At 41.4% G+C, this 110,225-nt stretch overlaps 6 protein-coding genes and 1 non-coding gene across 13 annotated transcripts; 5 read left to right on the top strand and 2 right to left on the bottom strand.

Moving 5' to 3' along the window:
- The first annotated feature begins 3,039 nt into the window (after window positions 1-3,039).
- fgd5a (FYVE, RhoGEF and PH domain containing 5a) lies at window positions 3,040-32,716 on the top strand. Of its 3 annotated transcripts, none has more exons than XM_030777525.1 (21): window positions 3,040-3,218; window positions 5,148-7,944; window positions 13,667-13,784; window positions 14,777-14,835; window positions 15,268-15,298; window positions 18,756-18,907; window positions 19,399-19,555; window positions 23,126-23,213; window positions 23,836-23,886; window positions 24,138-24,196; window positions 24,827-24,898; window positions 25,060-25,128; window positions 28,569-28,652; window positions 28,774-28,853; window positions 29,409-29,502; window positions 29,623-29,760; window positions 29,850-29,952; window positions 30,253-30,389; window positions 30,478-30,606; window positions 31,384-31,538; window positions 31,992-32,716. In XM_030777525.1, exons 1-21 carry the CDS (start codon window positions 3,209-3,211, stop codon window positions 32,026-32,028), a joined length of 4,620 nt encoding a protein of 1,539 aa, XP_030633385.1. In that variant the 5' UTR covers window positions 3,040-3,208; the 3' UTR covers window positions 32,029-32,716. The 3 variants fall into 3 exon arrangements, with proteins under 3 accessions (XP_030633385.1, XP_030633386.1, XP_030633384.1); XM_030777526.1 differs by having other exon boundaries at window positions 23,123-23,213; window positions 30,478-30,579; XM_030777524.1 differs by having other exon boundaries at window positions 23,123-23,213.
- A 7,337-nt stretch (window positions 32,717-40,053) lies between these two features.
- On the top strand, window positions 40,054-57,672 carry prkcdb (protein kinase C, delta b). The gene is made up of 17 exons (XM_030776362.1): window positions 40,054-40,121; window positions 48,318-48,439; window positions 48,666-48,932; window positions 50,333-50,495; window positions 51,158-51,189; window positions 51,412-51,497; window positions 52,297-52,426; window positions 52,598-52,698; window positions 52,816-52,903; window positions 53,030-53,157; window positions 53,439-53,612; window positions 54,260-54,351; window positions 54,680-54,742; window positions 54,940-55,078; window positions 55,261-55,449; window positions 55,672-55,800; window positions 56,400-57,672. The coding sequence occupies exons 2-17, from the start codon at window positions 48,331-48,333 to the stop codon at window positions 56,556-56,558; spliced, it is 2,049 nt and encodes a 682-aa protein (XP_030632222.1). The 5' UTR covers window positions 40,054-40,121; window positions 48,318-48,330; the 3' UTR covers window positions 56,559-57,672.
- Window positions 57,673-59,532: 1,860 nt separating this feature from the next.
- Window positions 59,533-74,250, top strand: sfmbt1 (Scm like with four mbt domains 1). 4 transcript variants are annotated; one of them, XM_030777708.1, is made up of 21 exons: window positions 59,533-59,600; window positions 62,281-62,336; window positions 62,716-62,810; window positions 63,092-63,335; window positions 64,292-64,380; window positions 64,581-64,833; window positions 64,967-65,064; window positions 65,310-65,411; window positions 65,693-65,852; window positions 66,179-66,261; window positions 66,434-66,560; window positions 66,722-66,835; window positions 67,123-67,165; window positions 67,739-67,803; window positions 67,895-68,034; window positions 68,132-68,241; window positions 68,516-68,691; window positions 68,991-69,169; window positions 71,781-72,005; window positions 72,148-72,276; window positions 73,240-74,250. In XM_030777708.1, the coding sequence occupies exons 2-21, from the start codon at window positions 62,312-62,314 to the stop codon at window positions 73,378-73,380; spliced, it is 2,598 nt and encodes an 865-aa protein (XP_030633568.1). In that variant the 5' UTR covers window positions 59,533-59,600; window positions 62,281-62,311; the 3' UTR covers window positions 73,381-74,250. The 4 variants fall into 4 exon arrangements, with proteins under 4 accessions (XP_030633568.1, XP_030633567.1, XP_030633566.1 ...); XM_030777707.1 differs by having other exon boundaries at window positions 67,892-68,034; XM_030777706.1 differs by having other exon boundaries at window positions 67,736-67,803.
- A 276-nt stretch (window positions 74,251-74,526) lies between these two features.
- Window positions 74,527-82,244, top strand: stimate (STIM activating enhance). Of its 2 annotated transcripts, none has more exons than XM_030777729.1 (9): window positions 74,527-74,603; window positions 75,147-75,537; window positions 77,512-77,560; window positions 77,739-77,834; window positions 77,965-78,086; window positions 78,602-78,714; window positions 79,337-79,414; window positions 79,645-79,794; window positions 80,875-82,244. In XM_030777729.1, exons 2-9 carry the CDS (start codon window positions 75,342-75,344, stop codon window positions 80,989-80,991), a joined length of 921 nt encoding a protein of 306 aa, XP_030633589.1. In that variant the 5' UTR covers window positions 74,527-74,603; window positions 75,147-75,341; the 3' UTR covers window positions 80,992-82,244. The 2 variants fall into 2 exon arrangements, with proteins under 2 accessions (XP_030633589.1, XP_030633588.1); XM_030777728.1 differs by having other exon boundaries at window positions 74,538-74,953.
- A 1,125-nt stretch (window positions 82,245-83,369) lies between these two features.
- Window positions 83,370-83,441, bottom strand: trnae-cuc (transfer RNA glutamic acid (anticodon CUC)). Its single transcript has one exon. It is a non-coding gene; the product is annotated as a tRNA-Glu (tRNA).
- Window positions 83,442-84,717: 1,276 nt separating this feature from the next.
- mustn1b (musculoskeletal, embryonic nuclear protein 1b) lies at window positions 84,718-85,693 on the top strand. The gene is made up of 3 exons (XM_030777730.1): window positions 84,718-84,726; window positions 84,950-85,073; window positions 85,587-85,693. Exons 1-3 carry the CDS (start codon window positions 84,718-84,720, stop codon window positions 85,691-85,693), a joined length of 240 nt encoding a protein of 79 aa, XP_030633590.1.
- Window positions 85,694-89,335: 3,642 nt separating this feature from the next.
- LOC115815423 (inter-alpha-trypsin inhibitor heavy chain H3-like) lies at window positions 89,336-96,666 on the bottom strand. The gene is made up of 20 exons (XM_030778377.1): window positions 96,562-96,666; window positions 94,795-94,949; window positions 94,576-94,680; window positions 94,310-94,472; window positions 94,105-94,215; window positions 93,890-94,018; window positions 93,608-93,724; window positions 93,317-93,485; window positions 92,932-93,057; window positions 92,641-92,822; window positions 92,230-92,415; window positions 91,970-92,109; window positions 91,624-91,784; window positions 91,160-91,183; window positions 90,912-90,980; window positions 90,619-90,732; window positions 90,270-90,471; window positions 89,875-90,047; window positions 89,598-89,709; window positions 89,336-89,489 (listed from the first exon to the last, which is right to left on the bottom strand). The coding sequence occupies exons 1-20, from the start codon at window positions 96,664-96,666 to the stop codon at window positions 89,351-89,353; spliced, it is 2,682 nt and encodes an 893-aa protein (XP_030634237.1). The 3' UTR covers window positions 89,336-89,350.
- Window positions 96,667-110,225: the final 13,559 nt, after the last annotated feature.

Genomic DNA, 110,225 nt, shown 5'->3' with positions numbered 1-110,225 from the left:
CTTTGTAAATTCTTCAGATATTCTTATACAACACAAAAAAAATAACAAATAGGCCCTTGTCACTGATTATGCTTGGTATTTCTGTGTTGTCTCTGAGAAAATGTGGTCATTTATGTGATAGAGATAGGTACTTCATGTTATTGTGTTAGTGTGGGCTACCCGCTGATGCAAACATTACCACTGAAATGACCTAACCATCTTGTGACTCCTAATACACCGCAGACAAAAAAAAAACAAAAATCATATGATTTCCTATGGAAAAAAACCCCAAAACAACAACATTTGAGTAGTTCTTTTTTAAGGCGAGTGTTACGAAACAGCTCTGCCTGAGGGCGACACTTTACTTCAGGGGTCTGGGAACAAGGCACTGACCCCTTTTCCCAATCAGTTTCCTGTTTGGGTCAGTGAGGGGGTGGAGGTTGGGGTGGGGGGGGGGGGGATAGATGTTGGTTTGTTCTCTGACATGTTTTTCCTGATTTCTCCACTCGTGTAGACCCTTGCTGTGATGGAGCGATCCAGGTGGAGGGGCACAGCTCGCTATACAGACTCCTCTGGTCAAGGATATTTGTGTTCTTGTCCCAAAAAACATGTTTTCATCATATGGATCACATCTGGAGGTTTATTTACCCTTTGTGCTATTCTCTCAGTAACTATATCCTTTACGATACAATGCTTACAAACAGGCGCTGTTTTTAATTCTCCTCTGGTGGGAAAACATATTTGTTCAATAAAAGTAAAAAAAAAAAAAAAAAAAAAAAAAAAGGTCAAATGGTCAAATTTAGTGCCACTGAATTTTTTCCACAGAGGGACACAATTGGCACAGTGAAATGCCAGCCCGTGTGCTATCTTTAGCAGATGTTTGCCATTAAAGGAACAAAGAGTTAGCGCTGCCACTGAGAATGGGCTACTGACATATTTCATACAAAACCAGCGTGACTGCTAATCACTTCACACTCAACACATATCAACACGTTCATCTGGACTGTCAGTTCATCTCGAGTGGTGTTTACTTCATTTGAGGCACTCTTAAGTTAGCAACTCAGCAAACACATTATATTTACCGTCACAGCTGTTATTCATCCAATTCATCTGTTTTACTAGAAAACACTGTACAACAGCAAAAAGAAAAAAAAGTTTTATGAAAAGTTAGATACGCAAAAACCTATAATCAAAAGGTGAAAAAGCCATCAACAACATTAATTAACAATAGTGGTTGCAGCAGGTTAAGGGTATTTGTTTCTTTTGATGCTAAGGTTGATAATTACATATAGAAAATAAAATGGTAATAGCCATTACACAAAAAGACTATGAATGAGGTCACCTAATGGGCCGGAACCACAAGGTCATCAGCAAAGTCTGTAGTGGCCAATGATGTGCTGTGAGGATTTTTTTTTTTTTTTTTTTTGCTTTATAAAACATATGGCTAGTTCCCTGACTCTGCAGAGGAAGAGCCCTTTGGCAATTCAGCCCAGGTGATTTTACTCAATGTCTTTTCCATCCAGTGCTTCTGTAATTCCATTGTTCATGAGCTTCGTTTTTGACCTTCAGGAATGAGGAAGAGAGGGAGAATCCCAAGAAATTTACCTTTTTTTTTTTTTCTTTTAAATGTGGAAGCATTTAACCTGCTGTGTGAGCTGTCAGACAGGATCCCCAGGTGGCAGACAGTTACAGTCTGCGGTGTTTCAGGGGTTCTGTCTGTCCTTGAACACAGCCTCAACAGACCAGACAGGGATTGTTGGAAAACATAGAGTACTCAGAGGCTGCACAAAAACAGCTTTGGTGCATTCTGACTGAAACACCTGTCTTGTAGTGTGCTATTCATTTTTTTATATAAAGAAAAGAGTAGCTGGAGAGATTTAAATGCGTATTTACATTCATATACAATTTCAGCTTTAGCTAATCGTAGATGGCAACATACCAAAGAGAGGGGTGCTTCCAAAAGTTGCTATAGCTCAGTAACATTTTGCCTGAGTCTAATTTTTGAATATTATGAAACCCTGAAGGGTTAACATCACCACCTTTGTTCATGTGTTGCTAAGGAAGTGCTGCCTGTTGTGCAGGAAACAGGGAGAGCAGTTTCCTGTTATGAAGAGAGGTTTTTAAAGAGCTGCTTTCCTCCAATCAGGCAACAGATGCAGAGCCAGGAAGCCTGGCCAATAGCAAACGCTTTTGGTATCTTAGAGGGAGACTGTTTTTAGAAACTGTTTTTTGGAAAGTTTGTTAGATTCTCCAACATTCAAAACAACGTTTAAAGGTGGTAAACAAAAATAAAATCTTCATGATTTATTAACCTGGTATTACACAACAAATACTGGTTCACAAAGCAGTTTCCAAAAACTTCCACAAAATGAACACTGTATGTACTGCTTTACAGTGGTGCCTCTCCTGATCTTCAGATACTATGTATGTATTGAATAGATACTATTTCATGATTTGTGTAATATATCTACTAACTAATTTTGGTGAAAACGTTGAAAACTATTTGGATTTTTAGTACAGAGTAAATGTGAGGTTCCCGTGTTTGTTGATTTTTTTCCCCACTCTATTCCACGCTATAAAGATCCACACAACATCCAATATCACACGATCCCCACAGCAAGAATTTTTTTCAAAAGAAAAACAATAACAACTTATTCATACTAAAATATTTCTTAATCACAACAGTCTTGAGCTGCATGATCTATAAGACATCTGCCTGTTGTTAATACTATCTCTTTCTGAAGAGGGAATAAACATACTATCAAACCCACAGCTCTTATGATTCTTTCTGAACTGATTTGGTAATGTCCAAGACATCTCTATTTCACTTCTAATCATTTCTCAACAGCTCTGAGAGCCCATTTGAACGACTGTGTGACTACATAGATGCTCTGTGTCGTTGGTAATTGATCCCGAGTTCACAAAGTGCTCTACCTTCCCAGGAAGCGCACGGAAACACCTCCCCGTATCCACAAAGCAGAACCAACAGCGCACGCATCAGTTTTGCGCCCTCGCGGACGATGTGTGGACCTGGATTCAAGAGCTGCAACATCCAGAGATAAATAAACCGCTCTGGAGTAAATACAGAGGGTTGTATAAGTGATGCGGTGTTTTCTCTTCACAGTTAGAAGAATTTGTCGCTGTTATTGAAACGCTTGGATGTACAGTTACTATATGAGGAGGAATAATGTGGAGTTATCTGAGCTGCTATGGGGGATGATGTCCGAAAATGAACACAGGTAGTTGGACGAGTTTTTATAAGTAATAATGAAAGTAATTATTTTTAATATTGTACAGATTCACAGAAATGTGAATGTACGAGTGATCTTGGAGAAACCAGGAGTAATGTCTTCAGCGGAGCGTGCGATATAATGAATTTATGTGCTACGGCGCTTGTAAGGATGCATGCATTCATGTTATTGATAAAAAGCAAAAGTTACATGATTAGCTACTGCGTGGCTTCGGTTGGCGTATTGATCCATCTTCTATAAATATTATCCTTCTAACGCTTTTTTTCTATTGACGATAGCCAGTATACTATAAAAGCATTTAAAAAGAGAGAGAGCGACGAGAATGAATTAATGGTGTTTCGGGAGGTCAATTTTGCGCTTCTGCTTTTCTTTCGCTTTTACAATTTAAAAACTAAAATAAGACAATTGTTATGTTGACTTTACTTTGTATATCATATTGCCTCGAAGATCTGAAGATTGTATATTTATTCAATCATTTATCCTATTTGTTTATTTATTTTTGTTCGTTCACTCATTTATTTCTTGTAGAATATTGTTTTAGGGGATTTTTACGCTTGCGCCTTAGAAACCTGTTAGCATTTACTCAAGTAGCTTTGGCTTTTTAGAGTGAGAGAGAAGAACTGGTCAGACAACACAAAGTTAATTGTTTATGTGGCTCTGGAGTGTCTTTCTCCTCTGCCCCTGTTATTCTACTCATCACCTTTGAGAGATTCCCCTTGTTCACTCTCTCTGTCATCACCACTCTACTAATAGGACCAGTATTACTAGATAGGTCATATTTTGTGATCCTTAACTGAGATCATATCCCGTTAGGTCCGGGATTCTATCTTACCCATTGTTTTAACCATTTGTTTCAATGAATTCTTCTTGCATAATTCATATCCTGTTTTTTTTTTTTCTAAAGGACTCAGTTAGGCTGTTGTTGTTTCTCTTTTTATTGTTCTTTGACACACTGAAAGGACTTTTTCAGCAAAAAAAAAAAAAGAAAAAGACAGATTCTGAAGGGGGGGTTGTATGGCGTGTGGATCATGGGAAGAATGACAAGAAGGAAGTGCATTTGTGTTGTGAAAATTGCACCCCCAAAAAGGGTTCACAGAGGAGCCACAGTACACTGTTAATGTCCTTCCCTTGTGCACTTCCTCCGTAGAGTCCTTGCAGGGGAGTCTGCTGGAATAGTTAATTAGTGGTTTTGGAAAACAACATCTTTGCAGGGAGATCACCAAGTGCACAGAGAGTTTAATAGGACGTGCGTCAAGACAGGTACTAAACAACAGGAAGAGACAAGGGGTGTATAAGTTTTGTTAAGCTAGGGTGTTTCTCAAAAAAGACTTCAAATGCACTTTCACCCATGTAAAAATATGTCATTCCATATTTACTCTCAGTGGAATGGCTGTCTGGGTTAGAGGGGGCTGTTTGTTTATTTATTGTTTTTTGGCAGGAGAAAAAAAGGAAGTGATAACCGATTCTGGATTGGGGCCTGAATGTGCATGCTGACCTGACAAAAATATTGTTTCAGTGGTTTTGTTCTTCGGCAGTTGCAATCAATAAATAAATCAATACAAAAAAGATCAATCAATGAACCACCAGTAAGAAAGCTCCTCTCATGGAAATCTCCTCTCATGGTGATGAGTTGTTTATCTACCTTGAGGTATAACCCTCAACATTAGATGAAAACATGCGTGTCAGTTTAAGATAAGATGAGATGAGATAAGATGAGATGAGATAAAATAACACTTTATTAATCCCCAGGTGGGGAAATCTGGGTGTTCACAGCAGCAGGAAAAAAGGAAAAACAGGCAAAGAAGTATAGATAAAAATACAAGATAAAAATACAATACAATGCAATACAATGTACAGTTATACATTTTGTTCTGTTTCATGCATAATGAGACTGTCCATTTTTGTCTGTGTTTACAGATTGTCAAAAGCTACTCCAACCTCCCAAACAAAAGCTCCGAAGTTATCTAGCCATTAAGGTGCATTCAAAACTCATGTCAAGGCCTTGTCCGTCTGCTAGAGGTCCCAAACCTCCAGTTGCTCCAAAACCAAGGCTTGCCCTTGAACAAGAAGATGAACACAGCCAAAGCTGCATAGGGAATGGGGATGTGATGTGTTCTGAGAGGGAGCTAGAGCAAGAAAGTGAATCAGAAGCCACCCCAGATGAAGCGGATGAGTGCCTAGAGGACCTTGTAGAAAATGTGGACACCTGTGCAGAGGAAGCGCCAAAGCTGTGCCATGAAGACCATGAGAATCATGTGGAACAAGGACAAGAGGTCGATGAAGAGGAAAGGCTAGAGGAAGAAGAGGAGAGAGAAGATGGCATTGAAACAGAGTATGCAGTCTCGCTGAATTCTGTTGAAGTGGCTGACGTTACGTCTGATGTGCCTGATGCAGGCCACATCAAAGAATCTGATGACCTCAGCCCACCTGAGGACACTAAGAACCTTGGTGACACATTAGAGGGCTCTGCTGAATGCTTTGAGTGTGATACTGCCACTGAAGATCAAATAAAGGATGATTCAGGGGACGAGTGTGAGAAACAGAACCAGTATGAAGAGGGCAACAAGGCTGAGGAATATACATCATACTGTAGTAATGAGGCAGAAGAGCATTACTGCAATGACAGTGGATCCTGTGTGTGTGAGCCTGTCTCTGAGTGTACCAGTGAACAGTGTGAGAACAGATACACCAATGAGGAGAATTTAGACTTTAATTTACCTAAGGATGAAGTGGATGAAGATGGGTTTTCTTCACAAGCTGCAAATTGTAGTGAACCGTCTTTAGGTGAGGAGTACCCTTATGATGTCATCGGCCAGCCAGATGACAACAGCTCTTGGCAGCCTGAACGTGCCACCAAAGACCAAACTGGACGTTTCAGATTCTCTGATGAGACAGCTGAAGAGTTTGAGCCTTATTCAGTAATAGAGGTAGTGCCTGCAGACATGATGTCCACCACAGATCCAGAGGTGACACTTTCTGACGATGAATGTAGTGGCGAGCAAACAAATTCTTTAGCCCCGTCTGGACCAGAGGGCACGGCAAACCAGGAGCCTAATTATCTTTCATCAGATGATGTTGCTGAGGCTGAGGATGCTCAAGCTCAGACAAGTGACTCAGGTGTAGACCAGGAGCATTTGGAGGGAAAGCATAAAGAAAGGCCGAACAGCAGGACAGGCGATGAATATGCAGATATTGAGGAGGATGGAAATGATTCAGAACAGGTGGAATGTGTGTCATCAGAGGACTATGTGGAAATAGGGGACGATGATGAGTCAGTTGACATGGAGCGCAAAAGCAAAGGAAAGAGTATCAGGCAACGCTCAGCAAGACGAGGGCAGGGCCTCTTAAATCAGCGCAACAGCTGTCAACCTCGTCTGAGACTTTGTAACATCACAGTGCCAGTAGACTTAGACCTGGGCAGGACTCCAGAACTGACTAACAGGGTGGTATTTGCCCATACCACAGAGGCATTTGAGGAGGATATAGAGGACCTGGACTGTCACATTGTACCATTCTTTGAGGACACAGATTCAGAGAGTGATGAACACATCTATGAGGAGGCTGGCTTTGATTCAGAAGGCGAGAACATTATCTCTCTGGACAGGAAGAGCATTGTGACCCGCTCCCGCTCCCTCTCTGGGAAAGTACCTGGATATGTTCCTGAGACTGTTCCTGAGGAGCCGGGCACTGAGAACCAGACTAATGATTATTATACTGTGGCCTTAGACCAAAATGGAGACCCACAGAAATATACTGACCATTCAGAGACGATTAGAAAGATCCCTGCTTTAAAGCCGAGGCATTTCCTTCTTTACCCCCGGTCTTATTCGGTAGAGGGTCGAGACTTGCCGTTTGCAGCTCACTTGGAGAGTGATCACTCTCCAAGGGAAGATGACAGATTAAAAAGGAAAGATGACACCCTGTCCCTCCCTTGTGTCATCACTTCTTCTGGGAGTTTTTCCCAAAGAAGCCACCAGTCCTCTAGTGGTGTGTCCACTCCCACATCACTGGTTGATATTCCACCTCCATTTGAGCTGGCTTACATCACCAAGAGACCAGTCACCAAAAGCTCACCATCTCTTTTAATTCAGCACGAGTCCAATGACAAACCAAAAAAGAAAAAGTCCTCCTTCAAACGTTTCCTGGCTCTAAAGTTCAGAAAGAAAAGTGAGAGCAAAGGCCACGGAGATGGCAGTGTCCGCTCTTCAAGGTCGTCCTCAGAGTCCAGTCACCACGGACCGGTCCGAGTGTTGGAAATGGACCGCAGGAGTACAAGCAGTTCCCCACAACCTCAGTCTCGCATGGTCATACAACAGAGGAGCCCTGAATTACCTGCCACTTTTGTACTGTACAAGGACAGGCAAAGAAGGAAAGGTGCCCCTAAGACCTACAGCAGTAGGGGTATATCAAGAGTGGAGTCCTTTGAGGACCGTTCTAGACCTCCGTTCATGCCTCTGCCTCTGACAAAGCCCCGGTCCATCTCTTTTCCCAGTGCAGATACATCAGACTACGAAAACATTCCAGCCATGAGCTCTGATTATGAGAACATCCAGATACCACCTGGAAGGCCCACACGGGCAGTCACCATCACAGAGTTTTTTGACGATGCAAATCGGACAGTTGCATCAAGCAATGAAAATGATGGATATGTGGATATGAACAGCTTTGCTGGGATTGAGAACAAACCTCAGACTACAGAGCAGGAGACCGAAAGGTATGTTGCGTTCGGTGTTACCAATTGGAAAAAAGTTAATAAGCTATTCGTATATTTAGGGATATGTTTCGCATTTAAATAATTTTTAGCTTCTTATGTTGCAGCGCTGTGATGTTCACAGCCTTTCAAATGAGAAAAAATGTGTTCTTCCTGAGTACACAATAGCATTACCATCACAAAGTTTGTAGGAAGTGCTGGCCAAAACAATGTGAACAGGAAATGTGATCAGTGTTTGTTCAGTCTGATAATTCTACTTGCACCTCTCCATTATGGGTGACAGTAGGCAAGTGGCTTGGTTGTATGAGTTTAAAGAAGAGTTAAATGTGACCCTGTGGAAATGTGAACCTATTTTTATCATCATATTTGCAGTTACTGGTGTTTTTGTATTCACAGGAATATCCAGTCTGGTAGGTCTAGTTCTAAAGCTGCACTCTGGTCTGATTAATGATTCTAGAAAGCTCCTAAACAATATGTGCCAAAACTGAACAGGCAACAGTGCACACAACCAACCAGGGTTCCAGGCTCCGGATTGCATTTCTTAGATGAGCAGACTGCAGTTTTGAGGCTGGTTGCGTTTATAAAGATGGACTATCCTTGTGGGAGAGCTTATCTCATTTTCTCATTCTCACTGTTTTGTGGTACATATGGTGAGGTAACCTTTGAATGTGAAACAATGTGAGATAGTGGCTAAGTGTCACTTATAGTTTGGAGAGGGGAGAAAAGTAGATTACCATTGAGGTAATTTTTCACTTTTACTGCAATTCTCTCCTGGCACTATGCCGTTGAATTGAAAGTAATAGATGAGTCAAAGAGAAAAGAGAGTAAGTTGCAAGAAGGGGGATGTTCACATTTTTGGACCATGTTATTAAGGCAAGTTCCCCCAAGGTGTTTGGTTTTTATGAGGCCCCGGAAAGGTGGGAATTTATAGCAGTGGGTGATGGTGTAATCTCTGACCCTGCTTTGACCAAATTACCCACATTCAGGCTCTGCGAAATCACCCCTGAGTCATAATTATGTGTCTATGTTCAAAGGCCTCCAATGAAGTCTCAGACACTGAAAATTACAAATGGTGTTATAGCTGTTTATAGCTCTTTATAGCTGTTTTTAATCCCCCCCCCTCCCCCATAAGACATGGGATGTTTCCTGAATTTCTGTTTTATTGTGCTACTTCTTTGTGTTGCTTATTGCTCTTTAACATAAACAATATCCATATCAAATATATGAATGAAAAATCACTGTCTCTTTGCATGTTCTTAATTCTTCAGTCTTTTAAAATGCAGAGCATCTTATATCTCAGTTTTTTTTTTCTCTCACAGACCCTCTCAAAAAAAAAAAAGAATCCCTTTCCCTTCCCTTTAAAAGTTCTTTTTTTTCCATAGTGGATGGTGTCTGTGAGAAGTATTGCTGACTACTTTACTGTGAGAATGATATGAATACTTGGCCGTATCTAGATCAAGGCAGTCTTCAGTTTGAATCTCTTCCATTACTTGGACAGCGATCCCCCTGCTTTGGGTCTCTTTCTTTCTGTGGCATTATTGATTCCCTTCATTGCGTCTCTGCAGTCTTCTACTGTAGTATGTTCTTAGTGCTCTAAATGGACCTATCAGTCTGCACTGTTACTGCTGTTTGCCCCTAGAGAGTCTTCCGCTCTTGTTACTTCTCTGACTGTGTTATTTGTTGCTGTTTATTTAAGCTTATACTGAAGGGCTGACATTGCCAATGTCCTAGACAGCAGTCCAGTGACAGGAGAGTGATTGATTGGGGGTGCATTAAGATGTCCTTTTTCCCACCACTTAATTAAGAGAGGAATTGAGCTGGTACTGGTAACCTATGATTCAAAGTATAGTGAGCATTCTTAAAGCATCATATGCCAAACTCTGAAAGATCAATCGTTTAGAGTGTGGCACATGAAACCTGTTGATCCCATATCACTTTCCTGCCTCTCTGAGCTTTTCAGGTTCACATAATGTTTTGTTTTGTGAAAGGGAGTGAAAAGCAGTAAATTATTAAATCTAACTCAAGGTGACTTTTTACAAAGTGAATACGCTCTATTTGAGGCATTATGTTTGTCTACCCCAGCCATTGAAGACTTGCGGTCTTGCCAAACAGGAACCCTGCTCTAGCATTCCATGGCTACAAATTCAAATACTATTCAAACTCTCTTAGACTACCATGCTTGCCAGATCTCTGAATGCAGAGACAGGGAGCCACGTGCCAAAGAGGCAGGTCTGTTGGCTCAGCATATCCTCCCAGTCAACAGTCAATTTGTTTGTTCTAATACTCCATTCGGTCAATACCAGTAAAGGGGTTCAGAATGAACTACTTGTCTCAGAGCTTTTGCGCATATGAATTTACTCAGTAATGAATGATTTACCATTACTGTTATCCTCCTTTAAAAAGAAACACAACAATAGCAACAATCTGATGAATACTCTGATCCTCATACAGCAACGCTCATTTTTTTTTTGGGCTGAGGTTTCTGACTTAAAATCTCTATCTAAATATGATTAAAATCACCTCCAGGTTTGGAAATTTATGATGTAGTATTCCTTTTGTCTGTGCGTGTTCAGGAGGGTAACAGCTGAGAAAAATGACTGATGTAAGCAGATCATTAAGACGTCATGATTATCTCTAGTTGCACAATAGCTCTTCAACTGTGAAAATAATAATGTGTGTGTGCGATCCACTTATTTAAATGTTTATTAAGTTCTCTCACGATTTCACTGAGCCCGACGCGTTTGGTCTCTACGGCCTGTGTTTTTTCGGAGCGTGTTCCGAGTCGGCGTGTTCTGGGCGGTGGCTGCAGCGAGGTGAACGGGGCGTGGGTCGGCCCGGTGCCCGTCGCTCTTAGGTCATTGCCAGGTCATCCCTGGGGAGGAAGTGTCCTGCCTATGAGCTTCCACTGCGCTGTTTACAGGAAATGCGGGACAAGGGGCGAGGGGACCGGGTCACTTCAACGGGGTGGAGACAGGCAATTCCAAACTCCCAGACTCCCCTGCGACTCGAACAACAAGGCGAGGTGTGGCGCTGTCAGGAAAGTCCGCCCACCAGAAGATGTTGTTGTTGTCATCATTCCCAGCTCGGTTCTTGCGTGGTTTTGCTTTTGTTGAATATGCTGTCTGGCCGAGTGTCAGCTTTGTGGAATTGGATTCATTCGACCTTCGTCTCGCCCGCTTTCACTCTTTAACGCACTGTGTATAAAACAAACCATTTACATTTACTTTCAGTTCATTGCTAGCTTTTAGACTGGGTCCAATCAAAAGCATATCAAGACTTTAAGGGCTCAGGGCTCTTTCGTAATATGTATGAATAATTTGATTCATTACTTTCAGTGTTTCTAGAGGGAAACGGGAAATTTAAATGATGCCTGGGCTTTATTTTCTTTTTCTTTGCTTACATATGCCAAGAGAGAATTTAGGACAAATGTTTGTATATAATTTTATCTTGGATGTCACACAGTGCAACAGAGAACAAGTAAGATAAGGATAATCACCTGAAGTCACCCTCTTAAAAAAAAAATTGGGTATCTGTCTAAGGTCAGCAGTTGAGCTTACACCCACATTTACATTTAAGTGTGTTCATTCAGTAGATGCTTTTATCGAAAGCGACTTCCAAGAGAAGCAGAATACAAACCAAGCGTGGAGCCATTAAGGAGCTGTCTGTAGCATAAGTGGTGCCACGAAGTTCAGAATTAGACCAGATACAAGTGCAAGAAAAGTTGAAGGAAGTAAAAGGGTGAACCACAGACAGATACAGGTTGAAGCAACGCTGACGGCCTGAGGTTACAAGAGTGCAAGAGAGGGAGGAAGTGGTAATAGTTGAGACGGTACAAACAATGGTCAACACAACAGCAATACTTCCGCCACGACAACAAAATGAGTCTATGGTCCCATAAAGCTTGCCATATTTTCGATACACCAACGGTGGCACTCAACCGTGCTAGTTAAACAGAGTATGGTATCTGTGAAATCTGCATGAAATTACCCAACATTCCTCTTTTTCCCCTCATCTACATTCAAATTTCCTGTCTTTTGTCAAAATGAGTTTCTTAATGAAGCTATTTCTACAGTGGTTATCTTCTGTAATAGCTCTATCACAAGTATGGAAAGAAGCTTGAACTGTTCCTATTGGAAATCTTAATACTTGGTGTTTAAATCAATCAAATTACATATTTCCAGCCCCACCAAGGCATTATGTGTGGAGTACATATAGGTCTGCTATGGAAAATCATTTTATGTGCACTGTAATTTTCCCCAAGTAAATTTAGCTCAAGAGTGTTATAAAGCTCGCCGTCTAGGGAAGCAGCCATTTCTGACATAATTGCTTCTTCTTAATGGTAATGTTAAAGACATTCAAGTATTGTTCGAATTGCCTGTTTCACTGATGGAGCCATAATGTTAGATCTGGAAGTTTAGTGCTAATTGATACATAGAGCCATGTTTGTATTGTGCTGAATAATTGCGCAGTGCATTTTGAGTAGAAAGACTCGTAGGGGTACACAACTCTTGTCAACTTTTGTCCAAAATTTCTTGGCCACCCAACTAAATTCACTCTTGACATTATTTTCTTATGAGCAAAATTTTTCAAACCAATAAGTAAGCAAAAGTACATACTGCCAACTTCTGAAAGCATGTTATGTAGCTGTATAGCACCTAATTGCAAATTGTTCCAGCTGTACAAAATTTAAAGTTCGCATGCTAATGTACAGCATATAATTTATTGTTCATTTTGTTTGGAACCACTATACCCCTACATTTTTTAATGATGTAATGTTCCATTACAAAAATTGCCCCTGAAGCAATAGACAGACAAAAGAAAACAAAAAAGTCCAGTTCACTTGAGATACATCTGGTATATTTGTGCGCTGGGGCCTCACCTGGACGACTAAATTAACTGTTACTTTGGCTTCCTTCTGTCGGCTGGAAATGAATAATGAGTGATTTCAGCTTCCTCCAGACATTGTGCCTGTGTCTGTATGAACCTCTGAAATGCTGGATGGACCTCATGAAAGATTACAGCATCCTTGTGACTGTAAGGTCCAGCTGGGCACCCCTGCGACCTTTTGTACACAGGAGATGAAGAATAGAGCTGTTGCCACACACATGTTGTAACCTCTGCTCTCTCACCCACCTCCTTTTTACAGTCTGTTAAAGTCATCAAGTCCACTCATACACAACAGTATAGCAATAGCATCCTTTCCTTATAGTGTGTGCGTGTGTGTGTGTGTGTGTATACGTGCGTGCATGCGTGTGTACGTGTGTGTGTACATGTGTGTGCGTGAGAGAGAGCATTTGTGTGTGTGAGTGAGTGTCTGTGTTTGTGTATATGTGTGTATCTCTGTGGGCCATCTCTCTGGCTTTGATGAACCTGCTCTCTGCAGGGCTCCAAAACAGAAGCTTTCACCCCCACTGTTAATGTCTCCACAATCTGGTCCCAGCCATCCGTGTTACTTCTGTAAATGTCGGAGGAGGGGAGGAGAGCAGAGAATTATGCACAGAAGAACTTGTTTAAATGAGGAGAGGGAATAAAGTTTTTTGGTAGGAGGTAATTTGAGCTCTGCTGGTTGTCACGCCATGGTTTTGTGAGATGCATTCACTTATCAACCTCTGGCTTTGTTCTTTAATTCAGAGACACAGTGGAGGTCTTCAGGTTTTAACATTGGGTTGTCAGACCTGAAGGACACAGAACTGACTAAGTGATGTGTTTTCTCTGTCTTATCCAGTGCGTACACTGAGCCCTTCCCAGTATGTCCCGCTCCTGCCGGGCTTTCTGCTGAGGAAGACCATGGGCGCACATCTGAGGAAGAAGAAGGTTGTGCAGATCATGGCTACGATAGGCAGGTGAGTGGTGCTAAATAGACATTATGCATTATATGATATTCAGTGATCCTTTCTTTTCTTTGTACCTGGTTAGAGTAGCACTGTTTTGCTGTATATGAGGACCTAATAAAGTGTTAATGTTCATTCATTTAGTAGGAAGATTAAGGAGGATTACATTTGTAGGCAATTACTGAGAAGGGGAAATCTTGATGATAGATTAGAGCAAGACTAGAACTTTCCCTCACTGAAAGGAATTCCCTGTGTGTGCACTTTTATAAGATTCATACTCCTCCAGGCAGCCATTTCACAACACAGGGATGCACCCCACCCCATCTCTCTCAGCCACAGTAATATCAGGCAGGCACAGGCCATGTGACTCACGTTTCCTTGTTTTCTTCTTCTTTAAAAAGAAAAGAAATGAAGGGCTGGGAATACTTGGTCCAATTCCAAGAGCCAATTTCTGGACAACAGAATGCAACCGTGGGTCCAAGTGTCACTTAGTTGAGTTTTATCATCAGAGAAACTTAACACATGGAGGATACGAAGTCAAGACGCTGAATCAGCCAGAGTTATGCCAGACACTAAAACAAATGGCCGTGATCTTCTAAATATATCCATTCAACAGGGGACATGAGCGTTTGGAGGGTTGTGATTAGCTTACAAATCAATGGGCGCTTTGTCGTTGCCATGAAACCCACTCATACATAATGCATCTGAATCTAAAGCTGCACATTTGGAAAAGCTTTCACGTTTATGTTGTGCTTTAATGAAATAATCAGTCTTTTTCTGACAGCGTCGGATGAAAAAAATCTGATCTGTGTTTTGTTTTTTTTTTTGGTCACACCCCCCCCCCCCCTCCACACCCCACCCCACCCCCACCCCCACCCCTAACTCCCACTCCCCTTGTCATTGGTGCTGAGCCGGTTGTCAAGCTATACTCAGCATGTTGAAAAAACTCTTTAAACACTGGTACTCTTCATTTATATCTTTCTGCTTTGTCTCCTGTCACTCAGATTGATGGCAGATCTAGAGCCTTCTATGTTGCCAAAGAACTGGTGGATTCAGAGAGAGAGTAAGTGTCAGCTCAAACGCATCCCAGAGCCTTCCTCATTCTGTAGTCACCTCGCCCACTTCATCTCTGTCTGTACTCATTTATACAACAGATCCACTCACAATACAAACTGACAGCCAATTACACGACTGTCTTACGGAAGATCTTGAATTTCAGTATTGACTCTATATGTTGATGCGTATTTTGATATACAGACAATGTGGTGTTCTATATCATCTACGTGAATGCAAGTGTTTTTTCACCAAGTAAAACTGAAGTTTATGTTGTTCTTTGCCTAGGCCTAAATATCCAAAGTAGCACACATACACACTCTGAAATACTTCTCTAACTCTCTCTTTCTCTCTCTCTCTCTCTCTCTCTCTCTCTCTTCATCTTAGCCATTTAAGTTGATCAGTTGTCTTTCTCTCTAATATCATTTAATCTTTTTAACAGACATGTGAAAGCTCTGAAAGTCCTTCAAGAGGTAAGAAGAACAAACTGCATATGTTTCTAATCTGACTATATAATGATTATAGTACACGTGCTTTGAAGATTTGGCACAGCTTTGAAACTGAGCTTTATATTTAATAGCAGAACACGACTTGTACTGAGCATGTTATGTATATGATTCTCAATCAACTTTTAAGATTAACAAAAAATGGGTTTTATAGCCGATTGTTTTGTGCATTACTTTTTTGCCTTTTACAATGTTCCAGATTTATCGTGTTTTGGCAAAACTGTTGAGGGTTTAGAAGAGCAAAGCCCAGTAAATCCATGTCCTTGAGTTCACATCACTCAGCTCTGCTTGTACATGTCCATTAGAATGACACTAGAATTTCTCATCGCTCAGTCAAGTTTAAAGAAGAGAGCTGTGTTTTGAAGTCTTTAGTTCAGTGGAGTCTTGAGTTAAGTAAATTTAGATGCAGTTTGTCAAATCAGATATTCCCTTTATTTTACAAAATATAAGAATAAGCAGCACGTTACTGAAGTTTATTTCATTATTCATCATCCTATTTGGGTCGGCCATATGAATTGCCCATTTTTAACACAAAATGTTGCATAATATTTTCAGCTGAAATATGAAAGTCCCTTTTGAAGGTTCCCAATTTAGCTTTGGTTTGAGGTACAACATCTGTGATGTCACTTGTCCTGTTTTGATAGCCAGTTACGTCAAGAGAGAGTCTCCTCCTTGTCTTTGTTGCATATGGACTGAGGTGCAGGTTTATCAGTGTTGTTCCAGTGGGGGAGACTTCCTTGTCTTGACATCATTACCTTATGGGGGTCTGTGATGCAGTAGTTATGTGGCATGCTTTTGTTTGGAGTATCCTTGCCCTGTGTGTGGTCACATTGTACATGTTACAGAATGTCTGCCCTGTAGAGGCAGGTTCTATTCGCGTCTGAAAGGTCAGGCATGAATTAGTGTCCGCTTTATTAGGTCTAGAAGCTTCTTGGTCTTATAAAGGAGAATACAATGTACGGTTTCATCTTAAAGATCATTACTTTTTCGTGATGAAACCATGAAACAGACCAAAATTATGGCCACTTTCCAAAGATGCTTATCCCTGTTAGACACGCTTCTTGACAAAGATGTCAGTGTATGGTGTTCTCAGTATGTGGAAAGAGGAGAGCAGATGGTGCGGTGTAAGTTATGCAGTCAGAACCATGCGGTTTGATAGTACAGAATGAGAGAGAGGGCTTTCAGTCATTAGAATATGGAAGTTCTTTAGATCTATATTGTGTCAGTGTTGGCAGGTGAAGTATCACACTGATACACTTTTCCATTTGTTTTCATTATCCCTGTCTCTTCATCTGACAGCAGCAATGTGATTCTAAACCAGGTCCCTGAGGTTCTGGGCTTGAATGATAAGTGTAACCCAGGAGAGCCATGTAACCTCGTGCATCAAACTCTTACTGTAATGCAGGGGTATTTTTGTACACCTTTGGCATCTTCTTTTATAAGTCATACCCGATAATTTCGTTGAGGCAGAGTTGAATAAATTGTATCATTGTGTAATTTGTGGGGAGTTTAATATCCTTGAGGAAGGTCCTTGACATGAATTACTTTAGTTTATACTCAGCAATATAATTGCCTAATTTGAATATGTAAAAAAGATTAAAAAAAAAAAAACTTCTGGTCACTGGTGCCCTTTTCACTGTAAAATAATGGTAATATTATACATGCTTTCATATTTCATATGCACATATCATATTATATTACATCAGATGGTATAAGTGCAGGTTTCTCTATGCATACATAGGCATAATTTGCACTGCGTATTGTGTATGAAGAACAAAATGGATATGCACTCCACACACATGCCGCTGGTATAGTTCTGTCTGCTTCATATCGTAGAGTATTTGGTTTAACGTTTGTATAATATTAATATTTATATTGCATCAACAATTACGTGTAGTATGGGATAAAACATAACAGTCATTAATCAGTGGCTGTGGATTCCGTGGAATAATAATGAGCAGTATATGAAACAGGGACAAAATGACCTTGATTATGACTTATCAATGACATCATTAAATCAGTATTTGGCTCCGTCAGAGCCACCCATCAAGAGGGACTTTCAAGACAATTTTTTTTTTTTTCAGCCTTGTTGCATATGCATTCATGCGGCACAAGTTTCTCCATCTTTCTTAAAGGTGTAGCTTACCTCTTTTAGCAGAGGAGAAGGAGACGCCCACGGCCTCGGTAAAAAAGTAAAACGCGTGATCGGATAATTGTGGGTGGGGTGCGGGGAGGGGGGGGGGGTGGGGGCTGGCTGGAGAGAAATGGATTGCCCTTTCAGCATTCCTGTGCACGACACTCCCTCTCTTGCGTGCTCAGCGAGGGAAAGAGACCACCGTCAGAGGGGTTATGGAGAAAACACGCCTATTGTTCCATTGTTTGATACACCATAACATAAAAGAAAAAAAAAAAAAAATACAGAGAGTTTCCAGACCTTGGCCCCCCCAGATGGGAACTGAAGTTCTACTGTTTGTTGTTTATGCAAGTTAAGACTGACAAAAACGCACCAGACGTGTAAACCTGAGATTTTATTATTTCTTCCTCATTGATCCGATTTATTACAAGGTTTACGCAGCTTTACTGGCAGCCAAACTGATTAGTTTCCTGATCAAATATGAAGCCAACAGCAGGATGCTCAAGTAATAAACTATGATTACGCTTAACAACAAAATGACACCGAAAAGTTGTTATTTCACTGGAGTGCCTAATAGAGGATCTAATAGCAGATCTAACACTGAGTTGTTGACAACACAACAATTTCATTGCTATGAAAGAGCCAGACGCCCATAAAGTATCATGTATGATTTACAGGAGCAGTGACAAATGGGAACACAGGTGCAATCGATAGCTATTGATTAATGTGAAACAGTTCTGCCGTTTGTCAGCGGATTATCTGCTAGCGTGCATGTCTTGGATTTTGTTTTATGTCACAGCACTCTGAAAACTGAAACTGATGGGCTTCAGACAAGCCTACTTACTGACACATTACAGCTTCATGTTATTTATGATGTTATCATACAACCTTTATCCATAGAGACTTTCTGAGGCCAATTTTAGACCCTGATTTGATTCGTAAGGTCAGCTGTTTTCCCTAGAATGGCTCAAATTAATGAAGTGTCTTTTCTCATGGGACCTGCATCTGGGAGCTTAGACAACTCGCTTATGTTCAGTGTTGTAATGAACCATTAGAAGTGTTGTTTGAAACACATAACAATTATATGGTGCCTTTTCCTGACTGGATACAGTTTTTACAGTTTTACAGAGCAAAGTAATAACAGATGACTGACCATGCCCCTCCCTCTCTCTCTTTCTCTCTCTCTCTCTCTCTCTCTCCCTCTCTCTCTCTCCCTCTCTTTCTCTGTCTCCCTCTCTTTCTCTGTCTCCCTCTCTCTCTCTCTCTCTCTCTCTCTATCTCTCTCTGCAGGATTTCAGGACGGCAGTGTCGGCAGCTGTTGGGGAAGATGGGGGGCCTGCTCTTGAAGAGGACACTCTGGGGGAGATCCTTAGCACTCTCCCCCAGGCGTATGAACTCCACAGCAGCGTCTTGGCTGAGCTGGAGAGTCGTCTCAATCAGTGGTGAGAGCATTGTACACAAACACACACACACACACACACACACAGGGAAAGACTATTTCCACTTCTTACAAACATTTTAGGAGGAGGCTCATTAATATACATTAAAACACAACATACACAGAGCTCCCTTTTAATGTATGTACCCAAAATATAAACATATAACAGTACACTGCTCTTTGTGAGTTTCTCTGTGCTGTATGGTGCATATAGATGAGAGTCTTGCAGGGTGCTGATGTTGCTATAAACACATTAGCGAGCTGCAGTTGAACAAGCAATAAAGATCCCAAACACATTCAAATATTGACAGTGTTAAGAGTTCTTCCCAGGATAAATGTCCACACATGAGTATCATAGCACTCCAGATGATTAGTGGTCATATATCGCCACCAAAAGAAGATGTAGTGTTCTGATGGCGCCATCCATTACTGTACTGTTGCCCTTCAATGTCCTTTGATTGCCAAAGCCCATGTAATGATGTCATTCATCTCTAGGGAGGAGAGTCAAAGGGTTGTCGATGTCATCTTGACACGCCGAGCGGAGTTTGCCGTCTTCTCGACCTATATTTCGGAGTATGACCGAAGCATGGCACTCTTGGAGGAGAGCTGTAAACAGTACCCCGCTTTTGGGGACATTGTGAAACAGTTTGAGGTGAGGAACTCCTCTATCTAACTTAAGAATAGAAATAAACATGTTCATTGATCTGGTTAGAATCTCTTCTGGGATATATTGAATATCGCTGCTCTCCTTCTATAAACATGGCGAGATGAACAGAATGCTCCAGCTCAGGGTTTTGGTTTTGCTGATCAAAGCGTTTAGGACAATGAAATAATTTATTACGCCATGGCATATTCTGTTGATGTTAATATTTTTTGTGTGGTAATCCAGGATAGTGTTTATTTTTCATAGCTTAAACAGAGGGAGTCTTTCTAGCCATGTGACTGTGAGTGTATCTGTATTTGTGAGGGCCCGTTTTCAGTGTATATCTTGCTCACTATCTCAGTTTCTTCATGTGAAGTTAAATTCTAATGGCCCAAACATACTCCATTCATTGTGCCAAAGACTGCCCACAGACACGGTATCCATGATCCATGAATATTCATGACCGAGCAGTCCCTAAACATATTTTGGTGTGCAATGGTTGGTGGTTTCAGTGACCACACATTTCACTGACGATTAGAATCGCAACCCGACAAGGAGCCAACTGTCCCTCCTCAAAAATATTCATAAGCATCTGCACTCTCCACTGCCATAGTAGGCTAGTTGCTTTAGGATTGGACAGCCAATGTATAACATTCATAGAGGACTTCATCCAGATGAATGGTGAAAGCCTGCTGTGTTAAACAGCTGATTTAACTTAACTTTCTCTGGCTGCATGTCACCATAGTCCATTGTTAAGACCACTGGCCAGATACAAAATCAATTTTTCCATTTATTCACACCCTAGCTGATAAACATGAACAGGTCTGCAGTGCAACATGGTTTGTAACCTTCAGCTTGAAGTCTCCGACTTATATTGCATTCATATATTTTTAGAGATGTTCAGTGTCATTATTGTGTTTTCCTCTCCTGCTCATAAAATGCTTTTTATGAACAATTTCTCAGATCAGACAAAATGGATGAAATCAGGCCCGTTGTATTAATGGCTGATAAAACTGTGTAAAGAGATTATTCCGGCCCATAATAATACAAATGGCGCTTTCTAACCACAGTACAAAGTGCTATACATCAGAGCTTTAGTTTAAGTGTTTCAGTGATGTCTGTTAGCTGTCTAGCCCATGCCCTCTCCAGCCCCTGATGAGTAGGGAAGAAATAGACTATATCAGCTTTGACTGGCTGATTTATGTAGTAGCTTGTAAGAAGAGCAGGTCTGTGGGTTCAGACTGTGACCCTACAGTAATGAAAGCCACGGGGCTGTCAAGAGGAGCAATGCTGCCCCAGAGGTCAGAGCTGTATAACCAAAGAGAACTGCATTTCATCCACCCCGGACCTCTCATCAATTACACCTAACCACTCGCTGATTGATTCCTTTACTCACCGAATACCGGCACTTATTTGCTCGCTTACTCATTATTTCCAGATAGATGTAGTTAAGTTATTGATCATTGCTTTGGGGAATTGCATATATGGGATTTTTTTTTTCTCTCTATTAGTCAAGATTTGCTTTTAAAAAGAATCAGCGCCACAAGGGGAGAATGAATGCTTCAAACAACATCTGTTTTCAGCATGTCCTCAAATGCCTTAAAAAAAAAAAAAAAACAGCTTTTTGTCCCCATTCCCCCTTTCTCTCCTTGCGTCTTTTTTTTTTTTTTACCACAAGCATTTGAAAGAGAGATGAGGTGTTTATCCTGCCCCTTAAGCATCAGTACGATGCTACAGAGGAGGTGTAATTTCATTGTGCGAGTGCTGATGACAGAGATGAAGCATCTGTGCAGCCTGATCAGATCACAGCAGGAACCTGATAGGATTAAACTCCTTTCAGCTTCAATGCTGTTTACAGGGATTGTTTTTACCACGTCTATGTTTCTGTGTTTCTCAGAGAGCATGCAAAGTAGAGAGAGAGAGAGAGAGAGAGAGGGAGAGAGAGAGGGAGAGAGAGAGAGAGAGAGAGAGAGAGAGAGAGAGAGAAACACTGAAGACAAAGAGGCAAAGAGAAAGGAAGAGAACAATAAAAAGGGATATGTTAACCTGTCAAAGAGGTACGTATTTTCGTTTTAGTCTGTCATTACAGACATTATACACATTAAGATTGTGTATTCTCCAGTATGAATCTCTCCTTGCACAATAGTGTTTTGGGTGTGTGTGTGCGTGTGTGTGTGTATCTTACATGCAGAAACAGTATCAGTGAGGGAAGTCAGGTCCTTTAAATTCTGCTGGTGGACAGAGGGAGATAAAGAGAGAACAAGATGGTGAGGCATGGTGAACTGGCAGCTGGGCAATGAGGCAGACAAAAGCTAATTAGAGAAGCAGCCTTCTTTACAACATCCCAATTAAATCACCTTGCAGCGCAGACGCTGCTTCAGCTGGACGCAGGCTTGATTTGTGCTGCCTGTCGGAGCGCAGGCCCGAGTTTTACCCCCTCTCACTGGCTCTCGCCCAAACCTCCACACTCTAAATCTAAGTCCAGTCCCTCCCCACAAGCCACTTCTTCAGCACAAATGTCAATTGGATTGCAATTTAGAACCAACACTTTAAAAGAGCTTCTCCATCAATAGGGGAGAGTGTTAACGATACGATTGTGTTCTTTTAGCCCATGAATCAGAGTGTCCTTACAGCTGTCTCTAAGTTACTGTAATAACAGAGAAGCGACACAGATGATCTAAGTAGAGGAAAGAGGAATTAATGGGGTAATGGAACATAAGATCAGTTTAGTCTGCAGCAAGATGGAGAGAGATCGTAAACTTGAGAAAGAAAGCAGGAGGGAGAAAGAGGAGTGGGGGAATCGGGAGCAGGGAGGAAGCAGATAAAGTAGAGAGGAGTGAAGGATGAAAGCTTAAGGTGTTTTTGGGGGGTTTTTTAAGTTTGGTGGAGTGATGTTGTGGCAGGTGTTTGAGTGGGACATCTGGGTTCTGTTTTTAGTCTTTATCCCACATACGCGGTAGAAGAACAGAGGCCTCCACACTCAGGGCCATCAGAGTCATCTCCCAGCCCAGCTGCAGCATCTGAACAGCTGGGTTCAGAGGAGAGAAGACAAGGCCTCCTGCAGAGCCCTATCTCTTGGTTTCCTAATGAAGGAGCAGAGGCTCTATCACAGATGAGCTCTTATCTGACCTCCAGTGAGCCCCAAGGCTCCTTGGACGCTCTGTGCCGCTATGAATAAAGACTTGTCAAAGTCAATTAAGGCTTGATTGATTTTTTTTCTTGCACTGTCTCTCTTTTTGACTGTTTCGCTCCCTGGCTTTTTCTCACTCTAAATGATGTAATTGACGGCAGGAATGGGTGGTATTCAGGTTTTGTCTACTCAAGTAATAGAGAAAGGTCAATCAGGACAAGAGACCACATTGTAGTCTGTTTTTCTTTTTCTTTTTTTTTTTTTTCATTGTTCCTTGATCTTATTGTGATCTTTGACATTGCACTGTGTGCCGTAGGTCAAGGTGACTTCATGCGGCATGCGTTACTGCGTCTTTGTGTGTTTGCTCTCTCTCTCTCTCAGCTTTCTTGGTTCTGGACGTGCTAAGTTTTGTCTAATTTTTTTACATTTTTTTTTTTTTTGTACAGCAGAGGAGTTCGGACGGGCGACCGGTTCCTCTGAAACACCAGCTGCTGCAGGTTATCGTTCGTGCGTTGCAGTACCGCATGCTGCTCACAGGTACAGGATCATTTTCTGTCTGTGTCAGAATCTAAGGTACACTGTCTAAGCCCTGCCAGAACTGGAGCGAGTTAGAATACTTTGCTCTTTTTAGCCGATGTCCGAAGAAATACTACGCAGTATATTTTTTCTCGCAGCGCATGCATTTCAACCGAATCATTTGAAATGTATTGTAAGTGAAAAACAGTGTACTGAATTGTAGGTTTCACTCAGCTTAACACAGCTACCTGCCAAATAAAGCAATCACTACCCACAAAACAGAGTTTGAGTTAATTCTATTAAGGATGGTTCCTGTTTCAGTAACTTAGCAACCACATTACCCTAACAACTACCTGACAGCCAAAGATAAACATTTTTTCTTGCTAGCAGTCACCGGGTTGCAATCTATTTGTGAAGAGTGATATGACATTGTTTGAAACTGCAGTCTTTTTTCTGTGAAAATTGCACAAAAAAATAATAATCACTCATTTAGCAATCAGAGAATTCAGCAATGTTTTGGAATAACTGTAACTATAAGGATAACATGATCATAATACTATAACAATAATAACATAACATGATTCAATATTATTGGATGATTGCTGTTATTCTGAATCAAATGTTTTCTCGTGCATTTTTCCAGATTACTTGAATAATCTTTCCCCAGACTCAAAAGAGTATGAAGACACTCAAGGTATTGTTTCCACTCCTCCCTGAATCTGTTTTCTCCAGGCACTGTTAAAGAAGTCGATATAAAAATATGTCTCTCACACACACACACACACGCTCAAAGGAGGCTTTACTTGAGCCGGCTGTGCTGTTTTCCCCCGCACACACAAAACACATGAAAACACATATCTAACAAAGCAGCCTGTTTACTGTTTTCAGTATATTTAGCAGTGAATATGACTTGTGATGTAATTGACTCTTAACATCTTTCACCAGCTGCTTTAGTGATTGTGTCCGAGCTTGCCGACCAGGCCAATGAGAGGCTGAAACAAGGGGTGAGTTCAGTGTACCTGTGTTTACATAAGCGCAGCTCTATTCAGGCACTCTATGTCTAGAGTTGATTGTTGACTGGTTTATTACTCTACTACAAAGACAAAATGCTATCAGGTTTTACAGTAGATTTTAATGAAGTGTTAGAGACCCGTGCTTCTTTATGGTGTATAGACTTGGCTGCATAGTGTTATAGACAGGAGTGAGAAGGAATGATGTCATGAAAGACTCCCTGGTGTTTAGTAACAAAGAGAGTAGTGTAAGGGAAGATTCCTCATTCATCTTCAAACACACCATCTCTCTCCCACACACACATACACACACACACACACGCACACACACGGACATACAACACAAGGAACCCCTATCCAATGCGCACACATACACCACATACTACACAAACGTACATGGACACACACAGACATATTCACACATACACAGTATAGACAAACACACTCACAGACACAGGATCCCTCTATCTGTACCGCTCCTATTCATTTCCTCACAGCTCTTCCCTTTCCGTCTTCCTCCCCCTCATTCACAGACAAACAAAGCCATTTTCATTCTCTCTCTCTCTCTCTTTCCCCTCTCTCTCCCCCTCTCTTTCCCCCTCTCTCACTCTCTCCCTCTCACAGGAGAACTTACTACGCCTGGTCCACATTGAATACAGTGTGAAAGGCAAGAGAGACCTGCTCCAGCCAGGGAGGGTGAGCTAAGTCTGGCTTTTTACAGACAATTACCCCTTTAACTTCACACAGAACTAGTGTCCCAAATACGGGTCTAGTCTGAATGATAACGCTTTTGGAAAAGCAACAACTACGAAAACAAGAATGAAACCAAGCTTATGCTCTCTCTGCCTGTGTTTCAGGTGTTTGTGAAAGAGGGAACTCTGATGAAAGTGTCCCGCAAAAGCAGACAACCCCGTCACCTGTTTCTGGTAACTCTCATACCCACAATGCACTGCTGTCTCTCTCTTTCAAAGCCAGTGTGTGCAGCCCACATGGGATGAATACATTATTGTTACATTGTTTATCATGATTGCTACACGGATTATCTTAAGGGAGCATATTATTTCTCCAACACCAGCCCAGATCCAAACACTCTATGACAGTTTCCATAATTTATGTTTCAAACTCTGGAGGTCTATACGAAATAATGATATCAGTTTGTTAAGCATCAGCAAATGTGCTTCTCTGCCACCTTTATAAGCCAGCTTTAGTATCTCTTTTCACAGTGAGTATCCCATTGGAATGTAAGACTAGAAAGTTTAAGTGGCAGTTCAGTGCTGCATTTGGCTTCTGTCACAGTGCAAGGTGACCCTGAATCAGTTTAACGATTGAATGATTTTAAGAGGAGTAAGGCTTTGATGACTTCATAGCTCTCAGTGGTTTTGGAACACAGGCATCTATTCGAGTGTGCACAGACATACTTGTGTGTGTGTGTGTGTGTGTGTGTGTGTGTTGGGGTGGGGGGTTTAAAGAAGATATTGACTGGAGGTCTGTATCAGCTGAGTAAGGGGACAAGGCCACAGGGTGGCGGCACACCCAGCATGAGCCTCCCTCTCTGAGCGTTTGTTTTCGAGGGCTCTGTTTCCTCACAGGATGTTTGGTGTGGGTCACTAGATGCTGGCTTCCTGTCCAAAGACTCCACTGACAGGCCTATGAAGGCCAGATTCTCAGTAGAACCATCCAGAAACATTAAACCTAATGAAAAAACATACATTAGAAGGATATTTGAGTGAGTTCTGGGATGTCTATAAAATACATGAGCTTTTTTTCAAACCAAGTGTTTTGTGTGTGCAAGTCTAAGTTTAAAATAGATCAGTCTGAAAAGAAGAAAATCAATGAGATCCCAAGGTGATGTGTCTTTATTGATGTCATTTTTGCAGTATAGACAACATCTGTGCTGAGAGGCATTGTGTGTGTGTTTTTAGTCAAGGACATTGTGTTGTGAAGGGAGTCTGGGCTTTCTCTTATCTTCCTTAGGCTCCTGTCAGGGTTTCAGATTGTATAGTACAGCAGCCCACTCTTACAAACACAGAGGCCTCTCTATCTTTCCTCTCACTCCTCCTGTCTCACACACACACGCACACACACACACACATACACACACGCACACACACACACAGATATGTACACACACATGCACGCGCGCACACACACACACACACACACACACACACACACACACACACACACTCGCACACACGCACGCACGCACACACACGCACGCACACATTCACACACACTGACACGCACATGCACGCACGCACACGCGCGCGCACGCACACACACAAACACTCAAAGGAAGCTTTGCTTGAGCCGCCTGTGTTGTTTCCCCCCGCCCCTTACTCAAAATACAATGGGAACACGGAGGTGCTAGGGTTTTCTAGAATAACATGATTATTCTAAGACTCTCCCCTTGCTGCTCTTTCACCTTTTCTATCCTTCCTTGCTCCTCAGCCCTATATGAGTTCTCTATGATGGATGCTCCGGTCACAGCGTTTATGAATGATGCAGTGGGGACTAGTGCTGTGTGGAAGTTAGCTGGTGTCAGTGGCTACGCTGGAGTGGATGGCTTGGGGGGCGGGGGGGATGGGGGGTTGGGGGAGCAAATATAATTTACAAAGCAATAACCAATCAGAGTCAAAAGGCAACACAGAGATCCATTCTTCACATCAACACGCCAGAGGCTCTTTGTCTCCTCTCCCCACCACTTATCAGCACCCCGCTAACGTGTTAACAACTTACACATACAAAACCTGCTTATGCTAGCACAGGACCACCACACGCACGCAGTAACACATTACAACCTGCACAGAGATATCTCGAAAAAACGAGACAGAACACCTCACAAATGCTAGAACATGAGCACTGGGACCCACACACACACACACACACACACACACACACACACACACACATATATATATATATATATATATATATATATATATATATATATATACACACACACACTGACGGCGCAGTTAGAATACAGTCATCGGTATTTGCAGAGTTACATTTCACAACACGCTAACATGCTAAAAGGTAAATAAATAGAAAAAAGAAAAAAAAAACAGAGACAAAGGTGAATAATCTGGAGAGAAAGTAAGCAAAGCAGTAAGATGACAGACATGAGTAGGTCAAAGCATTGTGAGAACTGTTGATCCAGGCAGTGTAGTTGACACTAACAGATTTGGCAGAGCACAAGATCTCACCGCATACACAGCACTCAGTGTTTTGGTAATATGTTTGAGGGTGAGAACAGATAGATGTGTTGTTTTTGGGGGGGGGTTTAGAAAGTGAGAGAAGGAGGTCATAGTTAAGAGGTGGTTGTGTGGATGTCTGGGTGGGGGGGGGGGGGGGGCTTATCACATGCTGTGGGGCTCCCTGCTGTTGTTTTTGTTGTTGTTGTTGTTGTGGAAGGCAGGACTCCACCCAAAGGTTTTCTCAGAACAGCTGAAAGCAGGCATTGAATTCCTGGATGCTGTCTGTGAACCACGGATGTTTGGTCCATGCACATAGTGTGTCCGGTGATGTCACTGCTTTTGTTCGACTCCAAATCAGGGAGCCAAACACAATGGCTCTCAGGATTACGGCAGTTTTGTCACACAAGCAGATACTGTAAAATAAACTTGTCACTTATTTGTCATGCCGAGACTATTGTCTCGCACGTGTGAATTGCTTTCTAGAGAATTGAACTAAAAGCATGTTACGGTATCAAAAAATATATATGGCGAAAAGAACGCGACCTCAGAGAGGAATTTTAATGGCTAACACTGCCCCCTTGTGGTCATGAAAATCTGTCCGAAACAGGACGTCTCAGACTTGACTTTGTGGTTTCTGTTTATTATACATTTATAAAGTGCGTGTCAGGATGTCTGGGGACTATTTTATTGCAGTTTTGTAAACTGATGTACACAAGAGAAAATGTGTTAAATCCAGTAAAACTTACAGAATTCTTCTATTGAAACAGTTTCCTTGAAAAAAAAAATAACTTATGCAATTTAAATGTTAAATCACTAACAGATCTAGGGCGAATGATTGTATTGTATGTATTGTATGTATTGTATTGTATTGTATGTATTGTATTGTATGTAGTGCACCATGTCCCAGCACTCTCACATAGCTACTTTACCTTTTTCCATTTTTTGTTACCGTAGTTACTGAAATTCCCTAGGACAAAGTGCATCAGAGCAATACCAAACAATAATACATAATACATGAATGCCTCATGGAGACTTTGTCAAAACCAGGCCATAAAGAAAGCAAACACTGAAGATTACAAGGTCAACTCAGTTGAATACTTCTTTAACAAAAGCCTGATCAGTGAGACTGGAAACTAAGCTTGTGTATGTATGCATTTCTGTTGCAGATGAATGATGTGATGCTATATACATACCCTCAGCAGGATGGTAAATACAGACTGAAAAACACTCTCTATCTGAGTGGGATGAAGGTGAGCGCTCCATGCTGTAAATCACATCGATTATGTCCTGTAGGAAGACTGGTTCTCATAGACTATGTCCTGTCCTCTCTGACGGAGAGTTTGAAAGTCATCTTGTTTTCTTTGTTGATAGGTCAGTAAACCGGTCGTAGAGAACGTGCTCAACACACTGCGTATTGAAGTGTCTGATATAACCATCACTCTGTCAGCCAGGTGGGGGCCTCTATTACCCTTGTGTGTGTGCGTGTGTGTGTGTGTGTGTAGCACGTTTCATGTATTTCTGATGTTGTGTAGACCATGTGTCCCTATGATGATGTAAGTGGTGTGTGTGTGTGTGTGTGTCTGTGTGTGTGTGTGTGTTTGTGTGTAGCACGTTTCATGTTTTTCTGATGTTGAGTAGACCATGTGTCCCTAAGATGATGTAAACATCTGAAAAGTGGTGCTTACATGGGGACGTTTGCTGGTCCGCACAACTTTAAAGTATTATTTCCCTAATGGATATTGTTGTTACTGGTAAAACAAAAAGGCCCAAAAACTAGAGGTTTGGCTCAGTAGTACAGTCAGGGTTAGGTTATCATTCTTTTATTTTTTAAGAGTCATTAAGAGTAAAGGAGAAGTTAGTGGTAGTTCCCCACGGAAATATGAATACAAATGTATTTGTGTGTGATTGCGTGTGTGTGTGTGCGTCTGTGTGTGTGTGCGTCTGTGTGTGTGTGCGTCTGTGTGTGTATATGTTCCTCATGTTCTTCTCTTCCTCTCTATCTGTAGTTCATGCGGTGAAAGGGAAGACTGGTTTCACACTCTCAGTAGGGCTATAGCTGACCATGCCGCAGGCTTAAACACTTTTGGCTCTTCAAGTGAGGTGAGAAAAGCTTTGAAAGCCTGTGTTATCTGTACTTAAACATCCCTAAACTCAGAAGTACTGAATTTGCATGCACAGTAGAACATCATTTGCATGTTGCTGTTGTTTCCTTCTTTTCAGGCTCGAGAGAAGTTGTGGATGTCTCTGGGAGAAGCGGCTCCCATTCTAGTGCCTGTATCACATGTGATGATGTGCATGAATTGCACTTCAGACTTCAGTCTCACGCTGCGCAGACACCACTGCAATGCCTGCGGGAAGGTAAGGGGGCTGATTGGTTATCATTCAGCAGGGTAGGTATGGTGTTGACCAATCACAACATCAAATCCATACACTTTGTCTATGTTCAGGTGGTGTGTCGGTCCTGCTCCAGAAACAGGTACCCTCTTAAGTACCTCAAAGACAGGATGGCGAAAGTGTGTGACCACTGCTATGCTGAGCTGAGAAGAAAAGGTAGGATCTGTTATCTGTAGCAAGTCCATAGACCGTGTCGTGATTCAGGGTTGCACCTGGTAGAACAAAAGACAATCAGATTTAGCACAGGCAGATTCTTACCCAATAATGCGCGTGCACACACGCACGCACACACACACACACACACACACACACAGAGACGCACACACACACAGTATTCTGGATTCCTGTTAAGCTTGCTGTAGACGTGCTTTGGTAATGTTTCTCTATCAATAAGCGGATGTAGGCATGAGGCAAATGTGAGCGAGTGAGTCAGTGTTGAATGTCTGTGCGTTATAGGGGGTAATGTACCGGGAGTGTGTGGGAACGTCAGCCCTCGCTCACACAGGGCCAGTAGGCCTCTCTCCGCAGTGTTCCAGAGCCTTCAGCCGCCAAGCCTGTGGAAGAGCAGAAAGAGTACCTCACCTCTCACACAGGTAAACACCTCTCTCTCTCTCTCTTTCTTCCTCTCTCTCGCTCTCTGTGTATGTGTGTGTGAAATGACTAATTGCCTGTTTGTGTTAGGTGTCTGTGGGGGCAGAGGGCTCGACCATGAGTGGTAGTCTGCAACGACGGAAGAAAAGCAAGAGGAAGTGGAAAAGGCTGTGGTTCCTGCTTAAAGACAAGGTGCTCTACACCTTCAAAGCCCGTGAGGTGAGGGGGCACAGAGACTCCCCTACCAGCTCAGACTGCAACTAGGCACACACATGCACACACACACACACACGCACGCGCACACACACACACACGCACACACACACACACGCGCACGCACACACAAACACTTACTACACATACACACACAGACACTCTCACAAGAGCTTTACCTCTTTCTTACCACACACAGTCATTTCAACATGCATGCAATTTTCTCACATTCTGCAGCTACAGAACCTTATACAGGGATACCGCAGAACATTCTCCCGTAGATTAAAGAGGCCATGCCATCTGTACTACTTAATCGCTTTCCTAATCAAATATACACTTTACAACTAATGATCCTCAGACTCGGGAATTGGCCTGTGCTCCCTCTCTTCTCCTCTCTTTTTCTGTCTGTTTGAAAGTAAACTGTAAAGTAGACCGTGCAGTATGTATTTGTGTGTGTGTGTGTGTGTGTGTGTGTGTGTGTGTGTGTGTGCGCGCATGCCTCTTATTTGCATTGGACTTCATATGATTGTTCTTTTACTTGTGTGCCTGAGGTTTGTAACTTTAGGGATTTATTTATTTATTTTATTTATTTATTTATTTACACGGTAAATGCATGGACGCATGTCTGCTTTTTTTGTGTTATGCTGTGCTATATTTTGTGGTGGTGGATTTTGCCTGATGGTGGCACTCGTACGCATTAGATGTATTTTTGTTTTCTGTTTGTTCTTCCCATCTCCCTCCAACTTTCTCTTTGTGTGTGTGTGTGTGTGTGTGTTTTATCAGGATAAAGTGGCGTCTGAGAGCCTTCCTCTGCAGGGCTTCACAGTTAAACTGTCAGAACGTTGTGAGGGGGAGGAGAGCGACAGCGTGTTTCAGCTCTACCATAAGAAAACTCTGTACTACACGTTCAGAGCTGACGACCAGCACACCGCACGCAGGTCTCTCTCTCTCTCACACACACCCACACACACACATACACACACACAAACTGACACACTGTCATTCATACACATCCACAGCTATCTTCTGTGTTTTTCATTTCACTGCTTCTTGTGGAACGCAGTGAGGTGTTTTCCAGTGAACCATTTCTTGCATTATTAGAAATCAGCCAACTGTCACTTGAAGTGAAATGCTTTCTGCAAAAACTGTTACTGCATTTCAGTTCGATTCACTCATTACCATGTCTGCCTTTCAATATTTATATATATATATATATATATATATATATATATATATATATGTATGTATGTATGTATGTATATATATGTATGTATGTATATTTTTGCTTTGTGTGTGATCTCTCCCGAGATGTAGGCTTAAGTGTATGAACAGTCACTGACTGGACCATTTTTCATATGATACGCGTTCTCTTTTCTCCTTTTGTTTTGCAGATGGGTTAATGCTATGGAGGAGGCTACAGTATTGTAGCATCCATTCACAGATCATGGAATTTTACACTTCTCCCTTAGTTTGCCTAAACACGAACCTTGCGAAGAGGAAACACAAGTTTTAAAACAATTTCTGTTCATCTATGACTGAGGAAAAAGTGCCATCCGTTTTTCATGTGGAGTTGTTTGTGATTGAGGTGCTTCCATTTTGATTTGCAGCAGAAGAGCACAAACAAAACAAAATAAAATGGAGTCTCTTTACAAGATTTTCAACAATACCGCTCCTAGAAGACATGAACTCTTGATGTCGAATGTCATCCTGCTGCCCGTAATCTGTGCCAGTGTCTTAAGGAAACAAAATCCTTCGGATTAACACAAACAAATGCTACTGATGACTTTTCTAACATTCTCTGGAAACTGTTCAAACAAAAGTGCCAAATTTATGACTGCAGTTCATTGTAGTGTCGTGTGATCGAGTGTCGCGTCTGATTTATCCATTTATGTCTCTCTGTGACATGAAATTGTTTTTTTTTTTTACATTTTTCATTTTGAGGAAACTACCTTTATAGATGCTCAAGAATGCATCGTTACTGATAATTAATGAACTTATTTGAAACACGGTGAGTAAATATGTTGAGGTATACATAAGTTCATCTCATTACATAGAAAAGAGCATAATCTAAAAATTGTATACGTTTTACAGATTTGATTATATATGCAGTCTACTGTACATCAGTTTTATATCAAACTTCTTTGATATAGACAAAAAAAGGGGGGGTAAAAATAAATGTTGTATGTTATATATTTACATTTCCATCAGAAATCTGAATTATAGTTCTGATTAAAATATTCTCTATGTTTCAGCATATTATATTAGAATAATTCATGATGTAATATATCTACATTTCTTTGGTTATGCTATAATTCTCCACATGTTGTCTTTTTTTTTTCAACATTCACAAACTCAATAATTCATTGCTATGCCTGCAGCTAAGCTGAGTATACTACTGAAACTCAACACAGCACCACTCTCTCTGAAGATCAGGAATTATTGGGCCTTAATGTAACTCACGGCAACATCTCCATCATATTATCTTAGACATCAATCTAGAGATTGGTTCCCCCTTTTCACCTGACGTGGGAAGAGTTCAGTTTTACGTTAGTGGAAAGTAACACCTACGTAATAACTATGTAAGTGTAACGTAACATTGTATAAGAACAGAACGACTGGAACATACTCTTTAAGGTGGTATTTACGCACTTGCATAGTCTATGCATACTATGCATTTAGTTTAATGCGCTGTAGTTTAACAGTTTAACAGTGTGCTGCTTTAGTGTGAGAGGAGTGTATTTACTGCCGTCTCTGACGTGTGAATACAAAAGGTATTAAGAGCGTCCCCTGTAGTGGGACCCCCAGAGGGCCTTTATAGATAATGCTGCTGCTTGCAGCCAATAGTTTATGTGCTTGCATGTAACATACTGTTTCAGGATCTGTTTATGAAGTGACCTCTTGGTTTGAAAAATAAAAATAGACTCGCACAAAGTTACAAAGAAAAAAAAAAAAGGTTTGCATCCCACTGTGATACAACATGTCTGCACAATCCCTGCATAGCATCTTATTGCATTTAAACTATTTATAGATATAGACATTTTATTTCAGGTGTATCAGACCCATTTTTAAGAAGACGTGTAACAGAAAGGAAAGGTATCCATGACATGCAATAACCAGTGAGGTCAGTTGGATGATATTTTTGATGCATTGTGGTACCATATGAAGTAAGCGGATGTTCAGTTCACAAGTGATTCTCAGATTTAATGTAGTACATTAAAGCACTAAACCACAAAAAAGCCTTTCTTCCAAGACCTCTTCATTCGGGTTCCAGATAACGAGATTTCCCAGTAACAATTATTCCATGCTGATACTTTTTTTTTTTTACTAACATACTGTTAAATGCATATTGCTCTACCCTGTACTGTGCTGTATTCTTTTAGCTTGTGAAACTATAGATTCTTTGCTTAAAAAACAAAAACAAACAAACAAACAAACAAAAAACCAATTGAGATGATTTACTGTGTTGAATGTACTGAAAACATGTTGTACATATTGATCATTTAGACCGTTTGGGGTAAAGAAGCTGTTGCAAATTACTGTCAGACTTCTAATGGCTGTTACAGTGTATGCATCAACTGAGCCATTCTTCTCTCTAATCTTTTTTTTTTTTTTTTTTTTTGAATTAGTACATATTTTTTTTTTCACCAAATTCTTATTTTTCTCTACACTGTCTTCCTGTTTTCCTCTGTTTCTCATTCTATTTACAGTCTCTCAATCTCGAAGAAGAATGATTTCTCACACCACAGGAAAAGTGTCAATATCACGTGTGGTCGTCCTCTTCATCAGATACAGTGTTGCTTTTACCGTAGAATGATCAGTTTGACGCTTTCTCACAGTCCCTCACAGGCCCTGCAGACAGAGCATCAGAAGTGTAAATGTTAATGTATATAATTAAAGGGAAAACACACAATCTTTTGCTTTATTTGCACTGACATATGGAAATGAATTTCTAAAAGTGGCATAAGTTTTATCAGTGGTCTTTTTTTTTTTTTTTTTAATTCTGGGACAGTTCAACAGTTTTGTTTTGTTTTGTTTTTTTTATCTGGTTGCACGGTTTTATCCATGACCTGGTTCAGCTCTGAAACCTTTTTGTATGTTAAATTGAAGCAGCTCTGAAAAAAAGTCAATCTGGGAACTTGTTTATCAGGTAAATAAAGTTAAAGAAAATGAAGCTGTAAAGTATCCTTTACTTTGCGAAGATATTTACCTCAGACATCTGCTCATAGTCATTTTTAATCACGTGCCCTTTGAGTATGACGGAATATTGATCACAGGCATTCTTAATTAACAGAGTTTAAACACAGTCACAGTGTGTGTGTGTGTGTGTGTGTGTGTGTGTGTGTGTGTGTGTGTGTGTGTGTGTGTGTGCGTAAAACCTAGTAGTTTCCCTATATGACACAGAGTCACTGTGTCATATAGCGACTGTTGCTAACTATGCACATTAGGTGGCAGTCTATGTTTAACAGAACACACAGCAACTTGGACATTAGGGGTTGTCAGTACTAATGGATAGACAAAAAAGTGACTCTTCATGATGTAAAAAGTAGATAGGAAATCCAGATCTTAACATGAAAGCTACACTCAGTTTTATTTAGCGTTCACGTATTTGTTGTAAACATTTGTTTGCTTGTGTACATTATGGAATGTTTACTTGCATACTCTGTGAGACATTGCTAACTCAATGGCAGGTTGTGTAAGTTCTCTGATGTTTGATTTGCTAAATGAATGTGTTTAAGCAAAGTCAATTAAGAAACCCTATGATCATTATTCAGCCATACTCGTGGGGCACAGGATTAAAAATGACAGTCTCCTTAGGTGCACTGGGTGGTGTAGGCTATATCAATACAAACATTAAAGAAATGCAATGAATATTTAATACAAATTCAGTTAAGTGAACGATATGTTCAGTTTGAGTATAGCTGAAAATTTGGTTTTTTTTTTTTTTTTTTTTTTAAATGGTTTTGTGCCGTTAGGTTGAGGTTAATGAAATCGACTAAACATTTCCTTTGCACAACCACTGAACAGAAGTTGTGGTGAAATAAATGGATGGGCTGTGTTTTTATGCTGTAAAACGTAAAACTGACCTAGCAGAGTGACTCTGAGAGGATAAAGTTGATTGCTAATGGCATTCTTCATTCAATGGACATTTCCTATCAGCGGAACATCTTTACTGTTTCATCATAATCTCCTCTCATTTATTTGTTGATTTAGTTATTTATTTACTCCACGTGTGATCCGAAGGACTTTATGATCAAACTGAAGGCCAGTAACAGGATACATCTAGGTTGAGATAATTGGCGTAATCAAAGTGATCTTTGGAGCTCTAGCCAACTGCCACACAGAGTTGAGTAAACTGGTGCAGGACTTGAATAATTGATATGAAAAGGGGGGGGGGGGGGGGGGCACAAAACATTTTGGCCTATTTCTTTTCATCACATGAAATATTGATGACTCTGTGATAACGCTGCACATCATAGCATCAAAGCCTCTTTACCTTGCAGGTCACGCTACGCCAAAATAAAACACAGACCAAGAGAAACAGGGGTAAAACAAGCGATATGAACATGAATAAAGGGCAAAATAAAGGGGAGGAGGGCACAGACAGAAGAGAAAAGAGGATGTTGAAAAAAAGTAGAATGCTGGTAAAAGAATGAAGAAAGAGCGAACAACAGAGAAAAAGGGAAGTTAAAGAAAGAGATTGACAGAGAAACGGGGTTGCTCTAGTTGCAATACTCCCTAGAGTTTGTCTGACCCAGTAGAGAGAGAGAGAGAGAGGATGCTAAAACACAGGTCAGATAAAGCTTTTTATTACAGCAAATGCCCAAAAGTTACAGACAACATCATCAACTTTACACTGGACGATCCATCACATACTCAGTATGGCTCAGGAGGGAGGCAGAGAAAAGAGGGGGTCATTGCGGGCACACTCAGATCGATCGGCTGTGAGCTCCGTTTCTCTGTGAGGGTGTGAGAGTGGCTCTAAAAATAGAGAAGCGCCTTTTCTAAGACTCAGAATTCTCCCCTGAGCGTGGGGTATGTGCATCAAATCACCACCATTTGGGACAGGTTCAAACATACTGCCATAAAACACGTTTCCGTTTTTAGTTTGGTTGAATCCGTGTTTTACGCATTTTGTTTGATTGAAGAAAACTATGAGTTTAAAATCGTCAAAGGCGTTATAAGCAACATGTGATACAGAAAAAGAGAGAGGGAGAGGGAGAAAGATCTATACACATACACACAAGCACACAGGAGAGAGATGGACAGAGAACAGAGAGAGAGAGACAGAGAGAGAGAGAGAGAGAGAGTCATCTTTATTTGACTGCATTCAGACAGTCCTATACCTTATGTCTGTATGTGCTCATGTCTCTCAAGAGGTATATCTTGGCATTAGACATCATCTTCCTGCTATTTAACAATGTGTGGTGGGTTATTATTTGTTGAATATACCCAGGGATTACAATGTAACCTCTGTTTATTCACACTCTTCACAGTACTTCAACCGATGTCCCATGTGTCTATCCTCCTAAATGCATACAGACAATGCACAAACATTGTGGAATCCATTAAGGCATTTTAATAAAGCCCTGGGCCTTGATCCATCTGAACTGATATGACAGGTTTATTCTAATAATACCACAATGCTTTTGTATATTTACCAACACTGGCTATTGTCTGTTCCTCACCTCCTTTTAGTTTGTCCGTTACAGAGAGGAAAATCGGTTTTGTCTCTTTGTGTGCAGGCGTATGGTACAGTGTATCATATTTGCAGACAGACACTGATTCCATGTATGGATGTAATGGGCCCACGACCATAAAGCAGCGGTCTGCTTTATCTCACTGCACAGGGCAGGACCCCACACCGCTATCATTCCAAGTATGAGGTCATTATCACCACCACAACTTTGTCGGAACAAACTTTATTTTCCCCTCTAACACCATGAACATCTGGGGGTTTTTTTGCGAGCGTTTGTGTCTGTTCGTGCGCGGAAGGTTGTGGGATCCCACTAATGTATGCAATAACAATTTGATTACAATTATAGCAGGCACTTTGACAGAATGTTTTGGGGTTTTTTGGGGTTTTTTTGCGTGGCTTTCGCTGGCAAAGTAATCTGTCCATTCTGTGGGAACAAAGATCTTCTTCTTCTAAAAAAAAAAATTAATTCCTTGATTTGGAGTCATTTATTTGTGTTGAGACAGAAAAAAAAAAGAAGAAGAAGAGGGAAGGGAGACTAGAGGAGGACAGGGGGCAGCTATTGGTTGAGTGAAAAGTTCATTTTTCTCCTTTTTGGGCGTTGTTTCTCTTTCCTCTCTGCCTTGGTTCCTGTCATTAGTCAGAGTGATGTTTGGCCTGGCACCACAGGGACGACGGCCGGGGGGGGGGGGGGCAACGCCAGGGGAAACAACTCCACGCTTTTGACTCAGATAGCAATGCCACTGCCCACTGTCCAGACTAACAAACACACCACTGATTGATCACATTCAGAGCCCATTAGTCAAACAAGGGCAGTTAACTGCCATCAACAAGGCTCCTGTTTAGACCCAATTTATATATATATTTATTTATTTTTATTAGAAGGAAAAGAGATTTTACTGCGACAGAAAAATCAATCTCTCGGATAAATTTAAATAACTCACGCAACGGTACGTTCCAAATTCATCCGTAATCGTGGCGAATGGGTTATCTCTTGCTTGAACTGTACACAAAGCAAATTAATCATTCAGTACTGTTTTAAGACTAATTAAAACCTTAATCTAATGTAGCAAAAAATGTATTATTTAACATGATGCTATTCTCAAAGAGCGATGATGTCATAGTATGAAAAAGCTTGTTTGACCTGTCTATCTTTTTGTACTATATCTTTCTGTAAAAGGTGGGCCATAGAGAGACACTGAAATACTTTTTTAGCACAGGGAAGCCAAACAAATCTCAAGTCACAAATGAAAAATCCTTGCACAAGAAATCTGTTGAAAAGAGAGTCATTAACATGTTGCATTTAGTATACAACCAAAAACATAAACTTCCAGAGTTCAAGATGTCTACCGCTGAGCCATAGAGATAAAGGAAAGAATGAATGAAGGAAGGAAGAAAAAAAAAAAATAAGAAAAAAAAAAGCAGAAAAGTGAAAAAGGAAAAGAATGTCAAGGACTGGCATAAGGGCTTAAGAGATACTGGCCCACACAGAAAAGAGAAACACGAAAAGAGAAGAATGGAAACTAAGAATGAAGCACTTCTCTAAAATGGAAGAGAAGTGAAACGTTGAGGAGAGGCTCAGGCAAGAGAGACTTGCGAAACGTTAGGTTAGCTAGCCTGCAATACATTTTGAACAAGTTCCAGCCAGAACCTTAACACTGGCAGATTATTTGTTCCAGTCCACTTCAAAATTGACTGGTACTGATACGTCACTGGTTTTTTAGACAATTCTAAATATAGCACTACTGAGTCACACTCGAAACCTTATATACCACTGGCCGAGTCTTATAGTAGAGGGGAGTGGCTGAGCATGACTCAGCATCATGTGACTGCCACGCATGGCTAGGGATTGTCTGCTTAAAAGAGTTGGGAACCTGTGAGTGGATACAGTACTTGGCTTGGCCATGCCCCGTTTTCAGAGGGAGGGGACAAAGTTGGGTCATTGCTGAGCAGAGTTCCCTAAATTAAGTTTCTATAGGGAATCTCCTGTGTGTGTGTGTGTGTGTGTGTGTGGCTATCTGGAAGAAAGATAAAGAGAATGTGACAGAGAGAGAGAGAGAGAGAGAGAGAGAGAGAATGAGAGAGAGAGACAATACCTAAAGACAGGTGTGATGGCTTTCCACTTATGAAACACCAAATCAGTAATACAAGAACACATAATTACTGACACTACTTCCTTAAAAAACAACATGCCAAGGCACTCAGTGTCTTTGAAGTACATTTGAAGTAATCTTGAAAAGAAAAACTAATTTGATGGAAAATGCCTGACAAATAAAAGACATTTCTGAGGAGAAGGGACAGTTAAAACATGAGATTGCTTAATGAACATGCAAGAGGATCCATGTGTTTACAGAGGACCTCTGATTTAATTCATTTCTGCATATATGAAAGACCCATATATATTAGCGTTTTGATTTTAGTTTTTTCAGACCATAGGTATCTAATGATGGAATCTCGCAGTCACTAATCTCTGCTTGGACCAATATCAGTGTAAGAATGCTATCGCTTGAAAAGAAATAACAATGAACTGACAATTTCAAGGACAAAATGTGTTTGTTCATATGTTCAGGTTAAACATCACACTGATGGCTAGGCAACTATACACATTCTCTCTCTCTCTCTCTCTCTCTCTCTCTCTCTCTCTCTCTCTCTCTCTCTCTCTCTCTCTCTCTCTACCTGCCCAACGTCACTAGCTCATTGCATTGACAGCCCAGGCAGACAAGCGGATAAATACTTCCTCAAACACGCTGCATTTCTTTGCTGAACAGACAGTGGAAGACACAGTTGTAAAGAAGATATTAAAGAAACTCTTGATCGCTTTAGAGAGGTATGTTAACTTATTCTAACTTTGTGTGTTTAAAAAGTGTATGTAACTATCTTTAACGAGATCACAGGGATCAATGTTAACCGACATGTCAGCGTGTCTTCGATATAACCACATTGAAAACTAACACGTTTGATGAGCGGAGTAAACTCTAGTTTCCAGTGCTCTAAAACAATGGCTGTTTTTCCCAACATCTCGGTCTATCAGATTTTCGTATCAAAGGTCCTAGAAATCTAAACAGATTTGTTACAAGAGTCGACAATAGCAACTTGATAAACAGAGTTGGTGCTGGTGAATATGAATCACATTTCTCAGGAAGTTGTTTCGCTGTTTAAATCATGTGTTCCTGTAGAGATGGTTCAAAGGTTCACTCGTAGGAACCGTGTGTATTTGTTCTTTGACAACGACATTTAGCTGGGAAAGTGACATAATACAGTTTTCCCTGCGAACATTGCTCGATTTTCCTTGTCTTTGAGGTTATGTTTTCCCCAGTGTTACGTAAGCCATGTTCAAATGGGATACTTGAGGTGTTCGGTTGAAAATAGACTAAAACTTTCTTTGTTCTCTTGTAGTATTTTGCGTGTTTCATTTCTGTCCTTGTGAAATGTCACTAACCACAATCCCGAAGCGTTGAACGATTAGAACGTTAAATGAAATGCATTTGCCTGTCTGCTTTGGGTGCATTTTCTTCTTAATAAGAGAGTGTGGAGGCAGTCTCCAGGGTAGCATGGCTGAGAATGCGACCGGACCGAAAAGAGTAATTGTCTGTTTCCATGCAAGTAACTTCTGGTATTTGTTAATTGTAGCGGTTTTAATCAAAGCCTAAAGTATTTTTATTTCTCAACGTTGAAGACACTCAAGCCGGTGTTCACGTTAGTTTTTAGGCTTCTGTTATGCAGATAGAACTTATACTGCATCGTCTTTCGTCTTATTAGTTTCCAATGTAGACTTATTAACAGAAGTCTCCATTTTTCCAGGCGACGTCGGTTTTAACCTACTTTTTGGATGTTTGAAGTAGACTGTTTGTCATCACAACCATAAAGTTACCGGTGACACATTCATTACTTTTTAAAAATTTGCCCTGACGAAAAAGTAATAGGCTGAGTATGCATTGTTTTGGAAAATATTTTTCCATCACCACGCCCAATACAGTCAAACGTTGACAGACTCACCTGTGCACAACACTTATGTTGGTCCACTGTTTAGCATCACATTGACGCAATTCGTGATGGACGCATTGAAATGACTGTGGATTTTGTCACTAAGACATTTCCTATTTGTTCAGTGCCCCAAAACCATTTTGCAATATTTTTAGTTAGTGTAACATGTGTATTTTCAAAATAAAACAGAAGCAGCGTGTGTGTTCTCTTGCCTGGAGATATGTTAGTGAATGGCAACAGTCACATTTTTGTCTGAACAATCACACAGTGAGATGCAGAGCTCCATTGTCTTGCCACCTTCAGTTCTTATAAAGGGATTCAACAAAGGCATACTGTGTATCTTCACAGGAACATGTTTTAGTAGTTTTGTTATCTGACGTTTTCTTGTGTGACGTGAATCCATATCCGAAGCAGTGTAATTCGTGAGAGAGTGGAAAATCTTTCAAAGGTTTAGTTGTAATGTCACTTCTAAAGACTCCGGTCAAGACCAAACAACCAAACATGGTCATCGTTTCCAGTCAACGTGTCTTTCTCTAGCTCTTCATCACAGCGTGTAGACCAAAGCCATCATATCAACAGAACAGGTTTTCATTGACATCATCTTTATGAACAAGCTAAAGGAAATGAGCAGTGTAATCCTAAACCATTGTCATGAGTTCAATAAAAAGAAAAAAAGAAAAAGAAAACCTATGTGGACATGGACATTAGTTGTGGTTGTTTAACGTGAAATCTGCTGCAGCAAAGTGGATATGTGTGACAGCTGGCCAGTGAGGATCTTTCCACCTGCGACTAACAGGAACAACAAACAGAGTGTGTCTGACCTGTATATGAGAGAAACCCACTGGGCTGTTTGTTCTGAGGTTGGCTGTATGCGCCTCTAAGGTACAAGAACATTTGCATTGCGCTAACGTGATGTGGAAGATATTTGCAGTCTGCTGTCTGTTGCGCACAGCTGTGGTGACTTTGAGAAAATGAAGTGGTAAGTCTTACAGAATCCAGTAGCACATGACTGTGGTGTTTTAGGCCTAGTGATGGAGGGCTTTTCTTTCCACTTTGCATGGTGACTGTAGAAGGAAGAATGATCTTATACTTGATCTCCATTTGCTGTAAGGAGTTGGTTGAGTCTATGCAGTTCCTGAATTGCACCATTTCCTTGCTGACCACAGTTTTGTGTAAGCTACACATACATAAATGCATCTTTCTTTCCTGTCTTAGTCTGAGAAACGGTACCCCCCCCCCCCCCCCCCCCCCCCCCCCCCCCAGCTCTCTGATGTCTATTTGGCTAATTCATATTTAGTGATGACTAACTGTCTGTCATGGCCTATCAAGGCATTTTAACTCAACATGTAGATACACAGAGGTAAACACAGGGATAAACAGCCTTCATCAACAACATGTTCTCTTTTTTAATTATTCATTTCAGCAGCTGGGGGGGAGCGAGGACAGGGGGTGGTTTTTGTATGTGTGTCTGTGTGTGTCTGTGTGTGTCTGTGTGTGTCTGTGTGTGTGTGTGTGTGTGTGTGTGTGTCTGTGTGTGTTTGGTGAGCAGGGATGATGATGATGACTGTGTTGACTGGTCTTTTTCACACCTCCTGTCATTCTCTCTGTTTGGTCTGTAACATGCAGCTCATATTAACACAGTTTTTAACACTCTTTTTGTCATCACCTCTCTTTGCCTCTGTTACTTTTTGCTCTGTTACACCTGCATACCCCACACACACACACACACACACACATACACACACACATTCTTACATAGAAGGAGACAGGCGGTCTCCGGGTTTCAGGCTTCAGACAGTTGGACGGACTGTTCTCTGTGTGCAGTATCCTGAGTGGCTCATGTTAATAAAGCTATTGTGAAGTGTTAGCGAGGCAGAAATGGACACCATATTAAATGCTCTTGTACAGAGGGAGCAAATTCAGTTTCACCTTTATGGAAGCATGCCAGCACATATGCAGTCACACACACACACACACACACACACACAGCTACACAGAGACAGAGAGAGCCACACACACACACACACCCCCTCTTGTATACAGCACAGCATTCCTCTCTCAGACACTAGATCTCCACAGGGTTGATCAGCAGGTTTTGGGTTGAAAGCCCTGATACAGCAGACACATCTGTGAGTGACCTAGCCCTAAGAACAATGAGCACTCTTTTAGACTGGAATTGGGTTTTCCGTGGTGATGATGTACCCCGGCCTATGTATGTATGCCCAAAAGCAGGCATCAGTCTGCTGTGAAAGACCAGAAAATGGGAGTAGGATTTGGGTTTCTGTGCCTGCGGGAACAGCGGAGAAACAAATCAATGACACTTTGAACCAAAAGTCACATGGCTCCCAATCCTCCCCTGACCTTGAAGCCAACACTGTTTTTCTCTCTTAATCACTCCTTTTTGTCCATATCTGTGCCTTAGTCTGTGTAGACATTATTCAGCTTAGTGACCTAGGGAAATTAAGTGTAAAACAAGCACTATGTGGACTGCTGTGATCAGCAGCTGCTTTACATATGAGTTATTACTGGATGGGGAAGAATGTGTGCGTGTGTGTGTGTATCCTTATTTATTTCATGGGGCATTGTGGTGTGTGTGTGTGTGTGTGTTTTGGTTGAAGAGCATGGCACGACCTCTAGGTCACATCACTACAGAGCAGCTCACTTACTGCTGTGTTCTCTCAGGCCTATTAATTAGCACTATGCTCTGTCAGGGAAGAGAACCTCCCTCATGCCCTTGTCATTATTGTCCTTAATTAAGACATGCCCTGTGTATGTGTGTGTGTGTGTAAAATGATAATCAAACATAATATGTTACTCATTTTCATTTTACTTGGGAAATCCAAAGTCACTGGGTGCAGTAAAGGAACTTTTAAAAAATACCCTTCTTTATTTAATTTTATTTTTTTTGGACAAAAATAGTTTTCTGCTTAAGTGTCTAATGAGTAAGCAAATTGTAGCTTCTTTTCTCTGTGGGGAGTATCCTTCTTCACTCCATGTGTGAGTACATTAACAGTCATGAAGATGCAACACCCCTGAAGTGTGGCTGTAACACAGCACAGAACCACGGTAAGCTCACACAGTGCACCAGCTAATTATGCTTATCGACACTCTTGTTTTGTCCTCTCAACTTCACTATTATCTTACTTTGGAGAAAACCACTTGTCGTCATGTGCTCGGTTACAACACATACACACACACACATACACACACACACACACACACACACACACACACACGCAGATGTAAGGCCTTTGTGTCTGTATATGATATGATATTAGCCAGTCTTTATGAGACCCTAGCTCACACAGACTCTGTCTGTTTGTTCCATTATTGTCCTAAGCAGAATGTTTGCTTAACTGTAATTGCTGTGACTGAGGCCAGACTTGCACTTGAGGGACTGCCTTGTTCTCCAGCCTACAGAGGACTGCTGTGTGCCTCCGTTCTACCTCAGTACCTCAGCTCAGGTTACACACACACACACACACACACACACACACACACACACACACACACACACACACACACAGAATGGCCCTGAGTTGAAGTGCAGCCACCTCTTGGACACAAAGCTAGCTCTGATAACATTCAGCACAGAGGCAGAGACAGTTCAAACTGAAGAAAACTAGCTCACGAAAGCAGAATACAGAAGTCTCTGTAAACCTTGGAAGAGCCTTTAAAGAGAAAGTTCTTCCGAGTAATATTGCAAAGTATGGTATCCCCTCATTCCTCATAGGAAAAAAAATTATTAGTAAATGATCTATTTATCTTTTTTAGTTCAGGTCTGCAGATTGCTGTCAGAGCGGTGTGTAATCTGGCCTCACCGTTGTTAGTGAGATAAGGAAACACACTTACACACAGTGTAGAATTACTGGGCCTATAAACCCTAATATGATACCAAGTCAAATGAGCTATGCTTTCTGAAATGTGTGTGTGTGTGTGTGTGTCTGTGTCTGTGTGTGTGTCTGTGTGTGTGTCTGTGTGTGTGTCTGCTGCACTTGTGCGTGTACACATCCATTGTGTTATTAAGAACAGATTCAGAATATGATTTCGTGTGTCTTGTGGCTACTCTACGGTAGGCTGTTGCCGATGCTTATGATATGTACATTTCTGATTGTCACGTGTGGTTTCACCTCAACCACTCAGCTACCTCCCGTCAGAGTCGAAAGACACTGAGATCTGATTTTCCGCAAACCAAAAATCTTACTGAAACGTGTCATTTATGACAACGGACCGCGTAGCACGTTTTTATTTTTTTTTTATTTTTTCAAAGGCATGATGTCTTATTGGAATGACATAGAGTTCAGTAGGTTTCAAATGGAACATTTCCCTTATGATTCCATCACTGAAATGGAGCAGACCTTGCTTTTGTCTATGTCGTCAAGCCTGCTTTTACAGTAAGCGCATACACCTTTTAAGACGAAGGCGGCTAACCTGTTAGTCCTGCTTGGTTACGTCTAAAAGTCTACACAGTAGTCATTTCATTGCTCTGTAATAATAGCTTCGTTAAACACGACATATTCCAGTAATACTCATTCACATCTGCATGCCTTTGTCGTTCTTCTCATTTTCCGTATCCATGGAGATGTGCGACTGCTGTTTGATTTTTGAATTTGAAAAGCAAATTCCATATGAGCTGAAATGTTCCAGGAGGTGTAAAGAAAGAAACTCTGAGAAGAGTGTTTGTTTTGGTCGATGTGCTTTGGGGAAGCTTTTTTGTTATGGACAAGCTGGAGTGTTTGCAAATGATATTCCTTGTATTCCTTGCACCCATATACATGTGTTTGGAGATCAAATAATTATGAATCGATGGTATGAGCACATATAATATTGCAGCCCACCCCCACCCCCCAGTTCATTAACCAGTGCAATGCTCCCATATCTTGAGGGCAATACAGCAAAGAAACAATTACTCTACAAGTTCATTGGATTAAAATGTCTGTCCATGTATGTGAGAGTGCTTTAAATTCGCTGTATAGCTGTGCCTACTCGTTCTCTCTCTCTCTCTCTCTCTCTCTCTCTCTCTCTCTCTCTCTCTCTCTCTCTTTTTTCCTCTCCCATCCCCCCATTTCTCTTTGCCTCATTTTCTCTCCATTCCCTCCCTTGCTGCATGTGCTCATTTTTTCCACTGTCTCGGGGGAAACCAGATTTATTTTTTACATTCATATGCCTTACCGTGTATATGGGATTTATGCTGTCGATTGCCTTTTTGAATATGTAAACATTTCATCAGCTTATAGAGTGTCTCATCATCTTGGGCACTAGCTCGTATGTGCTTGACTTTACTCTAGGATTTTATGTGTAACCCATTGTGTGTAGACATTCTCTTAGCTAACACAGCAGTAATCTCTCTGACACCGGGCCAAACACACAGCCCATGAGCTGCAGTAAAAAAAAAAAAAAAAGGACTTCTTGTTTAACTCAAGAGGCAGAGTGTAGGTTTCTGGCTGTATCCTTCCCATACGGTCTCTATAAATTGCCAAGTGGTACTGAATAACTCAAGGTCTAACTGCTCTCTTCACCCTGCTCGAACCCATTCCAGAATGTTCCGCTCTGATAAAGTGCTCTCAAGCAAGCACCGATCAGGCACTCTTCTGAGAGCCTGGTGTCACCCCACTGAGTTCCACACACAATCCCATTCCACCTGGCCCATATTTCAGTACGTTTAATTAGTCACACACTGTTACAGTGAAATAATCGTTGTAGAGGAACATAGCTAAATGATTAACTCTTTGCTGTGAATTTACTTGTAGGGAGGAAGATCACTACCACGTTGATTTTCGTGGAAAAAATATTCTTAGTTTGCTCTGCTCTGCACAGATACTGCCTCTCTAAACCCTGTAGTGTGATGAGATTTGTGGGATTGTTAGTGTGAAGTGTGTTTCTGAAGTGGGCTTTTAATCCAAACGATTATGTTGCAACTTGGTCTGGTTATAATACAAATTCCATGGAAGCATTGTTTGTAGTAATTCAGCTGCAGTTTAATTAGACAGTTCTGTCATGTGATGTTCAACTGGGGACATTTTTCGGGACTTGTTTTCTCCACTTTACCCCATTTAGCATGTCTGCGTAAGCAATGACCAAGGCAAAGAAGGAAAAAAGGCTGTCGATATTGGTCGGCATCGGGGTGTGATGCAATGCTCAGCTTCTCCACATAAGGAAGTTAGAGAAAAAAAAAGGGTAACTCTTCTGTTTTTCCACTGTAGATAAAGTACTGGTGTCTATGTCTGTTTCCCTACTCTTTATCTATATCTGTTTCCCTACTCTTTATATGAGATCAAAAAAAAACCCAAAACAAAACATTTGAAGTATTACCGAATCTCTTTTCCGCCTTATGAAACTGACAGAATGAAAGAAAAAGAATGGAACTCATGTCAATGTCTGCTTGTTTTAGAGTTGAGCTCTGAAAGTTCTGTAAGAGAACAGACTTCTCTCTCTCTCTCTCTCTCTCACTCTCTCTCTCTCTCTCTCACTACCCCTCCTCACCCCTTTCCTGTGTTTGGCCGGGCAGTGGTTCTGCCATTGCCTAACTGGTGAATTATGTCAACTGGTCTGTGGGTATGCTTTGTGGGCTCCATCTCTCCCTCTTCAAATCACTCCAAAAAAGACAGCTCCGCTGGCAGGATGGACAGCTTCGGCTGCGAGTCAAGGAAATGGCAGGGCTGGATTTACAGAGCCGTCTCTGGCATCCTTTGCATGCGAATATGATCACAAACACTTAAATAAACAGGCGTTCGTGCGTATACCACTAACATGTCTGGTTATATGTGTCAAAATGTCTGGGTTGCATTTTGGTGTCATTAAACTTCTTCTTCTTAAAAAAAAAAAAGCCGCACAAGCACACATTCTTTTTTTAGGAAAAAAAAAAACATGTCGTATTGTCTGCAGTTATCATGTCTTTTTTCTTTTTTTTTTTCCTTGTAGGGTGAGAACTGATCATTTCCTCCCTCTGAGTGTATTTCCTGTCTTTTTTGGCCAGCGTCATCCACAGCTGTTTCTCCATCTGATCTTTATTTCTCTCTCTCTCTCTGTGTGTATGCAGGTGACTGATCACCATGGCTCCGTTTCTGCGGATTGCCTTTAATGCATTTGACCTGGGCACCCTGGCCCCTCTCTCTGAGACCCCTTTCTGTGCCATCAAGATGAAAGAGTCCCTAAGCACAGGTAAGTGGATCTGTCTTAGTCATCATACATACACACATAGACATTCAAGCACACTTAGCATCCTGGTACACATCAGTTTTGAGTTACGTTTTTGTTCATACATATAACTTTATACCCTTTCCTTTTCTCTTTCCATTATCTCTCTCTCTCTCTCTCTCTCTCTCTCTCTCTCTCTCTCTCTCCACTCTCTCTCTCTCTCTCTCTCTTTTGCCCTCTCCTTCCCTAGAAAGGGGAAAGACCCTGGTTCAGAGAAAGCCCACCATGTACCCAGCTTGGAAGTCCACGTTTGACGCTCATATATACGAGGGTCGTGTGCTGCAGGTGGTCTTGATGAAGACTGCTGAAGAAGCCCTGTCTGAGGCCACCATGGGCGTGTCTGTCATTGCCGAACGTTGCAAGAAGGGAAACGGCCGCGCGGAATTCTGGGTGGACCTGCAGCCTTCTGGGAAGGTCATGATGGCCGTGCAGTTCTTTGTGGAGGATTCTGATGCAGGTAACTTGAAAACAAGTCGTCATATCACTCACTGCATGTTCACGCACATCTACATACATGATGGTTAATAGTGACCTCTAGTGGTGGAGAGATGTGGCACCAGAGTTCATGATTTGAAGTTCACAAAGACGCAAATGTATCACTTTTCCTGGTCGTTTGTGAAGTCATTGGAAAAGCACCATTTGAGCTTTAGTTGCGAAGCGTGAGCGGCAGTTTCTTCGAAGGCACATGTCTGAAAGCCGGGTTACTCAAGTGCAAGTGTTGATAAATATGTCATGCAATTCTGATTAATGAGGCCAATGGCCAGCATGAGATTAAAAGGGTTAGGCCAGCTTTCCAGCATATAACAGCTGTTGACATGTGCTTGCTGGTAGCGATGCATTGGGACCCAGGCATGCTGAGTCTTTGCCTCTTGGCTTGACAAGCAGTGCAGTGTATATTTGCATGCTAACCCAATCTGGGCCTTCATTAGGCCAGCGCCGCCCTGTTTCAGGGGGTTTCCTGAAAAGAGGTACTGACAAGGGTATTCCCCCCCCCCCCCCCCCCCCCCCCCCCCATTCAGTGTCTCACTACAGTGAGCTGGACTGCAGACAGAGGCTCTGAAGCCAAATCACACACACACACACAAATACGCACACACACACAAACACACACACACACACCGTGATGACTGTGTTACAACTGCTACTCTCACTGGGCCTCACAAGGAGAGTAATGAGTAACACTAGGTCATTTTGTTGCCCCCTCTCTCTCTTTCTCTTTCTCTCTCTTTCCCTGTCATTCACACCATGTCACCTTTCTCTTTTTTTCTTAAGAACTTGCTTAGTCATTTTCTTACTCACCCTGATATGCAGATGTTTACTTTTCTCTGTTTGTCTCTCTGTTTCGATCTTTTCTTTTTGTCTTTGACCTCTTGATTTGTGACAGCAGGGCTCATATTCCCTAGAGAGCTTTTTTGTTCACCATAAATACTGAACACAAAGTGACTTCATTAGATCCATGTATTGTTTCCTCTGTCAATCATTCTTCACAGCTTGATATTTGAAATCTTTTCTGTACTGCATTGTGTCCATGGATGGGAGCTGTACTTTGAAATTGAGAAACATCATTGAAATTCTTTACATCTGCAAGTTAAACACGTTATAAATTGTAGTCTAAAAGGACATGTTCACACCAACAAACCATACCCTTTTTCAAAAAAAATCCTGTGTCTGTGAGTGTTTTTTTTTTAAGCCCACTCCCCGGGATACATTTCTATGAGAATAGGACACATAGTTTCACTAGGCAGACTGTTGCATAGTAACTGCAATGGTGGAGGTTTTCTTCTTTTTTTTTTTTTTTTTTCTTTTTTTTTTTTTTTTTTGGCTGTGATGTTAATCCCAGAACAAAATGTTCCTCAGAAACCAGGTCGATGCGGGTGCAGGAGGAAGATGGGGCGATGACATTGAACAGACGGAGGGGAGCCATGAAGCAGGCCAAGGTTCACTTTATTAAGAACCATGAGTTCACAGCCACCTTCTTCAAACAGCCCACATTCTGCTCCGTGTGTCGGGATTTTGTCTGGTGAGAGCTTCCACTCCTTAAATCCAAAACAAGCTTTTATACTCCCTCCCCCTCCACTTAATTATCACCATTGCAGTGAAACTAAACATTTCATAACACATGTGGATTGTATTCCTCAACCTTAGCCCCAAAGAAATGTCCAAAAGAATGGAAAAATATTGAGACCAAAGCTTTACATGCGCATTCAGGTTGGAAGTGGAGTTGCTTAAACTGTGCATTTTGTAATTACTCTAACAGTCTTGGCTGCTCAGCACAAAAGGTTTTGCCGGGTCAGTATTAAGAGCTGAGTGAGTCATCGTCTTGGAGAGAAACACACATGCATACAGTCTCACAGGCGTTCCTATGATATTACAGCCACCTCAGCAAAATCTCTAGGGCTGTCCCCTTCCTGTGCGGAGAGAAGGGGAGAGAATGAGAGCGAGTCAGTTGTCCATTGTTAAGGCTTTTATGTTTCTCTCTCTCTCTCTCTCTCTCTCTGCTGTCTGTCCATCTCTCTCCTGTGTGCTTGTGCGTATGTGTATAAATCTTTCAGAGTTTCTCCGACAATAACGTTGAACAGTTTAACAGGATCAGCTCTTGTCCAAATCATTCTTATTGCAGACCATTCTGGCACGTTTTACATGGAAAACTTTTTTTTTTGTTGTTTTTCCCTCCTCACATAGGGGTCTGAACAAACAAGGCTACAAGTGCCGACGTAAGTGTCTGTTGCATTTACACACACGTCTTCATCCGTTTTCTGAAAACCAAAGGACGTTTTAAACATTTTAAAACCCGTTGACCCCAGTGTAATTTCTCACAGCTGTAACTACTACTCCTACTACTACTACTACTACTACTACTACTGCTCAACAGGTAGCCTTACATAAAAAGCAAACCTTAGTCAGCATAACTTGACATGAGCTTTTCTCTGCCACAGAATGCAATGCAGCCATTCACAAGAAGTGCATTGACAAAATCATCGGGAGATGCACAGGAACAGCTGCCAACAGCCGGGACACAGTGGTAAGAAGGAGCGCTGTTAAAAGCTCCGGTCACGACAGCTCTCACGGCCAATCAATCAGAAGCACAATAACGACTTAACAGTGACCGTGGCAATCTTCACCAATCTCCTTTCTTTCTTTTTTCTTTTTTTTTTGTCTTGATTAGTGAAACATTCTGAAAACCTTTACTTTGCCGCTAAACTATGTTTATGATTGCATTAGAGGGAGGACACTATCACCCTTTTACAATAGTAGTCAATACGGAACATTACCTTAGGACTCTGATGTGTTATCTCCAACACTCCCATGGTCAACAGAGGGGAAATTACATCCAAGGAGCTGGAGAAGTGTCCGCTGGACAGGCTGAGAGAGGAAAACACTGATAGCAGTCAGAACAGGGATCGATAGAAGCTTATTGCTTTTACAAAAACCTTGCAACAGTCTATAGCAAGATCAGTTGCATAGGCAGGAACCAGATTGGAAGTTCCTGGATGTATGCATGGCTCATACGGATACGTCGGACTGGCAAAGGGTCAGTTTTACCGGACGTTCCAGACTTTAAAAGATCGAAATTTAAAAGCAGCTTTTCAGGGATTGAAGCCACCTTTACGTTGGTCAAAGGTTAACCCCAGGTCCAGTCTAAAGAGCCTGACTGATAGATAGAGTGTTAAAGGGCAGCGTATTGCCACTGATCATATAGTGAGGCTGTTCATTCGATGAATGGTCAGAGCACCATGAGGAGAGGCAGGGACTGCTATCGTCCTCCCAGGACCGCAGGACTGCTTAGGATCCACCGTAATGGCCACTTTTTCTGTCTCCAGTTCCAGAAAGAACGGTTCAAGATTGACATGCCGCATCGTTTCAAGACGCATAATTATATGAGCCCCACCTTCTGTGACCACTGTGGAAGCCTGCTTTGGGGAATGGTCAGACAAGGCCTGAAATGTGAAGGTATTTTGGGATTTCTTCTTCTTCTTCTTCTTCTTTTTTTTTTGGGGGGGGTTTATGAGATCCTCTGTATTGTTATTTGTTTCCCCACATACTCTTTCGCAGTCTTTATTCATTTATTTATTTATTTATTTTTGGAAAGTTGCACTCATGCTCTCCATCCTTTCTATTTAGAGTGTGGAATGAATGTACATCACAAGTGCCAGACCAAAGTCGCCAACCTCTGCGGGATTAACCAGAAGTTACTGGCCGAGGCACTAACTCAAGTTAGCATGGTGAGTGCAGAGTGGAGCCAATACACACTGACAGTGTGATTCACACAACCTCTGAGAGTTTTTTTTTCCCCCCTCCTGACGTTACGTATTGTTTTCTTCTTTTTTCCCACCCTGCAGAAGTCCTCCACCAAGCGACCTGATCCTGCTTTGTCAGACATTGGCATCTACCAGGATGTAGCCAGAGGCTCACCATCGGACCCTAGTGGTGAGTCAGTGTAACTGCACATGAGTCTCAGTCGTAGAGACCAGAATGTGGTCAGACCTAATAAAGGCTAGAGTACCCTCTGAAGTCAAATTATGACTAATTTCAGTGTGTGTTTGTGTATGTTAGCAAATCAGTATGGTAAGCTCTGGGATAGCACACCAGCACAACCAGCCGCCACCATCACCCACCAGACACGCCTGACCATTGACAGCTTTGTGTTTCACAAGGTGCTGGGCAAAGGCAGCTTCGGCAAGGTTAGATCCAAGTCCTACCTCGCACACACCGTAGCACCATATGAAGGGCCTGCTCTTAAATCCTTTCGTTTGGGAAAACTATACCACACTGTCCTAATTACACACCGTTTACTCAGTTTACTCAACTTATCCTTCCGAGCATGGTGAATTAGACAAGTACATTCGTTTCGATGGTAGAAGTGTAATGCAAGCTCCTGTGTTTGTGTTAGAGAGCAGCACGCTCTGTGTGTGCCTGTGTGTGTGTGTGTGTAGTCGTGGTTCTTATGGGTGTCGTTCTTCAGGTTTTGCTGGCGGAGCTGAAGGGACGCGGAGAATACTTTGCAATCAAAGCCCTGAAGAAAGACGTGGTGCTCATGGACGACGATGTGGAGTGCACCATGGTGGAAAAGAGGGTGCTAGCACTGGCCTGGGACAACCCTTTTCTCACACACCTGTACTCTACCTTCCAGACCAAAGTGAGTCACATTCTACCCTTCAGAACATCACATGCTCCACTTGCTTTCTTCTCTTAGAATATTCTTCCAGATTCCCTCAGGTGTTTTCCTCACCTGTTGTTATGAAAGATTTGGAGAACAGCAGGCAAAGTGGAGACAAATCGTAGAGAAAACGCACATATCCACACATTATGGAATTTCATATCCCCCTTGTTATGCAACGTCAGTTCAGTGTCATGAGAGTTAAGAAGGAGAGCATTTACCGCGAAACTTGTTAAGCGAGTTTCCATTGTTTGGCTAAAATGATTACTCATTATCGTAAGTGAGCTCAGTAATCCTATATCAGAAGATTTTATGACAGGTAGTTATGTGCTGTGATGTCATCGAAATACTTTTGTGAAAGGTAGAATGAGTTCATTAGTCAGAGACTGGAAAGTCACTTGTTGGGTGGTGACAGAAACTAATGACACACATGCACGTATCAAGTGCTTACATTTAGGAAAATATGAACGTGTCAGCTGTGATCTATTATGTTTTTATCATTTTTTAACACACCCTTCAGTCCTCCATTCTTCTCTCTCTTCTTCCGCATCAGCCTATGAAGAATGAGTGTTGTTTGCTATATTATGGTGATGCCAGAGTGTAAATGGCTTTATGTGTGTCCACAGGAACACCTGTTCTTTGTGATGGAGTACCTAAACGGAGGAGACTTGATGTTCCACATCCAGGATAAAGGGCGATTTGACTTATACAGAGCGACGTGAGTGATTCAGTGCCGCCACATTACTGTAAAATATTGTGAAAATACATATACGTAGAATACAGGCACTCTCCAAACCCAGGGTTTTGGTGGCAAAATGAATAAGATTAGAAATTTCTGATTGTCATACATGGATTTATTGACTGTACCTACAAGATCATAACCACAGGATCACGACCACAGCAATCGTATTTCACATAGGCTCGCTCTCTCTGCTCCTCAGAGGTTTCAGGATGTGTGAAGGGAGTTTGCAAATAGGAGATTTAGCTTTTGTCAAACGCTCAGCCATTTGGTCAGAGTGTAACTCTCCTTTTTAATATTGCAACAGGTTCTACTCTGCTGAGATCATTTGTGGGTTACAGTTCCTCCACTCGAAAGGAATTATTTACAGGTGAGTATCCTTGCCTCATGGTCAAGGACTGGGGATAACTGTGCTTGAGATAGAACTGTTTCGCCTTTTGGACTGGCTGTAGACCTAATCATAATAGTTTCGTATTTAATCTTGATGATAGCTGTTCTTTACCGCTTGCTAAAAGTGCTGTAAGACTGACTAGTCTCTTCATTTCTTTCGGTTTTATTCCATCTCAGAGACCTTAAGCTGGATAACGTGATGCTGGACAGAGATGGACACATCAAAATTGCAGACTTTGGCATGTGCAAGGAGAACATATTTGGAGAGAACCGTGCCACCACGTTCTGTGGTACGCCAGATTACATTGCGCCAGAGGTTAGTGTTCTTTGTGATTAAGAAAGTCAGCAAGCAATGAAAAAGTCAGTGTGCGTTTAAAGGTGATTTATTTATTTATTTAAATATTTATTTTTGGTTTAGGGACTGATGGATAGGAATTGGTCACACTTCTCAAAACAGCTAGACCCATTTACAGTGTCTATATGTCTCTCCATCTTCAGATCCTGTTGGGACAGAAGTACAGTTTCTCAGTGGACTGGTGGTCATTTGGAGTGCTGTTGTACGAGATGCTGATTGGCCAGTCGCCCTTCCAAGGAGATGATGAAGACGAGCTGTTTGAGTCTATCCGCATGGATGTGCCTCACTACCCCCGCTGGATCACAAAGGAGTCCAAAGACCTACTGGAGAAGGTAAACCCGTCAAACTAGAATGCCACTTAAGGTTTTTTTTTACTAGCTATACTAAAGTCTTTTTTACTGGCGTTTTATTATCTAAGAATATATGAGATATTAATAGGATGTTCACAAACCTCATAACTGCACTGAGCTCATTTTCAGGTAAAAGGTTCAATGTTTTGGGCTGTTTCACTATTTGACATGTGTTCATAATCAACGCCCACCCCCCCCCCACAGCTGTTTGAGCGAGATCCGACTCGTCGACTTGGTGTTGTAGGAAACATCCGTATACATTCCTTCTTTAAGACCATCAACTGGCCTGCACTGGAGAGAAGAGAGGTGACCCCTCCCTTCAAGCCCAAAGTGGTACGGTCTTACCTTTCATTAAATTATTCAAGGAAAACTAAAATTTAGACCATTTTACCCTACAAAAATAGATTCATGTTGTCCGTAACGGTTGTGTGGTTGATGATTAGCCCCACGCTGTTTGTTTTTTTCCATGCAGTGTTGAAATGATTCCATCCTGTACTCATTTTGTTCTACACTAAACCAGCATGCAGTTGAATAATCAATTTACTCTGGAAATGTTAGCAAATGAGTAGCAAAATGGAGAGCTTTTTATATATACGTGACATTTAATGTAGCTGCAGTTCCACTCCATATGTGTTTTCATCAACCATCTGCTATTGCTATTAAATCCAAACATTTGTACTATTTCAAACAAATATCCATTATATTTTTACCATTAAGTTTATGATATATTCATTAAAGTAACAAACCTTGGATCATATGATAGAGATGACCTTTACTCTCCACTGCGTCAGGAATGTTGTAATGACATTTTAAACACTAAATCACAAGGTGACCCCACATTGTTTACTATCAAGGATTTGTCTTTAACCATATCATGAGTCACCAAACTTTTATCAGTCCTGTAACTGTCACTTGTGATCTGCCAAACACAGAAATCCCCCAATGACTGCAGCAACTTTGACCGAGAGTTCCTGAGCGAGAAGCCCCGCCTTTCCCAAGGTGATAAGAACCTCATTGACTCCATGGACCAAACAGCTTTTGCTGGTTTCTCTTTTATCAACCCCAAAATGGAGCAAATATTGGAGAAATGAGAGACTAGACTGGACTCTGACTATACCTCCATCCCAAACCATTCCAGTAGGAATGAGTAGAGACAAAGCAAGAAACAGAAGAGGAGCTTCAATCCAGTGTTATAGATGTACTACTCCGGAGGGTTCATTCTTTCATGCTGTATTTTTACCTTTCCCACGATCAAAATCTGAATAAGTGAAAGATTCTATGTACTGTATTTGTTATTGTTATTATTATTATTGTTATTGTAATTCCCTGCACTATGAAATATGTGTATGGAGACACACACACACAAACACACACTTCACCTCCACACTCAGTAGATATGGGCAAAGGGACTGTCTTTTGATTCTGTCTTATGGTCTTGCTGTTTGGAGAAACAGTGTACATACAGGCTTTTGTTGTAGAGCTGCAGTAGGTCACTGACCCCCCACCCCCCAACTGATTGGCTGAGCTGACTCTTAACTGTATTTCCTGGCCTGAGTAGCCGAATGAAAGGTTAACCCGAAACCTGCATACTCAAACACCCTTCCAGAATAACTTTTGACAAACCTGGTCTATGGGGATGGAAAAGGGCCTTAAAAACACTCACTTAGGTTGTTCTGTAAGGATGACTCCCAAACTCTTGGAGATATCCAAATATGAAATATGTTGTCTGTCATTTTGAAACTGAGGATAATACAGTGTTGATTAAATAGACAGAATCTATCTGTAGAGTTCAAACTAGGATCCTGGTTCAGATTTTATACGTGCATATGCATGTATCAAGTCATGTTGGAACCATTGTACCATGTTGACTCATTGGAGTATGTCTGCACAAACGGTCATCCAAGCACATATCCCTGAGTGCTAACTTAGGTCACATGTCTCATTTAAGGATGGAATTATTGTAATGGTACTACTATACAGGCTGAGGTGTTGGTGAGATGGGGTCCTATATTTGGTGAATGAATGAATGAATATAACTGTATGTGATGTTACTTGAATGTATTTTAACAAGTAAGATGTATATAAAAAATATATGTATATTGTTCTGTGCTATATTATTGGGATGCTAAGGATGATCTCTTTTTTTACTGTCTTTATATACTTCGCATCTGAATACAAATAAAATCATCTTTAACTCTCTGAAAAGTCGCGTGAACTTGTCACATTCCTAGTTTCAGTTATGTAGCGTTTCCGTGGAAACTCTGCAAATAAAGGGAGCGTGACTTCCATCTAGTGGTAAAGATATAGTATTACACCTCTCTGTTTGTGTGTGTGTGTGTGTGTGTGTGTACAGAGGCTGGCCTAGGTGCTCAACGCGACTCGTTTTCAGTGACGGATTCTATTTGAATGTAATTACAGTACTTGTTTACTTCTTTATCTTTTCTGCACGTAGGTCATCGAAATCTAATCTTAACACAAGTGAAGATTTAATTGAATGTCTCAAGCCACGTAGTAGCTCAGATGACTCGCTAGACATTAAATACTAAATACTCTTTACTAAACATTAAAAACTCAAATACCTCCTCTTTTATGTAAAAAACGTTATTTCTCCCTCGTATTTGTTTTTCTTTCATTTAAGTGGTTGTACAACAGTTGTAGCCCAAATGGCTTAAGTTTGTTATTGGAAGGTCATCCACTCACGTAATTTATCGCGGAGTGTTCCCAGGGCAGTCCGCTGTTGAATTGCTTCTAGGAGAAAATGTCAGCAGTGTAGTAGCCTATTTCCAGAGCAAAGTAGTATTTTGATGTATTTCAGTTGCCATAATTCACAAACACACAGTCAGAAAATAACACCAAAGTAAGCATTATCATCTCATGTATGTATTTACTTACCCTTTACTCATCTGTAGGGATATAACGCGATGATGGATCGGGCTAAATTTCTAATACAGCTTGTCCCTAAGGAAAAGTGATTTGAACGTGTTTCATCTGGAACACTTGTCTAACTATGTCGACTAAGTGACAAAAGCAGACCGTAGAATTAAAATGAGATGTGGGATGGAGTTTGTTTCAACAGTTAAAGCGAATTAACTGTCGACTGGCGTAGGCCATTGACTGTATTGCTTTACCGTTGCTGCGAAATCACTTTGACAAAAAAAGGGGGGGGGGTGGTAAGTCGGTATTTGTCTATTTCTGTATGTGTTTTTTTTTCGCCACTCCAGTAAAACCTATTACAGGCAAATTTAACAGCCTATCATTTGTGGCACTCTGAAGCGAATACGAGGCACATTCCGAAATGGTCACCTCAATTCATCGAGAATTTCGTTATCTTGGTCCTCTGGGGCAACTGTAATAACATTGCGATGGGTTATGCAGTGAAAGCAACATCGTTTTTGTATGGAATGTGTCCCGCGTGTATTCCTTTTTCCTCAAGTAATTCATCGACAGAAATTTCGACTAACATAATTCAAGTCCTGATCATTCGAAAATCTTCATCGGAGGTACTGAAGAAGGATCCAGAAACAACAATAATACATCGTCATCACTACTGCCCACAGTGGCGTAATTCTGCGCTCTATAATAGTTTAAGCACCGTCTAATGGCACATTCTAGCCTATAGAAGGAAATCAGCCTTTGCCGTCGAACAAACAAACCATAGAGACTGAAAAAGGAAAGTGTGTTTTGCTATTTGCCTTAAGCACACTGTATTTCGATCGTCCTTGAACAATCAACTCAATAAAACTCGGTTTACCTTGCGGAAAAAAACCTGTACAGGTTATGTTAGTTTGACCATTAACTGGTGTTAAACCCTATTAACAAAACAGCATCTATCAGTCAGAGAATGTGCTAGAATATATACTATACTCATTATCTGAGTATTTTGGCATTTATCAAATCAAATTCATACAATTCGGATTTGTGCTATGGCTTCATGTGGATTTTTTCATAAACGTGCAAGTCCTTTCTTATTCGCTCAAAGCCGACAATATCAGCTACCCGGGCTTAGACTGTGGATGAGAGGCTAGGCGGCAGAGCATGCGCAGTATGACTTTGTGCCATATTGGAATGAGGTCGTGAACGACTAGGCGGAAAAAGACACTGCATCTAAAACCGACTTGAAAAACTCCTTACTGGTAAGACACGAATTCCGAGACTAAATATTTCCATATTATACACTTTGCACTAACGGATCGTGGTTTTAACCAACATTTTAATGTTGTCTGCATCTTTTTTCCCGTCTCCAAAAAAGATGACTTGGGCTCGACTGAGTGCAAGCGCCCTTATTGCTTGCTAGCTATATTGCTCAAGCCATGACGTTTCAGTAACTTGACTTGGTTACAGGCGTTTTTAGCATGTGCCGAATCAGCCGCACTCGACCCCGTGCTTTCCTTAGCAGCAATTTTCCTCTCAGACAATTATTATCGATAAATGTATAATTCGCTTTACTGAATTTTATTAATCGCTCAATGATGTATATTGCAGAATGAAAGTTGGTGGATCGGCGCGAATGTCTGAAATGCTGTTGCCCAGATATTTAGCTAGTAGCTGAATACTGCGTTTGGACAGCTTGGAAGCCATCAGTTACTGAACATTTGTTATAAATTGCACCGATTAACAAAGATAGATACTACGCATATAGACCACTTATTTATATATATGTATATTGCTAAATTAAGGTTTCCAGGTTCGGTTACATTAGAAATACTGACAAATAAATTAACAATATACATTTTATATAGACTACACATTGAAAATCTCCCCCTACATATTAAGCTACAATTACAAATAAAATCCATTGTGGAACATTAGTCTTAACCTTGGTCGTCTCTGATCACTTTGATACATCTCTTGATTTGTATTGAAAATCAAGCCGTCTTCCCCCTATCGCAATGCACTAATATATGGTGTTCAGTTTATGCTCGTAAGAAGGACTAATGTATCAGTGCCACTTAGATGTCCAGTTTCACATTTCATTCCGTTTGAACTTGAATAACTATGTAATCGGAAACTTTCTGTGTAATGTACATCATTAGTGCGAGCTGAGCGAATAGCTAGTTCAGTTTCATTTGTTAGCCTGCACGGCTGAGTAGGAAACGGACGTTCCTTAAAAATAAACAAATAAACAAAAGACATCACATACATACTCCCAATTTTGACCGAATTAGCAAGATACACTTTGAATCCGAATTAGTGTGTGCTGTTTATTGTGTATGTTTTTTTACTTACGCTAGTAAATGTAACTGCAACGTGTAATGAAGTTGAGTTTTAGCGTCGCGCAGCCTTAGCAAAATTAATCTGAACGCAAAAGTTAAAAGGCGTGTTACGTTTAAATTGTTATGCACTAGCATGCTCAAGTTCTTTACGGTTTGTGATGATAAACGTTACTACATTTAATGATAACTCTGAGCAGCATGCCGTGCTACAGGTATTTAATTATTGATTGGAAGCAGTAAAGTGTATTTCTTAGTGTGGCAAAGGTAGGAAAACGTTAAGTTATGTTTTTGTGTACTTGGAAGAGGAGGCTGTTGTTATGTCGGACTGATGTCTTTGGGCGATAATTTGTTCATAGTTGGAAAGAGTGTGCGTATGTGTTTGTTTGGAAAGGCCTCCATCAATTGGGGGAAGTTGTTAGTCTTCCTGCTTGTCGAGTTAAGTGAAAGGGTGGTAGTTTGTTCAGTGGAATGTGCTGAGGATTCACAAAGTTTTGGCACCACAAATAGTTTCTTTTCATCTACAGTCCGCAACACAACTCTTAAGCATCCTCAGTCCCTTCAGGTTTGTGTCGTTTCAGTGTTTGGGATTTATTATTATTATTATTATTATTATTATTATTATTTTAAGTGAAACATTCTCAGTGCCCTTGGAAAGTTTTCAGATTATTGGAGAGAGAATCAGACTCATCTGATGGACAGGTCTATGGAAGGGGTATGAGTGCTCCTCTCTTTCACCTCTCCATTTGAAACAAGTTTGACCCCCAGCACAATGAGGTTCTGTGGCTTGGCTCTGGTTGGGGATCTCAGCGTAACCGGAGGGCGGGGTTTGACTGAATGGCTTGATCCCCGTCACAGCCTGAGGGTCGCAGTCAGCCCAGTGGCTGTCACAGGCCAACCGCCTGACTCTCATCTCTCCTTTAATAGAGACATCAAACCTCACAAAGACAACTTGACAGGCCAATTGAATAGTCGCAACTTTCTCTATATTTTTTTCTGTGTCGCATCTTTCTTTTGTGTCCTTTCATTGGAGCTTTTAAAATTTGTCGATTGTCTTTTTTTTCTTCTTCTTCTTCTTTAATGGGATCAGGAAGAGTTAGCTAAAAGTTAAGGGTTTTTTTTCAGTAATCATATCTGTGATCAGTTTGTATTGAGTGTATATATTTAGGTAGGAGTTTGTCCTTTATCCTCTTTCTCAAGCCAGAGCAATCTGTTCTAGGCCACAAAGTATGTTAGCGTAGCTGGAGTCATTAATTATTTCGAATGTCTTTTTGGAATTTTACGCGTTCGTATTACACATTGGCCATACATCTCATAACATCTGGCAGGTTCAAAAGAGTGGATCCAAAAAAAGACATTGTGACGTTGTGATACTTAACGCTTAAAACTTTAAATCTTCCTCTTACACACTTTCACTCACTTAGATTCAACCGCTGTTCAACTCTCAGGTTTTCTCACAGGCGCCCTTCCACTGCGTTTTATTTTAGCCCTAATTCCCCTGAGGTTTGGGGTTTGTTAAACATTACCACTGCACAAATCTTAAAACTAAACTCTTTTAGTTCACTTTCAGTTTCCTTGTGTCTCATTATCTGTCTTGATATAGAAACTGTGAGTCTGCCTTCAAGAGTTTCAATATGAGCCATGAGACGCTGGAGTCTGGTAAGTTCAAAAACACATTCTTTTGTATTGGATTCATGCTGTTAAATTCATTTTTGTATTGTTATTATTTTGGTTTGCGCGTGCATATGGATGATTTCATGTATAAATACTTGGATATGTCTGTATTCTGTGATAGACTTAAAATTTAAAATCTTCCATTAATCTGACTGTGAAAGTTTATGTTCCCATGTGCGTGTTAGCACACAGGTATCTTGGGGTGACAGAGCTTTGTTTTTGTTAATGGAGGGTTAACACACTGTAGTCTAGTGCATCTCTGTGGGAGATGTTGTTATATGCTGTGTGCACATTGGCCAGCTATTTGAACCATATGTTCATAGTATTCTTTAGTGTGTATGAACTGTTGGTTTTGCTATTTCAGATGTGGACTCTGGTCAGGATGTCTCTGAGTTCAATTGGGATGACTATCTAGAGGAGAATGGAGCGTTGTCTGTACCCCATCACGCATTCAAACATGTAAGTAAACTTAGTGAAGGTCAAGGCTGATAACACTGTCACTTCTAGCTCTCATGTCTTCACACCTCTCAGCTTACTCGTTTGGCGTTAAACTGAGATTATTAAGATACGAATACATTGAGTGTTGTGTTAGCGTTTCGGTAGTCATTAGTCAGATGGTTTGTCATCGACATCCGGTGTGCTTTTTTTTTTTAATTTGCATTTTTTTTTTTACTTTTGAGTTGGTTCGATCTTTGTTCATGCCATATGTGTAGTCACATGGTTCTCTCTCTCTCTCACAGGTGGATCAGGGCCTTCAGACAGGTTTGTCTCCTGGAATGAAGTTGGAAGTGTGTGTACGCAGTGACACAGAGGGAGCTTACTGGGTTGCCACCATTATCACTACCTGTGGACAACTTCTACTGCTACGCTATGAAGGTTACCAAGACGACCGCCGTGCTGACTTCTGGTGTGACATCATGACAGCAGACCTCCACCCTCTGGGCTGGAGCCGGCAGCAGGGGCGACCTATGAGACCGCCCGAGGGTGAGGATTTTGGGCCTAGAAAAAGTTTTGAAAATGTGATCGACACCACTCGATTGAGGCTGTTGTGGTCACTTTGATTTCTGAATTTTTCTTTGGTTGATTTTTTTTCCCCCCTTTGTCTTAGCACTTTTTGTTTCTCGGCCTCGTGACGTCTGACATGGCAAATGTTCGTGAGATGTGGAAATTTCAGTAAGAACAGTTGTAGAGATGTGGTTGAGTCTTGGCAGGCTGGTTAGTATCACTCCAGAAGTCTCCAGGATGTTGTTAGTGGTTAGTTTGGTTCTCTTTCGTTACAATGAAACAGTAGGTCTCACTTTTCGCTGGCTATGATAAGCATTTTAAAACCTTTGAGGTTTGTCGCTGGAATATTTCATCTTTCGTGTCAGTAAATATTCAGAAATGGATTTAATTGAAAATAATAAATGATTCATTAGTAGATAGAGAATATGAAGTACTATCTGGTTCCTAATGGGTGTCAGTGATCAAATATTTCAGGGCATAATATCTTCATATGTGCTTTGAAGTGCTGTGCCTGCAACAGTTGTCTGCGATGGCTGTCTGTAGGTAGACTTTTGCCGTTGAGTTTTGACCTGTTTAATATTGGTCACTGCTTTCCCATGTAAATATAGTGTGAAATTCACCCTCTGTTTTTTCCCATACTGAATGAAATTCAATAATTAGGCTGTGCAGAGTTTGAACATAATGTCTTTCACTCATCTATTGAATGTTTCTTAGCTTGCAACATTCCACAGAATCCTCTAAATGGCTGTTCACGGTAGATTTGTGGAGTTGCTGAGGTCGTGGCGATAGATGTGTTGGCTACTTCTGTGAAAACAGGCAATTAGCATCTCTTGGCACATATAAAATGTTTTCTTGCCAGCTGTCGTCGTCACCTCTGAATCCGTTTCACACTGTAAGGCTTCCAGATACAACCCTGAACATGTGTCTTTCCACAGGTGTGCGTGAGAAACACCCAGACTGGGAAGCCCTGCTGGAGAAAGCCTTGGCAGACACCTGCAGCGCACCAGCTCACCTGCTGGAGGGGGTGAGACACTTTCTGTCGTCTTGATTTCTCTCCACAGCAGCTAACAGATATGACCTAAACAATCATTGATTCGTCGGTTGACTATCAGGTCATGATAGTGCTTGATCGCACAGATGTTCATTGACTCCAATGGAGATTTTTAATTTTTAAATAAATAAAATTAAATTACTTTTTTTTTTTAATGTGTTTGCGACCCAAAGGCCCAGCGTGGGTGTAACCCTGCTGACTTGCTCAGCCCAGGGATGAGTGTAGAAGTGCTGGACAGCGGGGATGCAAAAGTAGCCTGGTGTGGAGTGATAGAGGAGAATGTGGCAGGGAGGCTGCGTCTCCGTTACGCCGGCACCGAGGGCCTCCCTGACTCGCAGGCCACCCTGTGGCTCTTCTACCTGAACCCCCTACTCCACCTCCCTGGCTGGGCCCAGGAGCACGGCTGCACCTTCAGACCCCCCGCTGGTAAGTTGTGTGTGTGTGTGTGTGTGTGTGTGCTGTGTATAGGTCATAGTCCAGAGACTGTCATTAGTTAAACATTTAGAGAGGCAAACAGAGACTGTGGCCTTGTTTATTTATTTGTGTTTTTGTGTTGCAGCTTTGCTTCCTTTGCGCACAGAGGAGGAATGGGAGGAGGTCAGACAGACCATTGCCAATCAGCCACAGGACTGTAGCATCACTGAGGAGTTTTATAAGGTAGGTATACGCTAAACTCCGCTACACTACTTCGCACTCAATTGTCTTTCCAGGTTTGTTGTTTCTGCGTCTGGACGATCTGTTAGTTTAGCGCAGTCAATAACGCGCGTGCACTTAGTGTGCGAACTCTCTGTGTTTGTTGTTTTTGCTATTTCTGTACATGTGTACATTGTTCTCACTGGCTGGGTGTGACTGCGTGAAGTCTCTCGTTATTCAAAGAGCTGTGCTTGTGCTTCTGTACTCAGGACCGGCCTTCCATCAGCCCCCACAGCTTTACAGAGGGAATGAAGCTAGAGGCCGTGGATCCCTCTGCCCCTTTCTGCATTAGCCCTGCTACAGTAGTAAAGGTAACAGCCTTTCATTTCCTCCAGCTAGACTGTTCTTTTTTTTCTTTTCCATCCTCCCACACCTGCCCCCCCCCCTCCAATCATAAACCACCTCACAGACCACACTTTGCTGCAACAAGGCTCTGCTGCAGCTAGTCAGAGAGATTCAGTTCCCTTCCAGCGCGACTTTACGTCTTCTGTGACCCACAAGCCGCGTGACAAATCTGTGTCATGTCGTGTCACGGGCTCAGAAAGTGTACGAGCCGATAGTCTCACGAGCTCGTTTGCCTGCTCCTTGACAGGTTTTTGATGAAAAATTCTTCCTGGTTCGGATGGACGACCTCAGGGAGGAGGCGCAGACGGACCAAAGTGGACGTCCCTTCCTGTGTCACAGGGAAAGCCCCGGGCTCTTCCCCGCTCAGTGGAGCCTGAAAAACGGGGTAAAGCTCAGCCCTCCTCCAGGTGCGTCTGTGTGGAGTTTCCCCACGTCCAGAAGCAGTGGTCCACAGTCTATTTAAAAAAAAATAAAAGAAAAAAAAATCTGATATTTAAGCATCTGATAACAGTCCCTCACAGAGGGGGGAAAAAAACATACGCTTTTCTCTCTCTGTAGTTATATTTTAGCATCACCGTGAATGATAAAGACGAGTGGACATTTTACCTGCTGCTAGAATTTTAGTGATGTGGTTTTAACAGTGTTTTGTAGCAATGACAGAGGTACTCCAATGATGGAGGCGCTCCATAAATTTGCTCATTTTGTGTGTGTGTGTGTGTGTGTGTGTTCATAGGTTACCAGGGTCAGGACTTTGACTGGGCAGATTATCTGAAACAGTGTGAAGCAGAAGCAGCAGCTCAGCACTGCTTTCCTGCGGTGAGTCCCATCGACACTCTAACGGCGCTCTGGGAACAGACACCCTGTATAACAGCCACACAAGCTGTTTTATTTGGAAGAGCGTCCAAATAAAGGCTCGTCTGATAACGGTGCAGTTTGACTTAGCGGAATGTTGTATGTTTTGGTCATTATTTTTATTTTCTTTACTCAGGATCCTTCTGACCAGTGCTTTAAAGAGTCCATGATGCTGGAGGCAGTTAACCCTCTTTCCCCTGAAAACATTCACGTGGCAACGGTCACTAAGGTCAGAGGTCAACACATCTGGATTCGACTGGAAGGTGAGGAGTCAGGACAGCCGTTTATCTGACCTGATCATTTCATCATGGCCAATCTTTGTGACTTGTCCGTATTATTACTATGTATTTTCTTAAAAGATTGAAGAGTAAAGTGGATGTTTTAAAGTCTTTTTTTCCCTCTTTCTTTCTTTCTGCGCCTCAAGGACTTAAGCAGCCTGTCCCAGAGTTGATAGTTCATATTGACTCCATGGATATTTTCCCAGTCAGCTGGTGCGAGACAAACGGTTATCCTCTCCAGTACCCCTGCAAACCCAAAGGTCAGTAACCAAAACCAATACGTGGACCTTCTTCAATCGCCTGTCTCCCACAGAATTATCCACACTACACCTGGTCTTTTCCCTCATTAAAGCACACAACGCTGTTACTTAGCAGTGTAGACTTGCTTGTCGACCTCAAGTGTGTCAACACAACACAGAAAAATGTTTAGGACGAGTTATTTGTACAAGTGGCGTCTTTGGAGTAACCGTAGAGAGGATGCTGCAAGCACACCTGATGGAAAGAAATGCTGGTTTATTAATGCCGTGTACATTTGTTCCTGTTGCAGTTGAAAAGCAGAGGAAGATTGCGGTGGTTCAGCCTGAGAAACAGTGAGTAGAACAGGAGGGGCATTTCATCGTGTAGAGAGAATGCTTTTCTCGTCTCAAACCCAGCATTGTCATCGGGAAGATTTGTCATGCTTCGCGAGAGAACGGACGCTCGTTGAGCTGTGCCAAATGTTAAACGCGTTCAAAGCGGTTCTTACCTGACAGACTGCGCTGTTGTTGTTGTTGTTGTTGTTGTTGTATGATGATAATGCAGCGGATGCCAAACTATGAATAGACTAACAGCACAAAAGGTGCAGGAGCTGGTAAATCATCTGTGACCTTTACATCTCAAAAGGGAATACAGAGGCTGATCAGATCTGAAAAAAAAAAACCCCAACACCCCCCCCCCCCCCCAAAAACTTGAGATTTTTGTGTGAGATCCTTTGAAATCTGAAATGTGTCATTGATTTGCATTGCGTACGTGTTACGTTTAATCTAGATAATGACTGCGTTGACTCATTTTCTGAAAGGAAAGGAAATGTGGCCACTTGTCTCCTCTAACATCTCTGTTCTCCTCTAAGATCTCTATTCTGGTTTTGTAACATTTGACCCTCTCTTGTCTTGAATTTCTAGCAGAGCTCTGCCCAAGGACAGCTCTCCTGATGCCCTGAAACAGCAGATCAACAGCCAATCAGAAAGTGGTGAGTGTTGCTCATTTCAGCTCCATCAGTGTTCTCAGTTTTAGAGGATTCGTTCTGATCTGAGTGTGTGTGTGTGTGTGTGTGTTAGCAGGACAGACCAATGGGAAATACTGCTGTCCCAAGATTTATTTCAACCACCGCTGCTTCTCTGGGCCGTATCTGAACAAGGGTCGCATTGCCGAGCTGCCACAGTGTGTGGGGCCGGGAAACTGTGTCCTTGTACTGAAGGAGGTGAGTGTTCGTGGAGAGCAGAACCTGTCTGACTCTGGGAGTGTTGAGTGATTGGTTAAAGTATCTAAGGTGACCTCTACGTTCTCGTTGTCCGTAGGTGCTTACCCTGCTGATTAACTCAGCCTACAAGCCCAGCCGTGTTCTGAGAGAGCTGCAGCTGGACCAAGAAGGTCGCTGGCAGGGCCACGGAGAAACCCTCAAAGCCAAGTAAATGATCTAACCAAGCCTGGGGTTGCTGAACTTTCTGGATAGTAATTGAAAGAATGGTGTTAGATTAACATAACAATATTATTGTCGTAATATTTCCCATATTCACTTGTTTAGTAACTGTCAGTGTATTTTGTCCAGTGATATTAAATCTAGGACACAAAGAGGAGCTTGCTATGTAAACTAACTGATATTAGAAGGTGTTAGTAGGATGTTGCCAGTGGAAATTGCTCCTGGTTCTCCTAACCACCAGCCGTGTGATACTGATTTTCAGGTACAAAGGCAAAAGTTACAGGGCTACGGTGGAGATCGTGCGTACCGCAGATCGCGTGGCTGAGTTCTGCAGGAAGACCTGTATTAAACTTGAGTGCTGCCCCAACCTGTTTGGACCGCGAATGGTGCTGGAGCACTGCTCTGAGAACTGCTCAGTGCTCACCAAGACCAAATACAGTGGGTGTAATTTATCACCGCTTCACCGCTCGCTTTTTAATCAATGTTACCTGTCAATAGGTCTGTCACACTCCAATTAATCCAATATTCAGACTACATCACTAATGCTTCTCTCTGTAAGAGCAGTTATCAGTCAGTGTCATAACTGATGGCTCCTTGGAGCTTCAGATTAAAATCGCATCTCATCTTTCTTGTACTTCCAGAAAAAAAAAAATCATTTTTTTAGAAGCTTGTACTCATGCCCTGGAGCTGTCTTCTGTATCGGTAATTGGCGGACTTTATGTATGCCTGTTAAACAGCTTATTACTATGGAAAGAAGAAAAGTAGGCGCGTTGGTCGGCCTCCAGGGGGCCACTCGAACCTGGAAGGCGGTGTGAAGAGGCGAGGCAGGAGGAGGAAGAGGAGAAAGCAGCTCTTCGTTCACAAGAAGAGACGCTCATCAGCCTCGCTGGACAACACGCCCGCGGGCTCTCCACAGGTACCTCAGCAGCGTTCCGCACTAACGCTCAGGATCTGAAACGCCTTTCCCGTTTATGAGCATTTAGCCGCTACTTACGGTTACATTTATTCATGTGGTCGACGCTTTTTACATCCAAAGGCGAAGTATAGGATGAATACGTACCACGCGTGCGTCGCTAAACTGACCGCAGATGGTCCTGATAGGTGTAGTTATGAATGCTGTCGTGCAGCCGTGAGTAGCATACGACAGAGACAGGGAACCTAGCAACCAGAAACAAACCAGAAAGATTGACGCACAGTTCAGATCACATTATCGTCCTATACCAAACAGTTAACAAATTATGACATAATTCTGTCCTCTTACAACCCTTTCCAAGTAACGTTATGTGGCCCACCTTGCAAAGAGAAAAAAACAACCCTGATTTAATCACGGTTAGCCTGCTTTATTAGCCATTTTAGAATAATGAAGGCTGAAAAATGTATTAAAGAAAAAAAAACAGTAGTTACCACATTAGAGCAAATATTGGTGTAGTTGTTTGTAAAATGTGGTTAGAGAGGTGCCCGCCCTGACTTTGAGAGGAAGCATGGCAGGAAAGGAGCTTTGATTTGATTTTTGATGATCTCGAGTGACTGCATCATCAGAAATCTTGCAACTTAGAAATCTCGGTGCCAAACACTGTTTGATAACAGAGTATATGTAGGCTGGTAGGTTCCTGTCGGCAGCTCCGTATGCCAGTACCAAGTAGCAAGTGAGAATAAGGGGTCTTTTGTCCTCTGAGCAGTTTCATTGCCTCTTTGAATGGTGTTTTTTAAGTTTTTAACTGTCTCTAATAGGATATTGGACTGTTTTGTTCATTTTTAGTTCTTTGAGCCATGGAGGTGCAAACGTGCATTTTGAGAACATGCCAGAAGCGTTGAATGATATTTTTACTTGCTGATTGATTGGAAGACCCGTGGAAGGGATTTGACTTTTGGTGTCAAAAAAATTCTACATGAGTTCATATAGCAGTGTGAGCGAGGGTGTTATCGTCTTGAAATATGGAAACATCTTGAAAAGAAGCGTCGTTTGCAACATAGTGCGCATCTTGTCAACTGAAAATGCTCTGTATTCCTTGGCCTGTATTGTATCATGTAGAAGTGTACTCAGACCTGGTGACTCCCACAAGATGATGATTACCATTAGTGATTCACTGCTGCTCTAATGTAGGGCAAAGGTTTGCTTTTGCTTACTTCAAATACACCAGACTGGAGGAAGGAAAGAGTATGAGAGGGGGCTTATAAGACCTTTTTACACCGATCAGACATTCAGGTTTCCACGTAACAACTCTGACTGATCTAGAGATAAGAGTTGTAATGAGTTAGAGAAGCAGCGCTTCACTCTGTTCATGGTCCGGTTTTGTACCTAGCTTTTCCAGCCCGTTGCTCGGTTCACGGTTTGACTTAAAAGGACATTGAGCCAACTCAGAACTGAATTTTTTCTGTCTTTTTCGTTTAAACATGACAGCAGACTGCCCTGACCTTTTTTTCCGTTCAGTGCACAACTACTTAGATGTAAGAAAGAAACAAGTTCCCCTTTAGAGAAGCCTAGAAAGTACATCTACTTTGCCCGTTTATTAGGACTCGTATATTCCAATATAATTTATACTATTTAAAGTCTGAGTAATGACACCATGTGTTTTGTTGTGAGGCTATTTCAAATGGTTATTCAGTCAGCATAGTCATTAAAGCTGTTGTAATCGTTCACTCAATTAAAGCATACGGGGACTGTAAACGTGGTGCATATATCTTCTCACATTGAGAAATGAAAAGAAAAACAAATGGCATACTGGCTTCAAGTTATGATTAATGCTGTTCTTAATGATCAAAAGCACAAACAAACAAACAAACAAACAAATCTGCAGTTCACTACACCCATACTGTGAACTGAACCGAGGACTACAGAGTCACCACAGTTTCAGCCTACAGTTTGCGGCCCTAACCAGAATGAGCAGCTTTGTGAAGTTGATGATGTGTAGTTTTTTGCTGAGGTTGCATCACAGAGATTCCATTGTGTGGAAATGGTTTTTTTTTTTTTTTTTTTTGCGTTTGGCTTTTTGTGGGTTTTAGTAACTGTTAAGCTTATATCTGATCCCGTGGGTCAGCTTCAGTGTGCAACCTCTGTTCCTCTTTCCTGAGATTACATATTTGCTTTTCCACTCCATTCTAGCATTTCCACTGTCGTTTTTTTAACATTGTAACCCTTGACACATTACATAATTTGGTTTGTTCTTCTGATTGATCCAACTTTTAGTTTGTTTTGTGCACGTTCTTAATTTTTTCATGTTGCTTTAGAAACTTCCGTTAAAATATTGACATTTTTAATAACTGAAACCTGTTGATAATTGGTCTTGAAGGGAACATAAAAAAAACATAAAAATGTCTTTTTTTTTAAGGTCTTTTCTCATTACTTTATATGAACAATATAAATAGAATCTCATAAAGAGAATCTCCTGCTTTCTAGACGAGCTTTCTAGAACAAGAAAAAAAAATCTAGACATATCCAAGATGTGCATACAACCAAGGTATGCAACTGTGCTGTTCATGGTATATGATTCCCAGATGTGTTAATCCTCTCTTTCTCAATCTTTTAGGGAAGCGGTGAAGAGGAGGATCTCGATGAAGACGACTCTCTGAGCGAAGACTCCGGCTCTGAGCTGCAGGACGAACTGATGGATGATTCAGAGTATTCAGAGAAGAAGTCCCAGCCGCCCACCCCCTCCCCCTCCCCACCTGAGACGCCTCGGCCCACCCGCAGACGCCGTAAAGCGCGCTCTCCGTCCTACTCGGACGACGAGAACCAGCCACCCTCGCCAAAGGTAGCTCGATCGCGTCTCGCGTTCGGCCATCTGTCTGTAAGGAGCCCGTTGCCGTGTCGGTGATGATTAAGGCACGGGTGGTCAGTGAATTTACCACGTCTCTAATGAAGACTGTGCTTACGTGTTGTTGTATCTCTGGCAGAGCCCACGCAGTGAGGTGCCACAGAAATTGTGCTTGGACAGCAGTCCTTTAGAGTGGAGCGTAACGGACGTGGTACGCTTCATCAGGACCACCGACTGCGCACCACTGGCACGCATCTTCTTAGATCAGGTAGGAAGAAAAAAACAAAAAAAAAAACGGCTACAAACTAGGGGTGTGCGATGTATGTCGTCCACGATAATATCTTAGTTATTGTTTTAACGGTGTGCGAGCTGACATTATCAAGTGTGTCCCTCGCTTTGCAAAAACCAATCAAAAACACGCCTCGAGAGTCCACGCGTTCAATGCGTCATGTGGCCCAGTAGGATAGACTACTGCGCGTGCGCATTGAGAAAGAATGTGTCTGTGTGCATCTGTGTGTAGTAGGGGTGTGTGATATTGACAAAAAATGATATCTCGATATCTTCTTCCTATTCTATTCTTTTTATTATTATCTATTCTTACTTACATTGTGCAAGTTGAGCCGGCCCCGAGCCCAAGAATTTCATCACTGATAGTGATGTCCACATTGTTATCTAGTAAATGACAATAAAACTTGAAACTTGCATGCAGTGTGCTAGTGTAGGCGTACATGGTCATCGCGCCACAAATTAAGCTGGCGTAGCTGCCCAAAAATGCATGACCGATGTTAAAAATGAGCGAGCAAACAGCGCCTGAAGACAAAATACAGACCCCACCAGCCTCACAATCTACGTCATTAGATTTAATTGCTAGACGTGGATCATCCTCACTCGCACGGAGCTGGTTTGGCTTTGAAAAGACGGATGTCGCTCATAAGACGGCAGTCTGCACACTGAGACAGCTCGACAATAAATAAGACTTGTTTTCCTTAAATATGTTGTTTCCATTAATATCACAAGTAAGAAACAATTAATATCCTGTTAACCAGAGCGAGCTAGAACAATGTAAGACTTTTACAAACACATTTTTGAAGGATGCAAAATATCATCTACTTATCGACATCGATAACATCCCATTTTTTTTTGGTCAATATCACACACCCCTATTGCACACAGACACATTTCGGGCTAGAACTGTTGTGCCTTTAACTGTTTCTTTATGTTTTGTCTCTAGGAGATTGATGGCCAAGCCTTGCTCCTGCTAAATCTTCCTACAGTACAAGAGTGTATGGACCTGAAGCTAGGCCCAGCTATCAAACTGTGCCACCACATTGAAAGAGTGAAGCTGGCCTTCTATCAGCAGTTTGCCAGCTGAGAATGATGTGACTATTATAAGCAGGAGGGGAGCATTGCATTGTGGGACAAGTCCCACCAAGTGACTTTCCCATTGGATGCTCCTCCTCTGTATCTAGCGATCCTGCACTTAGTGCTGCACAAAGAGATGATCATTTTTTGCATGGAGTTCACCTGGATCCAGAGCTTCAAGGTTTTTTTGTTTTGTTTTGGTTTTTTTTTCATTTGTGATTTAGACTAGTCTGGAGGGAGTAGGGTAATGCAAGAACAGGGGTCTTTTGTCTCATTATCTCTCCTCAAAATGAGAGACAAACACCTCTGCAGGGAGAATCAGGTACATGAGTAGTTTCTCAACCAATTGAAAAACTCTTGGCTCCTTTTTAAACATTTACCAACTGTAGAGCGAATGACAATGCAAGAATCCAAGCACAAAGACCAATTAACCGTGTACTGTATATGGTATGCAAAGTGTACATAGAGGGTTATGAGTGTATATAATGTACATATCAATTGCTCCTTTAATTGGAACAAAGTGTTCCATTTTTTTTCTTTAACTAAGTTTGGTTGCTCTGTAACTAATTGGTGAAATTGTCAAATGATTGAAAGAGAGATGCTACAGATCCCATTTATTATTTAGCATTGTCTTATTTTTCTGTGCACAGTTGTGCTGAGACAGTGGTGGTCTTTTTCTGTTGTTTTTTTTTTTTTTTTTTTTTCTGTATATGTAACTGTCCTTTTGCTATGACTATATTCTTTTCTGTTCTTCCCCATTTTCAGCCAGTTGGATCAGAAGACACGAATAGAGTTAATATTGATTTGCTTTTAAATATATATGTTTGTGAAGTTTGATTGCTATTTAAAAGAAAACATGGAATAAACCCAAGTCCCAGTATTGAGTGTTTTCTTTATCTCATGTTTAGGAGACATGAAATGTTTGCTTCTTTTATTTAAGGTGCTGTATATTTCAAGAATTTTAAAATTTAACAAATTCCTTGGACATAATAAACTATCGTTCTGTAGTCTGATCAGTTTCATGCTCATTAAAGACATATTCTGTCATCGTATCGTCAACCCCTTATTGCCCTACATATCCCAGGATACCCTCATAAGCGTGTGATCAGCTACGTGGACGCTGTGCGTAATGACGTTCGATATGGGAAGCAGCAGCTGGAACTTGCATTGGGGGAATGCTAAGGTTTCGTGGCCCTAATCGGTAAAAACAAGGCAAATGCAGTAATATTTCACGTACGTATTTATGTGATGATAGAGGCATAGTACAAACCTATCTGTCAGTGTAAAACTTAAATGTTTGATTTGATATAATATTGGGAAGAATCTGAACTGAACCTTAGAGCGCGACAACTCTCACCACAGCTTGCAGGGCTTCATGGTGTTTGTTTGCTTGTTATCCAGCGAATCCGTTTGCCGGGGACCTGATATTCCAAATTAACCATCAGAAATTAGATAGACTACACAGATATTGCTCATTTAAAAGATGGTGTTTCTGTTAGTACGTTACATGTCATTTCAGCTGTAACTTGCGATATGATGCTCATACTCAACGGAATACCAACGACTTCACGTCTTTAGCTTCGGTGAGTTACATTAGTCAGAAGTTAAACTAGCCGTAGCTATCAGTTCAGTATTTTGACAGTAATTTTTGATCAAACAAAATGCTAGTTTGTTAGCTTGCTGAACTAACCTGTTAACGTTCAGATGAAAGACGACATGGACAAAATCACCGGTTTAGGCACATAGTATAATCTAACAGTTTTACTTCGTCTGTAGTCAAAGGGAGGATGGGTTGGCTGTCAAGACGAGGGGAGATCCATTATGTCCTTCCGATAACCGAGGCATCTGCGTATCGATTACCATCAGCGTGTACAACTGGAGGAAGGAGGTGTCATTGTTTTGTGTGGAACTGACCGTCGAGGAGGATCTGTATACTCCAGATCCTAGCATTTTCCTTGCACCTGGTTATTGATGGCAGGGAACGGAGTCGAACTTTTACCCCAAGCGGGAATCCAAAGTCAAGTTCTGTCTGTCATGGCCTCTTCAAACGCTTCCTCATCCTCAAGTCCTACGCCGGACAAAGGCTGCGCTAATGGAGCCCTGATGGGCTCTTTAGGCATGTTACTACAGGGCCTTCTCGGGGTCGTGGCCTTTAGCACCCTCATGTGTAAGTATTCAGTCTCATTAGAGCTGTTCTGTTGCTATGCATAATCTTGTCTTTTCCATTTCGGAATAGCATCACATTCTTTTCACAGTGTTCGTTCCGTTATTTACGAAAATTTGACTAGCCTCGCCCTTTACACATGGATTACAACAATTGCACCAGACATTTCTTGTGAAACTGTTTGGAACTAGAGCAGCTGCGACTATGGAACCTTTCCAGAAGGATATTGGACACAAAAACACTGATCTGTACCAGTGTACAATGATCTATAGTTGTGATGATTCGCAAAATTGTAACCTCATGTCTGCAAACATGTAATTGAGAAGTTATACATAATACATGAACCTGTACCTGTACACTTAAATGTATACTGATGTAGGAGTTCAGCAGGGTTTTATACCTACAAGAAGTCCACGTGTGAGTCTTAGCTCTGTCGGTGAAGATTTTTTTGCATTAGCATTCATTACAGCATAAACTTCACCAAGGGCTGACCGTTCCTTTAGTGTTCTTTGTAGTCAAAAGCCTGAACACATGTCTGTGCCAGAAGACTGGAAAGCAGCTTGAAGCAGCAGTGTTAAGCTTTATGATCAGAGGGGTGTGTGTGTGGTGTGCTTGTCTAGAATGTTACGTCTGTGCTCGGTTTTGAAATTAGAGAGCGCTTTGAAAACAGTAAGCGTCCCTGTCCAATGACCTGTCATTTTGAGCTCTGTTGTAGAAAACCAGGTGAGTACCCTTAGCGGGGCTACATCAGTTGAGAGCATCTTTGCAGAAGTATATAAGGGACACACAACAAGACAAAAATCAAGGACAGCTAGCTCTCAGATAGGGCATGCAAAAATGCATTAAATCCCAAATGTGTCATACGTCCCGATATGGACGTACGCCAGTGAAGTCGCGCAGGAAAAGAGAAGTTTGCGAAGCTCTTTAACATCCTGTTTTTATTATTAAAACTGTTCAAAACAGAGAAATGTTAAGTTCCATAATGGAAGTCATGGGTAGTGAGTGTGGTTCGATGCATCTTAAACGCTACTTTAATTATTTAATGAGACTAAAGGACAAAGTATATGTGACGTTTGAAAAACAACACACAGGCAAATCGTTACATGATTATCGTCTCCACAGATGTCAGTCCATGTTGAAACATTTTTTTTTGCTTTCCTCTCTTTGTTTTTATCTTTTCTGACTGGACTGAGCGTCGTGGTTTGGGAGATATGAACCGTCTGGAAGGGGAGAGATTGGCGGAAAGTTTCACGGAGACAAACAACTAATTGTCAGAAACAGCAAGAGCGTTTTTTTTTCCCTGAAAGCTGTGATGTCATGTTAGAAAACACACAAAGCTAACTGGGTTTTTTGGATTAACTTAGAAGCATGACATACATTTTCTCTTTCTGTCTCAACACTGTCAAGAATTTCAATGCATTCTTGGTGTTCTTCCTAGTGTAATACCCAGACTGAATTGACCTGGATACAATCCAGTCTGACCACGTAAAACTTAAGTTTAAAAACATAAAACTTAAGTTTAATCTTGTTGTTTGGTCTTATCACACACAATAAGACTGCGGTGAGACTTGCACACCTGTGAACTTTTTCCTGGGTGTGAAGTCAGTGATTACGATCAGCATGGTAACAGTAGCCAAGCCATTTTTTATCAACTGCTTTAACACTGTATACTCAGTTCTATTAAACTTAAATATACTCTATCAAATGCCTCCTGTAATCGGAAAGAGGCTTAGTTTCTGTTCAAGAAGGCTGTTATCACACGCATTGTGCCCCAGTTCTTCTTTTTTGTGACGTGTAGGAACCTTCTCTGGCGATTTCTTGGTGAGAATGTAATTGTGTTGTTAAATGGAGTCCTGTGGTTGAATTTCACACACTGTATCCTAGGGACAGCGCTGAACGCGGTGTTCCCTTTTCGTTTTTGTTTTTTTTAATCTAGACTCACTACCTTGCCATTTTTTTTTTCTTTCCTTGTCACAGTGAAACGCTTCAGAGAACCCAAGCATGAGCGAAGACCCTGGAGAATATGGTAAACTGTCAGCCATTTTATGTCATTCCAAAGCTTGTTACTCCCAGCCTACCCTGTAATGAAACATATTTGGTCCCTGCATTTCATTGATGTGTGTAGGCTCTTTTTCTTTTTTTTTTTTTTTTAGCAAAATGAGAGTTAATTAGATGCACGCCCTGTCACTGCACTACTTTCTCAGGTTCCTGGACACTTCCAAACAGGCTATAGGAATGTTGTTCATTCACTTTGCCAATGTCTACCTGTCTGGCCTCACAGAAGAAGACCCATGTTCACTGTGAGTCTGTGTATGAACGTTTACGTGTGTTTGCATGGTTGACAGACAGTGGATTTGCTTCTGATACCTTTTCTACGCATTTCAATATTGTAAGAACATTGTATCACTAATGTGATCTCCCTCTCTTTAGTTACCTCATAAACTTCCTGCTGGACGCCACACTGGGGATGCTGCTGATCTACGGGGGCATTCGAGCAGTCAGCGCAGTGGTGGAGTGGCAGCAATGGGACTTTTTACGTTTTGGAGAGTACGGTAAGGAACTCAGCATTCACGAGTGGGAAAAGTCACCTCCTGGGTCTGTCTGTGTAACAGGCTATACATCTACAACTCAACTGCACAAGGCCTGAATTTGGATAATTTAGTGGATACCAAGTAATATCTGTAATAACAGGCTCACATCTCAGAATGACTGGCTGAATGACTTCTTTTTTGCTGTTGTTGTCTGTTTCTTTTTTTACCATTGTGAAATTGGTTTAAGCGAGAAAGGTTAGAGTGATTGATGTTGATAAGTCTTGGCTGTAGATTGTAAACTGCGTCACTGAGCACACACTCTCCGGTTTTGAACAGTCGCACCTAAAGGCACGTAACTTCCTCGTCATGTGTTTGAACTAAGTCAAAGGTCCGTTTGAGCATAGGCGACTTTCAGTTTATGTCTCGAGTCTGTTTTAACATTGTGTCTTTATTGAAGGGGTTTAGCTTTTTTTTTTTTTTCCTTTCCTGATGAACTGTTTATCTGAGCATCTTACCCATATCCTCTCCATGTCCAGGGGAGCCAGTGCAGTGTACGGCCTGGGCGGGCCAGTGTGCTCTCTACATCCTCATTATGATGTTTGAGAAGATCCTTATCATCCTGGTCCTACTCATCCCACAGTGGAAGAAGGTCAGTGGCCGTCCTAACGGTTCAGGGCAATAATTATAAAGGTGAAGTGTTATCTGGTCCAGGAAAAGGTTTTGAAAAATAATGCATATGTCTGTGTATTTCATGTGTAAAAAAAAAAAAAACTGTGTTATATTTTAGCCTCTAAAATAAAGCTGTCTGAACTTTACCCAGGGCAACCCACCATAATCAGTTCGCCAATGAGTTCTGAGATGAGTGCACTTGTTCAGACATTGGCTTATTCTTGAATGTGTCCTGATTCAAGACAAATGAATTAGGAAACAGACTGCTTTAAGATGCTTTCTCGTCATCCTGTTTTTCTCCTTAATATATGACATTGTCATGAAAATGCATGAAATTTGTAAGTAATCTGTCAAGTTGTGTATGAATGCTATGAGGATGAATTTTCCCCCTCCAAGGCAGGATTTATGAGTAAGTATTTAAAAATTGGACCGTCACAGACAAGAAAAAAAAAAGTGCATATGTACAGAAGACCATAAAGATGTTGATTGAACACATATGATTATGTCTGTGTTTGTGTGTGTAACTATGTTTGTTTTGTATATGTATATGTATATATACTGCCATGTGTGTGTTTATGAGGATCTGTCTCTGTATGTCACAGCTTGTTCTGCTGAATCCCATTAAGAATCCACAGCTGGAACTTGCCATCGTCATGCTCATTGTTCCGTTCTTTGTCAACGTAAGTCCTGGTTAACCTTTCTGTGAGACTGCGCTTCACTTTAGCCTTTTCTCTTGTCAGAAAACATTGTAACATTTACCGCTGTAACGGCCACACTTAATTTTTTTCCTTATTTTCCCCCCACTCTGTTTGCTTTTGCTCGTTTGGTTGTAGATTGTTTGACGGTAGCCGTTTGTGTGTGTGTGTGTGTGTGTGTGTGTGTCTGTATGTTGGGTGTGTCTGCCCCACAGGCCTTGATGTTCTGGGTAGTTGATAACTTCCTCATGAAAAAGGGCAGAACAAAAGCCAAGCTGGAGGAGAGGGAAGCTGGGGACGACCCTCGTGGGAGCAGCAAGGTGCGTTACAGACGGGCGCTCTCCCACGACGACTCGGAGTCTGAGGTAACTGCCCTTCCGTTCTATCTTAGCAACAGACTTTGTTTTTTTCTGTTCTTTCCCAACAACAAGTTTTAGCCTCTTGCTCGGTACAGTTTACCTGCGCTACGGATGTAATCGATTCCCGTCTCACGACAACACCTACGGTTCTCATTGCACAGACGTTTTGGGTTGGAATAGAAAATGAAATGAGAATGAAATCAGTCGTTCTCATGTACCCCTGCTGAGCAACAATGTTCACTTTGGTGGTACCCACTGTTTTGTTTTTTTTTAAAAAGCCTGTGTAATCCCATGTGGCTGAACTGCCATCACTGTATGTGGAGAGGAGAGCCAATGACTTTACAGGCCAATAAAACAGGTGGGCAGGAGACTGTGGAGCACAGACAAGCTTAGCAGTCACTAACGTTAACAAATGAAGTCACTCAGCATTTCAGCCAAGATGACTTGACTGGATGAGAAATGACGTGACCAAAACAAGGGCTTATTATGAAAAATTTACATTTGGCTTTTTCCGGATCACTGACGCAAAGGAGCAGTTTTTCTTCTTTGAGTTATTTGACAGGCCATTTACTCCTTCAAAAAGTGCGGGTGTTTGATTTGCAGTGTGTGTCCCGGGTTTCCACGTATTCCTCCTCAAACACGCTTATTCAGGATTTAATCCTTATAATGCAGACGGAAAGATTTCTGTTTGTTTTGAATGGCATGGCAAACTTTTGTAATAGTGAGTTGAAGAACCATAGGATCTCTGTCTGTTGAATGATTAATAACTTTTGTCACTGGATGGAGACTATAAGAGGTCTACATTTCTGTATCAGGAATGGTGTATAGATTTAGAGCACTCTAACTATTAGATCTTAAATTTGTTATTTTGGAACCTTGCCTCTTTGTGTGTTTCTGTTGCCTTATCACGGGTGAAAAATATCAGTGAAATGTATTCAAGAAGTAATAACTGTGAGTTAAATATAAAAGCTATTGAATTTTTTTTCCTAAGCTTCCTTGTGTATACTAATTTGTTTTGCCATTCTTAATATCAAGCCTCTGTGTTGATTTCTGACACCCTCTCTCTCCCCCATGTGTTCTCCTCAGATTCTGTTCTCAGCTGACGACGAGATGGATGATTCAGACGCAGAGGAGGACATCCGCCATCTCACAGGCCTCAAGCCAGTGAAGAAAAAGAAACATCGGATGGGCATCCCAGTCTAACCAGTCCGCACCAGTCACACCCATCACACGTGATCCCCACCACCCTCATAGCAACCTCACAGAGTCCGTACTAGTCGAAAGTCAACCTGGCAACAATTCACAGGTTCTACAGTCGGTTGTTTAGTTAACGAACGGTTAAGAGTATGGATGTTAATATTGAGACCTCTGGACTCATCCTCGCTTAGAGCAATGGGAAAAGACCAGCCAGTCAAAATATCTTGCAGTAGTCCTACTCTGGATTTTTCTACTGGCTAGTGGTTGGCCCCTCAGCAACAATGTTGGTCACACTTTTCACCGCAAGAAAAATAACCCATTAAGTTTTTATGACGGCAAGATTCCAATGGCTGGTTGGTATTGGGATGGGTGAACTAAAGGACTGATAAATCTTTGTAGCATTTTGCTGGTTGATCCAAACGCGCTCTGATGATACCTTATATGATACCATATGATACATAGAGTTCTCAGAGGTCAAAGGTGATATGTCACACCTGCAGATTCCTTCACAGTTCTGTCAGCTTGAATTTAATTTTAACGGAAAATTTTCATTCAGCATTTTTCCAGTCTTCAAACGAGTGTGTAATTATTACATTGTGCTTAGAATCTTGTTTTTTTTTTTTGTTTTTTTTTTAAACAATATTCACCCTGTATTGCTGGGGATGTGGTCTCTTTTCCATATGCATACGAGTGTAATTTCACTAACCTTCTCCTAGGTGGTGTATTATAAACTGGCAAACAGGATTGTGGATTTTGAATGGGGACACAGAATGTGTGTGTTTGTGAGTGTGTGTGAGTGTGTGTGTGTGTGTGTGTGTGTTTAAAGTGAGGGGGTCATTGCTGAATCTCAGGAACTAAGGTGTGACTTACAGTGATGTAAGGGTACATAATGTTATGTGTGTTTTTGGGGAGGGGGCGGGGGGGTGTAACAGGTAATTTGTAGATATGAATAATAATCATTGTGTGTGGGTGAGCATTGTGAACATTATCATGACTGCAAAAAAAGAAAAAAAGCCAGAGCAGCTCCTCTAACTTGACCATGGACCCACAGACTCTTCAGCGAGTGACAGACAGTTTGCAGTGATTTATCCTGACTGATATTTTTTTTTTCTTTGAAATTGTGCAGTTCAGCATTTCATCTGCCTCAGATTTCCTCTTGTTTTTGTCCATAGTATCAATGTGTGGGATTCCTCCGTTTGTGTATTTATTTCTTGTCTACTGTGGGGCCTCCTCTGTTTGTCGGGTGGTGTTTCTTTTTGGTATGTATATATATATATATAGATATATATGTTACAGTGTGGAGATTGGCGGCAGTATTGCCGCGTCATTTCTTGCACAATTCCGTTAATCACTGTGGTCTGTATGTGTACTCTGTTTGTTTGGAGTTTTTGTTTTGTTTTTGTTTTTTTGCGTGTTCCTGATTTGAGGGATTTTCGTGTTCTGCGTCTCTGTGTTACTCCTTGATCAAAGATGCAAACATTGTGCCTGTTTCAGACACACACACACACACACCGTGCTTTCGTTCCTAAAACACCCTTTATCTGCGTATCACCAACCCCCCCCCCCCACCGCCGCCTGTGTTCTGACTGGGGTATATAGGCTAATATCCTATTCAGTATAGACTTAAGCACAGATCTTTTGACGAAATGTCCTTTATCTCTTAGCCCGTGTTAAAAGAACGTTTTTGTGGTAGTGTGGGTTACAGTATTCTGGTGCTAAGATCTGGTCCGTATGGGGGAAAAGGGAGAGGGGTGGAGAAATCCTTAAGAATAGAGGCTGTGTGGCGCTGGGAGCGTAAGAGCCTTTGCCCCTTAAATTTTGGCTCTTTTTATGTTTACTATTGTTCCTGATGTGAAACGGTGGAGAGTTCTCTGACAGTTGTGGTTTATGGACCAAGTCTGTGTGTTTGAATGAGCGCATGCATAGAGCACCTGCTATGTGTTCTGTCTTAACAAGGATGAACAAGACCAGGTTTGAATATCAGTCTTACAAAAATAAGAAAAGGGTTATGTTTGATTGATGATGATGATGATGAAGATGATTGTGTGTTTGAACAATGATGCTAATTTCCAATGAATTCTTCTCTTCTAGATTGACAATAACGGTTGTCTCCTATGAGGCTTTAAGGGTGGAACAGAATTGAAAATGTCATTATCGAGAGCGCGATGGAAAGAGGGGTTTTAGTACTGAACTTTACTAGATAATTAAAAAATTACTGACAAATAATGAACTTACATTATCATTCTATATGCCTTTTCCAATAAACTGTCAAAAGAAGTTTTGTCTTCTGGGATATTTGGGTGAAGGTCTGTTTTCCTATTTGCAATGGGAATTGAATTTTGTTTCCATAACATAATGGGGTACAAATTACAAGAAAAGCTGACTTCCCTGACCGGGAATCGAACCCGGGCCGCGGCGGTGAGAGCGCCGAATCCTAACCACTAGACCACCAGGGATATGGTGCTACAGCTGTCAGTGTGCTTTATGGCACTACCCCCACTACAAATATGACTACAGGGAAAAAATATATTGTAGTCAAGTGGCAATGGGAAGGACCAGTGATTTCTTACCTCCGATTACACTTGTCACAGACAGAGCCCGGAGTCTCCTCCAGCCCTCGGCACTTCACCATCCCTTTGGCCTTTGGGAGTTTTGGGAGTCACATAGTTTGTTGAACAGTCTCAGCGAACTGACTCAGCGTCTATTCTTATCGCAGCTTCGCTCAACTCCGACGCACAGAGATGGTCCTCATTCATTCACAGGGGCTGACTCACCATCCCAGAAAAGAGAAGATTGGATTATAAAGCATTCGTGAAACCACTTAAATGTTTCTCTGTATGACTTGAGGTTTTGTCAAAGCATCACAGATGTTCTCATGTCATACACCCTCTTATGTGAACGTCACCTAAAAGTCTGTGCCAAGGCTTAAAATAAGGGTGTAACCTATACTCCGTTATGATCTAAGAATTTAAAATAATACGCCTGTCTCATGCTTAATGAAATAAGGGAACTATTTAAAATGGTTACTTAATAATTTTCTGCCCCCCTGTATACTTTCTATCTCTAAATATGCAGTCAGACGTTTTGGAGAATATGAACAAGGCTGAATCCATAAAAAAGATTAATACAATTCAGGAATATGTTTCCCTATCCTTGCAAAGAGCACATGGAAGATTTCATTGCCTTTATTTCATTTAGTTATATAATATAAAACTTTCATATTCTGTTTGACCATGGCCACTGATTAGAATAATAACAATCACTAAATAATCCTATCAATAGCTAAAGAGTCCCATTGCCCAAATAAAAACACGGGAATTCTACCAAACAGGAAACACCAGCCAAATATCTGTGGAAACAAACGCCAGGTTTCTGACAGATTTGTAATGGTATACCACCGTTACAGAACTGTGGGCAAACTGGCCTGTTGGAGTGGTTTATGGTGGGGTGAGGGGTTGTTTTGTATTTTATTCGTTCAGCTGTTCAGAGGGGTCATGCTGAAAACATGGAGCCCCCACCCAGGGCTGTACTATCACTCACGTCAGGTCTAATAATACATCGTGACAACAGAGAGGAAGAGAGAGAGAGGGAAAAGAGATAGGATCCCAAAAGTGAATAACAGCATGATTGCTGTGTTAAGAGGAGGGTATATATTTGGTTAGACAAACAAGGGTCCACCAGGCATACAATCAACTCGTCACAGACAGGAATCAGGAGCAACGGATCAACACCATGTCTGAGGTACGGAGGTTCTATGCTCTGTTCAATCTTAAGTGCTAACATGAATGTCGTTCAAGTGATCTGATGCCCTTTTCAAATGTAGAAAAATGAATCAATAATAAGTACTCGAGCTGATACAGAAATAGCAAGTCACAGCAATCGATCGAAATTTCCAGACTGGTACTGTAAACTAAAATTATTCTGCTTTATTCATTCCTTTTTGTTTTGTTTTGTTTTTTTTTAGCCAGGACAAGTTAAGAAGAAGAAGCGTCCACCGGTGAAGGAGGAGGACCTGAAAGGAGCCCGCAGTAAACTGGGCCTGAGGGGTGAAGTCAAGAGCAAGACATATGAGGTCATGATTGAGTGTGGTGAGTTCATTTTCCTTTACATCTTTAGATTTTTTGTTTGTTTTTTTTCCCTTATGTCTTACTGGACATAACAGTGGGGTGAATATATTGCTGTCCCTGAAAAATAATTCACCAAAGACAAACATAACTACTGGGACTGCTGTCTTTTAGAGGTTTTGATTAATCTCACCTGACACATTCCTAAATTTGTGAGTCTGTAGTGAAACGCCTGTGTGTTAGAGAGAAACGGAGAGTGTTTCCACTCCTTCTATAGCGTGAGTGCTGTAAGTACAGGAGGGGCAAGGAGGGACTGAGCCCAGTGTCTCTGGCCTTGTTCCCAGGGCAGGGAGGTGACCAGCACAGCTCAGACAGAATAACAGACAGTCTGCTTTTAAGATTCTTCTTATTTACTTTAAGTTGGTGAGATCTGTTCTCTGAAAGTGGACAGACCCATTTTATTGGTGTATTTTATATGTGTAAAAGCATTCAAGCTCCTGACATACGTTTTCTGTGTGCGTGTGTGTTTGTGTGCAGAGCGTATGGGAAAAGTGGCACCTTCTGTGTTCAGTGGAGTTCGTTCAGGAGCAGAGACTGCTCTGGAAAAGCCCCAACCTCCTGCAGGCAGTGTGTTTGGCAAATAGTTTGCCAGGCCGATTGGAGGGACACTAAGGCTACACAAAATGGCATGTGGATTGAAACTCTGTTAAGACTCTTAAGAAATTTCAAAAGAACTGAGCTTAAGTGTGGATCTGAATCCAGTTCTTTGTTTAATTGTTTAACTGTAAAGTGAGAATGCTGTGTTTAAGAATTAAGACTGGAAGGAGAACAGTTTCTCCAGCGAGTTCGAATCAAGGCCTTTGTCCTTGAGAGATGATATGTTGTGTACTTCTTTCATATTTTGGAAATTTAATGTCATGCTGATTGTTCATTTTGTACCACAGTCTTACGCTTAAATTTTATACATTAAAATGGATTATGACTTCATTTCCAAGATTTGTTTTCTTAAATATATAGTAATGGGCACGAGAGTATGAACTGATGGTATTAGCTGGAACATCTTTGCCATTGTTATGAATCAACCAGTAGGTCACATTCTCTCTTTCTCACATTCTGTTTGAAGTTTCACTGACACTGCGTAGTTAGACACAGTCATGTTATGTTAGGTTAACATCAAGTCACCCACATTAAAATATCTTTTTTGTGCACGTAAAAAAACAGGTATTTAAATCCTACTCCACTTTAAATTGTAAACTGTACAAAGTCAATCATAGTCTAAAATACATTAAAGAACATGCAGCTTCAAGTATGTCTGTGCATACCTGGTGGTTCTGAACCTCTGTCCACTGCCCTCTGTTGTAGTTATATTGATTACTCGCCTCAAACTTCAGATCGTGACTGGCCGGTAGAGGGCAACAGTGAGAATAAGAAAGACAACCACAGATCCCAGCTTTTGATTGTGTTCTCTGTGAAATACTGCACTGAAATGCACAATCTAAATCTTTATCTTTGTTGATGTGCTCCATGACCCTACACAGATCTTACCAAATGTTCACCGTCAAATCATAAGTTAATGACCCAGGTTAACACAAAGGTATCCGTTCAGACTCTGATTTTACTGCTAAAAGATGTATTCTTGTTATTAGGATTAGGATCATATAGGATCACTTACCTTTTGTTCAAGAGCTGTTGGATGGTGAAGTAAGCTACACTCACAGATGCTTGGCGAAGTCTCCGAAGATATTTCATTTCCTAAGACAGGAAATGTAATATCTTTTACAGTCAAACTGGCCAGGCCCTGGACGGCAAACTCCTGCCTCCAGCTTCTAACAAGTCAACACACATGTGCAATTATGATCCATGTTTTGTAAAATCTTAAATCTTTACAGCACTGACAGAGATACCTCATCATCTATGGTACCGTCGTGTTTCGGGTCATACGCCAGCGTTTCACACCCTCTGTGCAGGCAGTACACATGGTTGTTCTTGTCTAACTCTCCAGCTAGACAGTTGTCCATGTCTAATTCTCCAGTTTCTGGTCAAGATTCATTTGTCATTGCAACTGTGTATTTTGTATTGCTCTCAGTGAAAACTCCAGTTTGTTTTCCATCACAAAGTAGCGTAGTTGTACTCTTTCTCTGTCTGTGTCAGTGGTCACGAACTGATAGTATGTTACACAACTTACTGGGGATAAAAATATATACAAAAACACTTGTGAATTTTGTTTTTGTTAAATAACCTCTATGAAAACCAGGTGAAATGTGAAGACAAGGGCTCCGCTGATCACCTGAAGTCACACTTCAACACCACGAGAAAGAAGAGGTCAATGATTAGTGATTCTGTGTGCTAGTTGTACCCTCAGGAGCATCGACCAGGGTGGCATGACCTTAATGAACTTGTGTGTTGGCTTCTTGTTTGCTAAACAGCCCACACACTCCGCCCCAGTTAAATTATTTCAGTGCCAGATCTTTAGCAAAAAGCAACTTTAGCTTCTGTGAATCCACTGATGACATCTGTCCCGTAGGACCTGCAAATACATCTATGTTCCAGATCAAATGTGTTCCTTTTTCTGGTAATAGTTTAACTCTGTAGCCTTAATTGAGGTCACATAAACACATTAGAGAGTGGCTATATTCAAGAGCCTGTTTTATCTACTCTACCTTTTGCTTCCTCTCTCTGTACCTGCCAAACAGCCCTGTTTGTGTTGTTATGGTGACTAAATTTGTAGTATTTTGGTATTTGTTTCTGTCATTTTTATCAGAAAAGGACATTTATCCTGGACACCTACCTGTGCCTCCATATGACGTTATAAGAATATAAGAAATATTATAAGAATTATGAGAAATGAGATCCATGTGTGTTTGCTCCATGTTAGGGCTACCTGTAGTGGCATAAATTGAAATTCAAATTTAAATCCCATAAATGTTTTTTTTTTCTTCTTCTTCCTTTCTATTTGAAAACATTTTATCAAATGCATGGTTTAGTGACAGAGAAGCCCAGACAGTACAGAAGCACAGCTGCAATCAGTACCTGGAACATTACACAGAATGATGTGACAGAGTGATTTAACAGACGATATTTTCTGTAAACTCAGTAGTTCACCTCATCCCCCCAACCCCCACCCCCTCCCGCTTTGAGGCCTTTCATAGCAAGATTTAGAGCAACAAGTAATTTGTAGACCAAGTAGTTAGGCGGCTGAAATGCGTAAATAGAGAGAGAAAGAACTTTTTGCCATTTGCGTTTGAATCGCTTTGGGAAATCAGTCTCCAGTCGAAAGAGTTCAGCAAGTAATTTATGTTTTTTAGATCCAAACGATCTGAAAACAAGAACACGCGGTGTCAACAGTATCGAAGCGCCACTTTCACACAGCACCCATGGTGCTTTGCCCAACTCAAGGATAGATTTGAGTTGAATATTGGGGCGGGAGCAAGGCGACAGGGTAGAGTTCTTGAACCTTCTATAGGAGTTCATTTAAGCCTTACCTGGATTCTCAGCTTCAGGGTAAACGAATTTCTTACGTCTTCAGGCTGCTTTGCTGTACAGGCACCGCTTGTCTGAAATGTCTATTAGAGTGTTGTCTGGTGTTGAGGTGGCGAGTGGTGACGGATTTTAGTCCCTTTTCAGGTCGATATTTTTTGTCCTGTTGTATATAGTGTATCGATACGAAAATAGAAGTTTTGTATAAGCCACAGTTTCAGAAAAACGCGACTGAGATCGGTTAAGTTGATTGATGCAGGCAACTCGGAGACATCCTTACGAATGCGCGAGGACGGCTTAACGTTGAGCGAAAGAGTGAGTGAGCAAGAAGAAAAGCTCACAAGGTGCCTCGCATCTCAATGTAGGATAGTGCCCCACGAAGACAACGGTAGTAAAAGATGGGACTATCAGTTGTTTTGCCAGTAAACAGTTGTTTGCTGGACATGAATGTAAAATGTAAATGTAAACTGGTAAAAATGCAGGAATGTGTGGAACCAACCATCAACCCCTTTAACTTAATGCACTTTGGGATCAAGCAAAATTGTACTCAAAACCGTAGCCAGGAATTACAACAAATCAATAACGATGATAAAGCCGAATCAATTACTGCAATGTTTATTTGGTAAATTAAGTTGTATTTATCAGAAGAAAATCTTTCATTTTCAGCTTATTATTTAATATTTTTGTTAGCCAAGAGTTTCCCAGTATTTTGTGGGTTTGATCATATGCTTGATATTAAAATGATTATACTGGATTTTACCGAAGGATAATGCTCTACTCTCAGAATAAGAGTGATAATTAATGATGATAATTAATGCTGCCACTCAGATGGTCTTAAAGAGCCCAGAGACAATGTAGTCTGAGACGGTTCCATCGATGACTCCTTTGCCATTGTTATGAATGAACCAGCAGGGCACATTCTCTCCATTCTTTATGTCATGTCTGAAGTCTCGCCTCCATCCTCTAGTCAGACAGAATCATGTAACACTGGGTTATCACTGGTTTAACCTTGAATGCAATTACTCTTGAATGTATTGAAAATGACAGAAAGTAGCATATGTTTGAGTATACCTATTCACTCTGAGCTCATGTCCTTTCACAAACATGGTGGCATCTGGTTTGTCTGGATCCTGCCCTTCGTATAAATCACTCACCTCAAACTTCACACCATGGTAAAACTGTCCTGCAGAGAGAAAGACTCAGCATGAGTGAGAATACAAAAGCAGCCAAGTGATGACTATGACATTTAACCACAGTTCTCTTTATGGTTTACTCGACTGAGTTGTACTATGTACAACATAGACAGGTGTCTTTGATGGTTTCCTCCATAATTTCACACAGAAGTTACCAAGCAGGCCATGAACAGAGGGGGAGAGGAGGTGGCTGTCCAGGGTGTAGAAGCCCAGGAAGTCCTGATGGTACGGATGTTTTTCCCACACTTTGTGGAGGATGATGACAAATTTCACAGAGTTCCTAAGGGTCACTGTCAGAGTCCGGTCCTTAGTGAGCCGCACATCCATACTGTGCAAAGAAGGAGGGTTGGTATTCAGCTGTTGAATATGTTCTTACAGGATGGAGGTTACCAACACTGAATCAAAACATCTGTGAAGTATTGAAGTCTTTTGAGTACATATATTTATGTACGTATGTATGTATGTATGGATGTATGCATGTATGTGTGTGTGTGTGTGTGTGTGTGTGTGTGTATATATGTATATGGCAATGATGAGTTTTTTCACTCACTTTGGTCCCTTGATGGAGGCGGTATCAGACCAGACGAGCTTTATCTGTTCGTCACTCTCAGATATGACAATCTCCTTTGTGCTCACCATCAGTTTGACACCCAGATTTTCATGAATAATCCCAAAACGCCCAAAATAGGTATTCACCTGGCTGCCCCTGTCAGCCTTCTTATTTTCTATTGTTTGCCCATTGACAAAAATACCTGTGGGACAACATTCAAATGGGCATCAGACCTTTATTCTTAATGTTTTAGATTATTGTGAATGTGACGGAGAGACCGCTTTGGCTTCCATAGTGAGAATATAGCACAGTGAACATGTCGGCCTTAAACTGGTAAGCATGTTCTCACCTGACTTTGGGTCCCTCAACAGGTTGAAGATGGACCCTGGTGTGCTATCAACATTAAAGCAGAGAGCATCGTTCTGTTCCGGCAGCTCAACAATAATGTGTGGATCTCCGTCCGCTGTCGGTCATAGTTGAACAGTAAATTAACACACACGTGTTTTGGAAACTTTGAACCAGCTTCGGATATTACATTGCATACATCATAGGTGATTTAGTTAGATAATTCTGTGCCATTACATTATTGTGATTAAGTCATGAAATGATGTTTACTTGAAGACAAACTTAGCTGAAACTCACCAAAATTGATGGACTGACTGTACCTGTTGGAATGCTGGGTCAGCTGAGGAGTGGGCGGAGCATAGTAACCTAGAGGAGCATTTTTATACCTTTTGTGATTGTTACGTTTTCTGTTATTAAATTCTGATTTTTAGGCTTCTGTAAAATCTTATACCACAGGAGTGGTTGCACAATATATACTTTTATTGCATAAGGTGACTGACAAAGTGTTACCCATATGCTTTCATGGCATAGTCATACAAACTTACCCTGACTTGTAGGTTGCCTCTGATCTGTGAAAATTACAACAGGAGTATAATAACATGGACAAGTCATTATGGAAGATGTTTTCATTATAGTGCCATGTAGATTATTTTTAGTCAAAGTCCTGAGCATTAGATTAAGTAACACCTCACGTCATAAAGTAAACAGACCAAAGCTATCTTGTTCTGACTGTAGAGATGAACTTGCACTGGATATTCAGTACGTGGTTTTGAGTTCCATAAACAGCCTTAGAGTTTTGATTTTAAGACCAATCAATGTCTTTAAAAATGGCATATGTTCTTGCTTTAAAAAGCTTTAAGAGACAGCTAGCATCTCTTTTTTTTTCCCTCTGCTGTACCAAGAAAAATGTACAAAATCATTACCCCAAAATTATGGTATATAACAACCTATGAATTTTGTGTATCTTTACAACCCCAATATTCAGAAAATCAGCCCTTTTATCACATACCTTCAGTCAGTTTGTCTGCAATGAGCATGTAATCTCCCTGTTTGTCAGTCTGTGGGTTATTGATCACCATGGTGGTGAGTGGGGTGACAAAGCTGTAACGCAGGGAGAGGTCCAAGGCCTCAGCAGTAAAATTCTCCCTCTCCTCAGGTGTGCCTATGTCTCTAACACAAAAGAGAACATCATACACATGTGCATTCGCTGCAGGGTTTGCCACAGACTTGGTGAGATTATGTGTGTCTGATAATAATAGTGTGTAAAGTGTGGAACATTACAGTATGGCGCTACTGCTATGAGATTGAATTAAACCTATCATATTGATCAGATTAGGAACATAGATCTCGCTGACCTCTTATCCAAGAGCTGTTGTATAGTCAGGTATGCCCACAGACGCTCAGTGATGTCTCCAAAGATGTATTCATCCTCAGTATATATAATATCCCACTCTGTAGCACTGGCCCAACCGTGGACTGTGAACTCCTCATCCACCTTTTCAGAACTCTGTGCACAAATGCATTTTGCATGTTTGTCACTTTCACAAGTAAAATTCTACTGCACCTATGGATTCATGGTAGCAAACTGATTTGTCTGATGTGAACTGTCTCTCACCCCCTGCGCAGACACTTCAATCAGAAAGCCGTTCATCTTTGTGTCAATCAGACGCCCAGCGACCACGATTTCGGAGCCGCTGAAGAGCTGCTTAAAGTGGCTCTCAGTTAATGAATTCACCATGTTCTCTGGGTAATGCATGTCCACTTCCAACAATAGTGGGCTAGCCACTTCATCATAGAAACCCTTTAAATACAAGGCCATTGTTTACAATCAGGATCATCTTCATCATAAAGTGAACGTGATATTTTTGCTAAGAATGAGTTTTCATTGGGTGCCAAACACTTGTTAAATTAGCTTTACAAGGATGTGCTGCATATCTGATGCTCTTGAGTGTCTTTGCATGCATTTGCTCCTGGTGTGAACTTCCATGGAGTATTATGTAGAATAGAGTGTTCGCATCAGGGTCACCTGTAGCTGAAGAGCAGCATCTGAAGCCTCGTAGATTCTTCTGGCCAGACCATTGTTCTGCCTGGCCATCGCATCCAAGAAACCATAGTCAAGGTTATAGCCATAACCCAGGCAGAACAGACTCATAGTCCCGTTAATAGCATGATGCACATTCTCCTGGATCCTTTGTCTATTTGTCTCACCTGTACACACATAGACAGTGCTACACATTGATCTTCATAGCAAAAAATTGCATTGAAGGTCAAAACACCAGCTCATGTAAGACATGTTACAAATGAAGTTAGAACACACCATGAGTTGGATTTCCATCAGTCAGTAGGACCACCATGGATGCGCTTTCCTCAGGAAGCAAGTTGTTTTTCGTATCATTAATTAGAATCTCCACTGCTTTCATGACTGCAGAGTTTATATCGGTGCCTGCCAAAACAAGAAAAGACATTTATTTGTCAACCAGTCAAAGTTTAGGAGACATCTTACACGCAGACTCCTTAATTTTAGATCAAGAGTAGCTGTAGTCTTTAACTGGACAGTGGTGCCAAATTCCACGCTCTGGTTATCTGAGCATTCCTTTGTAGAGTACAGCTGTTAGCTACACTTTCTAGTTGGATTCTTGCTTGTTTTTTCTTTGATCTGTTTACTAAGGTAAATGGCCCTTGTAGGAATGTTGTTGACTCACCGCCTTCAGCCTGCATTGTTTTGACAAAATCCTTAGCTTCTTCCACATTCTCCTGTGTAGCTTTTTTTAGTGAGGGTGACCAAGGATCAACGGTATTATCAAACAAAACCAATGTAAAGTAGTCTTCTTCATGTAAGTCATTTAGAATGGTCTCTAGTGCTTCTTGGGTCTACCAGCATACATAGAAAAAGAGGCAATAAATTCACATGTGAAAATCTTATTAGTAATAACAGTGACCAAATTTTTATTTTAGCCATTTCATCTAAACAGTCACACTCTCATGTCTGTTACCTGCTGTATTTTGGTTCCCTTCATGGATGTACTGACATCTAACACAAACACAACACTTTTTGGTATTTTTGCCAAATCATCTGGGGCAAAAAAGTGTACAAAGTACCCATTTACTATCTGAAAGAAGAACATAAACAAACCACAGGATCATTTAGATGTGTAGCAAAACAGTCGTTTAAAAGATGCCTCGCTATGCTGATTCTCACTGCATAGAAACTTGACTTAACCATTGTAAGTATTTCAGGTCTGTTCATTCTGAGTTCATTATGAGTTCATTCTTACCTGAATATCACCAAGACGCTCTGCACGGTTCACATCATATTTGATGAAGAAATCACCATCAATCAGTGTGTTGGCACAGTCAGGACATGTTTTCTGCTGCTCCAGTGTTGGGCAGAAGGACACGTGTGCCTGAAAGGTGGGTAATAGGTTGAAGGACAAAATACAGGGGACTCATAAAAACATAACACTTGTTCACTCTCTGTCAATCATCTCACCTTTTTATCAGTGACAGTTTTCTGTACCAGGGGAAGCAGTTCATTTGTGATAAACGTGGCATTGACATCCAGGAAAGTAATACCCTGTGGTTCATAGACATCTGCAACAATCTGTGGGGCAAAAGATGGCTCTAATGAAACACTGAGCTGTGCTGAATTGTTTACACACATGGGGTTCATTAAGAAACCAAGATAAATATTGAACCTCAAAGTGCTGAACCAACTCTTTGGGTTTAACACGGATCATCATCTCGTAGGTGCCAAGACGTCGCTGGAGCAGCTCCTCATAAGTAAGTACAAATGTGACATTACTGTTGGCAGCAACGTTGACTGACATGGAGAACATCTCCATCTTCCTCCCTGAAGCCCTGAAATTTATGCATAGTCAGTCACACACATCACTCCCACTAACATGAGAGCAGCAGCATAGAGTAGACACTGAACCGCTCACTGGCTTTTTTCTTCACTCACTTTACCAGGCCAGCAGTCTGCCCTGTGGATACAGCTTTCTCATACTGCTTCTTAGCTTTTTCTTTCTCCTTTACCTCACCCACGTAAACCCGACCTTCAGTCTCCCTGGAGCAAAAACACATTGTTGGCTGGTTTAGTCAAACAGGTCAAGAACAAAGAGGTATGAACCATTCTGTGCTTAAAATAGAAGACATTTCTGTAAAACTTTATATGACTGACATGGTGAAGTTGGTGATGAAGGCAGTCTTGGGTAACTCCATGTCAAAAAATGCTTCCTTAGACATGTTAGCCTTGTTCAGAGCCACAGTAGTCACAATTGTGTGGGCAAAACGTGATGCCACTTTACAGTCGATCCTCATGCTCACCACCTCAAGCTTTCCCAAAGAATACAAAGCAGAGACAAAGTGAAACAAGTAGAGATGGGTACCATTTCAGCGAACTGAGTGGAACTGTGTCAGTGCCCGTGAATAGCTTGTATATGATGTCCTAATGGCTGAGTAATAGCAAATGTCATTTTGAGGCGTGTACATGTTTATTTCCCGTGATGACATAGAAAATTCCCTTTTCTTTATTCATGTGTGAATCACTCTGGTAGACTTAACCTCACTTATGTCTAGACAAGTCATTTCATGAGACGTATACCATTTAATTGCAGTGATATAATAACATAAAATACTTCCATCACATGGGTAGTAATAAACAGTTAGAAATGCCAGCACTGTGTGTCTATACAAGTAGTATTTCAAGACCTATTGAGTTAGCAAATATCTGTTTCATGGAAAAGTTTCATTTCACCTTTTAGTGGCATTCAACATTACCATTTGATCAAAATTCTGATAGGGTGTCCAATTAGCAAATAAATATGAAAGGGTGACCAAGGACCCACAAGCACCATGTAACTTAAACATGTCATGAAACAACTACCTATATAAATACTCAGCTGATATCCTCAATGAAAGGCTCATATCATCTTAATTCTTATCATCTTGATTCACACTTAGAGAGTTTAAGTATGTCACTTAATTAGAATCACTTGACAGACAAATGACAGAGTCTGTTCTCCTTCATACAGAAAAACTAAAGGCTGATTGTTTTCAATTATTATAAATATGTTGTGTACCATAGATAATATATTACTAGACACAGTGAAGCAGTTACAAGAAAGCTCATGGGACACACAACAGAGCAGAGCAATTAAGTGTCTGGGGCTACTATCCTGAAATCAAAGCCAAAAGTTGATTTATCAAACATGTATTCGGTTTAAAAATATCTTCAACTCATCAGCACATTTATTCATCTCCAAACAAAAAGAAATCAGGTCGAAAATCAAGTATAAAAGACTGTAGATACATAGTCTCTACCATGTAACTGCCAAACTAAAGGACATACTTTAGCAAATAGGACATGCGAAGTACATTTAAACCTCGGGATTCCAAACCTGTGTGGTTCCTAAACAGCACAGCTAAGAACATCCCAGCATAATTTTGGTCATGAATAAAAATGCCAGGCAGAACCAGACACTCATTATGTTGGCTGTCATGGCAAGAGGATGTGATCTTAGCGAGGGGGGATAATTGTTGGGGTGTATTTGGAAACGTTGCATTGACAAAGATTGCACAACTTGCTGCTATTTGACCAGAAACAATGACAAACATGAAGTTGGCATTGCACTCCAATTAAAAGACATGATTACTTACAGTGAGCTACCATCAAAAACACATGCTCCCTCACCATCATGGCCATGAATTGTTTCGAGATGTAACACAAGACAGACTCTAGTATCAATCTAAGATGTAATCAGGGAGTTCATCAAAAGTAGAGTGTCCAAGATGGTACAGTGAAGCTACTTGTGACGGTCCACCACCCTATTAAGACCCTTCATGTTGATGTTTCCTGTATTTTGGCAGTTATAATAACAATGGTCTTCGTAAACCAGCAAGAACATTATTATTTTAAATACAGCTCGGAAAGACAATAAAGCCTTACCTCTTGCTCACTGTGGTTTGAAATAACCGGTGCTCCATCGTATCCAGCAGGAACACACACACAAATACATACACAAAACAGCAGCATGATCCACACTAGAGCCATGGTTTCCCCCCTCCAACTTTCCTCCTCTTCAACAGTGCGCTTAAAAATCAGCCAAAAAGAGAGAACAGATTCAGCATGAGTACCTCAGCTTGCTCAGTTTATCTGCAGAAGCAGGGACTGATATGGCATGATACAGTGATATGTGGTTGTCTGTGTTTCTCTATATTGAATGGCCTGCACACTTAACCTCAGTTATACTAAGTCATTAATCACGCCAGGTCTTTCGCCAAAATATAGCCTTGGTTTGCAGTAGTCCACTGATGGAATATGTCCGGTAGAAACTGCAAATGTATACCTGTGTTCAAAGTCAACCTCTCTCTTCGTCCTCTTCTCTGTGTTCTCTGGAGAGCTTATATTAATGTGCAGAGCTCTGGAGCACAGGGTTAATTCAAATAAACACACAGCACAGTGTCCACGGTGTATTTTATTCACTCTCCCCTCCTAATCCCTTCCCCACCCTTAGCATCCAGAAACGCTTTAGAGTGACTCATTTAAAACCGTGAATAAGAACACAAGGACCATGCCCTGAAATCAGTATGTTGAATATGACGGTTTCATTTCCCCCTGGAAAAAACACATTTTGCACAGAAATATTCCTGCTCTGAGTCGAGGTGCAATATCGGAAGAACGAGAGGAGATCACTGAGTGCGTTTGCTCAATGTCAGATTTATTTTTTCAGTCCTGATCTCAGAGTGGTTGACAGGACTCTGTCTTCGTATGTGTGTGTTTGAGGTCATATTTGGGAAAGAGCATATTCAGCCATAGTGTTGGAAGAAAACAATGTACTGTAGGTCATGCCAAAATTAAAATGCTGCAATCTTAATGACCTTCTCTTAATGATCAAATCTTAGTAAGAGAACAGAATACTCAAACCATGTTAAATTCACTAAACACTGTGGCTTAACTTGTTGCATCTATGGTTAGAAAAAAGCTGGAAAAGAGTACCTATTTTGAAAACCAATTGAAAAATGACCCCAAACAACCGCTAGGTTTGTTCCGTATCGTTATGATTTTAGTTTGTGATTTATATTCAAAAGGTATCATAGCATTCAGAATAGGGCTGATGAAACAAAAATTTGATTGAAAACCTCAGATGGTTTCCTGGAACAACCAAAGGAGGCAACATTAATTTTGATCCCATTAACAGTTCTGGCTGAATGAGTGATATGTAATCATTTACATTTACATTTACAAGCACATCTATTCATTTAGCAGATGCTTTTATCCAAAGCGACTTCCAAGACAGGCAGATCACAAACCAAGCATATAGATAGTAATGAGCTGTCTATTGCATAAGTGCCACTGCTAAGTTCAGTATTAATTTTGTTAATGCTGTCTTCTTTCAGGCGGCACGGTGGTGCAGGTTCGAATCGGGTTCGATTCCCGGCCGGGCGGCCAGGGTCCTTTCTGTGTGGAGTTTGTGTGTTCTCCCTGTGTCTGCGTGGGTTTTCTCCCACAGTCAAAAGACATGCAGGTTAGGTGAATTGGAGACACTAAATTGCCCCTAGGTGAGTGTGTTTGTCTGGGTGTCTGCCCTGCAATGGACTGGTGACCTGTCCAGGGTGTTTCCCCGCCTTTTGCCCTATGAGCGCTGGGATAGACTCCAGCACCCCCCACGACCCTAATCAGAATAAACGGATTAGATAATGAGTGAGTGAGAGAGAGTGTCTTCGTTCATTGTATTTTATTCATTCTTCCCTTGCAAGAATCTCTTTTTAGATTAGATTATATTTTGTTGTCTAATCTTATGTAACTTTATGTTCAGCAATAAAATATATTTAAACACTGCTTATGACCATGAAGGTCATAAACATCCTGTCAGGGTTTATTTTGGCAAAAAGCCATTTCCCACTTGTATTTTAGATTTAGATTTATTATATTTGATTTTATTCTATTATATTTTAATTTCACTTATTTCTTTGATACAGTACATTTGGTGGAATTTCACAGATGTATTTGAACTTATTCATACCAAACTATGTAATATAAGTTTTATTCTGTTTGGTTTGGTTGTTTCTGAAGCACAGCTGTAGCCTATAAACAGTATCACATTATATCACACTTATTAGATATCACAATATAACATAATATCACATTTTATCACACTGATTAGATGTGAATGAGGTGTGCATCTGGAGCGGGATGCTTTCAGTTCACAGAGGAGTGTTTCATAGTTGACATTTTTATTTTCTGTAAACAGATTATCTGAGGATGACAGCAAACAAATACAGAGATGTTAAGAAGTTAGCAAGCTGTTCAGACACTGGCCAGAGTCCTGACAAAAAAAAAAGTGTCCAGACACTGAAATATTTTACGTGAATAAACTTTACCTGGCAACAAGTAAAATGCTGGTACATGTTAACCTTGTTCAGAGCCATAGTAGTCACAGCTGTGTGGTCAAAACGTGATGCCACTTTACAGTCGACCCTCAAGCTGACTACTTCAGTCTGTTCCACAGATAGAGATAAAGGAACAGAGAGCAACAGATATGGACAAGTACTCTTTTAATGCATATGTGAGTGAGTATAATATGTGTTTGAGTAGCCATAAATAAAATTGAAATAATGTTCTGACAGAATAACAGTAGATGCAATCTCTGAAGCATCTTATGACATCAAAGTTTCCTTTTTTTTAAAACTAGTGGCTGATGCCTGGGTTAGACATGAGGTGAGAGGATGACTTTTGTTTCATGACAAACAAACCCCATAGGTATGCTGAAAAAAGCAAGACATGCCTTCAAGATAACCACAAGTAACATTACCCTAGTTTCAAGTGTAACATTGATTCTTTGAATGGGATTCTGTGAATCCTCATGGGGGCAGTATTTCAGCACCCAGATGCCATAACTGTGGTACAAAACAGTGAGCTTTAGCTATTTAATGTCTGAACATTTCTGTTGTTTAAAAAAATGAGGAAAAACCTTTACACTTGGAGTTTCCTTTCCTGCCTGGTAAGCTGTTGGAAGTAGAAGAACATGATGCCTCTGGTACTGTTGCAATTCTAAACTGTTGCAAAAATCCTTTGTGTGTGTGTGTGTGTGTGTGTGTGTGTGTGTGTTTGTTACTGATTAAATGAATTTGTCCCAAATATCTGGTATCTCTATTAAATTGACCTCTGTCCTGAAATGGCCCTCATGGGCAAATGAATGACAAACAGAGAGACATGTCATCTTTCCAGACAGTTGCATCAAATATCCATCAAGTTGGAAGTAACCAATGTAGAGGTTAATTTCCTTCTTTCATAGATTACTTATGGTAATAACGGCACATCCATAATGGCACATCCATAATGAACCTGAAAATATGTGACTCTGTGGCATTTTCATTGTTTACACTGCTTTGTACACATCTGGTTTGTGCCACATGTAAGTGAAAAGCTGATAGCGTCACATATGAGTAAATTAATCAAAATAAACTTGGATAATTTTTAAAAGCAGTGTAAATGTAGTCCTAAATTCTGAGCAGCAAAGATGTTTGTCCAAGGAATGATGCCATATTACATGATATTGTTATTTATATGTAACCCCATGGGTATACAGTGTTACCTTCCTGTTATTTAAATTATTTTATTTATTTATTTATTTTTCTGTACCCTTAATATGCTCATATTTCTGGTAAAATGTTGTTTGATTTAAGGTCTTCGAAATGTCATTGTAAAATGAGAAAATTATGCCATTGGTTAAGATCAGCCAATGAGGGAACGTGTGAGAGGTGAGGGAGGGGGGAAGGAGGAAGTGAGAGAGAGAGAGAAAAAAGGTCGAGAAAAAGAACAACTCGGGTTGTAACAGAATGGAGGAGAGTTCAACTGACTAGTAGGAGTATTTCATTGTTTGTAGTAGTTTCCTGAGTATATTAACTAGCTAGTACAGTTAGTTACGAATTCCGCCGAGCTTTCATAGTGGGAAGTCAGCACGACGAGACCGTAAGACCAGCGAACGAGCTGTAACGAACACGGAGGGATATACTCTACTCCAGAGATTCAACGATCCACAAGCTGGGGACTGCGACAGTTTGGGTGTTACGGAAAGCCACCAACGGACTGCGCACAGAGGGTGTTTGGGGAAGAGACCACGTCGAAAGTATCTAAGAGACTAAGTTTCAAGTATCGACAAGACGGAGGTAACCGGTTGTGTTTTTTCCTTCATCCTGGGATAATTACATTGAAAGGACAGTTCCGCCAAGCGCGCCAACGTTCAACAGGCCTGCAACAGTCCTCTTTGATGTACATATGCAAATTAGATCATTTGCCGGCGTAGAATTATAGTTAAGCAAAAGTGTTAGTGTGTACTGCACAGAGGGAGTGACCTGTTTGTTCGTCTGTTGTTCTCCCCTTGTTACTTCTTCTATGTAACTGCAACAGAAAAGGAAAGCTGCACAGTACCTTATAAGGGGTACATTTTATTTTGTTTGTTTTTGGGGAAAGGTTGAATAGAGTGTTATCTGTGTGTATGTGATATGCTGTAATATTTACATTTTATTTGATATTTCAGGGAAAAAGGGTGCAGTTGGGGTGTTGGTTTGTTAAATTCACTAGTTCCTAAGAGAGGGAGAAGAAAAAAAAGGGGACGTGGGGGAAGCAAGTTGGAGTTGGATGTCATCTTATTTGTGAATGTCGTGTGCTTTATGGGACAAGTAAACAAGATTGGTAATAAACACTAATGGTGGTCCTTCTTGGAATTTAAGCTACGGGACTTATTAAGGAGATAAGGTCTCAGGGCCCAACCTTTGACTACCTGAGGGTTTAGGGCGTTACATTTGGAGGCACCGCTGGGATATTGGATTTGGTTGATTAGCATATTCAAGAAGGAGTGAAATTGTCCCTAAAGCAGTGACAAGAAGGATGGCGTGTGTAAGGTTGAAGGCATGGTGCCGGGGGGAGGGGGTCAGCCTCCATAAGGCCCTTCTAGTGACGGGCATCCCCGAGGGTACTGCAGATGAAGATATTATGAAAACCTTGATGCAGATCAAAGTGCTGAGGATAAAGAAAAGACAGCATTTATATGCCCCCTTGGATTTTACCAATTTGAACGGATGCCGCAGGGGATAACAGGAGCCCCTGCGACATTCCAGCGCTTGATGGAGCGGACAGTAGGTGATATGAACATGATTGGGGTCCTAGTATACTTAGACGACCTGATTGTTTTTGGATGGACATTAGAGGAGCATGAGGATAGGCTCATGAAAGTGCTGGATAGGCTAGCTGAATGTGGGCTTAAATTGTCACTGGACAAGTGTAAATTTTGTCAAACCCAAGTGACCTATGTGGGACATGTCGTCTCTGAGAGGGGAATAGCCACTGACCCCCAGAAGATTGCTGCTGTTGCTACATGGGAGAGGCCCAGGGATCTCAAAGCACTCCGGTCGTTTTTGGGGTTTTGTGGGTATTACCGGAGGTTTATCAAAAACTATGCCATGGTGGTGAAACCCCTGACTGACCTTACCAAGGGTTACCCTCCTCCACAAAAGCCAACAAAGGGGAAACGCGCATCAGGTTTGCCATACTTCAAAACATCAGAACCCTTTGGCAAGCGATGGACAGAAGCATGTGAGGAAGCATTCATAGAAATCATCAACCGGCTCATAAATGCACCTGTTTTGGCCTTTGCAGACAGTGAGAAACCCTACACTCTTCACACCGATGCTAGCTTGGAGGGGATTGGTGCCGTGTTGTATCAAGAACATTCTGGAGAGTTAAACCCAGTTGCTTTCGCCAGCCGGAAGTTGTCGGAGTCCGAGAAACGGTATCCTGCTCATCAGTTGGAATTTCTCGCACTGAAGTGGGCTGTGGTAGATAAATTCCACGACTATTTGTATGGGGTCCCCTTTGAGGTGCACACAGACAACAACCCGTTGACATATGTGCTAACCTCTGCCAAGCTGAATGCGACGGGCCATAGGTGGTTAGCTGCCTTGGCCACCTACAATTTTAGTCTTGCATATCGTCCGGGCCGGGTGAACGTCGATGCAGACGCCCTATCTCGGCGCTCACATGGAGAGGGCCGCATTGAAGACTGGGTTAAGGTCCCACCTGCTGGGGTGGAAGCCATGTGCAGGTTGTCCACCTCTCCAGAAGATGGCAACAGGGTGGAGGTGCCTTTGCTCCAGGCTGCTCTGGGCCCGGATGCTATCCCAGTGGCTTTTTCCTGCCCTGCTCCGATGAAAAGAGATGATTTTCAGCCCTGGACCAGAGAAGAAATCCAGGAGGCGCAGCAGTCAGATGTGGATATCGGAGTGATTTGGAAAAACAAGAGGGAAGGAAAATCCCAGTTAGAGATAATATCCAACAGTGCAGAGATTCGGCTGCTTGTCAGAGAGTGGGATAGACTAATGTTAGAGCAGGGGCTACTTTATCGCCAAGCTCAGGTATCAGAGGGGCCAGTTCGACAGCTTGTCCTTCCTCGTGAGCTTAGGAAGCAAGTGTTGTGTGAACTCCATGATCATTGGGGTCACCAGGGGGTAGACCGGACTCTGGAATGTGTGAGACGGAGATTCTGCTGGCCTAGAATGAGACCAGAAGTGGAAGCCTACGTGAAGACCTGTGGGAAGTGCATTCAGCGAAAGACCCTGCCCACTAGGGCTGCTCCTTTGCATCACTTGACTAGTTCAAGTCCGATGGAGCTTGTGTGCATAGATTTTCTGGGCTTGGAGCCAGATAATAGGGGATTTAAGAATTTGTTAGTAGTAACTGATCATTTCACCAGATATGCTCAGGCTTTCCCTACCCGCAATCAGAAAGCCACAACTGTGGCCCGAGTGCTTTGTGAGCAATACTTTGTACATTATGGTTTGCCATCCCGGATCCATTCGGATCAGGGTAGGGATTTTGAGAGTAAGCTCATCAAAGGGATGTGTGAGTTACTTGGGGTTAAGAAATCACGCACCTCCTCGTACCATCCCCAGGGGAATCCACAGCCAGAGCGATTTAATCGCACTTTGCTTGATATGATTGGTACTCTAGATGACAGGGAGAAGCGACAGTGGACTAGGTATGTCGGGCATTTAGTGCATGCCTACAATTGCAGTAAGAATGATGCGACAGGCTATGCTCCATACTATTTGCTGTTTGGGAGGCAACCCAGACTGCCCATTGATTTGTGTTTTGGGGTTAGCCCTGAACATGGGGAGAGTTTGCCTCACTCGAAGTATGTGCAACAGCTTCGACAAGAGCTAAAGAAAGCATATGAGCTGGCTACTAGCACAGTAGGACAACAGCAAGGGAGAAACAAACAGCGGTATGACAGACTGGTGAAACACCAAGATCTACAAATTGGAGACCGTGTGCTGATCCGGAATCTGGGAGTGAGCTGGAAAGACAAACTGGCCAATAGATGGAACAAAGAGCCGTACTTGGTAATCTCCAAACTGGCTGACCTGCCAGTCTTCCAGGTAAAGATGGAGAACCACCCTCAGACTATAAAGACATTGCATAGGAATCATCTCTTACCAGTGGGGCAGTTGATCCGGTTACCATCCAACAACAAGGTGTTGGAAAAGAGAAGGACTATTGCAAAGCGGAGGCCAGAACCTGATATGGCCAGACCTACAGATGCTGTGTTTGACCAGGGTGAAATGTCTGACATCAGTGAGGCAGAAGAAGAGGGATATTTTGACCCAGGATATCTCGAATGCGATAGCTCCGTACAGGGCGAAAGTGCGGATGAGAATGAGCCAGATAACATGGCACCGGAGGCGGCTGTTGCAAGTAGTGCCATGGAGGAAGACTCAGAGGAGATTGGATCAAATGCTGGGTCAGATGTGGAACTTTACAGTGACACCGCCCAAGAAGCAGGTGGGGAGGCCACCCAATCAACAGAATCGGGAGAAGAAGTAGAAGGACTGACTGAGGAGCTGCAACCCGCGGCCCACACTGAAGCCCGCTGTTCGCAAAGGGTGAAGCGTCCTGTGGTTCGTTTGTCTTATGATCAACCAGGGGTGTGTGTCGATGTGCCTTTCCAGTCAGGGTCTAAGACCTTTTCAATTCAAGTTAACTGGTTGGGACCTGGCCTTGGAACAGATGGTATAGGGGCATACCAAGACAATAGGGGGGGAGGATGTAACCCCATGGGTATACAGTGTTACTTTTCTGTTATTTAAATTATTTTATTTATTTATTTATTTTTCTGTACCCTTAATATGCTCATATTTCTGGTAAAATGTTGTTTGATTTAAGGTCTTTGAAATGTCATTGTAAAATGAGAAAATTATGCCATTGGTTAAGATCAGCCAATGAGGGAACGTGTGAGAGGTGAGGGAGGGGGGAAGGAGGAAGTGAGAGAGAGAGAGAAAAAAGGTCGAGAAAAAGAACAACTCGGGTTGTAACAGAATGGAGGAGAGTTCAACTGACTAGTAGGAGTATTTCATTGTTTGTAGTAGTTTCCTGAGTATATTAACTAGCTAGTACAGTTAGTTACGAATTCCGCCGAGCTTTCATAGTGGGAAGTCAGCACGACGAGACCGTAAGACCAGCGAACGAGCTGTAACGAACACGGAGGGATATACTCTACTCCAGAGATTCAACGATCCACAAGCTGGGGACTGCGACAGTTTGGGTGTTACGGAAAGCCACCAACGGACTGCGCACAGAGGGTGTTTGGGGAAGAGACCACGTCGAAAGTATCTAAGAGACTAAGTTTCAAGTATCGACAAGACGGAGGTAACCGGTTGTGTTTTTTCCTTCATCCTGGGATAATTACATTGAAAGGACAGTTCCGCCAAGCGCGCCAACGTTCAACAGGCCTGCAACAGTCCTCTTTGATGTACATATGCAAATTAGATCATTTGCCGGCGTAGAATTATAGTTAAGCAAAAACGTGTTAGTGTGTACTGCACAGAGGGAGTGACCTGTTTGTTCGTCTGTTGTTCTCCCCTTGTTACTTCTTCTATGCAACTGCAACAGAAAAGGAAAGCTGCACAGTACCTTATAAGGGGTACATTTTATTTTGTTTGTTTTTGGGGAAAGGTTGAATAGAGTGTTATCTGTGTGTATGTGATATGCTGTAATATTTACATTTTATTTGATATTTCAGGGAAAAAGGGTGCAGTTGGGGTGTTGGTTTGTTAAATTCACTAGTTCCTAAGAGAGGGAGAAGAAAAAAAAGGGGACGTGGGGGAAGCAAGTTGGAGTTGGATGTCATCTTATTTGTGAATGTCGTGTGCTTTATGGGACAAGTAAACAAGATTGGTAATAAACACTAATGGTGGTCCTTCTTGGAATTTAAGCTACGGGACTTATTAAGGAGATAAGGTCTCAGGGCCCAACCTTTGACTACCTGAGGGTTTAGGGCGTTACATATACAATTTGAAATGTTCTACACAAAGTAAGGCTCACTTCATGTGTCATAGTATCATGATATGGAGTGTTTGCATTTTCCCAGAGTACTTACCTTGTCATCATTTGCACTTCGTTTCTGTGAGTAGGGGATAGTAAGAGGTCACATGAGAGAAACTATATCATAACTCACTTTTAACTCGTGGCTGGTAATTGATGAATGACATTTCATCAAGATGTTCTTAAAATGTTACTCACTGAGTAAAGATTGTTTTTTGCTCATACAAATATTGCATACCAACACTGTACAATGAACAATATCAGGGTGGTTGGTTACCTGCTTTTGGATATATAAGGTGATTACAAAAAAAAAAAAAAAACTGGTCAAACACAACTGTATCTTTAAGAGTCTGGGGCCACTGTCAACACTGCCTTGAAATTAAAACCAAAAATGATTTTCCAGACCGTTTCAATGAATTCGCACATCCATTCCAACAGGGACTGAACAAATTTTGTCAAACTACTTGAATATGATACAGGTACCTGAATGACACAAATTTCCCCTTCATAACATGATGGTTTTCATACACCCAGAAAATCATTATTATTTCAATACCTGTTGCTCATGGTCTCTTGAAATGACAAGTGCTCCATGATTCCTTAAACCCACGCACAAAGCAGCAGCACCGTCCACACCGCAGGCATGATTCCCTCTGAGCCTGAGACTGACTTCACTCTTTTTCACCAGTGCTTCTGAAGATACGCAGAGACAGAGAGAGAGACAGACAGAGAGAGAGAGAGTGTGTGTGTGTGTGTGTTTGTGCATGTGTGTTTGTGTGTGTTGATGGTGGAGGGGTGGGTAGCCAATACACCAGTGTATGAATGCTCCCTAGTTTTCAACACTGATTGCCCAGTGTGGCTTTAGGCTCAGGTACGAAGAGCAGAACAGAAAAGAAGACAGAGGCTCAATATATTTCAGGCGTGATGGCTCATGAAAACTGCAAACCAGAATAATCGTTTCATAACTTTATAATTCATTATAGATTCTTTTACAGATACAGATACTTTATCTTGCCATGAAACAGTGTTGGTGGTAATTGGTACAGCATGGTAGCTCAGTTCCAGTGCAAACAGAAAGAGAGAGGCAAGCATACAGACACCATAGATCAGAACAACAACACACACAAAACAGAAACACATGAATGTGAGGATATGTACAGTGAATATATATGATGTACACAGTTGAATTCTACTTCTCGGTTCAATTCTACTTCTCAGTTTTTCCAACACAATATAGATTCTCTTCCTGGCTAAATATTAGATTAAGATTTATTTACACTTAGATCCATCCACAGTCCGTTTCCACTTACGCTGTCTTGATGTCTATCATAGAAGAGTGTTGTCAGTCAGCAATAGAAACTGGGCCTGAAATGCCAGCTCTATATGGTTTTCCCCTCTCTCTGTAACAGCTGTAGTTATAAAGGGAAGGTAGCAAAACTCAGTCATCCCAACCTACCCATAATAGGGGTATTCTGACTACCTGCAAACAAAATAATTTTTTTCAATTTGTTTCAGTTTCAATTTTTGTCATTATCAAGAAATATCAGACTCCAAACATTAGGATGGCCCATTCAACTCACTTGAACTTTCTGCAATAAAACATAACAATAGGTAATGTGTAATATAAAAACTTGGAGTCATACAATAACAAGATATATGTAGCATGTGTTTCAACGTGTCCATTGTGTTTATTAAGTATATCTTGTTTCAGAGGTTTTTGGTATGAAATGTGTAACAGTGTGATCAAAGTGCCTGTGATAACAAAAATGACTTTTACAGCCATTTTTTGTAAAGTAGGATTCCATTAAATGTCTTTGCCATGGGTCAGCCTTTGGTTGCTGGCTGAATTACTTTAAAAACTGCAGATTTACCTATGTTTTGGGCTAGTTCAGTTCTATATTTCTCCTCTGTCTCTTCTGTGAAGAGCTGATACTAGTGTACAGATCTCTGTACGGAGCCTTGGCTTAGCTCAAATAAACTCACCAGTTTCTTTAATCAACAGTCTGCTGTATTCACACCACTCTCCTACTTAGTTTTCCACCTCTGCTGAACAGACCTTGTTCTGTGTTTTGGCAGTGACTTACAGTCCTGCATAAGCACACAACTCTACGCTGGGATCACCATTTTTTGACAAAACTTGCAATAAGACTATTCTGCAACATTTAGCAGCACACAACTGAGGAAACTGCCAGATAAAAAAAGAGAGAAAAAAAAAGAAAGAAAAAAAGTAGTGAGGTTTGTAAATGAGACAAAAAAATCAATGAGAGTGTTTGCTGTGAGCCAGTTTTACTCCACTCCTGATCGAGGGATACAGAGCCAAGCAAAAACATGGTGAAAGAACAGTCATGAAGTTAAGTAAACAAGGAGACAGAGGAATATGCAGGACTCATGACTCAGAACCATTTAGTTCTTGTGCTAGGGCTCTACAGTAAGAACTAGAAGACTGCTTGTTGGAATCACAGGCTGGGCACTTTGAGATTCTGACTTTGCACTGCAGGGCTGCTGGTTCTCTGGCCTAACTTAGGACACTTAAGCTCAAGTTGCAGGACAGTTAAGCTCTCACTGACTCCACAAAATGGAGCCCCAATGTTTCCTATTCTCTCCTCTCCTCTGTTCAATGACCCTGAAAAAACGTGAGGGTGCTCAGAAGCCATACTGGGGTCTAAAAATGATGATTCTGCAACATTTAGCTAATAGTGCAGACCTGAAGAATTTGCGAGATAAAAGAGCTGCAATGTTTGAGTATGATAAAGGTTAGTGAGGCTGTTAACCAATTCAACTCCAGTCCTGATCCAAATCTGGCTTCCAGGGCTGTGTGCGTGTGTTCATGTGTGTGTGTGTGTGTGTTTGTCTGTCTGTCTCCGAGTATCTCTCTCGGTGTGGGTGTTTCTGTGTCTGTGGGCCAGTGGGTGATGTTGTGGGTGTGGAGCTGACATATGTGTATATGAAAGACAGGGACAAAGCTTGTTTATTTTTGTTCACCTGCCCCTACTTAAAAGAGCTTCACTGACTTGATCAGATATGACATGGTATTACAGATTTGTAATGTTTAAGGGGAAAAAACCCCACTTTAAGTCAGCATTCAAATAAATCATATTTTTATCGAGTTCCTGAAAATACTAACACAGATGTTTAATGAATGTCAACACAACAGCTACACTCACCTTATAAAGTTGCTTTTTTATTATTACAGAGAGCATTATGCAAAATTATCAATTTTTCAGATGCAAATTACCATGTTAACCATTGTGGTATAGAGCTTTGGATTGAATTATATGTATTTCTTCATTTGAAATAATGTTATAATGCATTACACGGGCTTGTCTCTCTCTTGAATAAAGTATGCTGTGTATGTGTGTCAAAGCACCATGTTATCTCTGTCAATTCACTGATATGTGAACACTTTAAAACCCATAGAGAGGGAGTAGGAGATGTCAGCATAAGAGGATGAGAGGAGAAAAATATGTTTTAAAAAAAGTGTGTGCGTGTGTGTGTATGTGTGTGTGCGTGGGTAGGCATGTGTGTGTGTGTGTGTGTGTGTGTGAGTGTGTGTGTGATCTTGAAAAGAGCAAGGGTGCTCTGTGTATGTGCTGTGATTAAGTAATGCATTAAAAATGGTAATGTGGTAATGGGAAAACTTGTAAACAGTGCAGGACAGAGATCACAACAGACAAAGAGGAATGAAAAGAATGATGGATTTTTGAAACTGTAAGAGAAACAAGGACAAAAGATTGTTTAGTTAGCATTCTTGGTGTGCAAACAATATTCGTGCTCTAGGGAAGGAGGATAAAGGAGAAGATCTGTGTTTTCTGTCGATACAAATGCAACACAAATGTCCCAAAAACTAAAGTGTACCGATATTTGGGCATTTTTGGACCACTCAGCCCATCAGCGACATCAGTATAAAACAAAAGGGGGAATAAACAGACAACTGGAACAAACTGAACCGAGCAGAGAACATTCTGTTTGAGTCTTTTGAGAATTGTTTATAACAAAAACGAATACTAAATAGCGCTCACAAACACTGTGAATAGCCATCCCCTCAGTGAAGTGAGAATGTCCCTCTGGTGCGGAAGATTATGAAATGAACCTGAAAACAACATCTCTAAGCAAAAGTAAGAAGAAACTCAGAGAGCATATAAAGTGTTTCCCAAAGTCCTAAATGCTGAGTCTTTGATAAATCTCAAGCAATCTGTATTCAGGCGGAAGCCTGAAATGACCGTACGAGCCTC

This window comes from Chanos chanos, chromosome 6 (assembly GCF_902362185.1).
Source record: "Chanos chanos chromosome 6, fChaCha1.1, whole genome shotgun sequence".
Taxonomy (NCBI): domain Eukaryota; kingdom Metazoa; phylum Chordata; class Actinopteri; order Gonorynchiformes; family Chanidae; genus Chanos; species Chanos chanos.
Note: the sequence above shows the minus strand (reverse complement) of the source record. Positions and strands in the feature narration are given on the sequence as shown.

Bases quoted from the DNA above. Each gene is read 5' to 3' on its own strand.
- fgd5a (XM_030777524.1), top strand. The intron at 23,887-24,137 runs GTATTGTTTCCA...ATCTTTCACCAG, and splicing joins AGAGTATGAAGACACTCAAG to CTGCTTTAGTGATTGTGTCC. The intron at 28,653-28,773 runs GTGAGCGCTCCA...CTTTGTTGATAG, and splicing joins TCTATCTGAGTGGGATGAAG to GTCAGTAAACCGGTCGTAGA.
- prkcdb (XM_030776362.1), top strand. From the start codon at position 48,331: ATGGCTCCGTTTCTGCGGATTGCCTTTAATGCATTTGACCTGGGCACC. The intron at 52,904-53,029 runs GTGAGTCAGTGT...TGTGTATGTTAG, and splicing joins CTCACCATCGGACCCTAGTG to CAAATCAGTATGGTAAGCTC. The intron at 54,352-54,679 runs GTGAGTGATTCA...ATATTGCAACAG, and splicing joins TTTGACTTATACAGAGCGAC to GTTCTACTCTGCTGAGATCA.
- sfmbt1 (XM_030777705.1), top strand. From the start codon at position 62,312: ATGAGCCATGAGACGCTGGAGTCTG. The intron at 63,336-64,291 runs GTGAGGATTTTG...GTCTTTCCACAG, and splicing joins ACCTATGAGACCGCCCGAGG to GTGTGCGTGAGAAACACCCA. The intron at 65,065-65,309 runs GTAGGTATACGC...TTCTGTACTCAG, and splicing joins TCACTGAGGAGTTTTATAAG to GACCGGCCTTCCATCAGCCC.
- stimate (XM_030777729.1), top strand. From the start codon at position 75,342: ATGGCAGGGAACGGAGTCGAACTTTTACCCCAAGCGGGAATCCAAAGT. The intron at 78,715-79,336 runs GTCAGTGGCCGT...TGTATGTCACAG, and splicing joins TCATCCCACAGTGGAAGAAG to CTTGTTCTGCTGAATCCCAT. The intron at 79,415-79,644 runs GTAAGTCCTGGT...TCTGCCCCACAG, and splicing joins TTGTTCCGTTCTTTGTCAAC to GCCTTGATGTTCTGGGTAGT.
- mustn1b (XM_030777730.1), top strand. The intron at 85,074-85,586 runs GTGAGTTCATTT...GTTTGTGTGCAG, and splicing joins TGAGGTCATGATTGAGTGTG to AGCGTATGGGAAAAGTGGCA.
- LOC115815423 (XM_030778377.1), bottom strand. From the start codon at position 96,666: ATGGCTCTAGTGTGGATCATGCTGCTGTTTTGTGTATGTATTTGTGTG. The intron at 94,681-94,794 runs GTCAGTCATATA...TTTTTGCTCCAG, and splicing joins TTCATCACCAACTTCACCAT to GGAGACTGAAGGTCGGGTTT. The intron at 94,216-94,309 runs GTTCAATATTTA...TTTGCCCCACAG, and splicing joins AGTTGGTTCAGCACTTTGAG to ATTGTTGCAGATGTCTATGA.